This window comes from Tachysurus fulvidraco, chromosome 5, assembly GCF_022655615.1.
Source record: "Tachysurus fulvidraco isolate hzauxx_2018 chromosome 5, HZAU_PFXX_2.0, whole genome shotgun sequence".
NCBI classification, from domain to species: domain Eukaryota; kingdom Metazoa; phylum Chordata; class Actinopteri; order Siluriformes; family Bagridae; genus Tachysurus; species Tachysurus fulvidraco.
Genome location: NC_062522.1, coordinates 19,376,214 through 19,520,392, shown reverse-complemented (window position 1 = coordinate 19,520,392; position 144,179 = coordinate 19,376,214). Strand labels below are relative to the sequence as shown.

The following is a 144,179-nucleotide window of genomic DNA, read 5'->3' as shown; positions in this document are numbered from 1 at the left end:
ATAGCATCAGTGATTATCGTCATTACTGTCCACCTTGTTTTATTACCTGAGTTAAGTCACCTGTCTCTGCCTGCTCTTATACTGATGCTCAAATAGATGCTGATTGTAAATAAGTAAATTCTGCAAAATTTCTCATTGTGTGAGTTGATTCCATATTTTTAAAACTATTAATAATGTATGTGTGTGCATTCTCTCCTCTGATAGTGATGATACACGTGTGTCATTGACATTTTCACATCTGAATCTGAAACTGAACTGATTACACACATCTGTATAACTATGCCAAATACCAATCACCTTTGGAGAGCAAATGGAATTGGGACAATGTGCGGAAATCACACTTGTGATGTTTTGGCCATCTTTAGTCAGACCTTGCTAGCCATGCTTGCTAAACTGTTTTTGCAAACTATGATATATATTGCATGAATGTTTCATAAAGCCATTTTAGTGAACAATTCAGTATAGAGTCAGTGAATGTTCTAAATTCACTCAAGCTCCCCAAATGATGATATACCATAACTTATCACATTAGTGATTTATTTTTATAACACCCTTTATCTCTTTTCAGATCTTTTATTTCAGGGACTCTCTTTTCTCCATCATAATTTGCATTCTCTCTCTCTCTCTCTCTCTCTCTCTCTCTCTCTCTCTCTCTCTCTCTCTCTCTCTCTCTCTCTCTCTCTCTCCCCCCCCTCCCTCTCTTAATCCCCCAAATTTTGTCAGGTTTTATTCATTTTAAAATGTGCCTGTGAGTCATAATAGTATGTTACAATCCTCTGCACATGTGCATGCAGATCCAGACCCACGCAGCTCATCTTCCTGTCACTAGCAGGGCATGAAGCGTGCACAGGTAAATATTAAGATTCAGAAGTCGCATGATTGGCTGACAGCAGCCCTCTTCAGATACGGGTCACATCCTGTGGATGGCTGGCTTCGTGCTGTTCTGCAGAGGACATGCCAGGGTGACCTCAGAGCTGCTATGTCATATTTGACTTATGACCTCTGTCAGTTTAGGTAGACAGAAGTTAAGGGGCAAAGTGAAGATAAATCAAGAGGAATGAAGTGCAAGAAGTAAACAACTTAAATCCACCACTATTATTATTATTATTATTATTATTATTATTATTATTATTATTATTATTATTATTATTATAAGAATACTAATACTAATAATAATTATTCTTATTCTTATTATAATTATAATTATAAGAATCAGTAGTAGTAGTATTTCAGAAAGTGCACAAATATATCTATATTTCTATTTTTCTACTTTTCTATACTCACCAGCCACCTTAAGAGGAGCATGCTTCTAATACTGGGTATTAATTGCCTTTGCTCTCAAAACTGCCTCCACTGATAACGATCCTTTGAGGTTTTAAGGGTTCATGTTGAATCACTGTCCTGCTGAAATCACCTCTCTTCCATGCCAAACACATCATAAAAGGGATGGCCGATGAAGAGAACTGAGCTTTGAGGCGTTTGTGATGCTTTGTGACACAGTACATTAGCTTGCTGCCATGATAACCATAATAGTATGGCTGCCATGATAGACATTGTAAGACATGTAAATTGGGGATGCACATGATCAGCAATAATACTCCATCCATCCATCCATCCATCCATCCATGCATCCATGCACACATTCTGGATGCACAAGGCAGAGTAAACCCTGGACAAGATGCCAGTCTATCACACATAACCATTCAAACCCCTGAGGCACAGAAGGAACATGCAGACTCCACACATACGACTAAGCCAGGAATCAAACCAGTTTACCAGGAAGAGCTAACCACCAAATATGCAATATGTGTGAAAGGAAAACATTACATTAGCTCTACCAGTCTGCACTGTCATCACAAGGCAGGTTGGGTCTATGGAATCATGCTATTGGTGCCAAATTCAGACCCTATTATCTGCAAGTTTGTTTCAGCAAATGAGATTTATCTTACATCAACATTGATGGCATTTAGCTGATGCACTAATCCAGAGCAATTGAAGGTTAATGGTGTTGCTCGAGGGTCAAACAGTCCTGGGTTTTGAACTAGATGGCATTTTTCCAAACTTCATCTGTGTGTTTTGGTGAGTCTGTGCCAACTGTAGCCTCAGATTCCAATTCTTTGGTGAGAGGAGCCTCAAGCTTTAATGCGTTGTGTGTTTTGAGATGTAGAATGAGTGTGATTATTAATGTATCCTGCCTGTGAGCTTGAGCTGGTCTTCTCCTCTAATCTCTCTCATCAACATGGTTGAGCTCACTCAACTATGCCACTGCCACTCACTTGATGTTTGTTTTTTTCACACCAGACTTAGAAAACTAACTGTTCTGCATGAAAAGCTCAGTTTCGGAAATACACAAACCAGCCCCTCTGACATCAACGACCATGCCACAGACCGTCAGTGAGAGAATTTATTTCTCATTCTGATGTTTGATTTGAACATTAACTGAGACTTTCCCGTTTCTGCATGATTTTGTACATTGTGCTGCTCCGATGATTGGATGATTTGGATAATTGATATAATTGTTTGTGGTTGGTTTGTTCAGTTATTCTTCTATTTGATTATCTATTTTTTCCCTTGTTCATGCATTCATATTTGTATTCATTCTTTAACACTAGATGATGCTGTTGTCTCTTGTTCTCCATTGTGCTCCACTGTCCATTCACCCAACCAGATCCCTCTATCTCCTGTACAGAAAACTCTCTCTCTCTCTCTCTCTCTCTCTCTCTCTCTCTCTCTCTCTCTCTCTCTCTCTGTCTCTCTCTGTCTCTCTCTGTCTCTCTCTGTCTCTCTCTCTGTCTCTCTCTCTCTGTCTCTCTCTCTCTCTCTCTCTCTCTCTCTCTCTCTCTCTCTCTCTCTCTCTCTCTCTCTCTCTCTCTCTCTCCCTCTTTCTCATTTTTGTTTGTACTCTAGCTATGACATCTTTCACCGTCCTTCTTTCATTTCCAGAACAAATCTATAACCTGTTTGTTCAGCTCTTGTGAAACGTATCTCCTACAGGCTTCAGGTGAACAGAGCAAACACACAACTCTCGCTCCTTCGGCCTGACTTCAGTCGTGTACTTCTAAGCCTTAACCACAGACCTGAACAGAGAGAGGCATCTAAATGCAGACATTTAAGCTGTTAAAGCTGCAGAGCTAACTAAATACAAAGGCAAAGTTAGTTTGCAAAAATGAAGCAAGACTATGTGGCTGTTATTAATTGCTTGCCTGCCTGATTTCTCAAGACTGACTTGTGAGCTTGGGAAACTTGTGTGATCTCTTTTTTTGTGTAGGCAAAAAAATCTTGCAGTTTATTGTTTATACACAAAGGAGAATGCATATCACGCTCTGATTCACCATGGACTGAGATAATTACAATGAGCAGATGAGGTGCCTAAAAGGATGTTCAATAATTAGCAGGCAAGTATGTTTAAAAAAATAAAAATAAATAGATAAATAAATAAATAAAGGCAAAGAATATAATTGGAAACAGTTTAATAAATCACACAGTGGACAGAGGTATTTTGCTCTGCAAAGCTGAGACATTCCAATCTGGCTGATCAAATTAGCTTTCCTTGAAATTACACATACAGTGTGATGCTGGGAAGATGTAAATGTTATCTGGCAGTACAGAGGTGATGCTTACACTTTCTTTTTCCAATAGATATCTCCTTAATGTTTGGAACTGTCTCTGATTGGGAAACCCAGAGCAACAAGAAGGATTTTAGTTTGTTTTTTTTTGTTTACTTGAGTACTTCAGCTCAGATTTATTGCTGTGCCATGAGCTGTCTATCCTAAATGATGGATAATCCTAAACGAATGAATAAATTAGCTTTCTATATTTAATGTTTTCCCCTCTCAAAGCCGTGTTTATATAGTATCTATTTCTGGTGAGACATGCTCCTGTGTTGGGTCGCCTCGGCATGAAAACTTAGGTGCCTAATGCTTAATGCGTTTTTATACTCAAACATATGATTGCATTCAAAAGCCTGTCCATCCACTGGTGCTTCAAATCATATTACGGTCCAAACAAAATCCATCCATCTACGCTTTGAGACACTTTTAGGCTTTGAAAAATGCTACAAATGTGTTTAGAAACTAGGCTAATAGAATAAAAGTATTTCTCACGGCAAGGTACGAGATCGAGCTGATATTGATTTTAGCACATTGTTTCAGAGCCTCTTGTTCGCTCCATTAATGTTTCTCTTCTCCAGTCCGTCAAAGCCACCAAACTACATTATGGCATTAGAGAACAGAATCGGTTATTTTTACATGTCTTTTTTCCCCCTTCTGTTGAAGCTGTTGCATTATCTTTATGCAAGTGAATCTCTCTCTCTCTCTCTCTCTCTCTCTCTCTCTCTCTCTCTCTCTCTCTCTCTCTCTCTCTCTCTCTCTCTCTCTCTCTCTCTCTCTCTCTCTCTCTCTCTCTCTCTCTCACTCTCTCTCTCATATGCTCTTTCTTTTCTGTAGCTGTTTTGCCAAACCCTGTAATGGTTGAATCTATGAGGCATAATATTAAATCTCTGACACGGCTCTTTGGGAAATTATTGAAGGAAAAAAAAAAAGTTCTTATTCTGTCTCATTTTTCACTGTGGCTGAATTCAATTATCTAATATGATTTGTATGCTTTATTAATTTTCATTATTCATATATTCCGAGTGGCTTTGCAAATGCAGGCACGTTAACAATAGCTCCGAGTGATTGTAGAGGGAAATGGGAGTGACACTGACTTTCGTTAGATGACCAGAGAGATGTGTGGATGTTCTGCCGCTTGTGAGGTGAGTCACCTGGAGTGAAACACCACCGGAAATTCAGTGGCGCTCTGACAATCTGCTCCAGTCAAGACTCCGAGATATGGAAGATTCAATTCTCACCCTGACTCACACTCTACAGTCTGTCGCTCAGTCTCTCTCTCTTTTTTTCCCTCCCCATCTATCTGTCTGTCTTTCTGTATCTTTTTCGGTCTCTGTCTCTCACACAGACACACATGCTCTCACTAATGAGTCTCAATAATAACATCAGTATGATCAAGAGAGACAGAGGAAGTGTTAGGGTGAAGACAGTAGTTGCTACACACACCACACTGAAGAGGCCTGTAGGGACAAAGGCCTGGAGAGAAGGCTGTAGGGTTAGGAGCAATTAAGAGCACTGGAGTCACACACGTTCACCATTGGAGACGCGTCCACACACACACACACACACACACCTGCCCACAATGTGGCTTTGTGCCCCTGAGGAGTGCCGGTAAGAGTTTGTGTGACAGTGTGAGCGATTGTCATCATTAGCATTATTTATTCGCTAAGCACAGGCTCACTGCAGGGCCAAGACTAATAGAATTCAGGAATTACAATGAGAGAGTGTGAGTGTGTGTGTGTGTGAGTGTGTGTGTGTGCGTGTGTGTGCGAGAGTGTGTGTGTGCGTGTGAGAGAGAGAGAATTTGTAAATGTGCATGCATGTATGCCTTTTCCCGCCTGCTACACAACCCTGTCAGGAAAGCCATGGTAAAAATATATTCTCAAATTTTAGTGTTTCTGTGAGATGCCATATTTTCAGTTATATTTTGCCAGATTCCTATTTTCTTTTCTTCTTGGCTATGTTATGGTTATGTAGAATACTCATCCCAAGAAACAGCGAGTTAAAGATTAGTTAGTGAGGTGTACTGTATGAGAAGTTTGCACTCCAACAAAAAAGTGAAAAATATCTTTAATATAGTTGAATTGATCTATTATTTAATATGTTAAGATTACATAGGATTAAAAAATATAAGATTATGAAACATATTTTATCCTAGATTTATTTATTTATTTACAGATTTTTAAATCATTATTTATCATTATAAATTTTATCATTTATCATTTTTTATATTTTGTTGCCAGATAATTTTACAGAAATAAATATAATTTTTAGAAATAAATGCTGTAAATGCGAAAATTACCAGCAGGCAGGACTATTTAAGTAAAAAAAAAAAAAACAAAAAAAAACAAAACACCTAGATCAAGGTTCGGCTAATATACATCTAAAATCTTCCTTTAAATCTTCTGCAGTAACTGATATTTTAAGGTCAGCGTCACACTGAAGCCTAGGAATACTGGGTACAAGGCAGGAATACACCCTGGATGGTACACCAGTCAGTCATTGTTCCTAATGTTTCCTTGTATTTTTTTTCTAAACAAACCTATATCTATTGAGCAGACCCCTGTGCCATTGGAGCAGAAACACCCCATGACTACAGCTGCTCTGGAGTTCATGTTTCACACCCAAGGTAACTCCAGGGAGCCTTGAGCTGTTAGGAGGCACATGTGTCATCGGTGGGTCTAAAATGAACAGACATTATAATATATATTATAATATATGTATATAAAAAATTTTAAAGAGTGGAACTCCTATATAAGTATTATTAAATTCATGGGTAACGCTCTACAATAATTCTACATGAATAATCATGCACAGAATTAATACTTATTAAATTATGAGCTAATGATGACTTAAGTCATGTACTAATCATGAACTAATGAAGAGCTAAACTAAGACTTAGTTTAACTAAGGCTTAACTAAGACCCTTATAAATTCATGAAGAACAAACAGTGTGGGTAGGTTTAGTATATTAGTTTAGTTTATTTTTATTAATACATTAATCTATTAATGTAGTGGCTCAAATGATTACGACTCTGGGTTGTTGATTGGAGGGTCAGGGTTTAAGCCCCAGCACAGCTAACTGCCACTGTTGGCCCTTAAACAACGCCCTTATTCATCTCTACTTCAGGGCTGCTGTATCATGGCTGACACTGTGCTCTGATCCCAACTTCTATTAAAAAAATAAATAAATAAAAATGCTGGGATATGTGAAGAATTCACTGTGCTGTAAAGTTTATGTGACATAAAGGCTAAAAATTCTGAATTGAATGTACATGATTTCAAATTGTTCGTATAATTTGCCATATGCAGCTGCGTACACGAACATCATTGGATGATGCTGGATTACCTTTATGATATACATGAGCTATTTGTCTCAAAATCGAACTGTAGTAGTAATCAGAGCTCTGTAATGGCTCGGGCTCAGGACACTTCTCGATTAAAGTGAAATTAATACAGCAACATTTAATTCATTTACCAGATTCTATTATGAATTAATGATATATTATCTTTTAAATCCAGCATTCTATAAAATTCTTTTCTAGAAAGGCTCTATATTAGTTCATGGTTAGAACATGTTTTAACTCATCATTGGTTCATATTTGTTCATATTTATTGTGGCTTATTCTGTTGACTGTTGTGTTGGACCCTTGTGCTGTTTGGGAATTGATCTGTGATCATTTGTAGCTAAGGATTTCAGAGTCAGTGCATAAGTGAGCGAGCCATGAGATGACACACACACACACACACACACACACACACACACACACACACACACACACACACACACACACACACACACACACACACACACACACACACACACACACACACACACACACACACACACACACACACACACACACACACACACACACACACACACACACACACACACAGCTTGTATCTTGAGTGTAAGTTAATTTGAGATTATGTGGTTGTAGAGAATGTCAAAATATAACAAAGTAAATAAAAAAATTCTGTTCATTTTTGCGCTGTTATCATTCATTCACCTACACGGTGCTGTATTTAAATACAAACTGAATTAGGTGAATAAATCTTCTCCAGTTTTTGTCAGGTAACGTGAGGAATTACACTTTAGGGTATGCGGTAGTCGATACTGTGGGTTGAGTGTGAAGTAAAGAGTACACAGTGATCAGCGGTGTTGAAATATTACATGCTTAAACATTCACTAGCTCCCAGTACGATGGGTGACAAAAGCAGCGATGACGTTACATATTTACATTTAGAACACTAGCTTCTCAAACGTTGTGTTTAGTACACTTCAAATTCAAGTGCTTGATGCTGGCATGCTTCATCATTACTAGCATGAGTTTAAAATACTACATGGTGGAGAACTCTAGATGAGAGCTGAAGTGCTCTGTGGTTAGTACACTAGATACTAAAGTGCTTTATAGGCAGTAGACTAGATGCTGAAGTGCTCTGTAGTTAGAGCATAAGTCATGACTCCAGAGAGGCCTCAGGGGCCAAACTCTAGCTGAGAGACTCGATCTTTTCCTACACTTAATCGATATTGTGGCCTCGATAGGAGAGAGTGGAGAGGTTGAGATTGTGGGATGAAGGATGAGAGTGGGGTTACATTTAGTCACACAGGACTCTTGCATATCATAGCTGACTTGGGTTTTTCAGAAGACAGCAGAAAAGAGAGAGAGATAATGAGGCTCAGAAGGAAGAAAAGTCTGAGGAGAGCTGCTGCGCTAGACCACAGGAGAGAAACGAGAGGAGAAAAGAAGCCTCTCTCTGACCAGGTCAGCACCCACCAAACACAACTCAGCTTTTTCCGTTTCTGTTTTGTTTTTCTTGCTGTTATCTCTTGATTTTTGTCTATATAGTGCTCTGTAGTACTGTGGTCTGTGTGTCATTATTTATGGCTTAATCGCTGATTTGGACTTTGATATTTAAAACTGAATAAAACAAGCAGCAAGCTTTCTTAAAAAAAATCTGAACACATGATCTGTTCAGTCTGAGTAATGTGTTTATTTTCAGTTACACAGTTACAGTAAATGTTTTATCCTGGTCAGGGTCACGGTGGTTTAAATGATTTGAATCATTTGTTTAGAACCAAATAAGTGTGACAGTAGGTGTGAAAATACTGCAGACAGGTGTGTGTGTGTGTGTGTGTGTGTGTGTGTGTGTGTGTGTGTGTGTGTGTGTGTGTGTGTGTGTGTGTGTAAAAAAGAAAAAGAAAAAGTGTGCACCAGTAGAAAAGAGACAATTTGGCCACCTTTAAGTCAAGCTATAGACTTTTCATTGCTGAGGCTTCACATTCTCCCTGCCTTTAAACTAAAACACAGTGTGTACTTTCTTCTAATGAAATCCCAGCCTCGAAGAGCTCAACTAGTTCAGCCCTCCTTCTTTATCAACCAGATGGTTTCTGACACAATTCAAAAATACTCACTTCACATTTCTCCTTCCATCCCTACTGTTAGCTCTGTTCTCTTCTTCTAGCACTAAAATTGTGTGATCTGTATTTTGCTTATCATAACAACAAGGCAATGTTATGGTGTACTGTATGTGTGTGCATGTTTCTCTCCTCTCCTCTCCTCTCCTCTCCTCTCCTCTCCTCTCCTCTCCTCTCCTCTCCTCTCCTCTCCTCTCCTGTCTCTATGGCATCACATCACACAAGCCTTTCCTCTCTGTGCCGTCAGAGCGTGTGTGTGAGTGATGGTGGAGCGCTGATGGTGAGTGTGAGCGTTGACGGATGCCTATGACAGGCAGATGGTTTTGGTTGTTGTGTCTTTAATCACTGCGACTAGGCTGGGTGTGGAGGCAGGGGTTTGTCTCGTCATGGAAACACAAACAGGAGACAAATTTATCCTCGACTCCTTCTCACTCATTTCTTCTGTCTCTTGTGCCATTTTTATATTTTTCATTCCTTCCCCCTCCTCGTACGTGAGCGAGAGCTAGAGAGAGCAAATGATACAGGGCAAAATGATGTTTTTAGAGAAAGGAGAGGGAGAGAACAAGAGAGAGGATGATAGGTCTTGTAAAATGAGAGAGGGGGTGGAAGTGAAAGATGGTCGTTGAGACTGGTGTTTTTTCAATATGTGATTTGAAGGGTGATTTGGCATGAAGATTTCTGGTGGTTACTCACTGTACGTTATGCCCACCGACACTTTTTTGGTGTCCGTTACTCTTTCTGTTTCTGTCTAGCTGGACATCTGATCTCTCTGTGCTGCGTGGCATGGAAGCAAACCTATAACCAGGGCTCGGCAAAATAGATCGAAATATGGTAAATCTTGATACATAAAAAAAATAATCTGTGAATGTTAATTGAACTAAATAAATAACTACACAATTAAATATATATACATATAACATAAGCATAAGCTCAGCTGTGTGACATCAGCTGATAAATGTAAGTAGTAACACTAGATATCCTTTACAAATGTCACGTATAAAGTGGATTAAATAATGAAGGCTTAATATATCATGCTGTATATTTAGTTTCTATACTTTTCCAGGTGCACACATGTTAACCTGCTGTATCATTTCTCTTATGTCTTTAACACATGTTTGAGCTGCTTGCAAACAGCGTAATGAGTAATATAAGATGCAGGGCACAGATGTATTGTCTTCTCTGTTCTGATTGGTCAAAAAAAAAATTCTAGGTTCATTTTCTAACAGCATGGCAACGTGACAGTAATCCTTTCTGCAAGGCTTAAACAAATACACATGTAGTAATGTTTTAACATTTCTATAGTAGCAGGGATTCACAGGGTCAGGATTTCACATAAATCTGTTTTAAAAACATGTGTGTTTGTTTCTTCAGGAGGGATTCACTTGTTAAAGGTAAGAGAGTTTCACTATGGGTGAATATTCATTTGTAGAGATTTCCGGTTTCTCAGTAACAACTTTATTTTAAAGGCGGATAACATTCGCATCGTGAAGAAACCACTCTTTATAGCTGAGTTAATGTTAATCATAACACAATCTAACTTATTCTGGTTCATTCCCAAATATTAAATGTAACTATAAATAGATAAAAAAAAAAATCCATGACGCACCTTTCTTTAATATATACAAATGTAATTAATAGTAATTTCTGATGACATGATGAATCCTATAAGAGGAATAAAACACCTCAGTCGTGTTGTTAATGGAACATAATAAATGAATAAAGGTGGTAAGAATAACTGCATGACATTGGGATACCTTACACGTTACACATTATACAGTAACACATTACTACTGCATGAGTTCCTCCATGACGTGAAAACAAACATGATCATAAACATTGCAAACACAGGGTTAGATTTTTGTAGTGCTTCAGACAAATTTTAACCATTCAGTATTTACAGGGACACGTTTATTTGATCAAGTTTATTGCCATGTGCATTATATAAAGCATCTGTATGCCTATGTCTTTTCTTTCTCAATGTTTTACTGAGATTAAGAAATGTATGTCTGAAAATGATTGTAGTCTGAAATTGTCCGTAGTGTGTGATTGCGTGAGTGAGTGTGTGTGTGTGTGCCCTGCGATGGGTTGGCACTCCGTCCAGGGTGTATCCTGCCTTAATGCCCGATGACGCCTGAGATAGGCACAGGCTCCCCGTGACCCGAGAAGTTCGGATAAGCGGTAAAAAATGAATGAATGAATGAATGAACAGTGACAAGACTGAAATGATGCTTATTGGTTCACCTCATCAGTTGCGTAAAGCAGAGTCCATAACCTTAAGTGTGGATGGATCTGCTTTACAATTCCTAACTAAACTAAAAAAAAATTGGGGGTGATATTTCACGCCAATTTAACATTTGACAATCATGTTCGTAACACTGTCAAAGCATCGTTTTTTCATCTCAGAAACATCGGCAAATTACGTCCCATGTTGACTTACTCTGTGACTGAAAAGTTAATCAACACTTTTGTCTTTTTGTGTCTTGATTACTGTAATGCTTTTCTACCCTAAGTAAATTACAGTTGGTACAAAATTAAGCTGCTACAATTCTGACTAGGACCAGTGCAAGGGAGCACATTACACCTATCCTGGAAAAATTGCACTGTCTTCCTGTTAGTTTTCGTATTGATTTTAAAATTCTCATCCTCACTTCTAAGGCCTTGAATAATTTGGCCCCTCATTATTTGTGTGAGCTGTTAACCCCCTACATACCTACACGTGCTCTATGCTCTTCTGAAGCTGGTCTTCTGACTGTACAAACATGGTAACATGTTTTAAATAAGTTAACTAAATTCCCTGCCCTCAGAGATAAGGAATGCAGAATCCCTGGGTGTTTTTAAATCCCTCCTTAAAACGTACTTTTTTAGAGTATGTCAAGCACTTTGAGAAGCTAGTTTTAAAGGTGCTATACAAAATAAAGTTTATTATTATTATTATTATTATTATTATTATTATATACATGAAGTTCATGTGCTCGATTAGAGTAATAAATAAAATAAAAGAATAATTACCCATAATAAAAAATAAAGTGTCACAGTAGGTGATATTGCACATACAATATAATAAATAACAAATCAGCATTGTGTGTGTGTGTGTGTGTGTGTGTGTGTGTGTGTGTGTGTGTGTGTGTGTGTGTGTGTGTGTGTGTGTGTGTGTGTGTGTGTGTGTGTGTGTGTGTGTGTCACATCAGAACTCTTTTTTTCTCATGACATATTTACAGCATCTCTGATGAACAGAAATACTAGAAATGTCATTTGAAACACACACACACACACACACACACACACACACACACACACACACACACACACACACACACACACACACACACACACACACACACACACACACCATTCTCTCAAACAGGCTTGTGAAGATCATAATATTTAAACACCCCCTGCCTGGCTTTCCCCTCTCTCTCTCGCTCTCTGACACACACACACACACACACACACACACACACACACACACACACACACACACACACACACACACACACACACACACACACACACACACACACCTTATCTTTCTCTTGTTCCTTATAAACAGCCCCCACCCCACCCCTCTCTCATTGTCATCGTTATTATTTTTTCTACTGTGGAAGTTTTAATCTCACCTCAAGGTTATTCTATCAAGGTGAAACTGGCTTTAGATGAATTAAGTATCAATTAAAGGATTAATTGTTTTTACAGTGTGGTCATCCCTGAGGATAAAGGTGTGAGTGAGCAGGGGACAGCACTGTCAGACTCGCTTTACCGTGTTACTCTGTCCACACAGACACAAACACTCAGACGCTACTTCAAACGTGAGGTGAGGAGATTTAGCAGATGAGGGTGGATCAAATGAAACGGAGACGTTGAAAGCTGTACAGAGAGTGAAACGCTATAAAGTGAGGAGGAGAGATGAAACGTGCTATAGAGAGATAAAGGGAGAGGGAGAGAGGGTGTTGATGAAATGGTGATTGCTTCTTGTCTTTAATGGTTGGCCTGGAGGTTTCCTGCACGATGGAGCTCATTCATTCTCTCTCTCTCTCTCTCTCTCTCTCTCTCGCGCTCTCTCTCTCGCTCTCTCTCTCTCTCTCTCTCTCTCTCTCTCACACACACACACACACACACACACACACACACACACACACACACACACACTCAGGTGTTGTCAGACAAATTATAAACTGTTTCCTAAATAAATAAACCTGCTCATTCTTTTCATCTTTTAAACCATTTGCTACCACTTCGGTCTATCGAGGCATTCCTTTCTGTTTTCTTTTCTTTCACGTTTTTTGTTAGTTGTTTAAACTGCTAATGTTTGCAGGAAAGAAACCCTGACATCAACATTTATAGGTAAGACTACTTAGCATATTGTGCTTGGGAGAAAAAAAAAACTTTTGTTTATTTGCAAAATTTTGCCTTAAGACAAAAAAAAACAACATTCTTCTTTCTTTTTTCTTTCTTTTTTTTAAAAAAAAAAACTTTCTAAAAAGGAAAATAGAAGAATAATAAGATTTTATGACTCATAATGTTTCACCTGTATCATTGTCGACATGCTGTGAGTGTGAAAATAATTATGTGGGATTGTTGCCTTTTTATATTATTTATTTTTTTGGTCTGTTGGTTAATGTTTAACAATTTTCTCACATTGCATAATCATAGAAAAATATTCTGACTTCATCACAATATCACAATAATCATCACAATATCAGTGATGTTGCCTTTAACCCGGAAATTGTGCTAATTATGCAAATATTATTCTGAATTCAGGATTCAGTAACACAATACCTGTAACAGGTCACATGCTATACATCATATTCTATTGCATTTTCTTATTTCCTTTAATCTCTATTCATTTTAATAACTATTATTTCTTTATTAATATACACAGTCATTTTACTGCAAGTTGTATTTACTATATAATTAACTGTGTGTGTGCGTGTGCGCGTGTGCGTGTGAGAGAAATATAAATATTGCATTTTGTTTTTTTCTTGTGTAATATTCCTAAAACCTAGAGAAATACAATAACGTTGAATAAAGAAAGCATTCAATAAAGAATACACAATAAGAGTTTGTAATGTTGTAATGTTACTTTCATGTATTCTTTAAGCCCATAGAAGGAATGTGCTCAGTAGACGTGTACGAGTCTTATCTCTACTGGATTTAATTTCTTTGGTGTTATCAGTATCAGCTCATATACATGGAGCAACATCAAAGCCATTAGAGACTCGGGGTGTTGCTTTCGAAAATTGTCAAACCCTTTTTCTGATATTCTAATGTGTGTTTAGATCGATTTTCTTTTGCGATGATCCCAGAGGTGAGCGAGGTGGCTGTTGTAGGGTTGCATCACATTGTCTGGACTTGTAAGGAGGCAGATGCTTAGAGGTAGGGTGCAAGTGCAGGGCAGTTATTTCAAAAAGTCAAAATAAATAATAAAACATTAAATAGTTAATAATAAATAGTAATAGTTAAGTAGTTAATAAAAACGGTAAAACAAACAAACAAATAAATAAAGTGAAGGTAGACGAATAATCCAAAAAAAGCTAGGCAAAGATCAGGATCAAGCAGGCAGATCAAGTAGATTCACATGGCTATGGTCAGAGTCAAGAAAATACAAAGTCCAAAAAAACCAGACCATCAGAACAATGTGGCAAACACACAGGACCTGAGAATACACTACTGAACAGTGAACTGCAACAAAGGTGCATACGGTATAAAGCGTTCTAACCAAACATACATAATTAACACAGCCGAACATCATCAGGCTGCTGGATGATGACCCGGAGAGTGGGAGTGCAGGTGCATGCTGGGAGTTGGAGTCTGTTCTCGTGTAATCTGCGGTGAATCTAAGTTCATGATGTTATGCCATGTGACAGTTCTACTCTGTGCTTCTCTATCTCTTTGTACTGAAATGATTATTTAATAAAAAAAAAAGACTTGTTCACAAAAATAACTATAGAAATAAAGTAAATTTGATTGACTGGAGCAGCATGAGTGTTCATGCTATGTGCTTCGCTGTTTTCTTTTTTTCCCTTCTTCTTTGGTTTCTGTTTCTGGATCTAGTGTTGGGATGGTACATGGGGAATGTGCTTCTATAGACAGAAAGCATGTGCAGCTTCTATAACATTTAACACTAATCTATTTTAATTAATGCTAGTAGTAGTGTTGCTGTAATGAGTTTTAGGTGGACATGTTGCTCTCTGGCTCTTTTGCTAATTGCTATCAGGACTGAAGTGGCTGGCTGTGTGGCCTGACTGTGAGCTTCCTCTATACATTTAATTATTCCTCTCTTTTTATCCTTTTTAAGTAAGGCAGCAAGGCTAATTGGCTTTTTTTTTAGTCATTCTTGCTCTGATTGCTCCTAAAGTTAGTTGAGCATTGATCTGTATCCATCTGCTAGGCAGTTTTTTTGTGTGTGTATACCTATTGATCTCTTTATACATCTGATGATTTGGTTTATTTGTCTGTTGTAGTTCTTGATGTCCTTTTGCTCTTGTGACCTCATTTGACTCTCTTTCTCTTTATTTCTTCTGTTTCCTCTTTTCCTCCTTTGTCGTTTTGCATGAAGTTGTTTTCCTCTCCGCTCAGCAGATGGCTTGGACACACACTGTTGCTTTAGTCTGAGGCAGTGGTGTGGCATGAGAGTGGTGTGCTTCTGTGTGTTGCTGTGCATGTTTGATTTTCCAGCCCAGCTCAGGTTTGATCACTCGATCTTTCCTCCTATTCTCCTACAAAATAACCCTCTTTCATCCTTGTTCTTTGCTTCATTGATGCCACTGATGTCTATAACACTTTTCTAACGTATTGATTACCGCCTCAGTTGGAATTATGGAGCTGATCGTCTGTTATCAAGCTCACACCGAACGTTGAGGTTCAGCCAGAAAGAGGCACATTAGCACAATTGCCAGTCTATTTGAAATGGACGTCAATAAGTAAGCACTTTTCCTGAATATGGGGGGAAATAAAGTGCGTTTTGGGAACACTTGACTGTTATCGCGCTTGTCTAGCAGCCATTGTGAGTCTTAGATTAAAGTAAAGGTTTAGTTTTTCAGGAATAACTGTGCATAATACATTTCATTAAAGGATGTGAAAGAAACACACACATAAGCTCTGGAAAACACACACACAAACACACACACACACAAACACTCACACACACACACACACAACATCGACATTCCTGTTGACTTCATAATGACATGATTATTTAAAAAGCGCACATGTGTAATGAAAGTAGACGGCATTAAAATACACAAATATTGTAATTCTGGGTCCTGCATCCATGTTGCACTGTCTTATTCGCACTCTGTCTCTTATTGACAGACAGGATGTCTCTGGAGTCTTGGAAGTCGCAAACAAGCAGAAAGAACAAACAAGAAAAAAATTACAGTACGTTCAGTAAAGTGTTCCTGGAAAGACTCCAGTCACCAGAGGTGGGTTAAGAAGCTAAAAACATCACTGTCACAGGAAAAAAACCCACTTGAGGAAGAATAAGGAAGTATTTAGGGAAGGAGGCTATTCAAATAACACATTATTCATTACACAGAATATTAGTTGCTTTAAAGAACACACATAGATTCTTTAGAAGATTAGATTTAACAAATATCAATTCATTAAAACTCACGTGTTAACATTTTAAAACCTACAGACTGTCATGGAGGTCGTTTACTCATCGTTTCTAGCTTGTTGGCAGTTAGCATTTCTACATAAAGAAATGTTTTCTATAGCTGCACTCAAAAATTTGCATACCATGAGAGAATTTTCAAGATGTGTATCATTTTTTTTTAAAGAAATCACGAGTGAGAAGGCAAAACAAATAGATTTTATTTCATATAGGACTCAAGTTAAATGTAAGGCATAACAGAATGGCACAATCATCAAACAAAACCTAACAAAAAAAAAAAAAAGGAAATAATCCCTGGTCAAAACTTTGCATACCTTTAGTTCTTATATCTAATATCGTGTATTGCCCCTTAGCATTAATGATTGCATTGTGCATGAGCTCCACAATTCTCTCAGGTGGTATAGATGCACATTCTTCTTGGCAAAATGCCTCCAGTTTCTGTAAATTTTTGTTTGTCTTGCACAAACTACATGTTTAAGATTTCCCCAAAGTGACTCAATGATATTGAGGTCAGGAGACTGTGATGGTCACTCCAGAACCTTCACCTTTTTCTGCTGTAGCCGCTGGAGGGTCAACCTTGCCTTGTGCTTTGGATCATTGTCATGTTGGAACATCTAAGAGCTTCCCATGTGCAGCTTTCATGTTGAATAATGCATAATGTCTGTCAGAATTTTCTGATAACATGCTGCATTCATCTTGCCAATTTTTACTAACTTCCCTGTGCCACTGGAGCTCAGACAGCCCCAAAACAAAACAAAAAGAGATCCACCACCATGCTTTACAGTGGGGATGGTGTACTTTTTACCGTAGGTCTTGTTGACTCCTCTCCAAACATAGTGTTTATTGTTTGTGGGTATAAAGTTTGGTCTCATCACTCCAAATGACTCTGCTCCAGAAGCTATGAGTCTAGGTGTACGTGCAGCTCCATGTAATCTGTATAAACGGAGGTTGTAATCGAGAAAGTACATAACTTTGTTTTATGATTAACACAGAAAAAAAGTTAGCCTTAGCATGTACAGTAGCTACCTACTGTCATGTGTGCTGATAATGTATCATATCGCGGTAAAGTAAAAGTGTATTAAACATTAGTATACATAAGGTACATGATCAAATGCGCTAACAGTAGCCCTGCCCACAGCTCCTGACACAAGCGGTTCTTAAGTCTAGACCAGCAACGTTTTGGTGCTACTTAAGAACCACTTTTCCTGGTTCAGAGCCGGTGCTTTGACTGTCGAAACAGAAAGAACTGGTTCTAAATTTGGTTCTGGCTCCGAACCAGCACTCAAACTGCATAGGTGCATAGGTGCTCAATGGCGTACTGAAGGTGGGCCTTTTTGTGGCATGAGCACAGTAACGGCTTTCTCCTGGCAACTCGATCATGCAGGCCATTTGTGTTCAAGTACAGTACCTCCTTATTGTGCTCCTTGAAACAACAACACTTTTTTTCCAGAGCAGCCTGTATTTCTCTTGAAGTTATTTGTGGGATTTTCTTTGTGTCCCGAACAATTTTTCTGGCATTAGTTGGTGAAATCTTTCTTGGTGTACCCGAACATAGCTTAGTATTAACAGAATTTCTTATTTTCCACCTTTCCACTCTTATCTTATCCTTTTTCTGCTTCATAAAGTTTATCTACCTTATTACGCAGGTCCATTGGCAGTTCTTTTGTCTTCCCCATGGAGCAGTATCCAGGAAGTCAGTGCATCACCTCATGAGCTGAGAAACTCACCGACTATTTACACACAAACACTAATTACAATTACAATGAGTCACAGGTGTAGAAACATATCTTTAATAGCCACTTAAACCTCTGTGTGTCAGCCTGTGTGTTTATAATGTGGCCAAATGTTCAAGGATATGTAAACCTTTGATCAGGGTTGTTTAGATGATTTCAGTTATCATTAGGTTTTAAAAAGGAGTCAAACAGCTATGTGATAATTGATGACATCACGTGACCACTATCCTTAAATAAGAAACAATTCTTTTGCATTATCAAAGCAAAATTTTCCAAATAAATGGCAATGTTTAACAATTTCTTTCAGGGTATACAAACTTTTGAGCACAACTGTAAGTGACTCAAGAGAAAAGACTTATTATTATTCATTCTATCAGCAGATCACAGGCTCATATCCTGACCATCCAGGATGAAGTCTTCTGTGGCCGGGAGCCAAAGGAGCAAAATTGTCCGTGTACACAGGGTAGGAGAGATGGTGGAGGAGGACAGATAGCTCCAAGATTTCCTCACAGCTGGCTTCACAAATCTCTGAGGAAGCCTTCACCCTGCCAAGATGCAATATATTCTAGAGGAATTTGTTGTATGCTGTTGTATTCTGATTCATGCACAGAGGCTGGGAATTGCCAGATGATCAAAATAATAATTTCTTCTTCTCAGTTTTCTTTTTCTTCTTCTTCTTTTTGTTTGTTATATACGTATAGGCCGTCATCATGAGTACCTGATAAGAAATAGAGAACCAAATAAACTGAAGAACTCAATTGAAACAAAATAAGTAGAATATTCCATACTTTTTAAAAAGGGATGCAGTTTTTCTTTATTTATCCCAAACATACTGGTCACTTTAGTGCTGGAATCTATGCCTCTGTGTAGAATCTCTAAATGGGACTCAAGTCCACTGCAGGGCAACATGCTCACACACTCATACACACACAGGAGCAATTCACCCTGAACCTACTAGGATGCTTTAAGGCAGTTAACTAGAATACCAAAATAAAACACACACACACACACACACACACACACACACACACACACACACACACACACACACACACACACACACACACACACACACACACACACACACACACACACACACACACAAAAACAAGCCTGAGCTCAGGATCACACTTCTAGGCCACTGTGCTATGTTTGTGTCATTTTTATCATTAATTTATTTTAGTATCAACCATTAAAACTGTCCTTAGGAGTGCACCTTAATCTATTTACTGAAAATACTCCGGGAATCCGAAGTTCAAAGTTAATCTTTTATTCACAATCATTCATTCCTTCCAGACATCACGGTCATGACTTACGGTGCGCCTTAGCAAAGCCAGATTGAATGAGGCCTGACCAATCAAACCCATATCAGTTCTGAAATGATGTATTCATTTGCCATTGGGACAAGTTCTCCACTCAATCAGAAGTGCAGCCATAATCTAATGGAGACAGCTGTCATAGATAACACACGCTTACCGTGCATGGCGTGTGCAGCATGACAGCCTGCTATAGAGATATATGAAGATGTATCTGCTGAAGCGTAATGAGTAAGTGTCTTACATCTCTGCGTCCGGGGAGAGGGGGGTGGGGTGTTGCTGTTGGCAGAGTGGGAATAAAACAGTGGCTGTCTTTCTTTTTGCGGGGGGTCAGGGGAAAAATAAATTACGGAAGAGAAAAATGAATTAGGGATGACGGCACGTTGTCTTTGAAAAATTGGACTGTCAGGGTGAGCAGTCGCAAGAGTCTGATAATGGAAGAGGATGAACTTCTCTCTTTGCTTTGATTCTGAAGTGTGTGTGTGTGTGTGTGTGTGTGTGTGTGTGTGTGTGTGTGTGTGTGTGTGTGTGTGTGTGCGCGCGTGTGTGCGCGTATGCGTGTGCATGTGCCTGTGTGTGTGTGTGTGTGTGTGTGTGTGTGTGTGTGTGTGTGTGTGTGTGTGTGTGTGTGTGTTTTTGTGTGTAAGCGTGAAAGACCAAGACAGGGAGAAGATTGTGTGCTGCATATTACTGCATTATTAAAAGCACAAGAAGGGAGATCATTTAAATCCACTTATTTTTGTCCATAGTGTTCTCACTACAGGCAAAACTGAAAATATTATCAACTCAACAGCTCATCTACAGTTGCATGCTATAGCTGAGTAAGATATGACTGTAGGGCTCAGTCCTCTAGGACCTCTAGTGTGTTAAAGATCCGTGTGTGTGTAAAAGAAGAGAGAGAGCAGTGAGGTCTAGTGCCGCCACTTAAGTTCTGCCACTCTGACAGCCAAAGCAGAGAGCTGACATCTGGAATATAAAACACTTACCAACTGCGCACACACCAACCATTTTGTTTCTTTCTCTTTCACTTGAATGCACAAACACACACACATACTTAAGAGTCAGATAGAAACCATACAAACACACACACACACACACACACAATCTCACTTCTTCTCTTTCTCACCTGAGTAAACACACACGTGCCATACTGTCACTCCACTCACTAGCTGGACCCATCTCTGCAGGCTGTAATCAGGATATAGAGATGCATCAGACATCACATCTCTCTCTCTCTCTCTCTCTCTCTCTCTCTCTCTCTCTCTCTCTCTCTCTCTCTCTCTCACTCTCTCTCTCTCTCTCTCTCTCTCTCTCACTCTCTCACTCTCTCACTCTCTCTCTCTCTCTCTCTCTCTCTCTCTCTCTCTCCCTCTCCCTCTCCCTCCTTTTTCATTCTTCTCTCGTTTATTGCTTCAGACATGGTGCCCCTTTCCCGGGTGGCCACTGTCTGTGCACTGTTACCTGCCTTCGCAAATAAACAAACACACACACACACACACACACACACACACACACACACACACACACACACACACACACACACAAACACAGGGTCACCTTTTCTCCTCCGTCTGTGCAGATTACACCACTGCTTACTAGTGCAGTTGTGTCTTTTTATTTATAAACACAGTGCCACTCATTTTCTGCACTTTTCTGGTTTGTGTGATGATCTTAGGATCGAGTAACAAATAAGTCAATATCCAGTTACTTATACTGCTGCTAATATACATAAGGTAATTATGTGTACATGCACAGAAAGCTTGTAAATGTGTGTTTAAATGTGCGTGATTCGACACAAACAGGAGAAACAAGGTGTAAAATCAAACCTAAGTCACAGCCAGGGACTACAGTAATCTTTTGTTTCTCATACTTCTCTCACCCACCTCTCTCATTTATCACTTGTAATTGATAAATCAGTTAATATCATTCATTAAAATTTTCTAGATTTATGCTATCAAGCTCTTTATTATAGTATATTTTTCTTGCACAAAGTATATCTTTAAAAAATTGTAAAATATAATCTATATTGTATGGGATGGAGACCTAGATAATATATGTAAAGACTTTTCTCTCTATATTTTTTATATATCTGTAGCGCTTTGACAAACCCAATAATTTGAACCCGGACAGCCATATTTTTGAACAGCACCACTACAGAAGCTCTATAGCATTAATAAGCTGTCACTTGACATCTTCAGGGTTGTGATGTTAAAGAAAACAAATCAATACCTTCTGACTTGTTAGTTTTGAGAGTTTAGCAGCACTTTCGCATAATTTACAGTGTAAACAGTAAACAATAAACAAATGTTAGCATTCGTCTACGACCATTGATTCCCGTTTTAAAGCCTGTTTTAACAGAAGTCAATCTGATGAGTACACATGCGATTAATTGATAAAATGTCACTGGCAGGAGCATCCTCATGTTCTCCTTTATTTGGCTGGATATTGAGGATGTGCAGAAGCAAAAGCATGTGTACATTAATGACCACACAGTATTGGGCTTGTGTACACAAAGCATTTTAGCACACATGAGTTCACACCAATGCAGCTTCAGTGTTTGTGCTCTTAGAGATTTCCTATGGCCACTGTGTGTGTGTGTGTGTGTGTGTGTGTGTGTGTGTGTGTGTGTGTGTGTGTGTGTGTGTGTGTGTGTGTTCGATGTGGAATTCTCCATATTCAATCTTCAACATTCTATAACCATAGACGCTCCCTTGGTGCTGGTATTGCAGAGGAAGCAGTGCATTCATCCTGAAAGAGATAATATCCTCTAGCATTTTCATGTGTCATATCCTGGCCTACATCTTCACTTAATGAAATGCCCTCTTGTCCCTTGATCCACACACTCATTCTGTCTCCCTTACACACGCAGAGCATCCACTCTGCCCTATTGGAGCCATTGTGCTGCTGCCATAATGAATTGTATACTTTCTTCCTAATTGCTTTAGCCAGTGGCTTATTGAAGTGTTCCTTCATAAGTCAGTGGGGTGAGAAGTAAAGAAAGTGCTGAACCTGCTCGGTTTGAGAGGTTTTCTGACTGCTTGTCTTGCCTGGTTAACATTAGTGTCTCAGTGTAGTGTAGACTAAATACAGACCTGTCAGGAACCTTCTATTACAGTATCATGATTATATACAGTATATATATACTGTATGCCTGTGCTTCAAGAGGGATGCTATCTATAAGGCAGCATTGCAGTATAACAATCAATACAAGATTAATTCCTTCCTTCCTTCCTTCCTTCCTTCCTTCCTTCCTTCATTCATTCATTTGTTCATTTGTTCTTTCATTCATTCCATTAATTCCATGTTCATTCAGCCATCAGTTTTAATTCTTTATATGACTGATGCTACTGTCAACTTCACAGACATCTTCAAACACTTTAAAAGTGGATTCCAGTATTCCAAAAAAGTCCTAAGGGTTTAAATGAAATGAAGAGAATTGAATAACCAACAGAAATAGAATAAGAACAATGTGAGTCTGACTCTCAGTATGCTTGACTGTGTTATGGAGCAACATCTACATGTTATTGTGACTTACTTCCATGCTATTACTTACAACAGGTTACATAAGCCTTAACTGTCAGTCAGGTGTCAAGCAGCTGGCACAGCCGTTTTGAAACAAAAGCGTGTGTGTTTGTATGATATAAAGTGAGTTCTCCTACAGCACTTAAGCTCCCTCTCAAACTCCAGGATCCAGCAGGAACCATCAGCTAGTATAAAATGTCTCGTTTAACAGGTGCTGTGTTGCTGTCTAATGGGTACAGTTGAAGGTTTCACACTTTTAGTCATTTGCCCAAAACAATCTCCTCTAGATTTGAAAAGGAATTGTTGTAGTACAGAAATGAAGGGAGACAGAACAAAGCCAGAGACACAGATCCTTTACTGCAGAGAGTCTGAGGTGCTATTTCTTATAAGCAATGGCCACAAGTTGTGTGTCCAAAACTCTATTTCACTTGGACATAAATATATAAAGTAAATTCAACCATTCTATGTGATAGGAACATGCAGGCAATTAATAATATTACACTTTACTTCAATTCTGGAATGAGGCATAAAGACATACTATAGTCACTGGTGTAGCAACATGGACAGCAACAGATTTTTTTTACTCCTTCTTACCAATCAATGAACTGGCATGCATGTATCGAGTATGATGTTCACACAACGTATTATGTTACACAATGTCTTCTTTCATCCTCTTGTTTTCAGTCATCTATGCTTTTCTCTATCTGCTGTGCTGTAGGAGAGGTATAGGAGTAATGAAAGTACAAGGAACGTGATAACAGAAAAGAAGAGAGAGAATGTGTGTGTGTGAGAGAGAGAGAGAGAGAGAGAGAGAGAGAGAGAGAGAGGAGAGAGAGAGAGAGAATGAGAGAGAAAGAGAGAGAGAGAGAGAGAGCGATAGCGAGCTATAATGAGAGAGAAATGAATCTAAAGAGCGAGAGATAGATCTCTAGAGAGAGCTCCCTCTACCTTCCCTCTCTCCTCTCTCTCTCGCTACTCTCTCTCTTCGCTACCTCTCTCTCTCTCTCTCTGCGCCCTCTTTCTTTTTCTTTTTCCTTGGCCCCCTCCCTCTCATACATCCCCTTCCCTATCCCCTTTTGTTGAGCGTTTTTGTCTGTTGTGTGTTAGTTAATGAGGCGAGTGCGTGAGCTCTTACTCATCCTGCCAACACTGGCCGATATCTCTTTGATTACTATAATGAAATGGTCAGAGGATTATTAACCAAACACATAACACACACACACACACACACACACACACACACACACACACACACACACACACAGGGAAACACACTGTCTCTCACACACAAAAAGAAACAGAGGGATTGCAGCCTCAGGTTGTCACTGAGCCATTTAACCCATTTGTCTGCTATTTGTTGAGAGAGAGAGAGAGAGAGAGAGAGAGAGAGAGAGAGAGAGAGAGAGAGAGAGGGAGAGAGAAAGAGAGAGAGAGAGAGAGAGAAAGATATCTCAATGCTAAAACGCAGTCTAGCCACACTGACCTGCCACAAAGTGTGTGCCCTCGAGCCACCGTGGTGTATGACTTTCATTAAAGTCAGATAGAAAGAGAGACAAAGAAAGGGATGGAACAAAATAAGACCAAGGGAAAGCTATCTTTACTGACAGACCAATAGGTCAATTGAAAAAGCATGGTATTCTTTCAAATGGTGTTCTAACGTAGATTCCAGTAGAAAACAATGTATTGGAGAAAACCTATTTCAGTCTCAGCATAATGAATCATGTTCATTTGCAAATACAAATGTGCTATCATGCAGTTTCAGCTTGACTGGAGCAACCAGACACAAGCACTATACAGTCAACATGTCTGCTTGATGTTGTATTCAGATCTTTAACATGGACACTTTCATCCTCTCTCTGTCACAAACCATTAAATCTCACATTATTATTTTTGATTTGAGTGGCTCACACTTGGAAGCAGGTGGAATTTTTTAGCTTGCTATGTAAACAAGTGATAAGCAAAAAAGAAAAAGAGAAAAAAGAAAGAAAAAAGTGAAAGAACCAGAAAAGTTTTTTTTTTTTTTTTTACACCTTATAAGTGGATCTTATTAACAGCACAATACTGTCGTGTGGGCATTCTGGCCTGATGCAGGTATTTTTTCACCAAATTATCTCCGATAATGAGCAGTCTGTGTAATTAAACCTTTGATTAGGAGTCTTTCTTAAGCACCTTATAGGAAATGAACTACAATCCATTCTCAGTGGCAGCTTGTAAGGTAGAGATACGCTGTGGTTCGACTGCTCTAGCCTCTCCTTTTAATGTTCAAGGGACCTGATTCGATTTTCTAGGGACATGGATATCATGGTTATAGAGTACACACTAAAACATGATAAGAGGAATTTATAGAAGTCTACTACAAAGGTCTCCTCTGCTACAGTTTGATGATTTAAGATCACAGTAAGTGGGATTTTTTTTTTCCTTTTACCTTTTCTCAAGCATAGAGAAATTTTGTACAAAAAATTTTGTACATATGTGAAATAAAAATTTTTAAATGACATTATGCATTTTTGATAATAGTGTAAACACCATGCAGTGTTAAAATAATAAAGACTTACATGTGTCTAGATTTAGATTCAGCATAATAATCCCTAACAAAGATAACTATCCCTAATCCCTAACCCGAGATAACTGACAAAGCTAAATAAGAATTGTGAACAAAGTAATAAACCTTGTAAAATTAATATCCAGTTGACCACATTTAGAAATTGAGAATTTTAATATTTCAATGTGGAATTCTTATACATATACTGTACAATTAATAGAATGTGCTAATTACATATTATGTGTTATTTGGTATTATATATATGTGTTATTTGGTATTATATATTGAGTGTGTGTATACATATATATATATATACACACTCAACTACTTGTTAAGATCTATATCATTTTAGAATGTTTATTTAAGGGTTTAAACAAATTGTTATGTGTTCGGGAATCGGGAAGGTAGGATGCAAACAGAGTATAAAACAGAGCATAAAAGAGAGATTTTTTAACAGGCTTTTTAAAATCACTGACCAAAGGAACAGAGCGTATACCTCACAACAAGAAACTGAAGATGAGTTGCTTATAAAGTTTAGAAACCAAACATAATTAATTTAAAGACAGGGAAGTGCTGGTGGTTGCTGGATGTTCATGGCGACCATGTTTGTTGTTCACTTAAGTGATTAATTCTAAGGTCTATAAATAACATGGTCATAAATGCTGTTGATTTTGAACTTTCCTCTTCTGAACATCAGAGGTACCCAATGATCCCTCTAATGCTAGGGTGATGAGAAACTTTATGACAGGGCAGAATTTTATTAAGACAAACAAGGAAGGTTGAGCAAGAATGTGGACTCATTTGGAACCGACACTAATCCACTATGAAGCCAGAGCAAAGCTGAGACAGATGTGCTTTGCAAAAGGAATCTTGGACAATGGCACAGCTGGGGGTGAGAGCCACAGGTCACAATGTTCATGACTGTTCTCCAGGTGTACATCTTTGTTCTGTGCGCCAAACCGGAAGCCATAAATATTACGTGGTATGGCGTACAAAAGGGCACTCGTACAGTAGGTGGGCACAAGGAGGGGAGCATCAATTCCCCCATGGGGGTTCACAGGAATAGAACATGCTTGCACTTAATTAAACAACAACAATATGTGTGCTCAACTGTACCTTATGGAGCATAAACACTTGAATAGCTGATGGATACAGAGCCTTCGGGGAAAAGGATATAATTTCGAAAAAAAAATAGCTGTAAATGCTACAGTTGGTATGTAACATGTAGTGACACAAAACAGCAGCAGAGTAAAAAATCATTCTCACACTACTAATGCTGTTTTACTAATTACTTTTTTTTTTTTTTCAAATGTATATGTGGCAAAATTATTGGCACCCCAAGAAATATTTAAAATAAATAAAAATTGTCATTCTTGCAAAATCAAGATTTTTTCAATCAAGGCTTGTTTGCTAGAAACTTTAACTTTGTCTTGTTTGACCGCAGTAAAAAAATATGAGATTGGACACACAAAAATTCCTGTGTTATCCTTTATTAAAAGAAAGGAATAATAACAAAATATCACACATTTTGGGAAGAGTGTCAGTGAAATATGGTGTTGGATCATTGTTGCTATGATGCTGTTTTGTGGATGATGGAACAATGACTCTTCTGAAGGCTGATGATGTTATGTTATGCACCAGACATCTATCTAAAGCTCCAGATTTGAACCTGAAAATCTAAAAATGAAAGTCAAAGGTTTAAAGCAGCTTATGTTTATGTGCATAAAAGAAAAAACGAATAGATCAGAAGCACTGAGGTTCAATTCTCAGCACTCTCAAGCTGCCAACATTGGACCCTTGAGCAAGGATCTTAATCCTCTCTGCTCCAGGGACACTATATCATGACTGACCCTGTGCTCTATCCCCAACTATCTAGCAAGCTGAGATATGTGGAAAAATAAAAAAAAATGTTTGTGCTGTAATGTATATGTAACAAATAAAAAGGCTTCTTCTTCCAAATATTAAAATTGTGGGTGCTGGTAAATTTGTCACCAGTATTTTGTTATCAGGATAAAAATGGCACTACTTAAAAAAAATCTTTGGAAAATACCTCTATGCTTGACATTAAAATATCCCTTTTATTATTGATTTTAGCTTGTTTTGATGAAGGGTGCTAATAATTTTGGATTGGAATGCATGGCACATTTATGTTCGTTTATCTTCTCTCTCCTACTCTAATGGCTTTTGCGTTAAAGACTCGTCTCTATACGAAGAACTAAAGTTCTTAGTTCATTTTTACACTCACTCAAACAGACATGATAGCAGGAGGCATCAGAAAAAAATGTCAGCAATTACACCACATCGACCAGCTTAATTCATCCCTGCGTCAATTTCAGAGACATTTTGTGAAGCTTTACCATTCCGTGAACTCATCTACTTGGTGTGTTTCTGAGAAAATCAATCGGAAGAATTATCGTACAATCTGGATGTGGTGTAAATTGTAATCTTTGTACACTGATGGTTGTGTTTTGTAGACTAGTCAGAGTTGTGCTCATTTTTAATAGATTTGTAATGTGTGTCACAAGTGTCCACCAGGGGTGTTGCCACTCTTATGGATTCACATCAGATATTTATTTATTGCAGTATTGCATTAATTGAGGAATTTCAGGTTTAAAAACTAGACACTTATTACAAAGATTAAGGGTAAAGTAAGGAACAGAGTTAGTGTTCACACATTTGCTTATGTGTTATTTGTAGAAAACCAAACAACTAACAACAGTTTGCTTTCAGAACGTTTCTGAATTTTGTATTTAATTAAAAAAAAATCATTCAGTGTGTATTATTAGGGTTCTGATGGCAACACTGGCTATACCTCAAAACACAGTGTCATGTTAATGCACCTGCTCAAATACATGACAATTTATTGTCATAAACAGGATGTATTTATAACTTATAATAATAATAATAATAATAATAATAATAATAATAATAATAATAATAATAAGAAGAAGAAGAAGAAGAAGAAGAAGAAGAAGAAGAAGAGGTGAGACTTTCTGTAAGGAAGGAAGGACTTTCAGCTGTCAGCACTCATGATCACAGGAACAAGACTTTTGTAAGTAAACTATGAGGTTGTTTAATTTCCTATAAAAGCACACCCTGTAGTGTTTTGTCTTTTATTTGCAGTCTGCTCATAATTGGGTTAGCTCATAATTGTATAATTGTATAGCACAATACACGTGTCACTAGTGGTCAGTGGTGGCTAACTGATTGAGATGCTGTGTTCTTAGTCAGAGGATCGGGGTTCAAGGCCCAGCAAGACTGCCAAGCTGCCACTGTTAGGCTCTTGATCAAGGCCCGCAATCCTGCCTGCTCCAGGGGTGCTGTATTATAGCTGATCCTTCACTCTGACAACATCCTCCAAAGTTCGGATATGCAAAGAAAGAATTTCACTGTGCTGTAATGTATATTTGACAAAATAAAAGCTTCTATTCTATTAAACACATTCTTCATCTGCATATTGACAAAATATACTAAAATGTCATAAAAGTGGTGAGACTCTTGTTTCTTCTTTTTTTTGATATATAACAACCCTTTATTCAACCCTTACTTCTGGCCTATTACTTTATTATTAAAAATAAAAAAAAATCTTTTAAACTTGAACTTGAATGTGATGCATGCCGATTTATAATAAAGTGTGCATGTTTTTTCTTTTTTTTATATTTAATATAAAAAATTTTAAAATATTTAATATTTAAAATATTTGCCCAAATTGTGTCTAAAACTCAAATCAGTTACTCACTATAAATTACTGTTCATTGGACTGTTGTGTAAAAGCAATATTTCAGTTCAATTTGCAATGTCAGAATATCTCAGTCACATTCAGTGTAATATTCTGGGTAAATCATACAATAATACACAGAGAAACTACACACTTGGATAGGAGGTGCACATGGTTCGTTCCATTACATAAGCAGTGTGTGTGTGGGGGGGGGGGGGGGGTTTGCATGTTCTCCCCGTGCCTCAGGGGTTTCCTCCGGGTACTCCGGTTTCCTCCCCCGGTCCAAAGACATGCATGGTAGGTTAATTGGCATCTCTGGAAAATTGTCCATAGTGTGTGATTGCGTGAGTGAATGGGAGTGTGTATGTGCCCTGCGATGGGTTGGCCTGCCTGCGATGACGCCTGAGATAGGCACAGGCTCCTTGTGACCCGAGGTAGTTCGGATAAAGCGGTAGAAAATGAGTGAGTGAGAGTGAGTGAGAGAATCTTAGTTGCTGCTTTTATATCAGAACATCAAGGCTAAATGTCAATTAAGCTCTTTGGATTACATCTTTACTTTACCAGATGACAGTAATGAGAGTGTGGGGGAGATAAGTTGCCTGAAAGGGAGGCTCCTCTGCTGATACTTACTGTAAGCAGATCACATCAAAAAAATCTAGTGAAACTGAAAGGTCAGAATTGTTATTTTTGCCTACTTAAAAAGGTTTCAGGTAAAGCTTAAAAGAACATGAGGCAAAGTACAGATTATATATCATGTCATATTTTTGTGTATTTGGGGGATTTTGTATAGTGTTTGAAGAGTTTGAATCCGTATCCGTGATGAAGTTAATGTATAAAAGGAGCTGTAATTCCTCACATGGGCCTGTACATCAAAATAGGTTCATGTCATGATATCGTTTAGAAAATATTACCATTATTAAAAACATTGTCATACATATTACAATGCATTATTACATATAGCAGTAACATTTGTTTTTTCAACTGAAGTTCATGTTCCAAAGAAGATTTTTGCATTTCATTGGCTCAGTACATGTACCTTGCACAATGACAATAAAGTTGAATCTAATCTAATGTAATCTAATTTTATAAACCGACTGTGTTGTTGTTGTTGTTGTTGTTGTTGTTGTTTTTCATCTGTTCCCTCTTTGTGGTCATTATCAAAACCTCGAATTCTCACATTTTGTTTTATTTTTCAAGATTTACGCTTCCTGACACAACCCTCCCATTTTATAAGGGCTTGGAACTATAACCCTACTTTGTATTTATTTAAAAAAAGGAAGAACATAAATGACTAACATTCGAATACTTACATAACTTGACACTAGAATTGAAGCCTTTATTTTTGTCACATATACATTACAGCACAGTGAATTTTTTTCTGAGTGAAGGGTCAGCTATAATACAGCACCCCTGGAGCAGAGAGTATTAAGAACCTTGATCAAGGGCCCAACAGTGGCAGCCTGGCAGTGTTGGGGCTTGAACCCCAATCCTCTAATCAACAACCTATAGCCTCAAGCCACCTATGAGCTAACAGTATAATAATATTCAACAGACTACAAATAAAAGACAAAACACTACAGGGTGTGCTATTATAGGAAATTCAACAAACTCATTATAAGTTATTAAAGAACAAAATTACTGTATATAATTTACTTACACACGTCTAGTTCCTGTGATCAGAAAGTCTCACCTCTATTCTTCTTCTTCTTCTTCTTCTTCTTCTTCTTCTTCTTCTTCTTCTTCTTCTTCTTCTTATTATTATTATTATTATTATTATTATTATTATTATTATTATTATCAGTTAAAAAACATTTATGATGATTGAGTTGTAGTCGGTGTTACCGTCAGAGCTCTGCTGTTCTAGCAAATGAATCCAGACATTCTGACCAATAACATTTGAGAATTCAACAGCGCAGTAGTATAAATGAATTTAAAAGACATTACATTTCTGAAGATTTATAGCATGTTACTGTACTGTATATCCGTTTGCTGAATTCACTAGGTATACCTCACAAGATAGATGTATTTTTTTGCCAGTCGTAGCAGATTAATTCATGTTCCTGGCTGTAAATAGTACAACATAGTTTAGATTAGTGTCTGATCTCATTTCATGTTGTTGGCAAAAAATGAAAAATAAATATAAATCTGATGGAACTAGTAATATTTAAAACAAATCTATTTTTAACTGTGGTGTACATAGAGGTATATAAGCTGCATATAAGATGAGTGTTTTCTGAAAGACGGATCATTTTAACTTTAAGTTCCTGAGATGTACATGGCCTCTAAATGGTCTAATTCATTATTTATTCCTGGCTCTAGCTCTGGGCTGCTAACCAGTTTAGAAACTGTCTCCAAACTAGATCCAAGAGAGTGTGTGCCATGCCAAGCCCTCAGGACATTCCCAGTGCTGGATCAGTTCTATCTGGGATCAGGTGCATGCTGTGAATGAGACTGAATGAATGATCAATGAGTGAATCACACTGCCAAGCCTGTACCTGATGCAGCCTTTTAAAGTCAGATCTGGTAAACAGCTGGAGTTGTGCTTGTATGTTTCTATGTATGCTTTTGGTGATGATAATGACCACGCTTCACACAACTCTACTGTTTTCACATCCGAAAGATATTTAAAAAGTAGTTTTTTGACTGGATTGTAGATAACTAGGTAAGGAAATCACTATGCATTTCTGAGATGATGATGACTGAGTTTTCATGCCCCAGCACCACACAGTTGCCACTGCTGGGCTCTTCAGCAAGACCCTTAAGTTTCTCTGCTCCAGGGGAGCTGTATCATGGCTGACCCTGAACTCTGACTTCACCCAATTTCCTAACAAGCTGGGATATGCAAGATGAATTACTATATATTTGACAAACATAAGGGACTGGACTTACATTAGCCCTGAACACCATAAAGATTTCAGAACAAACAAACAAACAGACATTTCCACTAGATTGCAGAAGACTAACAGGAGGCAGAGCAGCTACAACCCATGGGCTGATGAGAAAATTCAAATTATCAAGTGTGAAACATTGCTGTGGGCTAAAAGTACCTATTCACTCCCCCACCACACGGCAATATATACACAATATATCTAATTTCTTTTCATATTAGGTTAGTTTCCATTCATTTCTCTCTTTCTTTTCTGTCTGTACTTGATGAAGGTCCCGAAATGTGCTTCCTCTGATCATTTGCTAAGTTAAACTGCTTGCACACGTTAAATTTGTCTAAATGGTCCAATTTATCCTGATTAGTGTGACAGATTGCAGTGCTGTTCAAATGACTCTTAAATGCAAACCATGATAGATGCAAGTTTAAGAAGACTGGCTAATGCAGATTTTAAATTCACTAGCATAAATGCATTTATATTTATTCATTTGGCAGCAGCAGAGCTGAACGTTCAAGGGTTTGAGGATCTGTTTGGCAATCCTTGAATTTTAAATCATATCCTTTCAATCACATGAACAAGGCTCGACAGGCTCATGAGTCACATGCTACCCTAGTTCATTAAGTTATCAAATTTAACAGATAATTGGGAAATCATCATGAATAATTGTGTCTTCCTTCCACATATTTTCTCTGTGTATCTGTTTTACTCTTTCATAATCAAAACATGCAACTGTGATTTTTTTTTTATGTGCCGATACATCACTTCTGTGTGTTAGATTCAAAATATATTGCTGGATGTTTTTTTCTGGGGTAAAAAATTGTGCCAGGTAGGTTGTAACCTTTATAAAAAAATAAATTGCTGTACTTTTGTCAGGGATTAAAATAATCTTTTTCTAATATAATGGTTACTATGGTTCTGCCTTCCATGTTGAAAATCTTAAATCTATGCATTCTGTGTATGTGTAGCCTCACTGTTCACTAACGGTTAGCATTGAGTTTGTGTATGCTACTGTTGTTTTTCATAAAGGTGTGAAAATCTAACACCTGTCATAATTATACAGAATCTGGCTTTACAGGTGTCTTGGACTGTTAAGAATAGCAAAAGTTGCCAGCACTGAGATTGCTAAGACACACCCACTAATTTCCGACAATATGGCTAAACTTACACTTCATAAAATAAGCAAGAGTGTGCACGATGTGATGATGTGGGAAGAATGAAGCCTGTAATTTATTGTTGGATAATTAAGTTCATGCTGCTACTTCCTTTTAACTGCTAACTACATCATTCATTGGGTGACTGGGTTAAGTGTACCATCCAGTGTATGTTGCATGTCTAGCATGCTAACATGTAATATTTCAATGCTTTTCACAAGGATTCTATCAGAAAATTATGACATTACATTATTGCACCAGCATTACTGCACTCAACTTACTGTTTACGTCAAAACAAAGATGCCAAAGCCCTGCTCCTTTATGCTCCCAGTGTAACCCCTGAACCCTTGTTTTCAGCAGCCATCAAAGTGAAAGTTGACAGTTTGTAAAATACACTACAGCCTCACAGAATGTACTGTATATAATCTGATGTATATTTTGACTTAATTATAACCACACAGCTGTATACTGCTAATAAAATTAATACATTTCCAAAAAAGAGGCAAAGTGTACAAGGGGGTTTGTTGAGTGAATAATGTGTGTATACTGTATAAAAAAATACATATGACATTTCCAAATGCAAACACTAAAACATTAATTAAAAAAGTGCTCTTTTTCAGTTGCCAGCTTTTTTTTGGGCTAGTTTAATGTATTTTTGTGTGTTTTTTGAGATAGAAGTTTGGCTGAAACTTGTCAACTCGAGTTAAATGACCTCGAGCACAGTTGAGGAAAGGTGTGTCCAAAACTTCTCAAAATGTGCTATATAGACTATATAACGTAGGATGGCTCAATAGCAGCCTACAGCTTAAACCAGGTGTGATAGCCTGATATCTTAATTTAGTTTGAAATTATGTTCTTATTAATGTCATTCAGCTTTACCGATATCTTAGTCTACTAGTAGAAAGCACACTGACTTGAAGTACTACTTCTGTAGTAATTCTTCTCTTGAGGAAAAGGAAAGAAATTTACTCAACTTGTTGTCTTTCAGCTGCTCCCTCCTTGGGATCACCGCAGTGGATCATCCCATCCACATATTTGATTTGGCACAGTGACCCCTGCTAGGAAATCAAACCCTTGCCAAAGCAGCGAGGGAAATTGCTTTTCAATTAACTTTTTTTGTACATACAATTGATGCAACTGAACTGAAAATATCTCAAGAATGCATTTTTGAACTACTGAAGTGAGCTATGTTGAAGTGAAGCCTCGATTATGAACAGTATGTATAGAAAGATAACATTAGCTGGATAGTTAACAATCAAATGCATGTTTTGGTTTCAGTAGCTTGTTAGGTTTTCTAGCTTACATATGATAATTCGTACATGTTTCTATCTGCATAGTCCAATAGATTGTAGCAGCACTTAGACCTACAGTATTTAACACAACAGGCAATCACTACTGAACAATGAAGAGGCATCTGAAGTACAGTATCTCACAGAAGTGAGTACACCCCTGACATTGTTGAAAATATTTTATTATATCTTTTCATGTGACAACACTGCAGAAATGACACTTTGCTACAATATAAAGTAGTGAGTAGCTGCACAAGTGCCAAAGCTACCAGTACCTGGCTTAAGGACCATGGGATCCCTGTTCTTAAGTGGCCAGAAACTCCCCTGACCTTAATCCCATAGAAAATCTAGCTTCAGTATGACACAATACATGTTGGCATTCATGGGTCCCTCAATAACCTGTAGCTCCCTAGTGCCGGCAACACTCATGCAGCCCCAGGCATGACACTCCCACCACCATGTTTGACTGTAGGCAAGACACACTTGTCTTTGTTCTCTTCACCTGGTTGCCGCCACACACACTTGACACCATCTGAACAAAAAGTTTATCTTGGTCTTATTAGACCACAGGACAAGGATCCAGTAATCCATGTCCCTAGTCTGCTTGTCTTTAGCAAACTGTTTGCAGGCTCCCGATTCACACCTGAGACCTTGTAACACTAACGAGTCACATGACACCGGGGAGAGAAAATGGCTAATTGGGTCAAATTTGGACATTTTTACTTAAGGGTGTACTCACTTTTATGGCCAGAGGCTTAGACATTAATGGCTGTGTGTTGAGTTATTTTTAGGGGACAGTAAATTTACACTGTTATACAAACTGTACACTCACTACTTTATATTATAGCAAAGTGTCATTTCTTCAGTGTTGTCACATGAAAAGATATAATAAAATATTTACAAAAATGTCAGGGATGTACTCACTTCTCTGAGATACTGTAACACCAAGAGTGTAAAACACCAACAGCTCTGGCTAGCAAGTCTAGAGCACAGCTTATCTGTGCATGTCTCCTCAGCAGGGCAAAATATTAATATCGTCATGGATTTTGGATCACATAATTCATAGAACCTTATTATGCTGTTTCCTCTGACACATTTAAAAATAAAGATACCTGATATATTAGACCAGAAATGCTAATCTCTTTTTACTGTCTCAGACATTGCTGCTCATGACTAAGTATGACTAAGACTTTTGGCAGAAAACAATTTTATGTTGATCAGAAATTTATTTATTTAAAATTTACAGTAATTTGCACATACTGTATTTTAATTAGCTTGCTGTCTTCCTGTGTTAACCGTATTATACCTATTATTATTTTTTTCCAGAACTATGAGCAAAAATACAGAAAATATTTGAGTATTTTATTTAAAAATAAACAAAAGTGAAAGTACTATAATTCAATTATACCTTTGAGAACCATGGACTCAACTACTGTAAAGAGAGTAGATGTAGTTTGCTACTTTCCCCCCTGCTGTTCACATAACCAGAGAAAATCATTTTGCAGCAAAGCCTCAATGCCTGGACAGGAGGTTTGATTAGAATACAGACGTTGGCATCTTAACATATACCTCTCACTTAATAGATATTCTGTCTCAATTAAGCCCGGGTATAGATGCAGTACAGCATGGCGTATCCAAGAGGAGTTCATCAATCTTAGCAACCGCCATCCAATGAAACAGAGTGAGGCAAATTTTTGCATTTAATTAATGCAGCAGTTCTGTTACTGCTGCTCAGCATCTTTCTATTGCCAGTATGGAGAACTAATATTCATCTGTGCTGTACAACCGCAGAACAAGGAGGAGAGATTAAGTGAAGAGCAGAGGGATGAGAACAGCAGGGATCTGCAAACTTTGTGATGAATGTTTAAGTTTGGCATCTATGATGGATGAGGACCGAATGGTGTTTGTCACAGTCGCAACACTCTTTCTGGGCCTCCTATCCATTCTACATTGCTAACACAGCACACTTAGACTAGTGTGTTTAACCATTCTGTGCCATTAAAGCTGCTGTTTTCTCCCATTTGCAGTTGAGTAATGTGTAAAAGTGATACTAATGTTAATCACTTTTAATTTTAGTCAGCTAGACAATAAGTAACGAGCATTGCAGGTGCATAAGGACTAAAAGAAATTAACATCAGGGCACAGTACATTTTCGATTCAATTAAATCTTATTTGTATTGTGCTTTTAACAATGGACATTGTCTCAAAGCAGTTTTATAGAAATAAATATATTCAGGATAAAAATGAATTTAAGGATATTATACTGGTGCTGGTCATATAATTAGAATATCATCAAAAAGTTGATTTATTTCACTAATTCCATTCAAAAAGTGAAACTTGAATATTATATTCATTCACTACACACAGAATGATATATTTCAAATGTTTATTTCTTTTCATTTTGATGATTATATGTTAGAACTGAAAAGTATGAACATGAAAAGTATGAGCATGTACAGTACAGCTCTCAATACTTAGTTTGGGCTCCTTTTGCCTGAATTTCTGCAGCAATGCGGCGTGGCATGGAGTCGATCAGTCTGTGGCACTGCTCAGGTGCTATGAGAGCCCAGGTTGCTCTGATAGTGGCCTTCAGCTCTTCTGCATTGTTGGGTCTGGCATATCGCATTCTAAATTAAGATTTATCTCTACTGAAATACAAGTTGGCAAGAAAAACTCCCTGAGACGATGTGAGGAAGAACGGGTCCAGACTTAAAAAGGAACCTCATCCTCATCTTGGTGTGAGTATAGGTATTTCCTTTCTATAACTGTGTGCAATTGCTTAACTAGAAAATTTATTCTAGTTATAACATGAAGTCAATCTTGTTGATGTTATCACCTGATGGAAACTTAAGTGGAAAACTGATTATTTCCAAACCATCTCCAAGGTTTCTATATGTACAAAGGTAATCACATTGCTAATATCACAGTACTTTGTGAGGATCCCAAGGCACCTAAAGATGTACCAGCACCAGTTGTATTCTGTTTCATGAAGATGGACATTCGGACATTCAAAGAGAAGTTTTTAACTACGTGTGGTCTGTAAGGACAACAACCTCCTAATCAATACACAATTGTCAGAGAGTATATGACTATAGAATGGACATTATGCATAATAACAGTCAATAAAAGTAATAACCTTTCCTTAAAAGAAAATTACAAAAACATTAAACATTAAACAAAACAAAATGTTTAATTAAACAAAATAAATCAATTACCTCACCTGATATACAGTAAGTGTAGATAATATGTTTAAGATCAGTGACCTCTAAGCACTACCTTTACCAGCAACATTCAGCAAAACAGAGACAAATAGACAATTAGATTTGATTTCCAACTTTGACTGATATCAGATCTTTTTTCAGCATAATACTGGTGAGAACAGCAACAGTATAACAACGTCCGGTTAAATACAGTTCCAACTAGGGCAGTTCTCGGTACTAATCAGTTCTCAGTTCCAGAGGTAAGTATTTACTGTTTTTCACTAAGTTGTAGAACAGTTGAAAGCTCAAAGTGCTTTTAACTTTGAGTGAGCAATAAACAAACACAAGGTACTCGCTTGAATTGAATTTCCTCTTCTTTCCTTCTAGAATTCGACTGGGTTGACTCGCAATCAATCTTAACTAAACTGAAAAACCTGACCTGTTAAAACAGCCAGAAATGCATGACAGCATTTAGTAAACAGTCATATGTCACATGTTACCACAATCCAGTAGATAACAAATAGAAGCATATCTATGTTCAACAATAAAGTACTGTTTACATACATTCACTTTTCTGGCATATCATATCAACAAATCTTACTAACATATACTTTTAGTAAGTATTATTTTACAGTTTATTAAGTACATAGAAGATAATTGTTCCTGCATTAACAATATTGCATTTTACTTTTGTAAACACGTGCGTTACAGCTACCCGTGTGTGAGCTAGACCTCTGTATGCTAAAACATTTGTAAAACCAAAAAAATATAATAAATATCTTGCTTTTACAACTGATGTCGTTTCATCATTTAAACATTAATATTTACAGTAAATTAACTCAACAGGTCCAAATGGTTTGATTCAGCAACTCAACGGAATAATTCACCCATCAAATACTTTTGAAACAAAATACAGTAAGAGCAGAATCCACTCAATCTCTTCTTGTTATGTTTAACTTGAAGTATATTTAAGATTATTTTTCACTTTTTTTTTACTCAATTACATCCACTACTAAAGTTTAGTTTTCCTCCAGTCTTCTCTCCTCTCTGCTATTGAGCAATATGACCCCAACAGCCCGTGAAGCAGGTAGGTGGAACCTAATACCCACGTTCTGATTAGTGAGAGCAACCGCTCATCGTTTTTATAAGATACAAATTTTAAACAGTTTATGAACCTCACTAATTAACAGTTTTAACTTATTTACATTATAATTTAAACTCCAAAGCATTTATATAAATATATGCATTGTTACATTTCTGCATGTATAACCCTTACATAAAGGTTACATAAAGTTGCTTTCTGACAATGTCCGTTGTAAAAATTGCTATACAAATAAAATTGAATTGAATAGAATGGAATTTTACTGAAAGGATTTCACAAAAATTGGGAAATAAAGGACCAGTTAGCCTGGAGAAACCATCGCATTTTGTATTTTTTGTTAGCATATGCTCCTAACTAACATTAATTCAATGTATAATTACAGAGAGACCAAAATTCCTTCAATTTCATGTTTATTAATGCAAATTACTGAATGTCTCATGAGCCATCTGGTATGAAATATAATTATTAGTTATGGGTAGGGTTAAGGGCAGGGTTAGGAGCCATATTATTTTCTTATGACTTCATAAAACCCAGTGAAATTGCTCTCTTTTCATTAGTATTCCTTCTCTGAGTTTCAGAACAGGTTTATTCCTTTTGTTTGAGTTCCTGTGGTTCAACTTTATCTCCCATGTACATCATATTAACTACTGTCATATATCATATATATTCCCATCTACTATAGAGTGAAGAGAAAACATTTCCATTCTGAGAAGATCATTCATTCATTTTAAGACAAAAGTATGACCGAGTAATAGTGAGCAGCTTGTTAAAAAATGAGAAAGGAAAAGAGAGAGAGAGAGAGAGAGAGAGAGAGAGAGAGAGAGAGAGGCTGAGAGGAGTTAAAAGAAGCAAATGGAGAGCAGAAATGTAAAAGTACATTTATACTATGTCTATGAGTGGAGTGTAAAAAAAAAATGTGTGAGGATTAGAAATAAGGAGAAAAGGGTGACAGAAGGAGAGGAAAATGAGAGAGAGAGAGGTGTTAACCTTGAGAGAGCTCATCCATTATAGTGAGGTTGCTACTCTTTCTGTCACACTGTCAGAGATACGCCACCTCTACAGCACAGAAAAGGTCACCTACAACTCTGCTCAACTCCAGACAGCCACCACACACAGGCTGTGCAGGAACATCAGATATAATTACTCATTCACGTTACACAGACGCTACACAGGCAGGCCTCTTGCACAGACCAGAAACACACATGTGCTGTGAGCTCTTTGGTGAAGCTGAAAATGATTTGAAGGTTAGGAGTGAAATATGTAATGATGTGCTTTTCTTTTATTTCTGTGCTGTTTTTTTTTTCTTTTTTTTTTCTTGTAGAAACCTGCATCCAAAAGTGGTTTGTTAAATGTGCAACAATTTTCCAAAGAGAATGAAGGTTTAATCTGCATGGTCAGCCAGTGACCCACGGGATTGCTGTGGATGGAGCCGCCGGAGACTGTCATGACTTCTTTGAACCATCGATTCATCAGTCAGCTGTATGCTCTGGTCTTTATTATTAATCATTTAAAAACTTCGGCAGGAAGGAATTAGTGTTGGGTCTGTGGTGAACTCAGAAATTGTGCTGACCTGTTAGTTCCTCAGGAGCTCTTGGTTGCTTAATTCCACTCAACTACAATCTGTAGAAAGGACATTAATTACATTTATATTATTTACTGTCCAGTGTCACCCATATGAGGATGAGGTCTGGTTCCCCTTAAGGTTTCTTCCTCATATCATCATTTTTTTTTTTTTTTGCCACTATTGCCTCTGGCTTGTTCATTAGAGATAAATGTTAGAGATAAATAGTAAATTAATTTTAAACTATAAACTTATTTTTGTTTCTGTTTCTGTACTTCTGTAAAGCTGCATTGAGACCATGTGTAAAAATTGTTAAAAGCACTATACAAAAAAAATGTCATTGAAAAATTTAATTAAAAAAATCTGATTCTCCTGCTCGCTTTATTTTTGTTTGAAGAACTCCTCTTCTCTCTCTCTCTCTCTCTCTCTCTCTCTCTCTCTCTCTCTCTCTCTCTCTCTCTCTCTCTCTCTCTCTCTCTCTCTCTCTCTCTCTCTCTCACACTCTCAAATAAAATGCAGTAAGAAATGCTTTTTTCTTGGTAATTTTCTTTTTAAAAGTTTATAATGCCATGAAGTTACAGCAAGATCCTGGGAGGATTGCCAGCAAATGACCGGAGCACATCTGACCTCCCCCTAAGCCGAGTGACGCTGCTGGCCTTTTCTGTAGCTCTGAGGATGAGCTACAGCCTCCCTAGGACTCGCAAATCCTCTGCTGTCATCCTGAACCCTTTGACTCACATACATCTCGTTATATTGCAAGTATTATTTGATGCTACAAATGAGTGTTACTCCCACTAGGATGTAACTGCCCTTTTATTGACTTAGTCTGATCTAAAGCCTGCAGCTTCAAACTACGTTCTCGCTTTTACCATTCGAAGAGATCGTTTGAAGACTGTTTTCACAATGAAGTTCTTAAGCTTTTTCTTGTCTGATCTTTCCTCGACAGAAGGTTATGGTTCGTGTGTTTATATTTTTAATCCCTACCTTTATCTCAAAGGTAGTTAGTTTAAAGGTTATTAATTATACTAGGTGTTTACACCATCCACACGTTAGACTGTAAAGTACAGACATTAAACATTTTCTAAAGACCTGCTTCATGATAATAGAAATAAAGGAGTTAATAGACACCACATGTATTGTGGTGTCTATATGTTTACAATAAGATTGATAATGCTATGAGGATCAGTCAAATATACAATGTAAATATAATAAAAACTCTCAGAATTTGAGCTTGGATGCGAGGCGATGAATTCCACAAAGTGATTACATCTGATTTCCCCAGATGCATAAAAGCAATTGATCCATGGAATTATTCAATCTTTGCTAATGTTATATCTGAGCCAATTCTCTCTTGCTTGCTTCGTTTTTTTTGCACCTTTGAGAGAACACTCAAGCGCTTGTTTTCTTTCTGTTATTTTTGTTATAACACACACAAAAATACACACCACACACACACACACACACACACACACACACACACACACACACACACACACACACACACACACACACACACACACACACACACACACAGTGATATAACTGGGGTTTAATAAAAGAACACACAAACACACATATGCTCTGTGACAGTGGCCCTAATGAAGTACTTCTGTTCTTCACACCCTCCCACTCACCAAGTGTACCACTGTGTGTCCTTTCATTAAACCCCTGTTATCTGTCTGATTATCTACTGCAAGTGGCTTACTGTTGTTTTTTTTTAACTTCAACATCATTATTAGTTCCTTTACCATGTGTCAGATGACATTTCTACTATTTTGTGTATAACCACACTTTTAATACATACACACACTTTGCTGTCACACTGTGTTCTTTACCCCTAGCTGAGCTTGATGACTAGGAACATCACCTGAACTCCGTACCTCATGCTTTAACTCACTTACCAACAAATCTCCTCTTTTCTTTTGTAGCTGGAGGAATGGAAACTGGCCCACGAAGCCACATTATAGACCTCATCCCACTCTTGTCCCTCCCTCTGTTATTCTCTCTCTCATTAGTCCTTCATTCTGTTTGTGGAGGAACAGGTGGCTGAAAGGCTGAGAGACGGCACCTCAGAGGCAACGAGATGGCAAAAGCTCGTCTACAGCCGGCTCCAACATACGCACACTTATGCCTGATTCTTAGCCTGACACTTTGAGACCATAGAGGAGGTGATTCTACACTCTAGGTGCTATGGTTTGTTTTTCTGCAGGTCTAGTTTTTGAAGGTGAGGAGAGTTTGTTCCAATTTTTGTCAATGTCAGTGTTTTTAATAAAATAAACAAACAAACAAACATACAAACAAACAAATAAATAAATTCATTCATTCATTTTCTACCGCTTATCCGAACTACCTCGGGTCATGGGGAGCCTATGCCTATCTCAGGCGTCATAGGGCATCAAGGCAGGATACACCATGGATGGAGTGCCAACTCATCGAATACATAAATAGATAGATAGATAGATAGATAGATAGATAGATAGATAGATAGATAGATAGATAGATAGATAGATAGATAGATAGATAGATAGATAGATAGATAGATAAATAAATAAATAAATAAATAAATTACAAAAGAGACAGTAGTCCTTTGGTGGAGTCCAGTTAATGACAAAATACAATCCAAAACCAACTCAAATAAAAAAATGAACAATAAATACTAAATTACTGTATTGTCATAAAAAGAAAGAATTTCAATAAACATGGAAGGACTTTAATTCCTGTATTGAGAGACAAATGGATTTCAGTGAAGTACAGCGCTAAGTAGTGTTTGTGTGTTTTACTCTGCTGCACATCCACTGTAGCGTGTTTTGTTTGGTTCTTTATTCCCAGTCCAACTACATCATGTACAGTAAGTTTCCTCTTCCCATGTAACAGTCATAGAAATAAATACCAGGCTTCATTACTACTGTCATCTATTCTAATTATTATTAGCATAGAAATGTATTCTCATAGCAAGAGTTGTATAATCACAGTCAGAAGTGATTGTGAAGCTGAAATGAAATTATTCTTCAGGTTAATGTCCATGCCATGACTATTTTCACTTCAAAAAGGCATACTGAAAAATTCTAAATATTAGGAATTTACTAGGAATGATTAGGAATTACTTATTGATTTATTTTTTCTTGACCTTTCCTGAGAACCTAGAGGTGTCCATTAGGATCCCACAGACAACAGCTATAACAATAACCTCAAAAACACAAGTTCCCACTTTTAAAAGAAAAATATTAACTGGTTTTATTCATGTCTTCATTTGGTTTATACTGTAAATAAATGGAAATTTTGGAGCAGTAAACAGATACAGATAGTTATAGCACTTTTGATAGTGTTACATGCTTATAAAGTATGAGAAAACCATACAAAAGTTGAAGTAAAGTTCAACCAAAGCAAAAGTGTAACTTTTTTGCGCATGATTAGAAAATTGTATTAAGATAGTTTAAGATAAATAGGTGATTAGGAATCTTTTGGAATTAAATATTGCCTAAAACCTCTGAGCCATAAACACAACTAGATTCTGTCTCTTTACAAGTGTGAGCAATGCAGCCATTTTCAGAAACTAGAGCTATAATTGGAATGGAGCTCAGTGGATTTAGGTCCAGTGACTGATTTAGGTTCTCAGGAATGTTTCTCTTTTTGGACCTAAACAAACAAACAAACAAACAAACAAACAAACAAACAAACAAACAAACAAACAAATTAACTATCTATCTATCTATCTATCTATCTATCTATCTATCTATCTATCTATCTATCTATCTATCTATCTATCTATCTATCTATCTATCTATCTATCGAGATTTCAGACAGACAGTCAGAAGAACATTTTGGACCTAAACAAAGAGATAGATAGATAGATAGATAGATAGATAGATAGATAGATAGATAGATAGATAGATAGATAGATAGATAGATAGATAGATAGATAGATAGATATCACTGCCTTTCATTTATGTGTCCTACTACAGTTGGAAGTTACGTACACCACGATTTATGACGTTTGATTGGATCTGAGGTTGTGATGTTTTTGTTCACTTCAGAATTCATCCCGTGTCTGTCATCTGAGTCACATTTTTAAAAAAAAGTGTGTTATGTGAGAAAAGTGAGACAGTTCCACTGGCAGTCACACATGTCCATGCATGCTTCTTCCACCCTGTTCTTATTCTGGTCTTGGTTATTTTATTGTTCTTTCATTCGTCCATAAACCTGTGACAGACTCTGCAGGCTTTTTCCTTTTTTTTTTTTGAAACTGTGACTTGTCCATTCTATACTTGTGATTGTGTGGTGCTTTGCATTGTAATACTGACTAGTCTTCTACCATCAATGTCTACATTTAAAATACCATTCTTTACTAGATACTTTTTGGTATATGATAAAAATGGACTCTTTATAATTTCTTTGTGTTAATTAAAATGTATGTGTCAGATGTGGACATGTATATAATGAATAGCAGGTTAATTCTGTAAATGATGTACAATCGATAGTCTGGTTGATGACTAATCAGGAAGTTTCATTATCCATCTCACAGCACTTGTGACTATGTACTTTCATTAGCAACACAAAGACCAGAGCATGTAGCAACAGCCAAATCTGTGTGATTATAAATAAGCATTTGTTTGTTTCTTGTTGGCTGTTTTGCACAGATCTCCACTTCTTTCTAAAGGATTCTAGACAATTAGTGTCCAGAGAGAGAACAGTTCAAATATCCAACCAGCAATTAAAGGAGAGACAGCAGAAAAGGAGTGTGTGTTTTTTTAATTGGGTTGGCATGTCACTGCATCTCTCTCCGTCTGTCTCTCTAACACACACACACACACACACACACACACACACACACACACACACACACACACACACACACACACACACACACACACACACACACAAACACACACACACACACTTCCACACTCCAGTGCTCAGTTAGTCTCGGCCAATCAGTGGCCCAATGTAGTGTCTCGATGACTGGCTCGCCCTCTTGTGTGTGTGTGTGTGATTAATCAGGAGTCATCTTCCAATTAGTGCTCCAGTAATTAGGACTGACAAACACAAGGTGATGACAGCACTGCTATAATACAGGGTTCTTCAAAATGTGCCAGAGAAAAAAATGATGGATGGAGTGAGGGTTATGATTAGAATGAGGAAAAGTGCAGTAAGAATATATGTGTATGTATGTATGTGTGTGTTTGTGTTTAGCTGTCAGTGTCGTTATACAGGTTTGTGTAAAAGAGAGTAATCCTGTAGGGATTGTGACAGTTTAAAGACCAAAAGTACCAGGTCACACCATCGAGCCACCCTTTCTGTATTAGTCTTGTACTCTGTCCACTAAGTTAAGAAAACACACACACACACACACACACACACACACACACACACACACACACACACACACACACACACACACACACACACACACACACACACTGTCTCTCTCTCTCTCTCTCTCTCTCTCTCTCTCTCTCTCTCTCTCTCTCTCTCTCTCTCTCTTTCTCTTCCTCCTTCCTACATTGCTCTCCTTGCTCCCTGAATCTTGGTTAGATCTTAGATGATAACTGGTGCTTCTCACAATTCTATTCTCAGTCTCCGAGCCTCTCTCTTACACTCTCTCTTTGTGTGTGTGTCTGTGTGTGTCTGTGTGTGTGTGTGTGTGTTGTCTCAGGCAGCCCTGCTCAGTGACTCGAGGAGAGTGTCATTTCTCAGGTTGTTCCCGGCGGCTTGGCGTTGGGCTGTGGAGAGCAGAATGGAATGTTTGAAACAGACTGTTCAATTAGGCGCGTGCTGCTGTGAAATTGCCTCCAAACGATAAGCCTTTATTATTTCTGCTGCCATGCCCAGAGCTGTGCATCACACCCACACGCACACACTCCTTCTCTCTCTTCATACTTGGGTTCTCTCTGTGAAAAAAATGCCATCACCAGGTTTAGAACTTCAAATCTGTGTTCATGACTCACCTCGCTTTATGACTGATTTCCTGAACATCCGCATTACATATATATACATACACACATATATATACATATGTACACACATATATATATATATATATACATTAACATCTTTCCTGTGTCCAAATAATACCAAATATTCTATTCATCTGTGTGACTTCCCTCCTTCTGTGTGCTGTAAGTGCCATTATAGATGGACAGCGTGGGAGTCATTTGCTTCTGCCACGTATCGTTTGCTAGAGGTTAAAGAAAAGAACTAATTCAGAGCAAAAGAAAAAAGAGAGTGACAATGAGAGAAAGAAAGAAGTGAGATAGGCTACACATGTGTAATTATCTACAGTCTATGCGTAGCTCAGACAATGGAGAGGAACACTGCAATTAGTCAAGAAATGGTGCTCAGCTAAAAAGGGTGTGGGGGAGTCACTCTCTCTCTCTCTCTCTCTCTCTCTCTCTCTCTCTCTCTCTCTCTCTCTCTCTCTCTCTCTCTCTCTCTCTCTCGCTTTCCCTCACTGTCTCTGTTTGAATCGGGTGCCTCCCACTCGAGTGAAGAGGGCAGAGGGAGATGGTGGGTAAGCCTTCTGACACTCACACTCTTACAATGTTCCGTGGTTTTCTTTTGGAAATCACATACTTTCGTACTTCTCTGCTTCTACTACAAATTGAGTATTGTCAGTGGAGACTGAACAATTTCCCTTTGTAAGATTTTAAATTGAATTATATTCAATTACAAACTCTAATTACATACTTAATTACCCAAATCCCAAACCAGCATCACCTAAATGTTATCACATTATGAGCAAACACACTCACTGAACCTGAGCTTAATTTATTAAAAAAAAAAAGGCATAGTATTGAAATATAAAAGTGTATTAAATAGCTGGGGAACAGCGTGTAACTATGTTGGCACTGGGATTGTATTTAAGCTGATTCTGACTGACCATTTGTTAACCTGGCAGCCGTCCACTCTGCTATTTAGGGCTTTCTTTCTTTTTTCTCCTCTTCAATTTTAATCATTATGATAGGAAAAAGAGAAGCAGGTGTGCATGTCTGTGTGTGTGTATGTGTGTGTGTGTGTGTGTGTGTGTGTGTGTGTGTGTGTGTGTGTGTGTGTGTGTGTGTGTGTGTGTGTGTGTGTGTGTGTGTGTGTGTGTGTGTGTGTGTGAATTTCATTTATATGTGTAACATGTGTATAAAGGGGATGGTGGTGCTTTAGGGCATTTTGCATCTACTGTATGGTGTGTGGTGTGTGTGTGGTGTGTGTGTGTTTGCAATCCCGATCTTGCTTATATCAGCACAGATTGCCCTTTGCTTCACTTCTGCAGTAGCATCATCTGACAATGAAAAATTTCTTTCCTTAAGGCCCAAGCTGAGACACTGAAAACGTGTGTGTGTGTGTGTGTGTGTGTGTGTGTGTGTGTGTGTGAGAGAGAGAGAGAGAGAGAGAGAGAGAGAGAGAGAGAGAGAGAGAGAGAGAGAGAGAGAGAGAGAGAGAGAGAGAGAGAGAGAGAATTAAAACACAATTAATATCCGGAACATTATCTGAATATCGTTATTGATACTGCAATTTTATCAGGATGCACACATTCATGCTTCACTTGCTCCTCACACAGGATGCATAAGATGTGATGTTTAGCAAAAGAATCAATAGTTAGATAAACACATTAGTTTAGATTACAAAAGGAACTAATCTACTACTGCCTGAATGACTGAGAGAGAGACAGACAGACAAACAGAAAGGAGGGGATGGGGTAAAGAATAGTGATTGATGAATGTGGATTGAAATTCTTGGCTCCTTGCTGTCCTTTTTAGCTGCTTGTACCTTCTTCTAGTTCCTCATTGCTTCCCTTTCCTGTTTCCTGCTGATGTAGCTGAAATTGTATGTGTGTGTGCGTGTGTACTGTATGTGTGTGTGTGTGTGTGTGTGTGTGTGTGTGTGTGTGTGTGTGTGTGTGTGTGTGTGTGTGTGTGTGTGTGTGTGTGTGTGGCTAGCATTCAATATTCTGATTTAATCTCCTCTTTGAGAGGACCTGTGCTGGTTAAAATCAATCAAAAGGAATCTGAGTTTTATTCTTCTACAGATTTAATTACCTTTACACTCATGACTATAAACATATTTTATATCACTAAGATTTTACGGTGCACAGGTCAAATAATCGTATACATTATAATAATGATTGTGTAATCATTTACTGTATTATGTTAATAATAGACATGCTTTTATATATAATCTATAAAAAAAGATGATCCTTGTCTAGTTTTTATGCAAATGTCTTCAATACTCTACCTCTGATTCTTGGTTGGTTTGGACTTCAGTATCATACTGGTGAGACACCACTCGTTCTGCTCATAATGCATTTTGCAAAGCATTTTCTTCTGTTTTTCTTGGTAAATTGTGAGCCCACTATATGCTTTGTGAGCTGCTTTTAAAGTACCTTGTTCTTTTATACATGCGCATTTCAGCAACGGTGAGGCAATCAGTCATGTAGGGTTCAGAAGACGCCACCTCCTTATTGAAAGTAAGAGGCAACTCCTTGTGTGCTGAGAAGGTGCTTTGGCACAAAATCTTTTTTTCTGTTGTATGTTTCATCACAGTTAAGGGGCACACGTCTTTGCTTTAGGGCCTGGAAATGATGCCTGCAGAGTTAAACAAAGCATTACAGAAAGCAAAAGGAGGAAAAATATGATGTAGTATATGATTGACTGAGTGAATTCTCCTGCCTTCAGATACAGTCGTTGGCAACATAGCAGTCGTGACCAACACTTACTGAATAAGAATATTACCATGTAAACCATTTATTAGAGGGGAGGAGAGAATTAAAATAGAAGAGAAGAGAAGAGAATTAAAAAAGAAGGGAATTAAAAAAGAAAGAGAAGAGACGAAAATTAACAAAAAAGACAAAGAGAAAATTTAAATGTAAATAAAATCAAAAATAGAAAAGACAAAGAGAAGAGAAGAGAAGAGAAGAGAAGAGAAGAGAAGTGTTCCAGACTAAGATTTTTGTACAGATGAACATTTTTAGATCTGTGTGATGAGCTGTTGTGGTATTAATGTGTGTATAAAATAAATGTACAGTGCTTATAATTAAAGTCATGAATAAAGCATAGTGTGTGTAAAGTTTGTGCAATATGCTATAAAGTTGTGTGTGCAACATCAGTAGGCATGTCCATCGTCCTCAACAACCACATAGATTCCTATCCTCCTTGTTTACTCAGTGTGGAACCAGACACAGTGGATAATAATGACTTCCTATACATTTCTTTGTTGCAGTGAAGCTGCTGTAGTCTTCTGGAGATACATGTCTAGTCATCATGCCACCGCTACTTTCTTTAGCCTTCAGATTCACATGAATTAAAAATGTTGGCAAATTTCTATGTAATAGTTAAAAAAAGTCTGTACAGCATGTGCATGGCTATTGTAATGAGTCTGTCTGTGTTTTGCTTTGATTCTGTCTGCTGTCATTCCCTGTTGTTAATTGTTGGCCCCGCCCACTTATTTGTTACCATGGACATTAATTGCACTCAATCTCTTCCCCAGGTGTTTTGTCTTAGTCTTTGATTGTCTCCGCCTTGTGATTGGTTCTTGTTCACTATATCTACTCTGTTTGTTCTCGTTGTTGGTGTAGTATGTTGTCTGGTTATGTCCCTGTTCCCTGTTCCCTGTTCCCTGTTCCCTGTTCCCTGTTCCCTGTTCCCTGTTCCCTGTTCCCTGTTCCGCTCAGTGTTCTGCTCTGTTTTGCCTGCTTATCTGTTGCTTGTTTCTTGGTTTTGTCATTAAATCTCAGACTGCATTTGGCTCCTCATTCGCCTCTTTGCCTCACCATGTCTAATCGTGACAGCTATATTGAACTGTATATCAATCATCACGGGAATAGAAATTCCCCTGTCCTCCTCCTGTTGGCCAAATAAGGCCAGTGAAAAATCACTGTGATTTGCTTGAAGCTGCAATAATAACGTATCTTGTCAAAAGGTGCATTATACAGTATTATATTGTACAGTATGTGTCCAGCTGAGTGTGAATGAACTGCAACCATGAAGGGATAAACTTGGTCATCAAAGATCAGGGACTATCCTTGTTTCACATCTCCAACACTGTCACAGGCTAGTGCACGTTTTACACTAAACAGCATGGCTCTGTTGCTTGCTTCCCATTGTGGTCCAGGGAAACATCCGATTCCTCCGTACCAGTGACATTTTTTCTACTTATCAGTCATGCTGATGCTGCTCTGCCACTGGAGGTGTTTTCTTATTCTTCATGGACAAATATACTATAGCTGTCGCTCACCGATTTCCAGAGTGTTCTCTCTCTCTCTCTCTCTCTCTCTCTCTCTCTCTCTCTCTCTCTTTCTTTCTTTCTTTTATTATTCCACAAGTACTTTTTGTGAAAGAAAAACATTCCATGTTTTTTTCACTAGCAAAGGTGAACTAATAGGTTATTATACTGTAAAGATAGCTCAAGAATAAATATTTATTTACTGGAGTTTTTTAGTTTATTTTACTGTATGATTATAGTTTCGTTTCGTCTTAATACAGAAGAAAATACCTTGGAATTAAAACTAATATATTTGGCAATTTAGATTTCCAAATAATTAATTATTTCACTGGTTAAAGGTGCATGTTTTTACTATAACAAATAATGTAGACATTTGACGCACATGATGATGCATAATTCAAAGCTGAATCCTTTGTTATTATGTTCAACCTTTCCTGTCAAAGATTTTATAGACCTGCTGCGAAAAAAAAAAAAATCTAGGAGCTTTTTTCCATCAGGATTAAGTTGGAAATTGAATTGGTTTCCATGGACAGATAATGCAATAGTTAATATTAGATACTGTTTACTGGCCAAGGACAGACTGACCAACAGTGCTTATAAACTACTTAGTCTGATTCACTAACAAAGAATAGCCTGAGGGTCAAAAATATGTTTCCACAATCATTCTGTTCCTGGGCATTTTGATTAAAAAAAAACAAACAAACATTTTTTCAAATATTTAATGATGTATTACACAAATATGTAATAAACTTTATTGTAAATGAGTAAATATACATCTATATGATTCTACAGATGGCTGAAGTCGACATCAACGGTCGAGGAGTAAATCATATCAGTGTCCCTGTATAGGAAAAAATATTAAGATTGTATACAAAATGGTTGAATGATTCCTTTTCAAACAATAATTCCATTTTGCCTAGTTACTGTAAAATTGGGATTTTTAACATTTGTGTGTATATGTCTGAGAGTGTAAAAACATCTTTTTAAATGCATGAAGGAGGGTTTGTGAAGGCTCTTGCATGCGTTCCTTAGTGGGACAGTCGGACTGGAAAATGAACTGGAGTCATTTTTTTGGAGGGAGGGAGGTAGCACTCGCTCAACAGAGAGTGAATTTCACTCACTGAAGTGGAACGGCTCGGACAGAGGAGTGTGTTTTGTCACTCAAGACGCGCCTGCAGGGCTGAAATGAGGGAATCTGTGTTTTGTTTCATGTGAATGCTTCAATAATACACAGCAAAATGCAATACTGGACATCCATTTTGAAACCACACACCAGCATCTAAGCAGGGTTTTGCTGGAGGTTTTGTTCCTCACAATATTAGGTGTGTAGAAATACGTTGCCTGTTGTCTATTGTAGCAGCACAAGGATATAAATTAATAATGCAGAGACTGTGTGTGTGTGTGTGTGTGTGTGTGTGTGTGTGTGTGTGTGTGTGTGTGTGTGTGTGTGTGTGTGTGTGTGTGTGTGTGTGTGTGTACATTTTTGGAAAGGAGCTGGGGTCTACACTCATGTGGACAGATATGGTCAGATCTGAGCGTTGTGTTGCTTGCTCCTCACAAGTCCACTAGTCTTTCATTATTTGAATTTCTCGTTCTTACTCTTAAAAATCATGAAATGCCATCCCTTTCTCTGTCCCTCTTTTTATTTCTTGCTTCCTTCCTCTCTGTATTCATTCCATCCATCTCTTTTTACATCTGACACTTTATTTCTTTCTTCTTATTTCTGCCAGGACTGAAGACTCCTCTCTAACCCTCTGCTTTCTACAAAAAACAACAACAACAACAACAACAACAACAAAAAACATCATTAATCTCGCAAGGATATAGAGCATGTATTCAGAAGTAAAGGTGTTCCATGCATAAAATATGCTGGGCTTCTGTCTCACTGACTGACACATTGTAGAGAATCACTGGAGATGCATGGAAGCAGAGCATACAGCTGTGCCATAGCATAACATTCCATGTACATAATACACTGTATATATTTCTGCATGTCATAGATGCACTGTAAATCTATATGCACACTCACTCATCAAAATCTACCTTAGCTATATGCTTCTCAGTTGACAGAGACTAGAATGAGGCAGGAACAATATGTGCAAATTGCACCGGTGTCTTTACTTGCATACGCATTGCTCTTTCTGGTGATAACTGCAGGTTGAGCCCTCAGCTGATTCTCCAATCACATTCAAATAATGATCAAATATTGTGCCCAAATAAGGAATGAATCAGCCAAATGTCCCATCTTCTGTTCCTGCTCAGCCACTGAGACCTACATAACTGCAGGCAACAGGCAAATTGATATTACATGTCTGTTTTTCAAAGTGTACCCTGCGGAGCCAAGCCAATACAAATGAAAATACAAATAGAGTGTGCGTGCGTGTGTGTGTGTGTGTGTGTGTGTGTGTGTGTGTGTGTGTGTGTGTGTGTGTGTGTGTGTGTGTGTGTGTGTGTGTGAGAGAGAGAGAGAGAGAGAGAGAGAGAGAGAGAAAGAGAGAGAGGGGGCAAAATATATCAAGTAAACCGAGGCACATGATTTTCTTATGGATTTTGAGAAAGATTCATGCAACAAAGCTGCCATATGTCTACAAGCCATTTGAAGTCCAAAAGACTAATGCAGCCCTTTGTATTTATAAAAAGTTCCTGAGCAGAGTAGAAGAGTTCAAACACCTTACAAAAACCTGACAAACACCTGACAAACACTTAAACATGCGAGTAGCAATGTGTTGACTCTTGTATCCATCAGGGATACATTTTAAATGTGTTTAAAGAGGTCAAATATTTCACACTGTCTGTAGTTTCCTTTGTTATTAATCATACTTTTTGTGAGATAGATGCTATCTAGGAGGCACAGCTGAATCTCATAGTGAAGTTCTCTCCAACACAATGGAGAAACGGAGCAATTAGTGCTACCTATACTGAATACATTGATGTACCTCAATTAACCTCCTAGACCCTGTATTAACTTCCAAAATCATGGCTACCATTGTGATATATATTGTAATATTTAAAATGCAACCACATATTGTACACTTACTGTATATAGCACTTCATTCATACAGGCTAGCAGCTTTGGGTAATGTTCACGTGAGCAATTAGAATGGGGTGATTTTGACCGTGATATGGTTGTTGGAGCCAAACAGGCTGGTTTGAATATTTCTATCACTGCTGATCTCCTGAGATATTCATGCACAGCAGTTCTACAGTTTACTCAGAATGATGCAATGAAGAAAAATCATTGAGTGAAAATTTCATGTTGATAAGAGAGGTCAACAGAGAATGGTCAGACTGGTTCAAGCCAATATAAAAGGTTACAGAAACTTGGATAAGCCCTCTGTACAATTGTGGTGCAGAAAAATCTCATAATGCATAGCATGGCAAACATCACATACCATATCAGGTTCCACTTCTGTCAGCCTTTCATACTGATCTGAGCCTAGCATAGGCACAGACTCACACAATCTAAGCAGTTAAAGATTAGGAAAAATACCATGAGGTCGTTTCCCAGTTTTCAACAGTCCGGTCGGTGCCCATTGTAGCATCACATACATTTCATGGATGGATTGAAGTGGAACCCGTTGTAGTCTTCTTCTATTGTACCTCATCCACCTCAAGGTTTAATGTTTAGTGCTCGACTGGAGATGAGTGATTATTTGAGTTACTATATACTTCCTGACAGCTCAAAATACTCTGGCCATTTATGCTATAAACTGTAGATCACTAGTTTATGAAATACCCAAACCAGCTCACCTGTACTAACAACCACGCAACAGTTAAAGCCACTGAGATCTCATTTTTCTCAGGTATGGGGTAACTTACATAAATGTGCAGGTGTACAGGTCTTCATAATAATATGGACATGCATACATACTTACAGATGTGTATACATATCTTTTCTATTTGCATAATCTCCAGTTTATCTTTAGTCTTGAAAACATTCTATATTATTATATATGAAAGATGCCCAGTTCATAGAAAACTTATTTTATCTAAAAAATTCTTAAATAAAGAAAGACTTAGTTTGCATCTAGACATTAAGCACAAGCTCTGAATAAGAAACAATAGAAATATTACACTCCATTTTTTCAGGTTCTGCATGATATTAAAATGAAAATCACTTAATATTTAATACATGTTTATTCATCTACGGTTTGTGATTCTCTCATGCATTAATGATGGTTTATGGGTAAATGTGGTTTCTCAAAATAAAAAAAAAAGTGCAAGAAAAAGAGTAATATATGTTAATGAATATTGTTCAAATATGTCATTGTTTTAATTGCACTGTATGTACTTGACTAATAGCTCTCTTGATGTCTAAAAATGCTTGATTTTCCTGCAGCTTTTAAAATTTTTTTGCGTTTTTTTTGCAGGAAAATTGGTAAGACTGCAAGCACGTGATTGTTCTTTTAAGCTACTACAAGAGAGCACACAAATATAATAATCTTCTATGACAGCTGAACTCACATTTGAGGCGATGGCTGAATGCATGTTTTTTGATATCACCTGAAGCAAATCTATGAAAAATTGGTGGCAATTTTGAAAGATTGCAATCTCCTCTGAATATCATGTGGTTTGCTTGATTTTATGTACATTTCTGCATTTTCTGAAATCATGGAAAGACTAAATAATTGTCCAAGCATATATTTAAATGTCAGTCAATTAACTTGACACAACATGAGAAGGTTCTCATGAAAAACAGAAGAGTTTAAGTAACCTCACAGTTTCTGGCTAAGCACCAAGCCTGAAGATCACATTGTGAATATTTGCCAGTGTCCAAAGTTTACATGCATCATAATATCCTATTCTGAGCTTTATACTTTTGTACCAGTGGGAACATTTCTCTCTCTTGTGTGGCATGCCATGCAGTTTACCATGTTCAGAATAGACAGAAAGAATCAAGATGAAATTCTCATCTAAATCCATACAACTGTGGCACGTCATCTCATAAAATGTAAGCTGAAGGGTGGAGCAGATGTTTGAAATAAAATGGTTCCTAACAAGCTCCCTAGCTGTTTGAATTCTGAAGCAGTCACACCACTGTGGTGCTCATTAAATTGCTTACGATTGTGTTTGCTCTCCTTTTCACGAAACCTTACTACCTGTCCATCACAAACACAAATTATATTCTAAGTTGTGTACTTCTCCTTTACAACCTCATGACCTAAACGCAATACCGCTACCATGTACAGACATATCTTTTTTATCGGCCTCAATTTGTGTCTGCTGATCTGTTTAACCTATCAAGCATTTCAAAACATTTAAATGATCTAATTTTCCTACATGAATGCAACATAACAGATATGGGAAGTGTTCTATTTTAAAGAAATATCAAATATTGTATTTAAATATCTAATAGAATTAGATACCCTTGTTAAAATTGATGTTTTTTTGTGATGTAAACAACGAAACTAGGCAAAACATATCCAATTCCCCTCCATTATTTTTTGTGAAATATCAACCAACAAAATTCAAGTGAAAACTTTTCAGGAAGTAGAAGGAAAAAACTTACAATAACTATCAGTTGTCTCTGTAGGACTTACTTGACACCTTGGTTTCTTCAGGCTGCTGAAGCCTTGGAACGCTTACAAAGTATGTACAAGATCTTATTGTTCAAAAGTACTGATCAGGAGAGGGGTCCAGAATAATTTCCAGAACACTATTTATCCACAAGTTTAGAAAATTAGAGCACCAATAGGACTTTACCTAGAACAGGACGTCCGTCTAAAATTGACCAATGAAAAAAAAGGCTGCCAAGAGACCTGCTGCTACATTTAAAGTAGCTATAGGAATATCTGGCAAGTGCTGGTCAGTCACTGCATCTGATAATAATATTTTACTTCCATTCAAAGATCTCCATACCCTCAGTGAAGCACGGTGGTGTCAGCATCACACAAATAAGCTACTTCTCTTCAGGTGGATTTGAGGGTCTTGAGAAGAAAGAGAGAGAGTCGTGATAGCTACAATTACTGTATGAATCTATTCTAGCACAAAAAGATTTTGATCGGATCTGGTCTCTAATTGGACCATTGCAAAAACACTGATCTTCTTAGAAATCAATTTCTTTGATTTGTGCTTTGGATTGTTGTCATGCTAGAAGGTGCTTTTTTTTTTTTTTAAATCAAAAACCCTTTGAATAAGTTGAGAAGTGCTGTGCACAGGAGATCCTCACATAATTTCATAGATTACAAGCAAAATTGACTCTTACCAAAAACACACCATGATATATCACAAGCAACATGTGTAAGTAAATAAGTCATTTATTAAATATCAAAATTGTGCACCAGGATGTAAACAAGCAGCACCATATCTATCTACATAAAAAACTACTCTATGTCAATATAATATGAAAATTATGAAGTGTTTATGTGGACAGCTGTTATTGATTCAATAAACTAATCCAAATGTAGGCACATATTACATTGAAAGACTTACGAGGGAAACGGCTCTTGGCCATCATTTTGTTGACATCTAATACCTGGTTGAACAGATGGATGTTGACCAACACATAGCAGGTAATGGATATTAAACAATACAAAAGTAAAACCAAAGTCTTAATATAATGCTAAATATGCTTTAATCCTTGTTACCAGTGTACTAGTGTTTTATTCTATTGGTGGAATGGAAATCATCTCATCAGAAATTTTAAATCAGTATAAACAAAAGAAATATTTTATGCAAGTCTGTTTATAAGTCAGGCCACTGTTGGCTTTCAGTGTTAGATGTTTTTACCTCTGTTATGAACAAGCACAAGCAAGAGAGTAGAGTCTGATATCACTATTTATTTTGAAGCTATGAACATTTGTGTAATTTTATTTTTTATTATTTTGCAATATTTTTATGAATATATTTCCCCAAGTAAGCTAGGTAAAAAAATATATATATTACAAATATATATATATATATATATATATATATATATATATATATATATATATATATATATATATATATATATATATATATATTCTGAAAAATATGAGCTTTACATATTTCGTAACTTTAATATGAGCTTTTAAGCAACACTGTGGAATTTAATAGGACACAGAAATTCAATATAATACCTGCACCCAAAAACAACACTGAAACTGTGAGAAAACAAATTTCTCAAAAAAAAGGAAATTTCTGGCTTCAAACTCTATTGAAAAGGGGAGTCTTCAGTACACAACCCTGAGAATTTAAAGGGAATTGAAAAGTTTGATATGGCGTCTTTAGTGTATGCTTAAAATGTGTATACACCTCACAATACATTACAGGAACAGGCTCAGTTCAGGTATTCTCTCCATCAAATCTTATATGCACTGTTGCCGCATATTTTTAAAACAAAACAATAATTTTATATATTAATTTGTGATCATTTTATATATTAATTTGTGATCATTTTATATATTAATTTGTGATAATTTTCATAAAAATGCAATTAAAGGAGTTGACTGTACAGTATTTGCCTATATATGAAATATTTCATACAGGGTTGTGGAACATCATTTCTTACTGCTGGTTCTATTATCACAGCTTTATTACCTCTCTGGTATTAATAACAATTTATTAAATACTTAAAATTAACTAATAATTCTTTCCTTTTTGTAGACATACAGCATGGCCCTGATGGAATTAAGGCTAAAATTTACAGTGCTAATTTCTAAATGTGACATATGCTGAGGGAGAAGTATTTAAATCCTCAGTGTGTAAGAGCTGAACCAGCAGCACAGGCTAAAGTTTAAGTGGTTGCAGTTTTGCGTTCCTCTCTCTCTGGTCATTCTGAGAAAAGCCACGGCATATGCATCACATAACCCTTGTGTTGTTTCTCTGTTTCAATTTTTTATTTATTTGTGCATATCTGTTACTAGACTTCTAACATTTTAACATTAGGCTCCTTATTATTTTAGGTGTCATTCTAAAATGTCTGCTTAATTTGTCTTTTTCACATCACTCAAAATTGCAAGTTCCTTAGTGGATACGAAGACTCTAGCATCTGATATAAGATTGTATTTTAACAGGCTCTTGCTTGTCTTTGATAAGGACTCCTAGTAGCTGTGCAATAGGCAAGAATGACATTTTCATTTATTACCAATTTAGATTTCATTTGAAATTCAGAGTCGGTGAAGGCTCTCTAGTGGACTTCAAAAAGTGCCGCCTGGACTCAATATTAAATAAAATGAAGAAACTGCGTGACTCAGTTCCTTGTGTGGGTGACCAAGACGAGATGTGCAGAGAAGAAATAGACAGGACAGTAACTCACTTAAACCCTCAGGCTGAAGGTGTTGAGAAGTTCTTCCTTTAGTGTCTTTGATCACTTCTATCTTCCTGGCAGACATTTCCTAAAAACTCTTATTTCATCCACCCCTGAGTTCACTCTGGTCTTCACATCATCCTCTCCATATTTCTCCACATTCCCTTCCTCATCAACAACTTCTTGTTGTAATTAGCAACTCTTGCAACAGTGGCTCACTTTCACATTTCAATTGCTTTTGCCAGCTGATGTCTAAGGCCCTAATTGGGGTGTGAAAAGGTTGGGAAAATATGCTCTGTGGATTCGGATGCAGCTATTTTGGGACAGCAATATTGCCTGTATCACAGCATTAACTGTGGAGCATTTATGGTGTATATTTATGCAAATCTAGAAAAATTTAGAGCTCCAAAGCTGTTTATTAGCTAAACTGTGCAGAGAAAACTTTCAAAAGTGCATATGTGTGTGAAAGTAGTTACAGAGTGGCATGAGTAAAATGTTAATATATTTTAGAAGAAGAATGTTGAGTTTCCAAATACAGGCATAAGGATTGTCTGCTTTTTAGGGACAGGTGGCTAATTGGCCATTAGAATGAATCTTTTTAGCCCACTTGGCACTGAACTGAATGAGTGATGAATGGCCAACATGATCTCTCATATTACTCCTGTACATAAGGACCCAATTTCCTTATAAATTTTGACTGAAACCTGGTGACTGGATCGCCTTTGTGTCCCTGTAATGAGCAGTAGGGTAGTGGAGCTCCATGGGGTGTATCTCATTAATCATGAGAGTGTGAGAACTGTCGCTTCAACCCACATTGTTAAAGAAAAAAATCCACCCTGGACGACTTGCACAAATTCATAATGAATATGTGATATTCAATGGCTTCCAGCATTTCTGAGTTGACTTTTGCTTAAAGCTTACCTACATTACCCACAATGATGTTCGACAAACTACTGCTAGTGGCACCGGTGGGAATTAAGTGCGCTTTCCTGACTTTCTGAGCAGGAAAACTGACCAAGTTCCCAAGTACAACATCAGAATTTCATCTCTATTTGTACAGCACCTGTTTAATCATTTAGTTCATGTATCTCCCATAGCTCTGCTCAAACAGTTTGGGTTCCAAATCTTTGATAATACAGTAGTTCTCATATTGTCGTACTGTATATCACTAATTGCCAGCGCTTGTTGCTGAACATGCTCAAAACAGTTTGAACTCTTCCATATTCACAAACAACCAGTAGATTCTCACTACAACAATGAACATACACCACCATCTAACAAATCAGCACCAGAATCACTAAGAAATATTTAGATTAAGATGTTACTCATTCAAGTATGAATGTTACGTTCTTATAATACGTTCACCAATATAGCATCTCTCAGTGACAGAGCCACTCATATACAAAGGGAACTGGTGACTTTTAATGACAGGAGCAGACTGTCCGGCGCTTGGACTTTCGACAAGAGCTCACACACTGTTTCTGCCTTTATCTCGTATGATGTGCTGCATATATATTCTGGTGAATTATGCATACAATGTCTCTCCTTCACCAATGTTTTACTTTAGTGGCATGGAAACTGATTTGTTGTAAAATTTGGAATGTTTGTTGCAGCACCCATATTACTATGGGAACGAGTATTGTACACAGACGTACACACAGACACATACAAAAATGCTACTCCTGCAGCTTGAGTTAAACTAATTGAGTTAAATTTATAGTGTCCCCCTTTTTCCATTTTAAAATATAGTTTCTGGATCTTTATTTATTTGTTTGTTTGTTTGTTTGTTGTTTGTTTGTTTGTTTATTTATTTATTTATTCTTCTTTTTTTTAAATTTGAGAGCAACTACATACATCAAAACATTTCTGCAGAACATTTGTGTGCCTCAAATGTTACGATTACCCCTGTTTTGTGAGCATTATGTCTTATATATCAACACATACAGTATATCAAAGTTCCTAATTAATTAATTACTAATTTCAACCCACTTTGTTGAAACAGCATTCAATTAATTAATTACATACAAGCTAAGCAAATAAGACGAGAGCGAGAGAGAGAGAGAGAGAGAGAGAGAGAGAGAGAGAGAGAGAGAGAGAGAGAGAGAGAGAGAGAGAGAGAGAGAGAGAGAGAGAGAGTGAGAGAGAGAAGAGAGAGAGAGAGAGAGAGATAGAGAGAGAGAGAGAGAGAGAGAGAGAGAGAGAGAGAGAGAGAGAGAGAGAGAGAGAGAGAGAGAGAGAGAGAGATTCCTCTGAGTCATGCCTTGCCTCGGTGCTGCTGCTGTAGATTTTAAATGTGTGATTGTAAAGCAGAGTGTATGGTCATGCTCTCTGCCTCTGTTTAAAGCCCAGGGGATGAGTCAAGACTGAGGTCCAACTTTACTTAATCACATGGTCTAAGCAAGATTTGGAAAGGTTCCAGATGATTCTAGGGTGTTGTGCACATGCCTCAAGGGAAAAGCATAGAAAAATGTAGGAGGGTGGGGTGCGGGATCTCACACTTGGTAATCTCAGCCATACTCCTGAGGGAGCTGGTATCTTCAGGGGGCATCTTTTACTTGATGATCCCACTCATCACCTACCTCCACACTCTCTCTCTTTCTGTACCTCTTTCTCCCACCAAACCTCTTGGGATCTCGTTCCTACCTGTCAGTGTTTCTGCCTGTGGGCGGCTGTAACGGGGAAGGGAAGGGGTGCCAGGCTGTCACCGTGCCCGCTGGAGGAGTCACCTTTCTGGGATCTGAATCCTAATGAGGTAGAGAACAAGGGGGGGGGGGGAGACAGATGGGGATGAGTGCAGGTCTGACAGGCCAGCATGCAGCTCTGCTGCAAGATTATTTTTGGTCATTTATTACTATGGACGCTTTAAGAGGTTGTGCCTAACTGTTTGCTTAGAAAAAAAAAAAGAACAGAAGTGGTCTGCACACAGTCATAGCATGAACACAAATGATACAAGCACTTAAGCCTGAATAAACAATGGACTGAAAGAAAAGGAGAGTGAGGAGGGAGTGTTAGTATGAGTGGACCCTATAATAATAGGAATATATGTCAATTTTGTTCTCTGGGGACATTAGGGGGCTTTGAATTTTACCTTCTCTGGCTAAAATGGCTAGCTTAGGTACAGAATAATTTACCTACAAACAACAAGAACATTCAATAATTATTTCAGTGTTCTTATATTCTTATGCCACACACTACTGGTAGTAGTATTTATGTAAACACTCATTTATCATTGATCATAACATCACACTTTCAGAACAGTGCAGAAAAGTTACTTTAGCAACTTTACCTCTTAACCTCGTTAACCGATCCATGCTGCATTGCTCCCTACACTCTAAAAAACGATTCGTTGGCTGAACAACCATTACTTATAAAAATAAATAAACTAAACACAAAAAACAAAGTAATTTTAACTTTTCAACCTCTACTTAGCATATATAGTGTCTGTAACATAAATATATAAGTTACAAGGTGAACCTAAGTGTATGCCTAAATATACTGAAAAGAAATGTCACATCAACTAGTATTAAAAATGCATCAAAACTAAGTAATTATAACATAATATTTTAAGTTTTAAGCTTAAATTTTAAGTTAACTTAACTTGCAATTACTTAGTAGATTCTATCATGTTACATATATTTTTAAATAAGCAATGTTGTGTGTACCCAAAAATTTAAGTACATATAACAACGGTTTTCTTGTTAATTTTAAGTAATTTTTTTCCAAGATGGGTTTACTTAAAAAGTGTGATGCAAAAATGGTGCATACATATTTTAAGTATATCCAACACATCATTTTTACCAGTGTATAATTACTGTTTTGAATTAGAAAAACATAACTAGGTGACACCTTGTCCAAGAATTTTCAGTTTTACTTTCAGTTTCACTTGCTTTGGCACTAATAAAAAGTGACAACAAATGTAAATGCAAGACAAACCACAAAAAGGGAATCTTTCGCATGTGGGGGCCAAGGACAAATGTTCTTTCCTCATCCTTCCTGACTGATTTGGGTTTAGTTTGTGTTTTGTTAGGATCCTTGTCACTACATGTAGCAATCAGTGAGGCTACACAAGTAATCCAAATCCACAAGGATGGCACATCCATGCATGCTGTCACAAGGAGGTCTGGTGTGTCTCTGAGCATGGAGGAGATACCAGGAGTGAGACCGGTATGTGAGGTGCCCTGCCAGAAATCTTTAAAATGACCTCCGGCAGGTCATTGGTAGACATGTTTCTAACCAAACTGTCCATGTGTGTGGCAAAAGACAATGACATCTTCTAGTAAGACCACTAGTGTGCTCACAGTGGAGTCTCATGCAGCTCGAATTGGCATTTGCCAGAGAACACCAGAATTGGCATGTCCACCATTGGTGCACTGTTCTCTTCACAAATGAGAGCATGTTTACACTGAACACATGCAACCTTGTGCTGGGGCAGTTGGCCCTGGGTTCTTCATAGTACAAGACAATGCCTGGCCTCTTGTGGCCAGAGTGTATAGGCAGTTTCTGGATGATAAAGGTATTGATTCTAATTGAGAACCTCAGACCTGAATCCATTTGAGAACCTCTGGGACATTATGAAGCTGCCAAGTAACACCACTGACTGACTGTCCAGGAGCTCACATATCCACCATATCTTCAGGAGCATGCCCAGATGTTGGGAGCAGTGCATACAGTACATGTATGTGGGTGGCCATGCACACTATTAAGCTTTATAATTTGCTGTTAATTTGCTGTTCTTGCTGTTTCTAAAACTTTAAACAAATAAAAAGGATTTAAAAATTTGACTCTTTATTCACAGTGGAATTTTGCTGCTTGATAAATGCTGGAAGTCTTGGTCTTTATTATCATAAACATGAGGTCAGCAAAATGGTAATGCATATTTCCTGATTAGACTTTTTTTCAAGTATCAAAAACTAAGGCACCCTTTTTTCTTTTTGTTTTAAGCAGTCATTATTCAACCATACAATATAGAACAGCATTGATTGTTGCAAATATGTTCAAAGGTGTGTAAAAAAAAGTCAGCCAGTTCAAGATTCGCTTTTGTTGTAAACATGTGACCGGTGTTGACTAAAGCAGGTCAGACGGCACTCATCTTGTGTCATATAGTGCTGTAAGCCGTATCACTGACACCAAGATAGCTCGAGGACAGCTCACCGGAGACCCAGGCCTTCTGTTTGGACTGAAAGAACGGATTTCCACTAGATACAGCCAGATAGAGTCAGTGTTAATATTTGATGTGTCCCCTGGTTTTTGCAGGACACTCTTTGGTCTGCTTGGTGTATGCTGTACTCTTGCACTGTCCTCACATTATGTTGATGCAACTGTGGATTTAATCCTGAAATTGTACACTATTGCAATTGTACACTTATATGCAAAAACAGGATTTATGGCAATTAAAATTTTGCAATAATTCAGGGCATTGCCGAGCAATCATTCGTCATGTAGTTTATCCTAATCATGACTATAGGATACAGAGCATGGGATATATGTTCACAAATGTACAAATCGTGGCATGCCAGTCAATTTCAGGTACACACACACACACACACACACACACATAATTCAGTCTTCCCAAAACACCTTTCATGCTCAGGATCAAACCAGAGACCCTGGAGCTGTGAGGTAGCAACACTATATATATAAAACACTAAAAGACCCAGCACTGTTGTAATATAGGAAAATACCATTTTATTTAGCATTACAGCAGTGTTAAAATGATTGCTTTCAGTTTTTTTTTCAATTGTGAATTTGAACCTCAACAGTCCACCACCACCATCCACAACATGTTTCTTTACTTATTGTGTATGAACGAGTGCCTACTGAGTCAGAAAAGGAGATGGGAGGAGAGCAGGGTTCCATCATGCGTAGGTATATGTGAGAAAATTGTGCTCATTTGTTCCAGTGTTGCTTCATTTGTGTGAATGTTCCTAAGAGAGGGAGAGTGTGAGAGAGAAGCCAGCTCTGTCCATTATGGAGACATAAGTGCATACATATAGTATTATATCTAATGAGCAAATATTTATGGATGTCTGAATATCAGCAAATAATTATCCTAAACATGTTCCAGCACGACAGTATTCCTGTGTACAAAGTGAGCACCATAAAGACATGGTTTGTGAAGGATGAGGTGGAAGAACTCAAGTGGTCTTAACAGAGCCCTGACCTCAACCACCTGGCTTCCTCAATAGCCAGGTGGTTATTTTTATAAGAAAGCCTGAACTTTCTTATGATATTGTGGCTGAATGAACACAAATTCCCAAGACCGTGCTGAAAATCAAGTGATATGCCTTCACAGAAAATTTCAGGTTATTATAATAGTATAACAGAGGAATAAATCTGTATCAGGATGTTCAACAAGCACATATAGGTGTTCTGATTAAGTGTCCACAAACACATACACTTTTGGCCATGTTGTGTACAGTATAATGCAATATAATTTAGCATCAATTGCCAGTGTATGTAATGTATAAAGCCTGTATTTATCATAACTGCATATATAGTTGTCTCTTGAGTATCTTTGATTTTTCTCTTTTGTTAAAATATAGCACTTACTGTATAGTTATAACACTTGTGTTGTAAAGGACAAAAGCATTAACATTGACGTTGTTTTGCCAGTTCCTGAGGTCTCCTGTTTTTGCATAAAAAATGCCCTGTCATTCGCAAGGGGGCGATGAAGAGCTGTTGTATGTGCGCCCTGTGGCAATGGAAACGCAGAAAGTTTGTGTGTTTTAAGCAGAAAGAACCTGGGTCTTCTACTGATTAGAGCAAACTGCTCCCAGTCCATCTGTGCTAATAACAACCTGGGGTGGCCACCGGGGTAAATGTCCCTGCCTCGGGTAGCTCTCGTTAGCGTCTATTTAGTGTAGAAATCCCCCCTCCCCCTCCTCCCCCCCTCCCATGAACTTTGGTTGTATATAGTTATAAACTGTGCATGTTTTTATATCTTGGTATAAAACAAATGTCCCCACAAGGATAGCAATACCGAACGGACTTGACATTTGTCTAATTCTAACAAGGAAAACAGATTATAACAGCATAACTGCATTAAATCAAAAATAAAATAAAACTGTCAAAGATGCAAAAGTTTGAGGGTTAATGTTACGCGTAGGTTTAGGTATTAATAATTATTTTTGCGAATTAATAACTATGTTTTATATATAAGTTGTAATAATTATTGCGATAATGATTATAACAATATAAGGATAGTAAGACAAAGGTGTGTGCGTGCGTGTGTGTGTGTGTGTGTGTGTGTGTGTGTGTGTGTGTGTGTGTGTGTGTGTGTGTGTGTGTGTGTGTGTGTGCGAGTGAGTGAGTGTGTGTGTGTGTGAGAGAGTGTGTGTTTGTGAGGTTTCCTACTTTCACATGTGCATGTGTGATGGTGTCTTCGCATGGGATTCGCTATCACTATCACACCGGAAATGTGTGAAATTGCTCATGGTGGGGGAAGAAAAGAACATTTGTAATAATAATAATAATAATAATAATAATAATAATAATAATAATAATAATAATAATAAAAGTGCGCAGTTGTTGATCCATTCTTTTTCCTAAAAATGGGGGGAATTCCGTTTGGTCAGTAGGACTGTGCTGTATGCAGAGCATTTCTGTACAAAAATCACATTGCGTTTAAGATGCATATTAACAGGAGAGGCGAATGGCACGCGCGCGTTCGGGATTCACGCTCACGCGCAGGGAAGAGAAAACCAACCATTCGACCTGTTGGTATTCACGTCCATATCAGACTGAGAGAGCGCGGTAGAGTGGAGAAGGACAGGCAGGAGTAGTTACAGAGAGAGAGAGAGAGAGAGAGAGAGAGAGAGAGAGAGAGAGAGAGAGAGAGAGAGAGAGACAGACAGACAGACACACAGAGAGTGAGAGAGAGAGAGAGAGAGAGAGACACACACACACAGAGAGAGAGAGAGAGAGAGAGAGACAGACAGACAGACAGACAGACACACAGAGAGTGAGAGAGAGAGAAAGAGAGAGACACACACACACACACAGAGAGAGAGAGAGAGAGAGAGAGAGAGAGAGAGAGACACACACACACACACACACACACACACACACACAGAGAGAGAGAGAGAGAGAGAGAGAGAGAGAGAGAGAGACAGACACACAGAGAGTGAGAGAGAGAGAGAAAGAGAGAGAGACACACACACACAGAGAGAGAGAGAGAGAGAGAGAGAGAGAGAGAGAGAGAGAGAGAGAGAGAGAGAGAGAGAGAGAGAGAGAGAGAGAGAGAGAGTATCTTTTTAAACACCACTCAGTAAGAGGTGGTCATTGGTGTTTCATGGAGCACTGATCACCTCACACTGTTTCTCCTCTGTACCAGAAGTTGCCGCCGCTTTACGCGCAAACTTTTCCCCTTGTCACCACAAGTATGGATGTGTTTTATCCATGTTTTCAGGACTTCAGACGCTGAACCGCACTGGTTCATTCAGTACTCGTCCCGTATTCTGGCTCCCAGTTTCCCCGGGAAAGCTGTTTGTCTTTCCTATATAGCCTGCGTGCGTGTAGCGTATTGTTTTGGTTTGCGTGCGCTGAGTGTGTGCGCTGTATGTTCACTCCACGGGACTAAGCGCTGTCGGAAGGTGCGATGAAGCTGCTCGCCTGGAGTTTGCTAATCCTGAACCAGTGGATTCTGCAGAAGGTAATAGTGAAATCTCTCGCTTTAGACATCATACTGAAACACGAGTAACGCATATTTGTATGCCACCTGCACAGGGTTGTGCTCAGAATGTCGGGGTTGGATTTGTAAGCTTACATTTGTGAAGAAAGCTCAGTGTTGACAAATCAACTTTTCACCCTCGTGGCCATCGGGCACTCAGGACTTTTGTTCTTTCTTTTCGGGTTCATATACATTAGTGTTAATAACCAAATCCTGTCTCTATGGGGCGAGTCTTGAGGCAGCACTTTAACTAGGACTGTTATAGTGACAGCTGAGACAATTCCACCGGGATAAGAGCTGAATCCTGTCTTTTTTCCTCCATACGAACTAACTTTTTTTTTATTTTCTTTCTAATTCGAGCGCACGTGACGCCTTCGTTCCCTTTTTCGCTTTCATCTCATCAGTCATACCATCAGCAACTCTTTCATTTCCTCTGAAGTTGAGCGTGTACTTGCCCCGAGCTTGATTTATCTCCATTATCGTCGTTTACACAGAAGAGAGTTCGCTCACTGAAGTGTGTGTGTGTGTGTGTGTGTGTGTGTGTGTGTGTGTGTGTGTGTGTGTGTGTGTGTGTGTGTGTGTGTGCGCGCGCGCGCGCGCGCCTGGCTGTCTGCCTGTACATATTCTGCTCTTTAACTTTTACGCATGCTGTGCACAGTGTGCGATATTTAATTCTCTAAAGCTTATTGCTGTATACTGACGTTAATAAGTGTGTAATAAGTGTGTAATAACGGGTTTATTTGAGTGTCATATATCATCCATACACAACCCCTCATACTTTCACCCCCAAGCAGGTGTGTGACCAGTAATCTCATTTCCTCCCATTTCTATCTTCAGTAAGTTGATTAGAAGCTTACTACATAATTAGTTTGTTTATTTCTATCATTCATGTTTTATGAAACCTAAAAGCATTTCTCTTAGTTGCATATGATGTTTTAAAAATGTGAATTTTAAACTTCATGCTGATTTGTTGCTTTCAGGTGCTAAAAGTGCATTTTATCTTCCAAATTCTGTCTTTTCCCATGTGTAATGTGGTGTAAAATCATGTTGCATTAAAACACTCACTCTTGTCTATATAGCGATCCGATGCTTCTTTTGCAAAAGCAAATAAATAAATAAATAAATAAATAAATAAATAAATACTCATGTACACTGGCCTTCTGCCTTCAGCGTAAAAGCACTACTGATTTTTACAGGAAATGTTTGCAAAGATGTTTTTAATATTAGACTGACCCTGTTTTATAGCTGCTATTTTTACACTTCATACAGCATCATATTGATGATCCTATTACCTTCCAGTGTGAGTGTGATCATTTCATCATGACCTGCCTGTAAATCTGCAGCCTTGTGTCGCAACCTTGTCCTGCCATCCAGACGGCATGCAGAAATATGAGCCAGCGCATCATGCCTCAACATATTAGTGCCCTTATTCTGTCTTCATCAAACATGCAATTGTTGTGCGGACCAAGAAACTCACTCCTTACATAATAATTTTCCAAGGTTCAGTAGCTTAATAATCTGAAATATGTGCTCATTAAATTTCCTATTACTGCACTTAAGAACATGAAAAGTAGAAGGGAGGGAATGAGACAGAAGAGAGAAATCTATGCGCCGTCACCTGCTGTGCGGTCTGTATTTCCATGTTTGATTTTATTCTCCAAGCTGAATAATTTAAACACACTGTTAAGAGCATTTTGGAGAAAAACGTTATTTGTATCCGATGCTAATATGCGATTCCAATCCAAAGTACTCAGAATGTACTCAGCAGGAGTTATGCCTCCACCTCCTCAACGGAATACAGCACATCTGATCACATTGACCTTTGAGATTTCTAATCAAAGCTGGATGTGATTATAACAGAAACACTTAAAAATGCTAAAATAAATAAATAAATCATCTGGCAGTGTATTCTATTAATATTAATTCATGTATCTTTTGTATAATAATGAGTCAAATTCATTTTAAGGTTTTAGAAATGTTTCTTACGTCTCTGTTGAACATCCACCAATCATGACATTCTGTTGTCTTATTCTGACATCATTCTTCGAGTGCAGTATACATACTAACGGCATCTGATGAATCAATAACTAAATCTATCGTGGTTCTAAGAGTCTACTGCTATAATTACAGCACAAATGACAAGTAAAAAATTTCAGATCATATTACATTTTTTTTAATCGTGTGTTGTGCTGTACCTATATCGTTGAGTGACATTTAAACAGAAAAGGAAATTCGACTGCATCCTGAGGAGTAAGTTCTTGGATTGCCTTTACTTAGACACATGCTTGTAATTCTGCCTTCAGGTTTGGAATAGATGACAGATTACTGTCCTATGTTGCCTCCAGAAAGGAACACTTTTTTTCCCACCCAATGTGGTGCCTGCTAAAAGCTGAAGAGTGTAATAATATTTTAAAGTGACCAGTACACACACACACACACACACACACACACACACACACACACACACACACACACACACACACACACACACACACACACACTTGTGGAGTGATCCCAGTATGCGGTGTTTAGTGCCTACTCATATATAGATGTAATTAACACCTTTTAGCCAAGTGTTCAATTTATTTACAAAACATCGACATGATTGCCATTTGTTTGGCTCCCAATTTGGCAACATTGTAGTGTAGTGTGATGAGTTAGCCATGTATCCTTTTAAAGTCCATCGTACGCTTGCGACAGCTTCATGCTCCAGCCATGAGAATCCTTTCGGTATGTAATATTCTTTTCTTCTTTCATCAAAGTCATTCGTAAAGGCTATCTGAAAAAAAAAGTGTAGTTGCAGTAATAATTAGTGTTTGTTAGTGTATCCCCTTTCATTTAAGTCGTTTGTATGACATCACATTTTTGATTTAGGAATTGCCAGCTTATGGACATCAAACATTTATTTAGATTTATTTCAGCTTCTTAGTTTATTCAGGACTCCAATCATCTGTATTTGAAGATCAGTGCTGCTGAGTGTGTGAGAACATGTCACTGAATGTCAGTCAGTTTGCTTTCAGCCAGAAGAGATTTCCACTTTCTATGCCAGTGAGGTGCTGGTTATACAGCTGTGCACAGAACAAAGAATGTTTTATTTTTTTGTAACTGTATCTTGCAGGAGACTATATCGACCGGTGCAAGCAGGCGATTGTAAAATGGTTGTCAATAAGTTGTCAATTAAATCCTGTTAAGTAATGACCCAAGCACTAATTAAACATAAATTAAACATTGTGGGTTTTATATTTGTTGTTAATAATACTAACTAATTTTACAAACAAAAAGGTGCTCTTGATATGCGATTACTGGTTTATTTATAACATAAATTACAAATGAACTGTGGGGCAGATTTAAACAGTTTTACAGATTAAAAAAAAAAACAAAAAAAAAACGATCGAATAACAAAAAGACAAATCGGTGTAGTTCTCAGTCTAGTAAAGGTGGTCCAAGGTTTCTGCCTTGAGCATGTGTATTTATTATACTTACTGTTACTATGACTGATGCTGCCTGTAGATATAATTGTGATGGGATCCAAAAAAGCACAGAGTCAAATGCAGTAGCATTCCAGCTCCAGCTGATCTCTCTGTGAACACATGTGCTTCTGCACTCAAACGCAAAACACACCAATCAGGTGTTTTGATCTGCACTAACCCATCCAATCAGGTAGTAACAATTATACGCAGGCCTCCTACCTGCTTGCGGGGTAAACAGATGTGTCTAATCTTTCAGTCGAAGTAGACCAGATCTCCCCAGGCAGCCAGAGAGAGAGAGAGAGAGAGAGAGAGAGAGAGAGAGAGAGAGAGAGAGAGAGAGAGAGAGAGAGAGAGAGAGAGAGAGAGAGAGAGAGAGAGAGAGAGAGAGAGACTACCAGGTTTGTACCAGGAATGCCCATGGCCTGATGCTGTTTAGTTTAGGGAGTGTGAGTCCCGAGGCTGGGAGTTGTGCCAAGGTTGGAGCATTTAAAACACTAAGGCAAAATCTAATCACTGATACGGTTCTACAATAACTCTTCTCGACATAAAGCATCATTGAAATTTTATCATTTATTTGAGTGTCTGTTTAAAGCCTTTTTTTTTCTAAATCATCTTTGTTGCAATTTTTGGAGACCAAAAGGTGTAAAAACTGCCACATAACTACACATACTATTAGAGGTTTTTTTTTTTTTACACCTTTCCTATTGGCCAAATCTTTTGTATGCATGCTCATGTGCATATGTGTTTGCTTTCCACTCACCAGCTATAGCACACGTCACACGTCATAATGGATGATGTGGGTCTCCCGGCTATCACTCAGCCCCCTGTTTATCTCATCTTGCAAGAATTACAACTCATGCACAGCGAGAGGGAACCCTTACAGCTTAGAATGTATAAAAAGGAATCCAAAATGATTCTCCTCCATACACTCTTCTCCTGAAATGCACTCAGAGTCTGCTACACCTGTACGTATATCACCCTGAAAGGACAGGAGGTGGGAAAAGGATTACCTTGTCTCTGAACGAGAGAATGAGCGAATGAAAGAGTGAAGGACTGCTCCATAAGGAGGCTGCTAGGCTGATGACGAGGGGGGGAAGAAGGGGACAAACGGCCTTATTTATCGCCAAGCAATTACCAGTGAGGTATTTCTGCTGTAATGGCAGGAGGAAAATGAAACACTTCACCAGGGAACTGATAAAGGGACCTTATGATAAAGGGATATTGTGCTTGGGTTCATCAAACTGCCCTCTATTCCTTTTTCTTTCCTGCTCTCGCCATCTCTCTCTGTCCGTTTTTTTCTCTGCCATGTTACCAGTGTGAGACATTGCGAGACAGTGAAATATGGAGCTAAAAAGGTCTCAGAAGGCCACCTCCTGCTAAGATGTGTATCTTCGCTATGTGCTGTTTTGCATGTGATAATAAAGCCACAGGGAGAGAGGGCAAAAGTAGGGACAAAGACAAAGATGGATTGATGGCCATAGAGAAGAGTAGGCAGAAGAAGAGAGATGGCGAGGAAGGAGCAGGTAATGGATGGATAGGACAGAGACCTTAACAAAAGCAGAGAGATAGCATGAAGCATGATAGCATTTTGTCCTGCACTGTCTTTTGTCCTGCACTGTCTTGCTTGTCTTGTCCTGCACTGTTTGCACCAGGTTGCACAGTTGCACTTTATGTGGCTAAGACTACTTACATGTCCTTAGCCCTGTCTTTGTTTTATGTAGCACCTTGATCCTGGAGAAACGTTGTCTCATTTCACTGTGTACTGCAACAGCTATATATGGTTGAAATGACAATAAAAAGCTTCTTGACTTGACTTGACTTGAAGTCCAATGAGTCGAAAGAGATTTAAGCACCTCCCTAAACCCTAAATCTTTATTGTCTTGTATTCAAGGAAATTAAATACAATTTTGAATTGTCATGTAACTTAGCCGCATGTCACGTCACATTTTTTTGTGACGTGAGTGAGTTTGTGAGTTTGTTCGAATCTGTGTTCTGGAGAAGCATGTTTTTGCTTGGATTTGTGAATGTAAAACATTTAGAGAGCTGCAAACTGCCAGTTAGCTTACTTTAGATTATTATTACCATATTACTTATTTCATGCATCACATAAATATAATGTCGGAAAATAATGGAAGTGAGCAACAAATACAACAATGCATTATGGGCATTTGGTGCCCTCTAGGGCAGAGATTCTCACTGTGGGGACTGTGGATACCTAGAACTCTGTAAGGCACAGCCAAAGGGTGCAAGGTTTTTTTATGCTGTATAACTAGGTAAGTAAATAAATAAATAATTGCTCTATGCATTTAACTAATGTACATGAACTTATGTAATGAAATATATTTTACAGGTAAATAAGGTCCCATGCTGAATAAAGTTTAAGAAGTTTGAGTTTGACAGTTTTCTAAGCCTTCAGACACAAAATTGTTTGCAAAATGGCAAAACTTCCTAAGTAGTTCACTATGTAGGATATTGTGTGCAATTTCGTACACAGACCGATACAGAACCTTCCTGCTTTTAGTTTCCCCAGGTCTGCTCTGACCATGCCCCTTGATATTGTATAACACCTGACCTGATAATCATGATTAGTTTTATTGGGCTTTGTAATCTATTGGATATAAAGCCCTGGTCTTTGTTTGGAAGTCTTGCAGATAAAATGCTTTTCTAAAATGTGAATTTTTCCTGTTCCTTTTCAGTCCTAGATTCCTTTTTTGTAGCCACCTAAGTGGTGTTTGAACTTGTTATTTACAGATTACAAACATGGATTTGACACTATTGATCCCAACTATCTTTTGTGAAAAAGCCAGTAAAGACACTTGGCTTTTACATCCAGCTGTTTTTGGCTCCCTGCTGTTCCCATGTTATGTCATTAAGTGAATGATCACACATGAACAGTTGGAATTTATTTGAGACCCATTTCTCTCTTTACAAACAGCAAGTCAGAATCTGATCCAAACAAATTGGACAATTATTTGATTGGACACTGCTGATTTACCCAACTGACTATGAGAGAATGGTATAGTGTAACGTGAGGAAAAAGTGTGAAAGAAGAAAATAGTGGGCTGGTTTAAAATGTTGCATTTAAATGAAAACAGACAGGTGGAAGTGGCAGTGATTAGTCCTAGTTAAGATCACATCTGTGTCCTAGTTAATGTGTCTCCACTTATTGGTGGTATACGAGAAATGTGTGTCCAAATGTGTGTCACTTCCAAACACACAAGCTGAGAAATAGATCATATCAGCAGGGACTTCACTTTCTATGTTTATTAGTGTGTTTAATCATATATGTGCATAGTCCACAAATCCTACAGTGGCTGGACAGCCTCTCACGCAGTTTAGATTAGTGGATCTGAGACTGGTGGAGCTGAGAATGGTGGAGCTGATATACTGTATATATATATTATATATATACTGTTATTATATTATGGATATTATTGTCCCTTCTTTTATATAAATTGCTTTAATTGTTTCTAATTTGCATCAGGTTCAAGGTTTTTTGCTTCTCTTTCTCTCTCTCTCTCTGTGTGTGTGTGTGTGTGTGTGTGTGTGTGTGTGTGTGTGTGTGTGTGTGTGTGTGTGTGTGTGTGTGTGTGTGTGTGTGTGTGTGTGTTGTAGTCTGGTCTGGCCTTAGTTTTCTTCCAATTACTAGTGGCAAACCTGAAGTAGATATACAACTGTAGATTTTCATACAATAAAATATTAAGGAGTAATCCGAGAGATGCCGAATGCCATAACTCAGAAAAGCCCAGGTTTCGATGATCTGCACAAACTCACACACATATGAGTGGTACACACTCATGGATTAGTTGGGTTTTTTTTGTCAGTTTTTTAATATCTTCTCCCATGGCTTGAAAAGCATTCATTTGGACATGCATTTAATTTATTGAAAACAACATGAGAGGGGGGAGGCAGTGTTTTATGACCAGATGTAAACCACAGAGTATTAAGTACATTAAACCGAATAGCAGTAATAACAAATAAAGGATAGAAAATCATCCTAGTAGAAATTTTATGACATATATAGACTTGTTATTTGATTTTATAGACTGATATACAGTGTATATATATACATATACATATATATATCAGAGAGAGAGAGAGAGAGAGAGAGAGAGAGAGAGAGAGAGCAACAGAATAGAACATGAGAAAAGCTTCATTTCAGTTATTATTAAAGGATTTATCGACTAGAAGGAAAAAAACATTAGTTCCATGCAACACTTGTACATCTTGAACATTCAAACTTTGTGTTCTCTCTCAGTTTCCCAACATATTTTATATAAGAATGTATAAACAAACAACATTTAGAACCTTATTTTATAAAATTAGAACTTTATTATGCATCTTATTTATAGATGCCTTTCAAGACACCCATATCATTTGTGATTTTACAATGTAAAAAGCATGCTTGGACATCAGTTTGTGGTTATGAGTGTGTGCGTATGTGTGTGAGATCACAATTAGATACTTATTACCTCTAGTTGGATAGGGGATGGTAGCTTTCAGTGTTGAATAATATACACTCTCAGCTTGGTTTATTCTTAATTAGCTTGCTCGGAGGAGGGCAAGTGGGGGAGCACTCCAAGACCTTCAACTGGATCCAAGTCTATCCAGAGGAGTCTCTCTTTGCATAGATCAGGGGGAGAGAGAGAGAGAGAGAGAGAGAGAGAGAGAGAGAGAGAGAGAGAGAGAGAGAGAGAGAGAGAGTAGGCGTGTCTATTTCTTATCATATGATAAGTTCAAATGTTTCAGTTCACATACTGCAAAGTATTTGAATCTATTTGCTTTTAAATCTTACCTTGTTTTCTAGGCATGTACAGTGTATTTAGTAGATCCATTTTTATTTAAGGAATTTACCCTTAAAATAAAGTATGCCAGCTACCTATGCCAATATCTGTATCTGTATATATTTAGTGCACGAAATATCTGGAATTAGATTCAAGACATTTCAAAGTTTTGTTGAAACATTTTTAATCTAATTAAACAGACAATAAGTACTACAACATCACTGTGCTAAAATATCATAGTGAAAAATAAGAGAAAAATATTAGACGTACAAATGCAAGAGAAATATCACACTTATGTCTGAATATCGCATATATTGAGGGATATTGCACAGACCTTACTTTGGTGGCTGTGAATGGCTCTGTAAAGTTTGCTGTATGATAGAAGCAATGGTTTGGGTCCTTGATAATCCTGGATACTCTTTTTAGGAAGCATTTTCCAAAAACTGAAAACTACTTACTTAGATTTCTTAATGTGTTATGTTGAATTAAGATGGAATGAAACCTGAAGTGGGTGTGGCCTAAACTGGAAATGTATTTTTTTATTTTATTAAATATTTTATTCTTGAAAACAGTGGAAAACTGCACGGTCGTTGAATCCCTGTACTATATCATTCAATTTAGGTTTCAACTAAAAATATGTGTGTGACTGTTTTTTAAATCTGGCTCAAGCAGTTATTAATTTAAACCACTGCGATCCTGACTAGCCCATTTCTAAGGTTGCTGTAGATCCAGTGCACAGTTCTGCACATTAATGTTAATACATTACATTTTGGTTTTGTTTGTCCTGCCAGCTTCATATGTGCCGGTCGGTCAAAACCATATGAAAGTACACCTCCGATACATATCTGTGTGTCAGTTTAGAACACATTATCTGATCAACCTGAATAATGTATTTATATTTGGTTTCAGCTCTACTTTATCTCTATCATATGAAGATTACAATCCTACACATACAGCTCTACACTATGCAGTGGCTATTCATTTCACAGAGAATTCCTCAATGTTGGATTGAGATTTTTTTTTCCATCCCTGCCATCTTGACAACCTGAAAGTCGATCATGCTTCAATAACCACTGACTGGAGTGCAGTCGTTCAAGCATGTCAACCCACTCCCACACACAAGCTCAGCTGGATTGTCTTTGCCAATCCAGCTCTCCATATGTTGTCTCCAGCTCCAGCTACGTTTGTATTAGGCGTCCCTAAGGATATGTGTGTGTATGTGCACGTGTTCTCATACAGGTATTGGTATTGTATATGATAAAACCGACATTGTAGCAGCAGGGGTTTCCCATTATAAACTGACACGATGGGACTTCCACATGAGCAAGTCAGCCCATGATAGAGCATAAATGATGCCAAGCTCCAGTGCATCCACCCCATATCCTGACTTCTACACGACACACACTTTCCAATGACATAAAGTAATGTATCCTGATGAGAACAGTGTTATCTCTCAGCCTATTTTTTCTGTTGGGCAGTGTAACCTCCCAGGTGTTCTTTAGCAGCTTTTAAATTAATGCACATTATTAACATTTTTTGAAAGGTCAAACGTTTTTTTGGCTGTAGAATTGTTCTGCTAAAACTTAAAAAACACTGCTACCATGCAATGCATGATAAAAAGAAGCCACATTCTACCTGCCTTGATGCCACTTCCCATTGGACTGCATGGAAAATGTACTGGCAGTTTTGCTAGTGTGAAAGCAGTCTAATGCACCAATTCCATATATCCTGGATGTTAACCTAAACTGGCAATAAGCAGTATAAAGTAGATCTTGTACATCCATATACCACAAGATTTACAAATCAAAGATTACATGTCAACACATTAAGCTTGTGAAATACACAACAATAATTACTTCCAGGCAAATATTTGCATGTCCTTAATTTCATTATAAAGGTTTAATCTTTCAGCCAAGCAAATTATGGACTCGAGATTATATTTTGTGTAATAATTCCATAGCAACAGTACTCACCAAAACAATGTAGATTATACAAAAAAGAACCCACAATGTTCTACAGAGACAGTACATTTCCTGCCCGATGTGATATTTTCAGCAGATAACTCTCACGTCTCATTTGCGTCTGAGAGTGGTATTGACGACGAGCCAAGGAGGCCATTCATTCCTCTTGGGATTATTCCAACAGTACAACTTCAGCTTGTAGATTGGATTTACCTCCTTGCCATTTTCTTCTTGGCTGCAGCATTCTTGAATATTCTTCTCTCCAACAACTCCAAAATGAGTCAGCAAGACTCGTTTGCATTGTCTGTTACACATAGACTTGAAGGCAAAAATTTCCAAAGGAAATTTGCAGCATTTGTCTTTGGATTTTATATCATAGCTACTGAGATTACAGCTATCATGTCCGGATCAGCGGACAGAAAGGCAAGAAGACTGGCATTTATATCTGTTACATAAGCCATTAAAGTTCCCAAAATTTCATGTTCATGTTGTGAGCGTTCCACTTTGCACAACATGATGTACACAATACAAAATGGATATCTTATCATTTTCTCCCAGACTCTACCCATCACCTGTGAGGTGAGCTAGCAAGGCAGAAAATCAGGGTCCATCACTGATCTGGTAGGTAAGTTTCTATTTCTGTATTTTCTGTGTATAATTTGTTAGCAGGCACCAATGAAATGTGTCCCTCGGTCTGAATAAAACTGCTTTACAGGCCCTCTGATAGCAGTAAACCGTCTAAAGCATTTTAATAGAGGTGAATATTGACAGAGATTCAATTACCACAGTATGCGCTGTTTATAGACTCCAAAAGTGAACATGATGGCCCAGCTTTTACTTTCCACACAGCCTTCCCTGGTCTCGTGATATTCACCGCCCACTGTCTGAAGACTCCAAGGCCAGCATGTGTAAATAGTTGAGCTATGGTAAGTCTTGGCTTTCAATCAAATGATTGAATCCAAGCTAGACAGTTGTTCAAAAATATGCCAGTTACTGCATAACTTTAATTCATTTGGACAGAAAATGCTGTTACCTGTTGTCTAATTTCTGCACTGTCCTTTTTTGCTTAAGATTTACATCTCTGATGAAGATGAACTTTTCTCCTTGTGTCAAAAAGCAATTTGTAGCTGAAACATGTCCAGTTCCACAAACAGCTTACATTACACTTACATTTGCATTTCTGGCATTTTTTCAGTCTGCCTTATCCAGCGTTAAATAAAGAAGTGCCTAAAAGTCTAAATATAAATAAATAAATAAATAAATACTCATACTGGATCACTTGCACAACACAATTGCACTGTGCCTACAAAATAACACTGTTATCCACAAATACATGAACTCTCCTATGTGTATTGTACTGTATGTAAAACTGGTACTACTGTTTCTATAAAACCTCACCTTATCTCTGTGTCTAATTAATCTATTGTAATGTCTTCCAACTAATCTGCTCACATCATTAAGCTCTAAAACAGCCAATAATGTGAGCAGGAGATAGATTAGGCCATTGTTTAGGCCATTGGTACTCTCAGGGTTCCACAAACCTTCACCAACTGGCCCATGATAAATGTCTTTGACTAAAACTTTGCTTTGTATAGTGATGGGTGCTGTAAACCATACTGGCTTGTACACACATATATGTTACACAGACCATGGCAAAAGCTGATACTTTTGTAAATCCTTTTGGAAGAAATCATTTTTCCTACTGACTGTTTACTTCGTCTGGTGAATGTTTTTTTTTTTTTTCTTTTCACAAGAAACACAAAATAGCTGATTAAAGATTCCAGCTGAGGTCCAAGCTGTGCTGAAGGCAGATGATCTAATCCTTAAGATCTTTGACTTGACCTTCTGGCAGTGACCCATCCACGACTGTTTTGTTGGAAGCTGGCTTGTGAAGATGTTTGTCTCAACTAAAATCTCTTTTGTTCTTGTAATGGTGTTGATAGCTTTTGCGACATTATCTTGTAAAATGCATTTCATCTGCATTGCCTTGCTTTTTTTTTCTTCTTATACTGCAGATCTTGATTATCTTAGAGATGGCATCTTGGTGTTTTTTTTATCAGCTGGGTTATTTAATACTTCTCACTTTATCATATGCAGGCCTCATCAACCAGGTCATCACATTTCCAAGTGTATGTTTCTAGAGTAATAAGAGATGCTCGTTACTGAATTGGTTTGTTGCCGTCTTTAGTGAGATGATCTTTTGAAGAACAGCACCTATAGGAGATATCTCTCCTCTTCTCAGAGTATGAGGTTTGTTGCATGAAAGACTGAATTGTTTGTGTGACTCTTTATTCTCGATTGATAGAGACTCATGACAGACTCTGATGAGACTTCTTTCCTTCTTACAGAAACTGATTTTCTGATATAATGCTTTATAAGTATTTCTGTTTTAATATTATTTAGGCTGCTGATAGTCAGTCCAGTAAAGCTTGGTTCCCTGTACATTTTGACTTGTTACAACAAACAAATATGAAGAATTGTGGGCATGGTATTGCATTCTCAATTTAGAACTCTGTGTTCTTCCTTGTAGCATCAACAGAACTCAACAGAAATCCACAATAGATTACACTCCACTTGAAGTTTTCAGATATCTTAAGTCAGTGCTAGTAAAATATCTCCCAGCTCTTTTATGTTATTGATATCTTTTCTGGTCATCTTAGGAAAATATTGTACTCTATTACTGTAGAGCATCTTCTATGCCTTCAGGCAAGCCAAAGCCTCATTCTCTCTTATACAGTACCATTTTGAACAAATTTAGAAGCACAAACCTATTTATTGCACTATTTTTTGTTTTGCTTGTGAGGTAGATTTTGGTCTAAGCCATTTGTACACAAAAAAATTTCTCTTGGTGAGAAGTTTAGTGTTTCTGGAAGAGTGAAACAAGAGGTTTTCCAAGCCCAGTCGTTCTCTGGTTCACCATCAAACGTAAGTAAACCTGTGTGTACCATGTCATGCTGAATTTGTTCAGTAAGTGTAAAGCTGCTAATGTGCTGGATTCAGACCGTTATTGGCACTAGATAAGTTGGAGATAGATGAATTTCACAGCTGAATTCTTTTCACGTTAGTTGGAGGTGTGGAATCACCTCTCATGGATTGCAATAGGAGTGGAATGTGGAGTGCTCATGGTCATTAATTTCTCCTTAGTGCATATGTCTTTCATATGTAGCTCATAGCTTTTGAAGGTTCAAGTGGTTTGTAGCCTTGGCTTCCACTTGTTCTTTTTCTAAACATGCTTGTGTTTTAGTGATCTATGGCTGTAGTAGCACTGACTGGGGAGAGCTGACTGGAACAAGCAATTTACATTTCATTTTCTGGCATTTGGCAGATGGCCTTATCCAGATCTTAATTCATACAACTGAGCAGTTGAGGGTTACGGGCCTTGTTCATGTGCCCAGCAATGGCTGCTTGGTAGTCCAATATTTGAACCACTGAGCTGCCACTTCTCCAGAGCCAGGACACTCTGAGGGCTCACATTGCATATTGCATAATACAATGGTGGAGTATGTGTACATGAAGTGATCTTGGTCTGAGTAAGATCCACTCTTTGGGTGTTCTATATGGCTATATTTACTTCTAAATTTTTTGGCCTGTCGGAAACTTTGCTATTCTGCGATTCTGAATGAAATGTTTACATGCACCATAAACCGAAGACCGAACCGAAAAGCATTCTGCATTCCTCTCCACATTACAGTAATCTGATCCAAAGCTTTGTGCAGCATGTTGAGTTAGATTTAGTGCCAGCATAATGCCAACATAACATCACCAATGGAACATGTGAATCCAGTCAGCGTTTTTTTAATAATCACACTACTTGTGTGGCTAACAAGTTTTAAAATATCTCCTGCCTCATCAAAATGTCACCCAAGTGTGAGCTTTAAACAGATAGCAAAATGAAGAATTGGTGACCTCAAATAAATTGCTCAGCATTTCATATTTGCCTGACATTCAATGCAGATTCCATCTATAGATAAAACATATATAATGCCTTTACTCATCATGATGTTACCCACCCTTATTAAAGGCCATTGTTTTGAATTATGTTGCATAGATTTTAACAGTTTGTTCTCTTTTCATTTTACCATGTGAATGTGTTGTGTGGTGGAGCTCTGAACCTTACTTAGGTCCTTGCAGCATATGCTATATCTACTTCAAAATGTTAATGGCCATCACACTACTACTCCCATAAGCAGAGCACACACACACACACACACACACACACACACACACACACACACACACACACACACACACACACACACACACACACACACACACACACTTTCTGATAGAGACAGACACAAGACCCAATAGTGAAGATGGCTTTTATTGTTATATTGTTCTATTATTAAAAGGATCATCCAAACCCATTCAGTGAAATCAAATTTTCATTTGGCCTGGCCTCAATTTACAGCTGTATTCTATTTCAAATGAGATAATTACACAAACTTTTTTATTCCTATTGCATTATGAGACACATTATAATGAGGGAGTCATGCTAAACCTCAGTGTTCACTGTTCTGCCATCACTGGGTGAGATCACTGTAAAAATGTAACCATACAAAGATCATACTTCAAACTTACTGTACATACCATACAGTCTGTATATCAGTACTCAGAGAATCAGCATTTGTTTTATTTAATGCTCCAAGTGAACATGGATACAAGTTATTGGAATTCAGGAATGTCACCAAAACAGGGATCACATTATAGCATGTTGAGGTTGAGGGGAAACTCAATAGTTGGAACTTGGTCTAACATCTAGCCCAGACTCCAGACCAGCAAAGGGAAAACACTGAAATCCTTCTTCTGGTGTTTGCATGGCCTCATCTTGACTCATTTGCCTTTGCCTAGCCCTGTGGTTTTAATCAGATTTTTCATTGTAATAACCAGGACTTTTCTGTCTTTGAGTTTTTCAATGAATAAACCTTGTGCATATACATTCATATTTTAATACACTTCAAAACAGAACAACAAATTAACCTACAGAGTGAAGATGTCTAGCAAAAATAAGGATTGCTGGAAAGTTGTCATCGATATAGCTAATGGGTTTTATCTGCTTTTTACCTGCTTGTCAGATTGTTAAGTTTAGCTTTATAAGTATATAAATTAGGCCATAGTTGCTGAGCTAACTATTATAGTCTAAGCAGGAATTTTAGTAATATTGTCTTTTTATATATATATATTCTACTTTAGATGTTGTATCCCCTATGTCTTGTCAGTATTTCAAAACCGTACTTTTAGTGGCCTTAGTCTGTTTTTACAATCATGTCATTTAAAAGGTCGCATAGTGTTGATTCAAACACAATGTTATATCAATTAGTTTTGCAAACTGTATTTGTATTTATGAAATTCCTTTATTTGAGGCAGTAGCTCTTTATGCAAGTCAGGTGAGATTTTCTGCAAACAGTTTTTGAACAAAGCTGATTGAGCCTTGAGTTTTTCTAAATCCTTTTTTAATAGAAGATAATGAAATGAACACACATACAGTATGGAGAGACATGACTGCTTATGTACATAACTTGGAAGACCGATCCACGATGAGCCAATTTGGCCAAATAGCAATATTTTTACAGCATTGACTAAATGCCAACATCTAAAAATCGAAAACAAGACACAAGGGACATTTTAAGGACGTTTGTTTTTAATGGCCTTACCTCCAAGATTCTTTAGTAAATCCTTTAGTAAAACCATATAATCACACCCCTGGTTATTAAAATGTTTATTATGTTTTGACTCCAGTGTGATACCATATAGGTTTCTTATGCACAGCTCTCTTGAATGTCATTTGCACAGATGCTACTGATCTCTAAAACTAAAGAGCTGAAGACATCTTAATGTGCTCACTGCTGATAGATCAGGAAGAGACAGTTCTGTAGTAGAACAAAACATGTAATAGCAGACATGCTGGCTAAGCCATGAGATGAATACAAGACTTTACAGATATCTGAATGGAGGTTATGGATAAAACACAAAATGGATATGGTGCTGTTGAAATATATAGCACTACAGTATAGGCTTGGTTCTAAGCACTATGGTTCTATTTCTCTTAGTCTTCTTCAATTCATAATACAGTTAATTACCTTTAAAAACAGCAATATATTATATAGAAATCTTAAAGAGAAAGAAAAAACGCACTACAAGTTGAAATGTACATATAATTAGTTTGTGAATGTTTGTGTGCTAGATATATGAAAATGTGTGTCAGAAGTTACTAAGACACAAGGAAGTGACAATAAATACAATAAATACTAAGAAACAAAGAGCGTGGCAATAACACAGGTTTTCCTAGTGATCTGGCAAGGAAGCCAGATCACTAGGAAAACCTGTGTTATTGCCACGCTCTTTGTTAATGTGTTTTCTCACTTTCTCACCTGTCCCCTGTTTTCCCTTGATGTGCTGCTCTACAGTATATATGCCTGTCTTGATGTCTTGGCCATTGTTAATCATTATATATTTATATATGTTGACACTGTGAACATAACGTTTGTGAGCCTTAAGGCTGGACACCGTGTTATCCAGGTTTTTATGGTATAGTCATGTTTTGTTTAGGTTATCTAAGTTTTCATGTCATAGTTATGATTTGTTTTTTGACACGTTTAATGTCAGTTGTGCTAGTTCTTGTTTTGTTAAATAAAAGCAGAGCACATACTGAATCCCTGTGTTTGGGTCTGATCTGCAACAAATCCTGAACCAAAAAAGTGGGATAAAAAATTATCTCCAGAACAGAAACCATGTTTTTTTGAAACATTCAAAAGTAGTGGATTATATACACTGTATGTCCAAAAGGATACGAACACCTGACGATCATACCTGTATAAGTTTATCAGAAATCCCTTTCAAGAAGCATGGGCATTAATATGGAGAATGTGGCTATAACAGTCTCCACTCTCCCGGGAAGGATTTCTACAAGATTTTAGGTTGAGATTGTGAGTCAGTGAGATACCTCCACAACAAACCCTTCAAATTTGCCTTTAAGGATCTTTTTTTTGTGAAGATTAGCACAGTCATACTGGCGTATTTCCTAAGCAGCTGCAACAAAATTGGAAGGATACAATTTAGTAAAATTCTTTTTATGCTGGAGCATTAATATAGGAACTCTGGGGCCAAGCCTAAACCCTGAAAAACAGCCTCAGACCATTATCACATCTTCACCAAACATGCATTCCAGTAGGTAGCATTCTACTACTTTTGGACTGCCAGCTTGTGAATCATAATTAATCACTCCAGAGAACACATTTCCAATGCTTTAGAGTCCACTGGTGTTGTGATGTTTGGCCTTGTGTGTAGTGATCTTAGGCTTGTGTGCAGCTGCTTGTGTCATTTTCTGAAGCTCCTGATGCACAGTTCCTGTGCTGATGTTTCTTCCAGATCCAGTTTGGAACTCTGTAGTGAGTGATGCAACAGAGAATATGTGATTCTTAAGCACTATGTGCGCTCAGCAGTCCTGTTCTATGAGTTTTTTCAATGACTATTGCTTCATGGCTGAGTTGTTGTTGCTCCTAGATGCTTCCATTTTACAATAACAGCACTTACCATTGACCGGGGCAGATCTAGCAGGGCGGAAATTTCCAATGTTGTGCTAAAGGGGAATTCCTAGGACAGTGTCAAATTTAAAGTCACTAAGCTCTTCAGTACAAGCGGTTCTACTAACAGTTTGTTTCTATGGAGATCGCATGGCTGTGAGCTAGATTTTATGCACCTGTTAGCAAGGAGTATGGCTGAAACGCTGAACTGAATCATTAGAGAAAATATCCACATACTTTTGGTTACTTAGTGAGATTTGGGCTGGATTGGGAATAATTCTGTTTACCATTTGGTTGCTTTAATCACACAGACCTGGCAACACTGTGCACTGGAACAGCCAACCTTGTGTGTTATTGCAAAAAGAAATCAGAAGTTCTTAGCAATCTATATAATGCAGCAAATCCCATTTCACACCCCTCCATTAGCATGGTTTCAGTCCATAACAGGCCACCATGCACACACATATTCGTGCACTCAATCAAACCTGAGAGCAATTTAGCACAGACACTTCACCTAATAGAAGAATTGAAAGCAAGGTGGGAGGAAACACACAGAAAACCCACACAAGCATTGGGAGGACCTACTGGGGGATTTAGGCTAATTACTGGAATTTCCCTGCCAATCCAGGAGAACAGTCAACCCTAATCTTCCTGTTCTGATAATGAATAGTCTTTTCTACTGAGTGTGTGTGTGTGTGTGTGTGTGTGTGTGTGTGTGTGTGTGTGTGTGTGTGTGTGTGTGTGTGTGTGTGTGTGTGTGTGTGTGTGTGTGGGATAGCAGGGTAGGAGACTGTAATCACACTGACACACACACAGTAAGCCTACCCTGTATTGCCATTACAAATATAAATCATAGAGTGAGATTAAAATCAGGGCTCAGTGAGATTAACTGTCTTGTTGTGTTGCAACCAGAATTGGAAAAATTGGTTCTTATCCTCAGAACCATTGTAATGTGTGAGAGTTGAACACGTAACACAGGACAGAAGAATACTCGTGTATTTTTAAAAGTGGTGTTCCAGTTATTGGAGTTATTAGAGGTGTGGCTCTAAGCATAAAATTCCAAACAGACAACAACTGTTGTGAAAGAGGTAAAAGCGACACGGAGTTACAAACAAGACAAGATCAATAGGGATTGAGAACTGTAAGAGCACATGAAACCGAGAGGGTATAAACAGACCATCAAATGAAGAGTAACAAGGGGTAATGGAACACTATTAAGGAAATCATTTTATAACAAGACTTGGGTTAAGACAAAACCTTAAACAAACCCTGAAATGTGTCTTATACCTAATATCCTATACTGTAAGTGTATTATGGATATTTTTTAAACTAGCATGGTGTGGTTGGCATTTGAACCTCAGCTCAAACATTGAAAGAAATTCTGACAATTAAAAGTGCAATACAAGCATAACAAAACTAATTTTCTTTCCCTTAACTTTCTCAGAAAGAGGCCAAACTTACAAATGCAATGAGTATAAACTGAGAACCGATGAAGACAATGTACAAGGACAGGAGGAGATGGAGTCCAAACCAATGTAGAGCACTGGAATATGGTGGCAGTGCAACTACTATAATGCATCTAAACAGAGCATTGAGCTTTCATTCTGTCAACCATACAAATAAATTTCACAGAGATTAAGACACAGGGGCCACCTGAGTGTCCTCGAAGCCAGGTGCCTTATTCTGTTCAGCCTGCATGAACTTGCAAAGGGAAATACAGTAATCAGCATGCATTACACTACTATGGAGCATTCTCAGTACTTACATCTTGCAGACACCCTTTTCCAGTGTGACTAACATTTTATTTCAATTTATACACTGAGCAATTGAAGGTTAATGGCCTTGCTCAGGGGCCCAGCAGTGACGGCTTGTTGGACCTTGTATTTGAACTCATGACATTCCAGTCAGTAATCCAATGCCATGCTACCACATCCCACAACCCCAGTATTGTTCTACTAATCTACCAATCGTCAGCAATGCCACAGACAATACTACATAATTATTGAAAACAAATGACTATTGCACAAAAGTCAATTTTCTGTGACACTGCGGAATGAAGTTTTTTTGACTTTGGGCCAAGTATATTTGTAATAATTCACTTCAAGTGAGACCCCACCCTGTGAGGGCTGTATTTTCATTATTTTCATTGATAATGGTTTTCTATCACTCTGCAGCTTTCGTGTTTAATTGTAGTGAGACAATCTCAGTCTTAACAAACTTAAATATACATAAGCAATAAAAAAGAAAAGAAAAAGTGCCCCCCTCCCAAAAAAAAAAAAAAAAAAAGAATTCCAGTCAGATTTCAGAAGTAGAAATATCAAAAGTAGAAGTAGCAGTGACAGAAAATTTTTTAGCTATACAAGTCTGTACGACTATTAAGAGTCATGGCATTTCACCTTGACAAATCAGGGACCAGTGGGAATATGTTGAGGAAAATACTCATGACTTTAATGTTCACATTTCTCTCTCTCTCTTTTTTTTTAATGTTAACAATACTGACAACCCTGTTTCATATGATAAACAAGAGACCTGCCATTTTATAAGCACTTTTGATCTGATAATTATGTTTAACTACAGTTTTAATTGTACTAACCCTCAAAAAGTTTGAATTTTCTGTCAAAGTCAGCAGCATCTCACCAGCAATGTAAACAATCAGAAAGCTCTTAGACATCATAGAGATTTAGATCATTTTCCAACATTGTGCTTGTAAACTTAGGAAATATAAGGTAAGGTTGCAGGTTGTGTACAAGCGACTGCTATTCTTTCACTAGACAAAAGTCACTCAGATCAGCAAAACATCGTGCCAGAACTAAGAAGCAGCTTGTGAATTATGTGTGCTCTAAAATGAGGATTAATATCCCCTTATTTAACCTTCTCCCACACAGTGGCAAATGACATATTGACCATTTTTGCTTGCCATTTTTGCCACTGCATGATCAGAATAACTAAGATATTAATATACTAACTATATTGAAGTTTATAACATGAAAAGGCTTGTCAAAATTAGCAATGTATATTCTCTATATAAGATGTGGATAAATGGGTTTATAAAAAACACAGCTTATCAATCTTTTAAAGTACTGTGTGTAACGCATACACTCTGCTAATGATCAGAATAATTTGAACTACACTTAAATTGTATATGTAAAATGCTAAAATTGCTACCAGATAAAGTTTTGCTCATGGTCTAATTCTGGTGTTTTGGTGTTTTATGATGTTTGGAGAAATATAGTTTTTCAAACTCAAAAAACATTCTGCCATTTTTTGTTTTTTACTGATAAACGACTGGAATTTTTTTTAAGGGTTTTAAGAGCTAAATACAAACATTAACATTTACATTAACATGTACATTAACATTTACAATGTTAGCATGCCACAGGCACTAGCTGAATAAATTGTGTAAACACAATTTACATTAACAAGAACATCAAACTGTTTAAACAAAGTCTAACAGCTGGAGACATAACATGTTTTGCATTCTGTTTTAAGCTAATCTGTATAAAAAAAAATCGATTTTCAAGGCTTCTTAGTGCACTTACTGAATTTTACTATGCTTGTTAGGAATATTTTGTGGAAGTGAGTAGTTTCAACCTTGATGCTTTCTACATGCTAGCCCTTAAAATGGTTACCTGAGCATTGCTGGATAAAACCCAGAGGATGTGTTGGGGGGGTAGAGATGAGGGGAAGGGGTTAGTGTGGTGGATGGTGAAGGGGAAGGGTGCATTTATTTATATCTTGGTACAGACCATGAGGGGCAGAAATATCTGACAGTATTGACCTTGTGGGGACATATGGGTAATCTCCATGAGGAAAACAAGCAGTGGCAAAAGTTTTCCTTTTGGTTACTGAGGTTAATGTTTAGGTGTCTGTAAACTCATGTATGTGGAAGAGGGCAGATTGTGCTTTTGGGAGGTGTCCAAATTGGAAAGAAAATAAACGGAATGTAAATGGATGTGCTCACAAGGATAGTATGACAAATGTGTGTGTGTGTGTGTGTGTGTGTGTGTGTGTGTGTGTGTGTGTGTGTGTGTGTGTGTGTGTGTGTGTGTGTGTGTGTGTGTGTGTGTGTGTGTGTATGTGTGTGTGTTTATGTTCATGACAGTAATTCCTCTATAATCCAGGATTACAATGTATTCCTGCAACAGCGTGGATCAGACAGCAGAACACATCACCAACCTGACATTTACAGAGGATAAGCCATGCAACCAATAACTGAACTAAAATGCAAGCCTTGTACGTAGGAGGGGATTGAGGGAGCGGGGCCACAACACCAGAACACACTTTTCAGCACTCTTCTTCTTGGCTGATTTTGTTGGAAGAGATTGATCCTAGTAAATTAGCAATTTTTGTTGTTGTTGTTTTTTTTTCTCCAGCATCTTTTCTCAAGTATTGTCTTGACATTTCTTGAAAATGTCTTTTTTCTTCCCTCTTTATGCCTCACGCTTAGGCATCTATAGACGCCTTCTCCTCTGAGAGGCTCTGACAGCTGTATTGGTCTCAGCATGATGTGATACCAGTCAGCCAGTCAACAGCAAATTGCATATTCCTACTCTCACTTCACAACTTTTCACAATGCAGGACTTGCCTTGATTTTCTACAGAGTGATACTGATGTGATACTGAGAATTTAAATTAGCACAACATCTGCACTAGGACATCACCAGAGTCCAAAGGTAGCCTTGAATATCCTTTAATGCTCTTATGGCTCAATTATAACATTCTTAAGTTATTGTTGTTCGTTGATATATTTTTAATGTTATTTTTTTTTAGATACACTTAATCTTAGATGGTTATATAGTCAGATGCAGAATTAAAGGCACCCTTGGTAAAAATGGTAAATATGGATTTTGGCCTATTCTGACCTATTAATACTGTATTACTCATACACTGACAAAGTGACAAAAAGCAATTTAATCATTTAATCAATTACATTTCATTTAAGTACATTTTTTCTAAGAAATTAGAAAAACCTTTATCAAAAAGTATGTTTTAACCAGGGGGGGCACGGTGGCTTAGTGGGTAGCACGTTCGCCTCACACCGCCAGGGTCGAGGTTCGATTCCCGCCTCCGCCTTGTGTGTGCGGAGTTTGCATGTTCTCCCCGTGCCTCGGGGGTTTCCTGCGGGTACTCCGGTTTCCTCCCCCGGTCCAAAGACATGCATGGTAGGTTGATTGGCATCTCTGGAAAAATTGTCCGTAGTGTGTGATTGCGTGAGTGAATGAGAGTGTGTGTGTGCCCTGCGATGGGTTGGCACTCCGTCCAGGGTGTATCCTGCCTTGATGCCCGATGACGCCTGAGATAGGCACAGGCTCCCCGTGACCCGAGGTAGTTCGGATAAAGCGGTAGAAAATGAATGAATGAATGAATGTTTTAACCAAACCTCACATCAACATTTGATCAGCAGCTCTGCATTTTACATAACAGCGTTCTCCTTCTTCTCCTGTAATTCTTGATCAGAGAATACAGAGGAAGGAATCTGAGACCTTGTTTACTACAGAATCTCTCCAGGCTTATGTCAGATTTTTGGGGTGGCTGAGGCATCAATTGGATTCTGTGGTCACTGTATCGTTTTGTGTAGATTTGGATGTATGATTTGGATCATTGTCTTGCTGAAGGATCGAATCCTAATCCTAGCTTCTTGGCAGAGACAAGCAGACTTTTATTCTGAATCTGTAAGTACGTAATGGATACTAGGACATCATGCTTTGTTGTTTAGGATCTGTTCATGATCACAAGGTGGTCATATGGTCAGGCCATTGAAGAAAAATCAGCTCTACAACGTTGCAGAGCGTCCATCATTATTATCAGTAAAGATTCAGGTGTTTTCTGCATAACTAGCCTTATTTTTATACCAAACCCATTTTGAATGTTCATAAAGGTATTTTTTATGGCATCTGACTACTGAACCTGGTGTTTAGTAGCATGCAGAGAACTTCAGGTTCCTACGTTTGTGGTTAATGTAATAAAAGACCTTGAGCACATCGTCAAATTCGAGGTGGTGAACAGAGAAATTTCAACCTCTCTCAATCTCTCAAACATCTTCCTGACTGTAAATGGTGTTAAATACATTTCCTGGTAGATTCTTGCCTTGAAAGTATAAATAATTTCAATTTTAATAAGAATATTCAAAAAGAGTATCTCATGTATGTTGCTATTTCGGCTTCATGTTTCTATATTCTTAAGATTAGGTTGACACACTAATCTTTCCCAAGTTGATGGATGACTAAGTGAATTTGTCATCTGAGTCACCTCATGTTTATACCTCAGTGAAACTTGAAGTCATGGATTAACAACATATGCGTTCCTAAACACTTAGGTGAACTTAAAAATATGCAGAAATTGATGGTGACATGCTTCAATTATAATTAGTTCTAAACTACAAATAACCAGTGGGTGCCAATACTTGTTACACAGCTTCTAGATTCAACCTTTTTTCCCTTATATTGTTAGCATAAACAATGAGTATTATAATAAATGTATTTCAGTAAGTAGACTTAAATAGGAGGTAGGTTGGCAGGTGGTATGTGTCTTGTGCTTAGAGACTGTCTAATCTCAACAAGAGCTTTACTCAGCAGTCTCATTTCTAGAGGGGTGATAAAATTAGCGTGATTAGAGATGGTTCAGAAGGTCTGGGAGCGTGGCAGAAGGACATCAAACAAAGAGCTGGTGGGGTGTAATGGATGGAGGCTGAAAGTGTTCAGATCATTCTGGATTACAGATCAGATTTGTATCTATATGAAGTGACTCAAGGAAGCGAAACACACACACACACACACACACACACACACACACACACACACACACACACACACACACACACAGAGACACACACACACACACACACACACACACACACACACACACACACACACACACACACACACACACACACACACACACACACACACACACACACACACACACACACACACACACACACACACACACACACACACACACACGCTTTCATTCCTAAACTTTCCACCCACAGATTAAGTAGTCTAACATTTCAAATCAAATCAAGTTATTAACGGTGTAATATAGGGGTTACCAGACCTGTTCTAGCATGACACTACCCCTGTGCACAAAGCCAGCTTCATGAAGACATGGTTCTCTAAGGATGGAGTAGAAGAACTCAAGTGACCTTCACAGAGCCCTGACCTCAACCCCACTGTACACCTTTGACATGAACTAAAACACTGACATCAGAGCCTGACCTCACTGATGCTGTTGTGGCTGAATTAACACAAATCTCCACACCCATGATCTAAAATCTAGTGAAATATCTTCCCTGAAGGGTCGAAGTTATTATAAAAGCAATAGGGGACTAAAACCGGTATGGGATGTTTAACAAGCGAATGGGTGAGATGGAAAAATATACACACTTTGTCCACTTAGAGCAATATTTACAATGAAATTTATAAAAAATAAACAATGGCTTATTGTGATTGTTTATATTGTCTGTTTATGAACATTTGTCCCTGTAAATGTGGGACCCTGTGGTCTAATAACTCAATCATAATCATAATAACTCCATAATTTAAGTCAATCATAATAATTATCAAAACCGTGGGTTGTGACAAGCCAAATAAAGAAAATGAGAAGAAAATATCCTGCAGGGTACTTTTGTACAAATTCATAAATCATAACTGCATTCTACTCTCTCTATATTGTAGCTTTGTGACTACTGACACATGTAACACTTGAAACACACAAAATAATCAGAACAATTCAAATATTAAGACACGCGGATTTGCTGCTATGCTGTCAAATACGCTCCACTCATTTTCTTTACAAACTATGTTTGCAGTGACTGTTCATAATGATTCTAACTTCTTATTAAATATCTATCAGGCTGAACATTGTGCATCAAGCACATGTTCTGTTGTTGTGTGTTCTTTGACAGGGAATAGGACATAGCCTCTAAGTCGGTTAATTCCTTGTGTGTTTGAGTTTGATTTACATTTAAGTTTATCCGTTGTTCTTACTTTCTAAAGTATGATGTTCTTAAGCTGTTTAGTTAAGGGTTGATAATTTCCTATAAGGAATCTTCTCAGATTGGGAAACACAGACGCTTGAATGGTATCTAAATTTGATATTTTTTTTTTCCACTGAAACTATAGATGAAATAATTCAGTCAGCTGAGTTTACCTAGTATTTGTGTGTTTGTGTTGAACTAGAGTGGGATAGAAAACTACTAATGCAGGCGGATTTTAAATGTCTCATGCCAGGTTGCACAGCTCCATCCGTCAGTGCAGATGTATTTGTTTCTTACCACGAAAAAATAGAAAGTAAGAGGATTTACTTATGAAATTTCAAATTAGAAAAACACCAGCACTCCTGTCACAGGACAGATATAAAAGACAGTTTATTATTTATTAAAGAGAGTTTATTCTTGGGCACAGATTCCTAATTATGATCTCCACAACATTCAAAGGTTTGACATGGTGTAATGTGTGATATTACCTGTGACTGCAATTTTACCAATTCATGTAGTTTTCTAAAGAAAAAACACAACAAACTCTGCAAGACGCATTGAAATGCAATTAAAAAAAAAACAAAGGTGCAACAAAATCAGGTCACAACAGCTACAAAAAACTCCACAAACCTTTTGAGAAACTGTGTGTATCATAATTAACAAATAAGTACAGTTGATTTTCAAGAATCCTTAGAAATATACAGTTGGTTTATATGAAGTCAGATTTACACTCTGACACACACATCTAATACTGTAGCTTACTGTGATTGTCCTTAGATAATTTCTTCCTGCTCATTTAATAATAATCAAATTAGAAAAATGATCATAGAGTTTTAGCACATTAGCGGTTTATAAGCCAGCAAAATAGGATATAAGCAGATTACAAGAAAGGAGAGCGATAGAATAATAATGTTAGTCAAAATTAAAAACGTCTGGAAATGAAATAAAGATGAGCACTATGTTGAGGCCAGGCTGGTGGAATATAAAAGACAGAGTATTAAATATATATATAGTGCAAGAGACAAACTGAATGCTAAGCCAGGTCTACCTGCTCTGAGGCCTCTACAGTCACTTCATTACTGGAGGAGATAGCATAGGATCAAGCCCTGTTCTTTTCTCTTCGTCTCCATGCTGATACTTTCTCATTCGCTTCTTCTCTTTCTCCATGTCTCTCTCTCTCTCTCTCTCTCTCTCTCTCTCTCTCTCTCTCTCCCTCTCCCTCTCCCTCTCCCTCTCTCTTCCTCCTAGGCAACACCAGTGAGTGACGGAGTGAAACTGACACCCATTTTTAATAAGATTCGGTGTTATTTCCCCCACTCCTGTAATGCCTTTATTATTGCAGATTCAGTCACAGGTGAACTGTATTGATCACAAGGCTGAGAAAAAGAAGAGAAAACTATAAAGGAAAAAGTCTCACACACTCCCAAATAATTCTCTTAAAAAGCTTCCTGCAGTCTTTTAAATGTTTTTAACCTCCAGCCAAAATCCAGCGAATAAAATCAGCAAGGTGCTTAATGGTGATTTTTTGTTATTGGATCGTCAGTTAAACATCTGGAATAAAAATAATAAAAATAATCACTATCAAAGTTACTTTGATATGACTTCTTGTTTTTTTTTTTTTTTGTTTAAGTTTTGATGAAAGCCCTTTTGACAGCTTCATTTGGTCCACTGTAGGATTGACTTTAATAGTCTAACACAATTGGTAGCAAGTTTCAGTTTGTAAAGTGCATTAGCATTTATGTCATACATGAACTTTTCAAAGGCTACAATCCCAAATTTCCTACGGGACATGATTTATGGATCACGTATCACTCGTGTTCAATTCGATCACAACGAGACGAGCGGAGCCTGAAACTCCGGGCCTGGAGAGGATCTTTACTGCAAAGCAGCCATTTGTAGAGTAAGAGCTATATTATTGGATGTTGAAAGGAAGAGGAACGGGAGAGAGAGTAAGTAATGATGTTACCACTTCCCTAGTCCTGAAGGTCAGCAGTCTGCAGCAGTGCATTGTGGGAGAGTTGCCCCAGTCAGAATGGATGTCTTGTTTGTCTTTGACTTTGGCCCAGAATTTATTGCCTTCCTCCCTTGGCTGAGGAACAGCAGGCCTTGGGAACAAACACCCTGGGCTCATCTCTCTCTCTCTCTCTCTCTCTCTCTCTCTCTCTCTCTCTCTCTCTCTCTCTCTCTCTCTCTCTCTTTCTCTCTCTCTCTTTCTTCTCTTCCTCATCATAAACCTGAGTCTGACCTTATTCTGTCATCTTGTCCGTCATATAATTCACAAGAATTCTATATTTATATATTTTGAAGTTCAATATTGACTTGAGCAAGAGAACATTTCTGGCGGAAATGAACAGAGATTTTTTTTATTTAGAGACAGACTGTGACAGTATCTGGTGGCTTTTTTGCATCATTAGACCTGTGATCTAATTAACTCTGTGTGTGTGTGTGTGTGTGTGTGTGTGTGTGTGTGTGTGTGTGTGTGTGTGTGTGTGTGTGTGTGTGTGTGTGTGTGTGTGTGTGTGTGTCAGAATGAAGAGTGAGTGCTGGGTCTTGTGTCCTGTGATGCTGACCTGTCTGCCTCAATGCCTCACAGCTTGTTAGCAATGACAGATCCACTTAATTTTCTAAGACACACACACACATACACACACACAATGACACCCAAATTAATTTATGCTCACAGCCAGTTGAACACAAGGAATTTATGATAACATAGACTTTGAATGGTACTCAACAGGTTTTGAAGCCAGTGTCCACCACATTTCCATGATATGGCAATAATCATTTTTCTGAAAATCATATCCCACACTTTACCATTTAACACAGAAGGCAGAATTCACCAAATTCAAATGTATCATGAACTGTTTGTCACAAATGAATCTGTACAGTCAAGTCAGCGCTCTCTTGACTCACATTAATCAAAATGTGATTTTTAAGAAGCTCTTCTGAGAGCATGGATTACTTTGCATTGCAAAACGTGTGTGCTAAAAAAAAAAGTGTCTAATTCCATATTTGTGGAGATGAGAAGATATACCTGGTGCTCATACTACATCTCAAGTCAGTCTCTAGTCAATACACCACTTAGATCTCATTCTTAACCATGTCATATGTGTTAGCCTGGTTAATGCAACACACAGCAAAAGACCTCATTTTATCTCCTTCACTACACCTTTTCTTTTCACGTGCTTCAACAGTCAGACAGTTGCTCAGCTTCATATTGGACAGAACTCGCAGACTCATAGTGCCCCAATCTTGGCCTCCTTACAGCAGCTACCTGTGCTCTTTACAATCGATTTCAGAAACCTTTTAATAACGCCCAGTGTTACATGCTCTCAGTCTGGAAAACATTAGTGAACTTCTGTGAACATCTACTACACCTATCAGGTTAACTCACTTAGTGCTTCTGGCTGGCTTCTATGCCTTTTGTATCTTCTGTTTACTTCATTCACTTCATTCACTTACTTACTAACGTAAGACCTACCAGTTCTGTCATTTACATACATTTCTGTGATATACAGTATAAACACAGGTACTTGCACATACATCCACATGCCAGTTGCAGTTTATTTAAATAGTGATTTCTCCAAAATTGTTTTTCTTTAGCCATAGTGTAGTTTGATACATAGTGTAAAAGAATTTCTGGTCATCCATATCTAATATTTAGATATTCATTCTTGAAAATAGCTGAGAACCTAATATACGGTACTGTTTTCTTAATATCTGAAATGTTGGTTCAGTGCATTTATGATCCTGAATTAGTACTACAGTTTTATGGAGCTTTGTGAACATTTAATGCCACTTTTTATTATTATATACATATTATACCATGTTTTCATGTATGTATGGAGTAAATGAACCAAATTGTGGGATTACTTTTTCTCTTGTGGGCGCGGTTTTGTTATTTTCTTCTCCAGCTGTTGGCACAGATGTTGTCAGTAGTGGTTTTAGGAATCAGTGTCCTCTCATGTGCCGCTTGGATTGAACCAGTAAAGTGATTTCATAAATACTCGACTCTGTTAGGATTTTGGGGGATTTCTGTGGATCCATAAATAGTATATTTGTATTTAACAGTCATTACAATGAATCAGAAAGCAACACATTTATTTTGTAAGTAGCTGATTAAGAGGTCAGGGGGGCACGGTGGCTTAGTGGGTAGCACGTTCGCCTCACACCTCCAGGGCCGGGGTTCGATTCCCTCCTCCGCCTTGTGTGTGTGGAGTTTGCATGTTCTCCCTGTGCCTCGGGGGTTTTCTCCGGGTATTCCGGTTTCCTCCGCGGTCCAAAGACATGCATGGTAGGTTGATTGGCATCTCTGGAAAATTTTCCGTAGTGTGTAATTGCGTGAGTGAATGAGACTGTGTGTGCCCTGTGATGGTTTGGCACTCCGTCCAGGGTGTATCCTGCCTTGATGCCCGATGACGCCTGAGATAGGCACAGGCTCCCCGTGACCCGAGAAGTTCGGATAAGCGGTAGAAAATGAGTGAGAGTGAGTGAGTGATTAAGAGGTCCAGTCCCACTGTACCATTCTGCAGTCACTTACATCCAAATCCACCAGAGTATTTAAGGGGTTGTTTTTACTTGCTGGCGGTGTCCAGTCTTATCCAAAAAGCCTTGGTGTGGGGGTAGGTTTCATTCCAACTAAGAAGAAGCCACACCCGGGTTTACAGTACACAATATTTCCAAAGCACATGAGCACCAAACTTCTTGAAACTTTTCAAATTCAAATTCAAATTTATGTGTATAGCGTTTTAACAATGGAAAATGTCTCAAAGCAGCTTTACAGAACATGAACATAAAACAAAAAGTTAATATAAAGATCAATATAATACAAAAATACAAGATTAATATTAGATACAGTACAGACCAAACGTTTGGACACACCTTCTCATTCAAAGAGTTTTCTTTATTTTCATGACTATGAAAATTGTAGATTCACACTGAAGGCATCAAAACTATGAATGAACACATGTGGAATTATATACGTACATAACAAAAAAGTGTGAAACAACTGAAAATATGTCATATTCTAGGTTCTTCAAAGTAGCCACCTTTTGCTTTGATTACTGCTTTGCACACTCTTGGCATTCTCTTGATGAGCTTCAAGATGTAGTCACCTGAAATGGTCTTCCAACAGTCTTGAAGGAGTTCCCAGAGATGCTTAGCACTTGTTGGCCCTTTTGCCATCACTCTGCGGTCCAGCTCACCCCAAACCATCTCAATTGGGTTCAGGTCCGGTGACTGTGGAGGCCAGGTCATCTGGCGCAGCACCCCATCACTCTCCTTCATGGACAAATAGCCCTTACACAGCCTGGAGGTGTGTTTGGGGTCATTGTCCTGTTGAAAAGGTGGTGTGTCCAAACTTTTGGAAGGTGTGTCCAAACTTTTGGTCTGTACTGTATATTTAAATGTGTTTGTATTTATGCCCAATGAGCAAGTCTGAGGTGACTCAGGTGACTGGGAAAGTAAAAACTCTCTTGGATGGTAAAGTAAGAAACCTTGAGAGGAGCCAGACTCTCAGGGGAACCCATCCTCATTTGGGTGACACTGGAGGGTGTGATTATAATTATACACTCCGACAAATGTTGTGTTGATGAGGAGGTTGTTGTCCTCAAAGACCATCTTTGAATATTTCATGAAGAGATTTTGCGTCATACTTAAAAATCTAGGACAGACAATAGTATTCTGTATCATTAAGATTTTATTTACCAAGTGAGGTACATGAATAAATGTAGAAATCCTTACAATGAAGATTAAAGTCTTAAGTCTTAGTGAAAAGCCGTCCCAGAAGAGTGCAGGTTTACTGACTAAAATCTGGAATAGGGTGTTCGACAAGCACATATAGGTTGTGATGATGGTCAGGTGTCCACAAACTTTGGAGCATATAGCTTATCTGCATATTTCTATGCAAACATGAATTATTATTAATCACATGCTTTGTGTGTTCATTCTCCTCAACTCTGAAAAATATTATATTTTGAGAGAGAGAGAGAGAGAGAGAGAGAGAGAGAGAGAGAGAGAGAGAGAGAGAGAGAGAGAGAGAGAGAGATGACAAGAGTGTCTGTTTGTGGGGGAATGTGGGTATGTATTTGTATCTCGGCGGGTGTCCCAGGGCCAGTAAACATTCATTTACGAAGATGCCAGCTTCATATCTCTCAGCTTATTTCTCAGAGCCACTTTGTTTTGATATGAAATTGAAATGTAGCTACATGTGTGTCTTTTTGACTTGTAATCACTGCATCTTGCTCTACTGCAGGACCTAATATATTATAAAGATATTCGATGGACCTCGGTTAGACCCCAGGGTTTGGAATGACTATTTACTCAGTAAGTGAGCCCTGCGTTCTCCTGCAAACACGTGACTATAAAATCACAAATGTCTGAACATTTAACAAACAATTTTGCTTTCATAGAAAGAGGCCAATATGCCTGCAATTTATACAATATACTGAATGTATACAGATGTGTGTGTGTGTGTGTGTGTGTGTGTGTGTGTGTGTGTGTGTGTGTGTGTGTGTGTGTGTGTGTGTGTGTGTGTGTGTGTGTGTGTGTGTGTGTTTACTGAGCTGCCAGCTGTCATAGCCCCTAGGCAGCTTCCTGCAGGTAGGATGACCTGAGTGGAGCCAGAGCAACTGCTCCATCTGGCACACACACACACACACACACACACACACACACACACACACACACACACACACACACACACACACACACACACACACACACACACACACACACACAGAATTACGAACACATTTGGGCATGTGTCTGAGACTTCTCACAGTCGATAGGCCTTAGGCAGATTAGTTTTTGTTAGAATCCCTCACACAAAATGTAGACAGACTCTGAAGTACATAAGAACTTTATCCTGATTAGGGCCGTAATTCAAATCTAGAGTCAGACCTGAAAACCGTGTGGGGACATACCCTGGATAGCATGTTAGTCCATCACAGAGCACCCTACTGTACACACACACGCACACACACACACATACACACACACACACACACACACACACACACACACACACACACACACACACACACACACACACACACACACACACACTCACACACACACACACATACACACACAAAATAAAATAAAAAATTTTGCTATGGTTTTGGGAAATGGGAGGAAACTGGAGTCTTCATGTCACAGACTGTTATCTGAGCTCAATCTTATAAACTAACAATGTCTACCCCTACCAAACACACCATGTATAATTGACAGCATTAGTGTGTGTGTGTGTGTGTGTGTGTGTGTGTGTGTGTGTGTGTGTGTGTGTGTGTGTGTGTGTGTGTGTGTGTGTGTGTGTGTGTGTGTGTGTGAAATAGGTGAGGTGTGCATGAACAGTCGGTGACAGTATTCCGTTCCACATATGTGCATGTGGGTTGCAGATTTCACTCTTTGTGTGTGCATGTGTATGATGTTTTGTATCCATCACATCTCCCCTACCAGACTAAAATGAAGTGGTGGTCAGCATTATGGTTGGTGTTAGCAGATGGTGTGTATGTGTGTGCGTTCAGCGCTCAGTGAGGGGTCCGCAAGCTTCGTCCTTGAACGTGGTTCGCACCTACTATTCAGCAACCTGACTTTCTGTTGGAAGCAATGTACGGGCAAAGCTGTAGAAAAGAACTTCGACACAAAGTCCGCTGTAAGTTTTGGAAAAAGCGAGTGGAAAGGCGTGGATTTGATTTATGGGTTTTAAATGTGTATTGATTTTCTTTTTTTTTTTTTTTTGGCAGAACTTCCTGCTTTTTTCTTCTTGTGTTTTTTTTTTTTGCCAGAGCATCTTGTGGGTGGAGTTTTGGTTTTGTTTGCAGCTGCAAAATCTTGGCATCTGTGTTTTACATTTATTGCATTCAAACCACACACACACACACACACACACACACACACACACACACACACACACACACACACACACACACACACACACACACACACACACACACACACACACACACACACACTATGGAGAATTACCATCTCTCATTGCATTTAGTTACGTGAGTCAGCATTTTTTTTGTTCATAGATTAGGACCTAAAAATGGCCGCAAATTCATTTCCACTCTGCATGTCTCCAACTGCATGCACACACAAGGAGACATTTCTCTCTAATCAGCTAGTTTTAGCTTCTTTGTCTAATGTAAACTTACTTAAACACAGCAAAAGTAAGATCTTGTAACACAACACAGTACAGAGTAACAACAAGAATATATATATATATATATATATATATATATATATATATATATATATATATATATATATATATATATATATAGAGAGAGAGAGAGAGAGAGAGAGAGAGAGAGATTGGCATTGGGGGGAGGGAGAGGAGGAGAGTGCTGTGTGGCCAGCTATTGAAGCATGGTGCTCTGTGCCAGTCCATCAGTCATAGCGCCCTCCTGTAGATAAACGCCAGCGAGCGGCCTTTATTTGACCACCTGACTGAGTCAGCCCACGCTGTCACTGGCAGCATACACACAGACACACAAATACACACACCACACACATGCCACATGCCCTGCCATTCGTCCTACCCTTACGCCTTTACTTTGGTTGTCGTTCTGTCATCCCTGTAACTCCCCCGTCTCCTTGTTTTTGACATCCCTATAGCCATATATTCATCTTTTCATCTTTACTTCTCACTGAAAAACCTCCTTCTCTCTCTCTCTCTCTCTCTCTCTCTCTCTCTCTTTATCTCTCTCTCTCTTTATCTCTCTTACTCTATCCTCCCCCCCTTCTGTATCTTGCTTTCTGGTGATTTTTATTGTTCCCTTGGGAAGGTTTTCTCCCCTCCCTCACTCCCTAAGTCTTTGCATTATGTAGATCTCTCTCTCTCTCTCTCTCTCTCTCTCTCTCTCTCTCTCTCTCTCTCTCTCTCTCTCTCTCTCTCTCTCTCTCTTTATATATCTCTCTCTTTTTCCTGCTTCTCTACCTCCCATCTTTGTTTACTTTTTCTTTTTTTTATTGCTGATATTTTTCTGTTGATTTTTTTCTCGCCGAGGTAGTGGATAGGACATCAATCACTGTCACTTAGTGTCACTCATCTTAAAGTGGGGTGCCAACCCATCCACCCCCCCATCCCCGCTCTCTCATCTCTCAGCCCCATATTTTACGTCTTCAGTTTATGTTAAACTCCCTCAATACATTAATCTGTGAAGAGATCTGCAGTCATGCATCTCCAATCTGACTCAAATATATGTTTACAAGTTTCCAAATGAGAGTAGCACAGGAATGCCGTCAGTTCTTATTCCCTGCTGCTTGTAGGCATGCAAGGCTCGGAGCAGCCCAGTTGGACGAGTGCAGCTCTTATTTAGACGAATGATTAAAGTTAAGGCCCAACCATGAGTCTCAGCCCAGCACTCTTGTTTAAAGAAGAATGGGGGAGCTGTCATCTTTTGATGCATTGCCTGCCATCCCGCATGCAAAGACGATAGCTTGACACACTCACACTCACACACAGACACACACACATAAGCATACCTTGCCACCCAGCCAGCTGCTACAAACAACCTCTTTTCTCTCCCCTTATTTCCTCTCCCTTCTCTCTTTCTCTCTCTCTCCTCTAAATGATGGATCTGTACTTGTTGTATTAGGCTGGATGACTTGCCCCCCCCCCCCCCCCCTCATCGTAAGCCCTCCTGAGGAATGGGAGTGTGAGCAGGTGATCTATGAGCATCAGAGTTCAGTAGTAGTCCTGGCGGTCGAGTGCATCCTCTGGAGGCTGCGGGTGTGTGGGCGAGAACGTGTGTCTACTGCTCAATGTTCCAACAAGGCTGGAATCTTCTTGCCTCTTATTACTAAAACAGTCTGCTGTATCCCATTGGTCAGAATTCACCAAAATACTGATTCCTTATTCTTATGATCAATTCTATTTGAATAGCCAAAATCCCCAAGTAATTATGGTGATTATAATGGTGGTTGTGGCAGTGATGATGATGATAATGATTACAATGGTGATGATGATAGTGGTGCTGGTGATGATGATTATGAGGATGATGAAGATGATAGTGGTGATGATGATTATGATTATTGCGGTGGTGATGATAGTGGTGCTGGGGATGACGATGATGGTGACGATGATGATGATGATGACTACAATGGTGATGATAGTGGTGCTGGGGATGATGATGATGATGATGATGATGATGATGATTATGATGACAATGGTGATGATAATGGTGCTGGGGATGATGTTGATGATGATGATGATGATGATGATGGGATGGGGATGACGATGATGGTGACGATGATGATGATGATGATGATGATGATGATGATGATGATGATGATGATGATGACTACAATGGTGATGATAGTGGTGCTGGGGATGGGGATGATGATGATGATGATGATGATGATGATGATGATGATGATGATGATGATGATTACAATGGTGGTGATAATGGTGCTGGGGATGATGATGATGATGATGATTACAATGGTGATGATAATGGTGCTGGGGATGATGATGATGATGATGATGATGTTGACAATGATTATAATGGTGCTGGTGACAACACTTTGCATTAGCATTCTCTGGTTGCTAACTAGTGCCACATAGCTAATGTTAGCAGTCAGCATTATTATAGGAGCTGAAAAATGTATTGCTTTCCTAAGCCAAGAAATGAGGAGGCAATGACCTACTTTTATCTGAAATATATCTGGAAGAATACCGATGATGGCAATCTGTCTTGTTGTCTTAAAGATTTACTCAAACAAGTAAAATGTATTTAATTTAAAACTGTATTTACAAGCACAACAGATTAAAAAAGTCATGAAAGTGTTCAATTGATATTTTATATTCAGCTTGTGTATGGCTGTGAAAGTGTGTGCAGACAGCTATACTGTAGCTGAGGATTTCTGTACTGTAGCAGCTGGATTACACAAACTTATCTATATACACTCTCTATATACACTCACTATGCTGTAATTGCTTTTCTATACACTTGATACTGCATTTCCAGTCAAATGTATTGCCTTATTGTGACAGTATATACACACTAAATACACAGAAACAACCCCCTTATTAAGATGAACCTTTATATAGAAGATATGTTGTAAATAAGAAGTTTATTTAGCATTCTATGTGCCTGCCTGTTTCTGGAAACTTACACATCAGAATTCACTGCAATATAATAGTATCTCTAGTGAAATTATTTTACATTACTGATTCTGTTCCTAGCCTCACTGCTTAATTCATCCATCAAAACATCCATCGACCCATCCAATACAGTGACTCATCGATCCATCATTCATCTATCCCATCCATCCATCCATCCATCCATCCAAACATCCAACTATCCATCAATCCAACTATCCATCCATCCAAACATCCATCCATCCAGACATCCATCCATCCAAACATCCATCCATCCACCCATCCATCCAAACATCCATCCACCCATCCATCTATCCATCCAGACCAGGTTTTCTTTTGAAATAACAATAAAAAGCTCCTTAACTCTTGAGTTTATGGGAGGTGGGCTGTAATCACATAACCATGCAGAAACCCACACTGACATGGAGAGAGCATGTGAAGCTCAGCACAAAACAGTAGCTGGAGTTCAAGAATATAAACTCCAAAGTTTGACCAAAATTCTTTCTGTATTATACTCTGACACCCCAACTTTAAGAAAACATAAACATTTCTCCCCAAAATAATGTAGAAAAGTTATTTTTTTAATTCATTTTCTAAAGTTAGAAAATGCCAGATCAGCATTTTTCCTCAAATGCCTCTTAGGTAGATAAGGATCCAGCTTAAAAACATAGCAGCAGAAATTGCTGTGGGCTATGAGTAAATAGCCATAGCTTCAGATTTCAATGCCATATATCTTATTTCTGTGTGATGTTATCTCATAAGAAAATGAAATCAATATAAAGCACTTGCTTTAAGACATTCAGTGTGTTAGAGTTATCAGTGGAGTCTGAGTGAGAGTTTAAATGTCTGAAATGTCTGAATGTGTGCAATAAGAAAAACAAATATTTTATTAAATAAAAGCCTATAGTTTTCGGAGTTTTATAAAGAAATTCCTGTGCAAAATCATTATAGAGACCATTACACGTCTCTACTTTGTTACAACACACCACATACAGTACATGTACACAACTTGAAAAAAAATCAAAATTTATGCATATATTCTGCAATACACACACTGATTTGCCGGAAAGTTTTGGATAAATGCCTGATTTTGCCATGTATGAAACCATGAACCAGTCACATGGCGAAAGTTAGCTAGCTGCTAAACCATAGAGTAAGCATAATTTTTAGACAAGCAGATTTTTACATTAAATTAAAGTGGCAAGGACAAATTTCTTCAGAAGACATGAGCAAAAAAACAGACTCTAATGCAAAACTCAAACCAGATGTAAATCATTACTCTTCCACAACTCTGTGCTATAATGTCAAACAGCACTTAGTGTGTTTATCAGCATCTAGAGATTTTTTAAGGATAGTTTTAAATTTAAGAAACAAATGAGTGGGACTTGGATATTTAAAGATTTGTTGAGTCCTGTCAGGAGCGGGTGTCTCCGTGGAAACAAAATCCAGACCCAAATGTAGGGACATAAGACAGACAGGGGTTTTATGAATAATATCACAAAACCAGGAAATGGAGTCAGGAAAACATTAGAATAAAAACTGAACATATAAAATACAAAACAAGATAAAAACAAAACCAAAAACATAAAACAGAGAACAGCAGGAATAAATCGGGAGGGTAATTAGTAAGACATGAGGAACATAAGGTGTGCAGATGCAGGAATAGGATAAGGATCACGCGTGTAACACGTGTTAGCACACAAAAACAAATGCACGTATCTAACGCACATGGTCTAATGTTTCCAAAACAGACAGCGTTGTCATCTTTCACAACTATTTTTTAACCTTTAGTTGACCAGGTATTTATTGATATTTAACTTTTAAACTGACAATTCTTTCAACCAGTTCCTTAAATACTTGGTTATTTCTAATAGTCCAGACTCTTTTGACCATAACTATAAAAATTATCTCTTAATCACACCAATTGAGGTATTTTTTCACCATTAGGCATTATTTTTAAATTTTACCCTCAATTTTTCCCTCAAAAACTACTGTTTACACAGCAAGCAGAGTCTCTGTGACTGTACAAAGCATGTGAAATGAGTTAACTATTCATCATGTAATGAATTGTCTGTTGCTAAACATCTTGCCCCCTTCTACTAAGTGTAAACCATTCATCTACCTGGGCTTAAAAGCAGGATTTAAAATGAAGTAAAGCACAGTGTCCAAAGCCCTAAAGTTAACATCCATGAGCTTGTACTGTTATGATTGTGTTTGTAAAGTTTTATCATGGTTTAACATGACGTATATTACAGCCCCTAAACTCCATCTTCAGAAGCAGGTCTGTTATCTCATGTTTTGTCCTAAATCTTAAAAACAGTTTAATCCTAAAACAGTTTGATCTCGTTAAGTCAAGCCTTGCTGATCTCCTCGTCTGCATCTTAAAAGGCGGCTCATAACGTTCTCCTAATGGTTTCGGATCAGTCAGCTGACACTTCTCCTGCTTTACAGACATTCCTGTTGCTTACTGATGGAAATGATGAAATTATATTGCAATAGATCTCTTTATGGACTCTCTGGGCACTACAGAGGAAATGAAGATGATCCTGGATTACATTAATCCAGACGCAAGTATCTTATTCCACCACTTTACTGATTAGATTTAAGCACCTGTTCAATGACCTGATCACAGTTTAGCTGGGAAATCTGACTGCAAAGCTACTTATAGTGGAGCTACACTCTACGATTAATTCGTTGGCGTAAATGGTATGATCATACTGGCTTTGTAAGCAATGATATATAGTATAGTTGGTGCTAAAAAAAAAGGGCTACCATACAATACAGATTGCAAGATTGCTCTGTTTAGAAAATGGCTTTTTCTAATTTATGTATCACTGAAAAGTGCATTGCGTATTAAGAGACGTACAAATTGTACGAAGTGCATTGTTAGATGCTGAAGCTCCACAGGACACTAACTAACACCGCTGGAGCTAAAGAAAAGATCAGTTCATAAAAGAACCTTGTGGCTTGTTATGGCAAAAACACTGAATCTGAAAACTGAACTCTCTATTAGCAGTTCTTATTCTTTATTTGGAGATATTATAATACCATTAAATAGAAATGTTCTTTTGAGAATACAGAATGCTTCACACTTCTGTCTAAAGCATCAAAACCTTTTCCTAAATAAATGGTTACATTTATACAGCAAGGGTTAAGTGGTTGGAGAGAATTTTTTTTTAAAAAAAAAACCTTTTGTATTAAATCGGTTCTTCAGTTCAAACAATGTGTAAGGTGAAATCAGTGCCATTACTTTTTGAAATGTTATCTATATGTTATATAGATATATGATATATGTCTATATGTTAAGATATTTTGTAATGACATATTGATGAATGATATATTTTAGGAAAGATCAAATATTTTATTCAGTTTGTGAAATAATGAAACGTGATAGAAACACTTATAGAAGTGGGGTTATTGAGCTTTCAATCTTTGAGTTATTAATAAAATAAAATTTGAAAAGTTATCTAAACATATTTGTTAAAATATATTTATACTGATTTTTCAATTAATTTTTTTTTTGTTTTTTGTTTTTTTGTCATAAAATCACCTAAATTATCCTAAAAAAGAAGCATCTAACCTGAATTCAGAGAACCCTATTGGGTCCTTTTCAATGGACCCTTCAATTGGTTTTACTTAAAGAACAAATTTGGAATTCCATCTGAAACAAGTGATAGAAATACTTTAGTTTCTATATAGAACCATTTCTGTTAAGAGTGCAGCTACCTTATTCAATACATTTCAATTCATTATTTTGTATTGTATAGGACTTTTAACCATGGACAGCAGCTTATCAAAAATCTATACATTCAGGATGTAGTTATACATTTAAAATGTATTCCTAATGACGGTGCCAGGGAAAAAAAACCTCCCTGAGATGATTTAAGGAGGAAACCTTGAGAGGAACTAGACTCCAAAAAAAAAACCCATCCTCATGGTGACCCCCGATGGTGCGAGTATAAATCTTCTGTAACTGTGTACGTTGCCTTATCAGACAACCTACAGTAACATTCAAAGTCTTAGAGATAGTCAAATATTATACAAAGTAAAGTACATAGTGTACATACTATAAGGTAACAGCTTGTACACAAGATTAGCTATATATTTGTGTTCTGACTGCTCTATGACTGTTGCATTAGAGCTGGATCACAAGGCTGAAAATGGAACAATATTGGCTCTGCTGGGAATTAAATGATTTTTATCAGATATTAGCAGATATTAACAGTACAGCAGAATAATGAGAATAATGGTACCATAACCTATGAATTCTCCAACAGCTCTGTGTATTGTATTACCTATACCAGTCCAGCACTTGTTCATATGAACATCCTGGAAATAATTGAGTTCTTCTTCACAGTATATCATGATTTCTCTTCTCCCAGTGACCTTTCAGTGATGTGGGTCATGTTTCATTGTTTAGCATTTTAACAAGCTCTCATGATTGCTCTGGATGTTGAGTTGATCTTGGCTCTTTCAAAAAACCTTTATATTTATTGTCTGCCAGGAGAAAAGCTTAAACCTCTCTGATATTGCTTTTTTACACCACAGTGCAGTGTCTTAACGAGAAGCTATTGGATTTTCACCATGTACTCTCGCCTAAGAATCATTACCATTCAGAATGCCGATAGTTTGCAACACGCCATAAGACGATGAGGAGAAACGTGACTTTTGACAAATCAGCACATAATGTTGTTTACAGCAAAAGAGCTGCTCTAAAGAAGCAATTTGACATTTTTAAAGAGCAATTCAATTCATCAGAAATTATAGATGATGGTTTGGAAGGTGATAAATAATATTTAAGGATTGTTCCGCAGTTATCTTTTTAGATTTTTACGAATAAGCATTTTTGCTCGTCTAAACTCCGGTCCAGGTTTCACTTCATTGACACACGCAGCAGTGAGTCGCGGTGCGAGCGAGCATCACACTGTGATGCCCAATGCCATGTTAGGAAAATGCTGAAGTGTGGCAGTATTTTGAAAAGTCAAAGCACCTGACACAAGCTGTTTTCAGGTGACACTAATTGTGAGGTCATATAAGAAGTCGTTACTGTTTAACTCTCTCTGTTTAACACTTATCAAGGAATCAGTTAAGAAAATGTTGCAACCAAAAATTAAGGGGAATTAAAGATTAATTAATTTAGACTTGGTACTTGATAATGAGTCATTCACTTTGAGTGAAAAGGTCCAGATACATGGCTAATCGTTTACTTTTGAATATATTTCTATTTCAACTAGAAATTGCTCCTGGAAGTTACTATAATGATAGCCAAGATAAAAAAAAACAGCATGAGAAATTTGCGGTTCCAAAAATCTCATGTTGCCTGTACTTTCCGTTTGAGTTCATTTAATGATGTCCATGCATATACTTATCTTTTAGCCTTATATGTAGCCAAATTATTTATCTTCAACTCTAAACTAATTTGTTTAACCTGGAATGAACCCAACATTTAAAAAAACATACTGACATACAGTACTGGCCATGCATGCAAGGTCATTCACAAGTACATCCAGTTGGAAAAAGTACTTTATTAGCTGGATGTAATAAATATATACTGTAGATGGATGCAGAAGGATATAGTCAGTAACTAAAATATATATTTGATTCCATGTGGATTTGGTATTTTTGGTAATTATCTGCTTTATTGATCTTAGACAGGTTGTACCTCTCAGCTAACTCCAAAAAAAATTGTATATTTGTGTCTGTTTATTGCTCCAAATATCTGGTTGTGTATTTAAATCGAAACCCAAAGTGAGCGTGGCCTAGAACATCAACAATACCTAATAAATAATGATATATGATTAACATGTATAATTTATAAAATTTAAATATCAGATTCTTCATTATCTAAGATCTGTATCTGTAAATCTAAAGAATTAATTTTGTATAAAAGCAACTTTTAAGTTTATACATACAAAGAATAAGAATAAAATAAGAATAAAAAATAAAGTAAACAAAAAAATAGAAGAAAAAATATAGAAAATACACTGAATGTTTTTGTTGAATATTATCACCTAGATACTAAGTTGTTGTACTATAAGCCAGAACGTTGTGGGTTTGAATCCCAGGTCCACCAAACTGCCACTGCTGGGCCCTGAGCAAAGCCCTTAACCCTCAAATGTATAAAATGTAAGTTGCCTTGGATAAGGGTGTCTGCACAATGCTATAAATGTAAACATTTGAAATAATTCAAACAATGAAAGTAAATGTTCAATATATTATTCTGTATCTGTTTAGAAGACACTGCTGAATTTAATATAAAACGGATCATAAGGTTTTACACAAGTTTAAAGAATCCATGCCAGTTCGGGTACACACTGTAATCCAGCTTGCTCATTAGGGATAGGGATATTAGGGATATATATAGTATTTAAATATGTGTAACTGAAATACGTGTAATTAACTTTAATATTAAGTAAAGATTACAAGTATTTAAATAGTACCCATGTTTTAAATTTTACTCAAGTTTTTGATAATAATAATAATAATAATAACATCTGTAATGAAAACTGTTGTTACATTTACATTTGGAAAGAAAGCAAGGTGAAATGCTAAAATTATATATTAGATATATAAATATAGCAGCATGCTGGGCAGAAAACGTAACAAATGTATTTTTTTTTTAAAGTCCAATTTTACCAAAATTATTTTTTTGCTCTTTTCTAGTTTGAAGAAGAACTGTAGCAAATTCAAGATATTTTTAACAATATACTAACAAATATGATTTTTTAAAAAAAATCATTAATCAAATAATCATTACAAGGATTTTGCTGGGTTAGGCACAAGACGCCATCCAGAACATCCAGCCAAAGCAATCCTGTAGTCAGAATTGTGAACTGTAGTGAGAAAGTGAAACACAGATCACAGTGTCTAATAATGGCAGTCAAATATATACAAAGTGTTTTTTAAACCTTTTCATTGTTGTCATTACTGTGTTACATTTCTGTTGTTCATTTAATTGTTTGTTTACTTGCACATTTAATTGTTTTTATGTTGTCACTATTTGACTTTCACACCAACTTTGACACCACATTTCGTATAACTAAGGTGAGAATTGTTTTTTAAAAATAGCATTTAGCTTATGATAAACTGACAGGAATGACTAACATTCTGTAAGCGTATAAGCTTATATATGTTTATAATACAATTTTTATGTTAGAATGTTAAGCTGTCAAAATGTTTGCTAAGTAAATGAATTTACACGCCAGCAGCAGATTTTACTCATATTTGAAGCACTGGGCAGCAGCCTCTGAGCTCAGTGTGCAGCAATCCTAACATGTTTTGCTCAATAATTCTGTAATTAGACTTTTCCGTACTAACAGCATGCTAGCTGCCCACAGTCTTCTCTGCGCTGTGCCTTGTCTGCAAATCGTGGACCTTGTCCAGAAGGGTGAAAGCCACCGCATGTTGAGACACCAGACTTGCCCCGGCTGCCTGCAATGCCCTTAGTCACTCACACACACACAAGTTGTCTGACACACAGTGTGTCGTGATGGAGTGAATGTGAACGGTGTTGTCTCTGGACTGCTGGGACAGGTGTAGGTCAGACAAAGCAGTGGGGTGAAGAAGCAAAGACTGGTGGTCTTTCTGAAAAGACTCCTTCCCATGTAGCTGCTGACACTGTGCCAAAACACACAGACACATCGACACACACAATCGTGTCACGTGTCTACATGTTTGGGTGTGTGGTGTCGGGTTGTCACTTTTGACTTCAGTACCAATAACAGATGTAGTGTCACGATTGTCAACGACACCGATATGTCGTCATGAATAATTAAACAAGTAGAACTCAACACCGGCACTGTCAGCAGGGACGCCTAATCCGCCAACACGTCTAGTCTATCTTGCTACAAACGTTTATGCCTGAAATATCTTTAAAACTTTTTTTTCAACAGAAAGGAAGCAGTTTAAGAAAAACAATTTCAGAGATTTGACTTTGCTACGACCTTGACGTTGTTTAGCTGCTGATTACAATGATCTTTTCTAATAAATCTTACAAGCATTTATTCTCTGATATTCAGTGAACACGCAAAATTGGGATTGTTAGAACACATTTTACATTTCCTCATTTTTTTCTCTCTTTTTATACAAAACTTTTTTTATATAGTGAATACTAAAAAAAAGTAACTAAAACATTCAAACATGGTTTCATGTAATTTGTACCATGTTTCTGGCAGTATGAAGGCAAGTAAAGGTTTCATACTTTGCATACCTAGTGTGTTGAATAAATTGATAATTTTTTCAGTTTTCTCTGGTCATTTTTGTGAATTGCTGCCTAATGGCCTTCTGTGAGATTCTCCAAGATATGAAATTGCTTCTCATGCTGTGAATACACTCAGGAAAAGCCATCGTCCACATACAGTACAGACAAACACAGTAACCTTGTAACAGTCTGATTGACAAAAAAGAGAGAGAAATTCCATGACTTTCACCCAAAATGCAGGACCAATTTTACGATCAATAGCTGTGATGTTGTCGGTATTCGCTAACAGTATTCCAACTCTAGACGGAGGACATTTCTGTTAGTTGTTTCAGTAGCCCCGGATTTTATCTATTAAAGCTGCAGTAAGTGATTTTATTAACTTGTGCCAAATGTCAACCTCTGAAACAATCCCCCCCTTTTAGTCGCACACCATTAATCCAAGCCTTTCTTAACAGCTCCGCCCTGCAGAGACACAGAGCAGTGGATTCATGATGTAGCATCATGGGCCACAAAGTGTTTGGGATAATAATTTATTTATTTTTTTTTCCTGAAAGATTAATCCAACAACATAGCAAGTCAAATTATCTGTCAAGCAACAAAGCAAGCTCTGCATCAATTCTGAGCCCTTCAAATCTCTCAGGTCTCTCCTCTCTCCAGTAATGAAAAGCCACATCGATGTTCACGTTTGTCTTCTTTTCTTTTTATTCCTTTTCCCTTCGGCAGGTCTTTTTGCTGACTGTTTTCTCAGTTTTTACTTGAATTGGAAATATGGTCAACATTGGCCTTCTTTGCCATTGCTTCCATAAGATATCTCTTCTGTGATGGGCCTTTTTCACACTTCTGCTACTACAACAACAATGCAGTAAAAGAAAGCTAAATGCATTTAAAGACCATTTAGGAGAAATGTTATTGAAACAGCTTGAAGTATCAGTGCAAGTAGAGTTCTGGGGGCAAATAATCTGCAGCTAAAGAGAGAAGAATTTGGTCACTATCCCACTATCTTGAATTTATCCTACTAGGTTTGACCTTAGGTTTGTGGCTTTGTGTTCCACATGAAGATGTAGCATTTAGATCAGAATATCACCTCCTCATACTGAATTAAATGAAACACTCATCATTCTCATTAAAAGCATTAACTCAGCTCTAAATTCTGTTTGATTGCAAATACTCCCTGAGTCGATATAAGGAAGAAACCTTGAGACGAACCAGACTCAAAAGGGAACTCGTGTTTATCCATGTGATACCGGATCATGCGATTACAAATCATTTCCTTTCTAAAACTATGTCAAAAAAGGGCAATTTTGTAAGCTGGAAATGAATTCTAGTTTTAACGTTCTGCCGATTGCTAGGAATGTAAATGTAACATGAAGTCTGTTTGGTTGAAGTTATTATTTTTCACTTGAGTGCAAATTTATGCGTGCCAATTGCAGTCCTAAAGCTATACAGTAGATAGCACTTGTATTCCGAAGCCAGTTAGCAAATGATAGAACAATTGACACAATTTTAAACAGCTACATAGCTAGCTGCTCATTATCAGTGCTAACATCACTTAATGTTAGCTTACCCCGACTAAACAATCTTTAATTCATGGTTGAGTTCTTCTGTGCTGAAGTTCTCCAACAATATAAATGGCATCTTCCACTTTAGCTTTAGTCTCAGATGCACTAAGAAAGATGAAGTGCATGTAAATGGAAAGTGATATACTGTAACGTATAGTGATTTTGTGATATAATCTGCTGTTAACTGGAAATCATTATGCCTGTGTAACATTGTTTTTCCTGAGCCTATGTACTTGTGAAAAAGATCTGTCCAACACTGGTGTGCTACACCACTGCTTCCTGTTTATTTATAGCTACTCTCAGCCTGGTACTATTTTACACTTTTTTGTGACAAGCTTCAGAATCTCAAATCTTGGCCATCTAGATATAATGTTTGGGAAGTGAACATGTATGTTACACAGTGAGCTTTTTAGAGCAAGTTATAGTAATTGGATGGAAAGAAAATTCGCATACTCACATTATAGAGTTAGAAGATGTTTGTTTGAAGAAAAGCCTGTGGTTGGTCAAAACAGTATTTAATGTAGCACTCTTACACTCTTATTATAGATCTGGGTCACTGTTTTATATGTTCTAAACTATTTCTGTAAACACCCACCACATACCTCTCCAGGAGGAGTGGCAGCTAAATGAATGGATTTACATTTAAACTGTTGATTGTTTTAAATTACTGGACTTCTACTCTAAAACTAAACTCTAATCTATAAACTTGCTTTTTTGTTACATTGATAAATGAACTTGTTGCCGTGACATAATGGTCTCATTGCCATGACGTAATTATCTGGGTGCCATGACATCATGATCTCATTGAAATGATGTAATGATTTCTTTGCCATTACGTAATGATCTGGTTGCCATGACGTGATCTTCTCATTGCAATAATGTTGTGATCTCATTGGCAAGACAGTATGATCCTGTTGCCATTGCATAATAATCTGGTTGCCATGATGTAATTATCTCATTGCCAAGACATTATGATCCTGTTGCAATGGCGTAATAATCTGGTTGCCATGATATAATGATTTCATGCCATGGCGTAATGATCTGGTTGCCATGGCATAATGAATTCATTGCCAAGACATAATGATCTTGTTGCCATGTTGTAATGATCATGTAGCAATGATGTAATAATTGGATGCCCATGCCTTACAAACCCGTGGCCACACATATGATATTGTTAGTAAGTAAGTATAACTATAATAGTATAAAGTATTGGGGCTACACAAACATCAAAGACATGTTATTGAATATAATATTTTATGTTTTATCACAGCAAAATCTCAGAGGTATAAAATGCCATAATTCATTTTAAGTAGATTTTTGGAAACTGTAATGAAAAACTGCTGAGTGGACAACACTATAGTAATTATAGTATGTGATTATGTGATAGTATGATCAGTTTTTTATACGATTTTGAGGCAAATGAACTCATCTGGCATGTAAAAGGCAGCAGCAGTGAAAAAAAAAACAAAAAACAAATGTAGATTTTGTCATAAATCCAGTGAGTCTGCTGCTGCATGACTGGTAGCATCATTAGAGCGTTTGGGGCTGTTTGTCTCTTTAGCCTCATGTTATGACAAGAGCCACAACAACAGGCTCATTTTAATGAGACTCTTTCCTTTCAGAACCAATAACGAGAAATGACAGCACACATTTTTCTCATTCATTGCACCCCCCCTCATTTAACAAATGCCCTTTCCCTCTCAGATTTTATACTAAAAATAAAATAAATAAAAATGAGAAATGCATGACGGCAACAATTAAGGGGCTGCACTTCTTCTGTGGCGGCACTTCAATCAGTCTTTCACTTTGTTGCCTTTCTTTTTCAAAAGTCTTTCTCACCATTCCCCCCTCTGTAGTGTCCTTATCAGTCTCAATTCTATTGCTCTGCTCTCTGATACTCCCTAACTCCATCCGTCACTTCCATTTTTTATGATAATCCATTGACGCCATTGGAGAGTGAAATCATCTCTCTCTCTCTCTCTCTCTCTCTCTCTCTCTCTCTCTCTCTCTCTCTCTCTCTCTCTCTCTCTCTCTCTCCCCTCACTCTCTTCAGTGGTTTATCTCTTTTTCCCTGGGCTGTATTTGCTTCTCATAATTAAATGTCAGTTCCAGACATCCAGTTTCATAGGAAAAGTTTCTTTTCATAATAATAAAAAAAGCAAGAACTCATTCTCAGCCTCGTTTGCAATACAGATGTCATAGAAAGGTTCAAAATGAAACTGACGACTACGTTCAAGAGATATTCTTTTGCTTTTGTTTCTCTTTTCCAGCTCTTGACATAAACCCTTTATGATTCATGTATCCAGAGTCACTCGCTGCATTTTGCTCTCAATCCCAAATTAATAGAATATTTTATTTTTTATTTTAATATTATTTTCTTTATTCATTTCACCACTGAACCCCCACCCACACCCCCACACTAGCTCTTTATTTCTCTTTTCACATTAAACCCCAAAAGCTGCTATTAAGGAGGGCTCTATATAAATAATGCATTCTGCCAAAAAATAATTGTTGGTGCTCTGCCTCTAGGTGTTTTTTCATGTCATCACAGTAAACACATGATATAATTATGTCGCACTAAAAAAAGAGAAACATATTTAATCCGAGAAAACATCTTAGTCATCACTTTCAGTGTCGTACTCGAAATCAACGGCTTATCTAAAATGTTTTGCTTTAAATTTTGGTGGCTGGTGGCGGATGATGTTTGTTTGGACTTTTCGACATTTATTATATTGCAATCATCCTTTTGCTGTGTTATTTTCCGACCGCAGCTATAACCTTACAACATATTTCACTTGCAATATCTGTTTAATTCAATTCAATCATTTTTGTGTAACGTTTTTAACAATGGACATTGTCACAAAGCAGCTTTACAGAAATATATTAACTCAGGATACAAATTACCAGCCAGGGACGATAGTGTTGAGGAAAAACTCCCTGAGAAGAAAGAAAATCCATTCTCGTCTGGGATTATAAATCATTTCCTGTCTATAACTGTGTATTCTATAGTCAAGTACAATTGTGTAACCTGGCACATAATTTCTGAATTCATCTTAGTCTCAACATGAACTCTTTCTGTTGGAGTTATCTAATGTTCAATGATGGAGACTTCCTTCCTAGTACTATCTACTTCCTCCCTTTTAATATCCACACTTCGAAATAAAATGAGAGCTTATCAAATAGAGAGATATCTGATATTTCTTACCGTGAGATCATTATATAGTAAATAGAAATTCAGCATGTTGCAGAAAATATTTACTCTCAAGCTTATTTTATTTGCAGCTAATTGTGCTTTGTGCATCAAATAATCACCTGAAATATGCAAAATGATCTGCAAGGAGAATAAAAGCAGTTGAAGCTTGAAATGAGTAAAAGAAATCTATAAAAAAATATGCTTAATAATATTATATATTTACTGAAGAGAAAGATTAGTTAAATATACATTTAAGATAAAATTTATTGCAGTGCATGTGTGTGTTTGACTAAATTATTCTGCACACTGAAAACAATTTGACCTGCTGGCTCTAGATTAAATGGACACACAATAAATCAAATTATTATTGTATACTATATTATTTTTGTTCTGATTACCTACAGCATAAAAATAGCAGCTCAGAACAACTTGGGATGTGGTTTTGATTTGATCGCTGCAGGTCTATGACTAAATCGGATTCGTTCAGAATTCATTTGTTCCCAATCATAGGATTAATTTAAGGTTAATATAAATATCAGGTTAACCCTAATTAACTGACAAAATGCAGCTTCCCTGTAGGTATCATTATTCACTTTTCCTTACATGTTTTATTGTCTGGTGGAAGGTTGTGCACACATAAATAATGGAAACTGAATTGCAATTATCCATTTTAGGAACTTTAGCAGTGACATTTAAATTGAATTAGAATATTTTTTACTTTTTTACTTTTTATTTATGTTTATTTGTTTGTTTGTTTGTTTATGCATTTATTTGTTTGTTTGTTTGTTTGTTTGTTTGTTTATTTGGGGGGTCACTTACACTGCTGTCATTCATATATATATATATATACAACCCACTCGCTCACCAGTCTTGCTGTGAGTATTGGTGCATTATCATACTGATACACAAAGTGTGTTTCATTGATGTTTTCAATCTTTTGTAAACATGTCATCTTTATTTGTAAACTTGTCAAAGAAAGGATTACTTTTAGCTCATTTAAACATATGCAGTCTTAGAAACAAGATTCATGAAATCGCAAGAATCTGTTCAACAGAAAATATTCATGTTTTAGCTTTATCTGAAACACATCTAGACAACAGTGTTGAGAACTCACAGCTTACTGTTGATAAGTACAAATTATATAGAAGAGATAGAAATCAAAATGGTGGGGGAGTTGCTTTTTATATAAAGGAGAATATTGTTGCCATAATTAAATCAGATTTAATGTGCAAAGATATTGAAATAATATGGTTACAGATTAATCTTCCATTCAATAAGCCATTTTTGGTTGGTTGCTGTTATAGACCTCCAAACTCAAATGTAGAGTATGTACAAAAAATATATGAAAATATGGACATGGTTTCAGATCAAAATAAGGATATCTTTCTGCTTGGGGATTTTAATATTGATTGGTTTTCAAAAAAAGTGCTCATTGCACAAAAAGTTTACAATGTTTACAATGGCTACTGTATGTAATCTCAAACAAGTGGTGACACAACCCACAAAGATTGCTATGGATAATACATCTAAATCAACATGCATAGATCATATTTTTACTAATGTTCCTGATTTATGTTCACAAGCTGTTTCTGTGGGGGTAGGATGCAGTGATCATAACTTGATAGCAATTTCAATAATGATGAAAATTCCTAAATCTGGTGGAAGGATCATGTATCGTAGATCATATAAAAACTTTAATCCTAGATTGTTTGTTGATGAGGTCAATAACTCAAATTGGTCTGCAGTTCTTCAGGAGGGGGATGTAAATGCTTCTCTTAACATTTTTATTGACACTTTTAGAAAAATAGTTGATAAATATGCACCTCTCCGGAAAAGATCTATAAAAATCAACAGTGCTCCATGGTTAGATGAAGAGCTAATGTCCCTTATGAAACAAAGGGACAATGCCAAAGATATGGCCTTCAAATCAAAATGTGATGTAGACAGAGTACATTATTGCAAGTTGAGAAACAAAGCTACAAAATTAAATAACATAAAAAAGAAAGCATATTATGGACAAAAAAATCTCCAATTCTAGGAATGATAGCAAACAATTGTGGAAAGTATTAAAGGAATTGATGTGTAAAAAGTCAAATAATTTGAATATGTACATGGAGACCAACGATGGTGACATTATTGGTAAACCTTGTGATATTGCCAATCATTTGAATGATTTTTTTATATGCAAAGTAGAACAATTAAGATCATGTATGACAATGCAAGATATTGAATCTCCTTGTGACAATGTTAGATTTATTATGAGAGGGAAAACTTGCTCCCTGTCATTTAATACTTGTAGTGAGGACAACGTTAAGAAGTTGCTTCTCTCCTTATCTGATGAGAAAACACCTGGTAATGATCATCTTGATGGCAAAATTTTTAAAATTGTTGCAAAAATTTTGTGCAAACGAATATGTCACATTTTTAATAATTCAGTTCTCAGCGGAGTGTTTCCTAAGCTATGGAAACAGTCTAAAATTGTGCCTTTACTTAAAGATGAAAGGGCAGGGTTTACTCCTTCTAATTGTAGACCAATTCATATTCTTCCTATATTAAGCAAAATATTTGAAAGGTTACTTTTTAATCAAATGCTAGAGTACTTTACATTAAATGAATTACTAACGAGTTCACAGCATGCCTATAGACCAGGCCATTCAACTAACACTGCATTAGTGCATATGGTTGATCAGTGGCTTACATATACTGTATGCAGGATAAAAAAACTTGTTGGTGCAGTACTTTTAGATTTTACAGCTGCATTTGATGTACTTGACCATGATATTCTCACAACTGTTATTGTCAAAGCTCAAGTATTATGGATTCTCACAATTGTCTGCTTCACTGATAAGGAGTTATCTCTATGGCAGAACTCAGCAAGTATTTTTTAATGGTAGTTTTTCTGATAGTAAATGTATATCATGCGATATTCCACAGGGCAGCGTCTGGGTCCACTCTTACTTTCAATTTTTGTGAATGATTTGCCCCATGTTGTTAGAAATGCAGAAGTTGTACTGTATGCAGATGATGCAAGTTTATTTTGTGCATCTCCTTCAATAACCGATCTAAGTATGAACCTTCAAAACCAATTAAATGTGATTATCAAATGGGTTAATTTGAACAAATTAGTACTAAATATTTCCAAAACCAAATGTATTGTTTTTGGTACTAAACATTTGTTAAATAAACCTTGTAACCTAAATTTGACTATTGATACAACTTTGGTTGAGCAGGTTACTACAACTAAACTATTGGGTGTCGAGCTGGTTAATCAGCTCTCATGGACTGATCAGATAAATCATATTGTGTCTAGGATGGGCAGAGGCATTGCTTTAGCTAGGAAGTGTGTGCCGTTTTGTCCACACTCAGTCATGAGAACAGTAGTCCAGTCTTTGGTCTTGTCACACCTGGAGTACTGCTCAGTTATTTGGTCCAGTGCTACACAGGAGCACTTAAAAAAACTTCAACTTGCTCAGAATAGAGCTGCCAGAGTTGCTCTTGGCTGTTTGTACAGGACCGGTGTGAATGAGATGCAAACTATATTAGTATGGTTGAAGGTACAGGATAAATTAAAGATAAGTCTTCTATGCTACATGCATAATGCCATCTATAAAAACAACCCCAGATTTTTTGTGGATAAATTGGTTTACAGTGGGTATTGCCACCTACATATTACTCAGCAGGTCAGCTCTGGTGATCTAGTTGTTCCTTTTGCACAGTCAAATTGTATGAGGAAAACTGTACTATTTAGGTCCTCAGTAGCTTGGAATCAACTGTCAATGTGTATAAGACAAATAAGCAATATATCTTATTTTAAAAAGATGGTAAAAAATGTATGATCTGTAATGAAAACTGTGTAATGACTCAAATTGAAGTGTATTTATTCTTTTGATAACATATGTAAAATGGACCCCGGGAAGATTAGCGACCACTCGTGGAAGCTAATGGGGTTCCAAATAAATAAATAAATAAATAAATACACAGCACCGACTTTATTCAGCGTACATAATGTTTGAACCATTGCATGCATGTGGTCCATGGCCTGAATTCTTTAGTGGTTAGTGATGCACCCATCTAGCACAAGAAGTGGGCCAGGAGAATCCCTTGATGTTGAAGCCCAATCTGTCACACCCATGCTTCACTCTGGACATGCTACAGTTTGGGTGGTCAGCTTGGAGCATCTCCACACTCTAAACTCTAATCTAGTGAAGGTGGACTCATGAAGAAATGGGGATAACAAAACATGCTTGACATTGTCCACAGCCTAAGATGTTTGCTGCTCTCACCATTGGAACTGACATTTGTCATTGACATGAGTGACCAAAGGTTCGGCTTTAGCAGCCCAACTATGAAAATTGACCCTGTGGATATTGTGACAAATAGTTTTGATGGGAACCGGAGGGACCTAGGTGTTTCTGGATGTTTTTTTGGATGCAGTCTGGGTTCGTACCTGGACATCCCTTGCATCAACAGTTACCCCTGTAGGATGTGGTGTGTCCTTTATGGTGGTATGCAGACATTAACCTGTATACTGTGGCTCTCAAACCCTAGCACTGTCCTGGTCCCAGATGCACCAACAATTTGTCCTATTTTGAATGCCTATTATTATCAAGTGACTGTAGTAGTGAGATTCTGTCTCAGTTCCCAAAGATAACCAGAATGCTGATGTTCTGCTTGAACACATATTTAGCTGCACACTTTTCATTCATATGGAAAATTTGAAGCTCTGTCCATTAGGAACAAGCCTGATTCAACTCATCCATATGTCTTCTTTGACCACTTCCTTCTGCAGTATAAACAGTGTAGTTGGCAGTGTTGAGGAAGCTATGATAATATTTATCATGAGAAAATGTTGAAAACTGTGGCAGCACTGCCAATGTAGATGGAATATCAGGCCATTAAATCTCTCCTTACCACAATGGAGAGTATATTTCTCTCATCCTGCTGTACAGATTTGAAAAATTGATATCTGGATGCTCCATTATGTTGCTTCAACACTCATTTATAATGAGACTGTAGCATTCACATGTGTTGTAGAACTGTCATACCTAATGAACTCACAACTCTCAGCTATGTGAAGTAAAAACACAAAGCAGAACCAATCCTCCCCAAAAAATTTGGAATAAAGAGTATGACTCCATTTCAGGTAAAAAAAAAAAGTTGTTTGGTTCTGAATGTAATCAATGGCAAATGTATTTTGTGAAGTGGTGAGATACAAGGAAAAAAAGATTCACTATGACATTTATTGTGTTTTCAAAATTGTGTACTCTGTGTTGTGTACTCAAGTATTTGTCCCAGTTTTAGTCATATGTTTAATAGCATAGCATATTTTGGCTCTAGGAATAGAGACATCAGGAAAATCGAACAGTTGTATCGTGGAAGATAACATTATTTTTTTTTTTACATTTGCAGTTCTGTAGATGTTCATGTGTTAAGATAGCAAAATGCTTTTCTCTTTTCTATTTTACCGTACAACTGTATACATATTATGTTGTCCAGTCCTACAAGTGGGCGGTGTGTGTGTGTCTGTGTGTGTTTGTGTATCGGCCCTATGTGTCCTGTAAGTGACGGAGGATCAATGTGTTCGAGGCTGAGCCAAAATGAATTGATTGTGGGAAATAAAACTCCAATTATTAGAGGAAGGAACAGGCGGTCAGTGAGCTAGAGAGGGAGGGAGAACGAGGCACTCATACTCCCATCATTCCTCTGGGAGAAGCAACTTGTCCGCGTAGGCACAACACTGGGCACTCACAAATGGAATGAGAGAGAGAAATGAGACGGTGTGTGTAGGTGAGAAATGGCAGTGCACATTTTTCTTATTCAGTGCACCCATTCATTCTCCAAATGCCCTTTTTAATGTTCCCTTTTTATACTGGAAAAGATTAAGACGGCAAAACAGCACAAATTAAGCAGCTGCCATCTTTTTCTTCTATTTCAGTCTGTGTTTCTTGTTTTTGCATTTTTTTATTAATATTAAATGTAAGCACTGTCTTCTTAGATCAACCTAACATGGTAGCCATCGATCTAAGGCTTTCTACTGATACAAAGCTGTTGTACTACAATCAAAGCCATGGATCCTGCATGTACTTTAGTGAGTTATGTCTCTGTTCTGCAGAACGAACGACCTCCTCCAGTGACTTTATTCTCCAACATTCACTTCCACTGAGTACTGTCTTAAGATCCTCAGATGAAGTTAGCGATTATTAATGGCCCTCATACTCAGAAGCAGGAATGCTCTCTCTTCCCACTTCTCCACTCTCGTGCTCAATAATGGCATTTTCCTCCTATGAACCTTTTCAGACGTAGTGTAATCAAATTGTCTTTATATTAAATTCTTCAAGACCTACATATGTATACATAGCTCAGTGTTGAAGATCGTTCCATCTTGTGCATGGATCAGTAGGCCATTATTTCCTTGTAGAGTGTAGAGAGGTAGGGGTGTATTGGAAGCAGAGTCTATTGTAAATCAGAGTACTTTTTTATATTGCTGTTATAAAAGACAGAAGGTTTGAGCTTTAATATTGCTTCCTTCCCGAGTTGTAGATGCATGTTGTTGAAAAGCGGCTAACAACAAATCTGGGCTTGGTTCAGCCAAGTTCGAGGATTTATTGCTGCAATTTCCTTTCTATGTAGACAATACTGAGCTGAACAATTTGGCAATTTTGCACTCTTAGAACATAAAACAATCAACGACCAAAAACCAAAACTTTATTGCTTACTTTTGGAATGACGGTACACTTTGTTTGACCTCTGTACATTTGTCTGTGTTTATTGTTATGGTTCATGATGACTTGCTTGAGGTCATTGCTGAGGTCATTCCTCGGAAAAATCCATATTTGCAAAAACCTACGAGTCATTTTTTTAGCAGCGCTTTTACTTTCTGCTGTAGCACTGAGTCATCATTGCAAAGTGGAGTGTAAATGCTTTGTTAGCATGTGGCCTGATATCCTGCAACACTGCTGATTAACTATAGAAGACAATAATTGTTCCCTTATACCTGCACTACACAAAAGAAGGACCAGAGCAATTTTGAAACTGATTGTAGAAAGGTGGTGTGACTTTGGGCTGGTCTCGAACAATTTTCTTTGTTCGATTATACCGTGGCATGTGATGCGTCTCATCAAATCTTGGTCCAGTCCAGTCACCTCCTGGATTTTTATACCATAAATAATTTCAATTCTATTCAGTTTCATTAAAGCACTTTTAACAGTGATCATTGGCTCAAAGAAGCTTTACAGTAATATAAAAATTCAGAATAAACATTTTGTTTAAAATGTACATTTAAAATTAAATTTTTTATTTTGCTTTCATTTTAATACATTTTATTTTTTATTTTATTTAGAAATTGTAACTTAGAGGCAACAATGGCAAAGAAAAAATAATGTGGAAGAAACCTTCAGAGAAACCAGACTCAAAAAACCCATCCTCATCTAAACAGAAGCTTTTGAACAACTTATAAGTATGAGCATAGAATAATTTCCAAATCTGTTAGAGATTTAACATGAATTCCTTCCTGCCAATGTCAGCAAACGTTCAGTGATGGAGACCTGAGTGCATAACCGGCCGAGGCAAGACTTTTCAGCATGGAGGAAGCTGACACTCTAACGTTACCTCCAACTTTCTGACTAACAACCCAGACCGTTAACTATTTGAGCCACTGTTCTAAAACCTGTGTGTATGTACAGTAGTGGTAGGTGTGGTCTTAACCATCAGCCAGAATTGTGAAAATGTTACAGTGTTGCCCAGGGACTAGTGAAAAAATTTAATTTTGCACAGAGGATGCTTTAATCTGGGTTGGCAGAAGTGACCTCTAGTAGTTTATTATGATATGACAGCATCTGGGTTGGTCAGGAGCAAAAGCAGATGTGCTGTTGCGTGTGCATTCCAGGGAGGCTAAACCATGCTGAGTAGGCATGATATGAAGGACTGGAGCATTGTTATCCTCATTATTGCTAGGTCTGTTCTCCTATAGAGAGAGAGAGAGAGAGAGAGAGAGAGAGAGAGAGAGAGAGAGAGAGAGAGAGAGAGAGACAGAGAGGAACAATTATCTTCTGATTTATTGTTATCAAACTGTATTTATGAAGGTAGGCCGACCTTCCCGCATGTCCTTAATACCTATAAGGCCACATGTACTGCTGGGTAAAAAGTGAAAAAGGGCTACTTCTAAAGTACAAGTTCTGTTAAAATGCAAGACCTTTTAGAAAACCTCTGGTGAGAATTTGTCATCAGACACTACAGCATAGTCCGTACTGAAAATTAAAATGATCTGATTTTTATTCAAGTGCGAGCTGCAGTCTGCCACCTCTTTCTCTGCACTGATAAATGTCCAGCAGAAAGAGGCTGTCTAAAACCCATATTTAATCTTGTACATCGAGTCTTGCTTTTTTTTGGGTGACAGCAGTCAAATCAATGTGCGGTGCCCGCAATCATAATTGATCCGTTGCGATTAAAATGTTAGATGTTATTCAGACACTGATGTTCATACACTGATGGATGAGTTACTGGAGGGCAGTAACTTGACTTTCTGTAACTCGTCATCTTGTCAGTATGGGGTCAAGGGTTAGGGGTCAGAGTACGTGGAAGAAGCTTGTTGTCATGGTAATAAGGAGCCAAGCTGGGCAGGGGTTGGCATAACAGATGGCATGTCAGAAGATGTGTATGTTCTACGGTGCTGACTTGGCAGCACATGAGGGCAAGACAAGGCCAAGGTGCTTGTTCATTTCACATGACACACTGGATTTTACAGTACAGTACCAATTGGTAATAGTGTGTAAATAACCTGGTTCCGTGGAATGCTTTCCTACCTTTATACTCAGTAATAGCTATGCTTTTATTTTGATAGCAGTAGCATGGTTAATTCTTATCTTAGGTTACCACATGAGTTTCTTCCATTTCCTACAGTTTTCTCCTACCTCCCAAATCCATGTCCACCAGTAGGGGAACTGAGCAGTTTACTTGTCTTTAATTGTTCCTGTGTGTGTGTGTGTGTGTGTGTGTGTGTGTGTGTGTGTGTGTGTGTGTGTGTGTGTGTGTGTGTGTGTGTGTGTGTGTGTTTCCACTTATCACCCAGTGCTCCTGGGATAGGCTCATAAGCAGGATAAACTGCTTATTGAAGACTAATGAATAAATAATATATCTTTTTCATATTTATATGATTACAGGATTATGATCATTTGTCTAACAGGTGAGCACCGTGGTTGAAGTATCAAGTTCTCACCGTGCGAGTGGTTTGAAGTATCAAGTTCTCTTCCATCAGTGTCCAGTGGCAACTGGCCACTAGAAGTCATTATCCAGTCAATAGTCATTCATCACCATCTCTTTTTTTAATCTGTGGGCCGAGTGATCAATAAAACTCCACTCTCATCAATTCCCCCGATGTGGGCAGTGTGAAAGACAAGTAGGGGAAGGGTGGCATGAGTTCAATTAATTGAATGGCAGCAGGCATTAGCAACAGCATTGACAAATGTTGCAACAAATGGCGACATGAATTCGGTGTCAGCTTTGTTGACTGATGAGAGCGTGCATGGACGCGTCTGCCTCAAAGTGGCCGAGTCGAATCGGAATAAGTCTAGGTCGATCTCCTGTCAAAGCATCCTTAAATAAAGGTTTTTCCTTTGAACTGCCACTATTCATTGACAGGACACTGAGTATAATCTGGAGAAGAGGCAAGTCTGAAGTGTCAATGATGCGACTGTAAACAGACTGAATGTGAGCCCTTTAGGATTTTGATGGTCTTCCAGGAGGAGAACTTTTTTTGTAATAAACTTTTTTAGTGCACATTTAATATACATGTGTGAGTGTGTGAGTGAATGAGAGAGTGTGTGTACCCTGCGATGGGTTGGCACTCCGTCCAGGGTGTATCCTGCCTTGATGCCCGATGACGCCTGAGTCAGGCACAGGCTCCCCGTGACCCGAGAATTTTGGATAGGTGGTAGAAAATGAATGAATTTAATATAATTGAGTTAATGCCAGAGAAATTAAGATAGTTAAGATTAGGATAAAGAAGTACAGTATCATTATGCATTTTTACTAGTGAATCACAGGAAAATACTGAATATTAAATAAAGATGTAAATGAATTCTGTATTATTCTATATTGAGGGTTGAAAAAAGGATAAGGAATTTCAGAAATGTGTCAGTAACACTGGTATGAGAAACAGCTTTGGGTGACACAGTAGAGGGTAAAGAATATACAGGACACAAAAATGAGGAAGAAATTGTCCTGTTATATGACAATGACCTAGATCCTTGAGAAAAGAAATAGTCAACTGTAAATTGCAACTGTTCACAGGGCCAGTGTAAGGGCACTACAGGTATGTCTTTTTTTATTCCCAAAATAGCTGATTTAAAGCAGGACTTATTACTTCTTTAATAGTACAGATTACTTCTTTTATGTAGTAAATCAGTGAATCAGAAGTATTTAGAAATACAATGTGATGAAATTGTTTAAGCCTTTTACTTGGAAGTAGGTGGTAGATTTTGGGGTATGTACGCCTGACATTATTATAAATAATGCTTCCAGCACTACTGCATGGCAATCCAAATTCAGAAGACATTGTACCTGATCAAAAGTTACTAAATGATATATTGATAAATGAAATATTGATGAAACATTACAGAGGACCAAAAACGTTTGTCTTTTCAGGAATTGTGAAAAATTGGACCAAACCAAATGTTTGGGTTGGAATCATATTGCTGTTAATCATAAAAGAATAATTTCTACACCAAGTTCCAGATCAGAAAAAAAACAGTATTTAACTGTAATATTTATTTGTCATTTTATAATATTTTGTTTTTGGAAATCACTCACCAAGAGCTTAACACGATCGGTTCTGTTTGCATCTTGAATAATCTGTAGTTTTCAATATTAAATTCTGTACTTTTTCTCAGAAATATAAATCATTTTAAATCAATAAATTGAATACAGGGGAATCAATCAGTCTGTGATTTCTACATATACTACATTTGCATATAAACTGTTTTACATGTATGCTCATATATGCTCCTGTTTTAGTAAATAAAATTGCAGTACTAAGTGCACGTTTGACCGTTTTGTTTTCCCTGTGTCTACTCTTAGGTTCATGGCTTGGAAAAACAGGTTGGGAAATCTTTGGATTACCTGGAGATAGGCCCAGCAGGGTCTGTCCTGAAACCTATTCCTTATGGTGGAGCTGGAGGAGGGGGCATAGGGGCAGGTGGAGGAGTTAAACCCCCATTCCAGACCTCCAGGATATTCTCCTCTATGGACCACACACCTATGAAAACCAAGCCTCCCACATTTGGTTTACCGAACCCATATGATTGGGCAAGGAACCAGTCCCAGTTCCTGGACCAGACAGGCTACCACTCCAAGCGCAAACCTAATCATAAAACTGCCATGAAGACCAAGAAGATCTTCGGCTGGGGCGACTTCTACTTCAGCGTCAAGACCCTAAAATTCAACCTGCTAGTGACAGGCAAGATTGTGGACCACGTCAACGGTACGTTCACAGTTTACTTCCGCCACAACTCGTCCAGCCTCGGCAATGTGTCTGTCAGCATCGTCCCGCCATCTAAAGTAGTGGAGTTCGAGGTGGTCCAGCAGCAGCAAAGTACCCTCCATCAGCCTGAGATCCAGTTTCACCAGCCTCATCAGTCAACCATCGATCCCAAAGACATCAAGACCTTCAACTGTCGTGTAGAGTACGAGAAGACCAACCGCTCTAAGAAGCCCAAACCTTGTCTGTACGACCCATCTCAAACCTGCTTCACCGAACACACCCAATCCAACGCCGCTTGGCTTTGTGCCAAGCCCTTCAAAGTCATCTGCATCTTTATCTCCTTTTTCAGCATCGACTACAAGCTTGTGCAGAAGGTCTGTCCAGACTACAATTTTCAGAGCGAACAACCTTACTTTGGATGAAGAGTACCAAAGTGAATGAAATGAAGTAGAGGATGACCAACATATGGGATGTTGTTATGTGTCGTGTGTCTCTTCTACTTTCTTAAGGTTATACGGCTCCCATAATGGTCAATATGGTGGACAGTGAAGTTTTTACCAGGGTGCTGACAAGAGGTTTTTGTTTCAGGTTTTCTTTGTATATATTGTGAACAAACCCAACTCAGTTAAGCTCAATTAAATGAATATCTGTTTATTGTTTAGGGTTTTCTGTTGAATTTTGTCTGTTTGACTGTTAGAAATTTGGAACAAACAAAGTGAATTTTGTATTGTTCCTTTATATGACCCTGAGCTCTCAGAATTGTCATGAGGATGATATTAAATGTAATGTAAGGAACATAGCACTGATTGTAACAGATTACTGTAGTAACTGGAACGGAACCCAGTGATATTATATTGTGCACCTACAATTAAAGCAGCTCATCATCAAACCAGGGTGTATTTTACTCTGGCAAATGTAAAGTGTAAAGCAAGACATGAAGTGGACATAGATACTCTATATTAGGAAGGTATTTTGCTGTCATTGGGACATCTGGCACACATTCAACACAGCATATGCACCCAGAAATTACCTATATGCATATATGCCCAAAATATCATTTGACGTTAGATTCTAGTCTATTAATAAAAGCCGGGGGCATTTGTTCTTCCCAATACTGAAGTAATTATAATACTGCATAATATTAATCTTGTTTTTGATTCTCCTGTTATCTAAATAGTAGAACTTGGATTCCAGCCAGTTGTTTAAATGAATTGTGCATTATGAGAAGATATGGGTGATTAAAGCTGCTATTCTAAATCTTTAAAAATGTATATGCATTAGTTCAGACTCTGTGCCCTTATCCACCCTATAGATAACCAGTGGATGAGTGAAAAGTAACATATGTAATGAAAGAGTTCACCTTTAACATGTGTCTAGTGAAAGAAACAATTACATATTATTTTTCTATACCTGGCTTAATTTTGACCAGATGCAAAATACATGGGTGTTACTGAGTTGCTGACACATAAAAAATGATATATTCCCATCTCATCTTACTCCTTTTATTTCATTCCTTTTTATTTGCACAGTAAAGCACCAAAATATATTCTCTTAATTTCTGGACAACCGATTAGTCTGTGAAACAAGGAGGCTAAAGAAGAAGTGAAATCGCAGGTCTGTGAATAAAGTATTGCTTGATGATGTGTATATTTGAAATTGGAAAAAAAAATTGTGTGTAAATAATCTATCACAAAATAAATAATTAGATCTGGTCTGTTTGTCTGTATTTATTTTTTTCTTTAAATTTAAATTATTTATATAACATGAATTATAAATTGAGGCTAATAAACTCTCTATATTGTTTTTATTATTATTATTATTTTTAATACACCGAGTCAGATATCACTAATTGAGGTCAAATGCTAACAGTGCTAAAGATAGCACTTTCCATCATACCAGTTTCTTTATGAGTAACATAACCAGAGCCATTAAACCTGCTGTCATTTTTCTTACCCTTCAGATCTAGTACTACAAGAAATTCAGCAAACCCTTCTTTTAATATTAAAATGACGAATTTAGATGTTAGGTAACAAAATCACTATCCGTTTCATTTCCTGAGGTTTATTCCATTAAAGCAGTAATTTCTAGTCAACATTCATTTTACATGGATACATTTAAAAGATCTTTTCTTATGGTTTTATAATACATTAAAATTTAGCAGCCTATAAAATCCTCTGCTTGTCCTCTTTCCCCTTCTCAACTTGTTGAGGAGTTGAGGAAATTGATTTAGGACACAGAGTAAAGTGCTCTAATCCTTTTTCATTTTAGTTCATTTTAAATGTTAAAATCTGCAAGATCACAGTGTGTGCACTGGGTTACAGACTAGTTGATAGTTTTCTAATATTTATCATAGATTCCACCAACGACTGTGTTGCTGGACAAGACACACATTATTTATGGTGCCACACAGCGGAATGCGATCTTATTTTAAAACCAATGAAGTTTTAGCTTGTGTAAACTGTCACCGTTTGTAAACTTTTATGTATTTTAGGGCAAGGTGTCAAGCTTTTTTTTCTGCCGAGTCCAGATGGAGTTTATGACACCACGAATGACAGCATATCAACATCCCTGAAATGAAAGCTCTGTGGCAAGTACTACAGCTTTTTCGGTAACCCTTAAAAGAATCTCTTGTAGTAGACAGCCCCTTGGTGGTATTTATATCAACCACTAGGGGGGAATAAAATCACAGGTGAAATTGAGGTGAGCGATGAAGCTCTAGAAGTAAGTGGATGCACACCTGTCTCTAAGAGTGATGTACATGCATGGCCGATACAATTAGATGAAGGATGCAGTGTCTTGCAGCAAGACTATACCCAAACATTGGCAAATAAACAAGAATGCAGTTTGGTAAATTGGTAACACCAGTGTTGATCTGTTTGAGAGCAAACAACTCATTGGCCAATGTATTTAAGACACAGTTACTTTGGAGCAGTGTAGACTGGTACATATTTGACCAAACTGACACGTGTATGCCTTCCAACAGCTGTCACTGTTAGAGATGACAATACAGTGCAATGGCCCAGTTCAAGCTAAACAGACCACAGCTGTTTATAGGCCCTCTGAGACGCTACCTATCAGAATAGACCTACTGTCTCAGATATACGGGTCATGGTGGTACAACAAACCACACATGTGCACCTGGGAGTAACCCAGTATAAGAAGATAATCACGAGGTATCAGGTTTTTCACAATTGTTTAAACTATAGGTCCTTTATTTTACAATATAAACAATGTTTAACAATTCTGCAGAGTCAGAATCTTTTTCTGGGTCTTGCCTAAAAGTGTAAGTGGCAGCATTGTCTGCACACAGGGGACTGATTGACTCTTTTTGCTTGCCATGCATAAACTAATCATAACTTTTCTTAATGTGGATTTCCTTAGACCATCCCATATACTAGTAATCTTGCAATGGGATTTGGACTTGGTGCCATGCAGTTTGTGCAACTTGCCAAATATTAACGGAAGAAACGGACATAAAGTGGATTTCTCTTAAGACAGCATTTTAACAGCCGTCACTACGGACAGGCAAGTTAGCAAATTGCACGCATGAGGTTGGAGCACAGTCTCTGCACTGGGGACTCGACTTCAAATATGTGACACTTTGGCCAAACTCAGCAATCCTACCAAAGTTGCTGATGTTGTAATATATCAATAAACCTATCAACCAATCTGTAGCTGGAGATGAGAAGGTGTTTGCAGTGCTTGCAGGTAAGAATGTGGTTCTGCATGATGTAACCTTCACTGCCAATTGGTGACCAAATGTTTGTCTGCTTTGGAAAGCACATTAAAATGCCTCTTATAGACAGGTTGGGTAAAGGAATTGATTGCATGGGCCAAAGGTGAGGTCTTCCATTGAATGCTACAGTATTCAGCCACTCTGACACCCTGGGTGTAGATAAGAAGAAGTTCACTTGACATTTCTGAAAGAACAACACTGTCTGTGGTGAGTCTGGGTAACTCCCACTCTCAATAGAGAGCTGTATCAGAGTCATTTTCATCTTCAATAGCACAATATAAACAAGCTGTTTTCTATTACTAAGCTGATTCTCATTCTTAATAAAATATTTTATTGTCAGAAGAATCTGGAGTGTTACACTTTAATGACATTATCCCTTATTAAGTCTGATACCCTACCTCCACTAACTCAAAAACCTCCACCCTTGAGGACAACAAATTGGTTGCAGAACCATGGCTACTCAGATAAATATTAGTTTCAGGCAGATTAAATACACAATGATTTTGCATTGTGGTGTAGATCAGGCAAAACTAAAAAATTTAAAACATGCTGATGTACATAGGATTAAAGAGAACCACTTTTCTGTATTAGGCATTCTAACCCTCTGGAGTCTGATTTGCCGCCGGCGCCCAAACATGCTTTTTTTTTCAGATGCCAGCAAAAAGAGCTTAAACTGCTCTGTCATATATGATCAAACATGTCAAAGTAATACATCATTTAAATCTGTAAAGGGTCTACTTTCATTTGTGCATACTCACTATATAAACAAAACGTTGTATTTTTTTTAAATGAATAAAATATTCAGGGTGTGCCGTCTGTCGCCTTTTTTTTTTTTTTTAATTATTATTATTATTATTATTATTATTATTATTATTATTATTATTATTATTATTGAATACAAAAGTATATAAACAACAAAGGCAAATATACATTTACATTGTAGATAAATGTTACAGGCTCAACACAATATAACTAATAAGTTGTTTAGAAAAAATAAAGAAATCTGAAATTATATATATTTACATGAACTTAAATAGTGAGTGAAAGAGAAAAAAAATTCAATAAAGGTAAATATTAGAGGCAGTATCACAATAAATTGAATGATGTCAATAAGTAAAGCAGCTTCATAGCACTCTGACCTTTCATCTTACTGAGGGCTTTGGAAAAACTTTGTCATTTTTGAATATAATAGGTGTCTGTCGCCTTTATCTGCGTGATCTTCGTTTAGAAACACGTCATTAAAAAGCACTGAAACTCGGCCAATATCTGACACACGGAAATAAAAAAAAAATTTTTAGACAGCTTAAAGTATGTAGTTTTAAATATAAAACATATGTTTCCAATGAATATAAATCATGTGAAACCAAGTAGAGGCACAGAATTTCCCCCGCTCATTGTGCGACCCATTGTCTACAAAGCTGTCAGTCACATCATGTCAACGCCTCTTCGCATATGGCCTTTCAAAGTACAAAGTGTCTTTTAAATTTTAAACCAATGTATTGTATGTGAATGAGTAGGCAGGATGATTTTTCACATGATTCCAAAAAAAAACAACAAAACCTACATTAGAAGATCTGTTCTCAAAAAGTCTTGTGAAAACATGTTTACTATATATATTTTGTGGCCTTATTTAAGTGAGGTTTTTTGTTTGTTTGTTTGTTTGTTTGTTTGTTTGTTTGTTTGTTTTTTGCATTTTCAAAAACCAGGCATAAACCTTATTTTGTCAAAAATACAAACACACATATATAAGTTGTTTACATATTATGGTAGCCCAGTTTGTGCTGAATACATTGTATTAAGTCTTTTGTCAATAATATATTTGAAAGCAACTAAAAAGAACCAAATGTAAGTGCATGTCAAAATCTCTCAAGGGGCCCAAAACACCCTCAGACTTTTAATCTCATGTTTGAATGCGAATCTATCCAGGATAAAACAGTTATGGCTAGTTGACAAATGACCAAGAAAGAGTACCTTTTTTGGAAAGCATAACTTTTTAGGAAAAAATACATATATTTGTGGAGTATGAAAACTGCAGTTTCAGAAAATAGTACTGGTCACTCATTTTGTCAATGACTTCACATATTTTTTTCACTTTTTCACTCAACAATACTGTAAATGTGTGACATTTAAAAAGTACTAAGAAATTATATTCATTCATTCATTCATTCATTCATTCATTCATTCATTCATTTTCTACCGCTTTATCCGAACTTCTCGGGTCACGGGGAGCCTGTGCCTGTGCCTATCTCAGGCGTCATCGGGCATCAAGGCAGGATAGACCCTGGACGGAGTGCCAACCCATCGCAGGGCACACACACACTCTCATTCACTCGCGCATTCACACACTACGGACAATTTTCCAGAGATGCCAATTAACCTACCATGCATGTCTTTGGACTGGGGGAGGAAACCGGAGTACCCGGAGGAAACCCCCGAGGCACGGGGAGAACATGCAAACTCCGCACACACAAGGCGGAGGCGGGAATCGAACCCCGACCCTGGAGGTGTGAGGCGAACGTGCTACCCACTAAGCCACCGTGCCCCCCAGAAATTATATTAAATAACATAAAATAAATACTTGAGACAGAATTGTTCACGTTATTAAAACATTTTCTTAAAGTGATATTTATTTTACATGAAAGTACTAATTAGAATCATTTTCACCATGAATCGATGAAGTTGACAAACTTTTCCCTACGAATGTCAATAAAACTTTTTTAAAAAATTTTGGTGTCACACCAAAGGACAAAAAACTTAACTTCAGTGGTCTTAAAACATATTTAAATATTTAAACAATTCTGAGAGAAATACTTACCATGTGCACTTCTCATGGCTTTCATAGGGGTCTTCAGTCACATGACCTTGAGTGGGGTCTTTCAATTAAATGTAGTTGTCCATGATATTGCCCAAATTAAAATTAGGTTTTTGCATAACACCAAAGGACATTTTTTTCTGTGACAAACTTTATGAAATTCCTACACTTTTAGAAATGTATGTATATGAAAAGTGATGGCCACTTAGTGAAATAGACACTTGCACAATTATGCCAGGAGCGTTCATTAAGATTTTTAAACATTATTTTCTTTATTTATAAAATGTAATATTTATGAAATAATGTTGTCTACCGTCACACCATAGGACAATTTTGAAATTTGGCTCATGTTCTAAAAAAAACTAACAATAACTTGGGTATTAAAACAACAAGTTCATATAAAACAAGAAAATGTTTAACCATTTACAGTATTCTAAATTATGAAAATGTGAAATAAATTATGTTTTATCTTCTGTGACAGTGAAAAAGCCATGTCACGTCAACTACCCTTATGAAGAATGAATGAATATATTTAATTTCATTTGACTGCTTTTGGTATAGTCTACAATTGATGCTGGATACAGAAATGCTCAACACAAATGAAAATAGCCAAAATAATGAAGGTAATAAATAAAATAAAAAGGTTATGGAGTGTACATGCCCAGTTTTTCACATAAATTAGCTGAAAATATTAGTGTGACCAAAACACAAAAATAGCATATGCAAGCTAACCCATGGTAATGTGGACTAGGTCAGATTCTCCATTCTTTCACCTTCAGTAATCACTTAGGGTCATATTACAGTATATGCAGAACTTGTCAGAACCAGGTAATTCACATATTCACACTCTCATTCATGCCTAGAAGCAATTTAAAGTAGTCAAACCACTTTTCAGCATATTCTTGGGCACTGAATGGAAACTGAAATACACCAAGGAAACCAATGTGGACAAAAGAAGCGTATAGAAGGTCACTAGAGCTCAGGATCAAACCTCAGACCCTGGAGCTGAGAGGCTAATTTCTGTATCACTGTGCTGCCAATAACGCCTTAATACTGCTTCATATACATTCTGTTTCTGTTTCATCTTTACATATATCTAGTTATCTCATTAGTTATCTAATCTATGTAGATTTCAGTTGAGGAATTTTACAAGTATTGGGTTGATCAAATCCTAGTTAATAAGCATCTTCCCTCCAGCTTATGTGAATTTAAATGGTATATTTCATTTACCGAATTTTGCAGACACCCTCATCCAGGGCAACTTACATTTTTTCACATTTTTATACAACTGAACAATTGAAGGCTACCACAGTTACATTAGTATGCCACTGTAGATTAGGTCCTATGATTTGTGTACTCTCTGTAATTTATACAACTAAATGCAGCATAATAGATTATGCATCAGGTTTAATCAGTTTGAATAATTTATCAAGTCTTCCTATACTGGATTAGAATGTGTCATTGTGTGACCTAAAGGAACTGAAATTTAATTGTAATCACTAATTATTTTTGAAAATAAATAGTTTATTTTGCCTTTTCTGTTAGTTTCCCAGGCTTTCCTTTAAACCATTACTCATTTTCCTTTTATTTTAATTATAAGGAAAAGCTAAGGATTTATGTCTGCTTATTATGAAACATACCATAATACTACCTACCCTTAGCCAGAAAAAAGTTTCTTAATATTAATATCACATATTAATAGCACATTAGTTAATATGAACAAACGATGGACTGTATAATTATAATTAACACCTGATTTAATAAAATGACGAAAATGAGTCACGTTAAGCCATCAGTGCCCAGTAAGAACAAACACCCTAACATATTTGTGTACAGTAAGTTCCAATAGTTACACATGGAGACCGGTACATTCATTCATTCATTCATTCATTCATTCATTCATTCATTCGTTCATTTTCTACCGCTTATCCAAACTACCTCGGATCACGGGGAGCCTGTGCCTATCTCAGGCGTCTTTAGGCATCAAGGCAGGATATACCCTGGACGGAGTGCCAAACCATCACAGGGCACACACAGTCTCATTCACTCACGCAATTACACACTACGGACAATTTTCCAGAGATGCCAATCAACCTACCATGCATGTCTTTGGACCGCGGAGGAAACCGGAGTACCCGGAGGAAACCCCCGAGGCACAGGGAGAACATGCAAACTCCACACACACAAGGCAGAGGCGGGAATCGAACCCCCAACCCTGGAGGTGTGAGGCAAACGTGCTAACCACTAAGTCACCGTGCCCCCCGAAACCGGTACAGTAAGTATTTAATTAAAAATTAATTTAAAAAAATAATTATATGGAGATATGTTGCCATGCATTTGAGCTGCTGAATTAAAAGTTACATCAGTATATTGTATTTGTATAAAGAAACATAAATTATGAGATGAATACAAGGAATTTCACCTGTAGTTCATGCCTCATGGTTGCCTTTAAACACAAGCATTTCCAATTAAGCATGAAAAATGAGACACGGGAAATAAGGATAATGCCATCGGAATAAGAATATGAATAAGTATATATATGTATATGCATATATATATATAAGTATATATATATATGTATAAGTATATATATATGTTTAATTTAAATTAACAACATGTATTCCACTCTTATTATTAATTTATAAGGTAACTAAAACACTTTTGTAAAGAAAACATGCTGACATTTTGAAGGATAAGCTGACAGCAGCATCATCTAGTCCGTCTTTATGTGTTCCTGTAGCTTTAAGATTTCCCTCCACTAAAACTAAGAGCCTACAGTTAGGGTTAGCCCAAAATTGCTATAGTATAATAATACTAATGTAGCTGAAGAATGTAGCTGAAGAATTCAAGTGGCCTACACAGAGCTACCAAACCCTATTGAACACTTCTGGGATAAAAGAGAAATGCCAGCTGCACTCCACTCTTTCTACATGACCTTATTAATGCTCTTGTAGCCAAATAAGCAGGAATCCATATTCCAACATGTAATTTTATATCTTTATGAAAGAATGGAGATTTTGGGCAAGAAAGAAATGAGAAATTGTGTTCATATTTCTCAAAAAGCACATATTATGGTTATTTGTAGATGTCCCTAAACTTTTGGCTATCCATGCACACTTTGGAAGAACAAGTTATCAGGCAATAAAGAAGCCTCGTAACTACCAAAGAGCAAAAGATACCATTATGCATAGCTTCAGTATAAGCATCAGTGATTTCAGTTCAGTTCCATCTGACACCATGATCTGACAAACCTAGAAAGAGTCTACAATAGCTTTATCGGGTTCTTCCTCTTCTTATCTGTTCAGGAATGAACCAAAGAAGGAAAAGTTTTCAGCTGACAGATAGAGTGGTTAGTGAAGAAAACGTGTTTCTGACCATAATTTGTATCTAGCGATTAAGCTGATGTTGTATACCAACTATGAGCATCTGAACATTAGTACTTAGCCCCAGGCTTGCTGTTCAGCTAGATGGCAACAAGTAGGAAGATCAGCATAAACATCAAGAGTGTAGTGGTCCAGTATAATGTGCACCATTGGCAATGTACTGAGGGACAACACATGATTGATTTAGGCATGTTTGGCCACTGACCGATTTGTCAGAAGACTGAGGGCTGTAGGAATGAGTTAAAGATCTAGGCAGGTCATGTGAGCTGGAGATATAATAGAATAAAGGAAAACCCAATTTCTGCCCCAATATGCAACTGAGGCCAGCTAACTAAGATATGTTGAGAGAACCAGTGTGCAATGTGAGAATACTGCATCTAAATTTTGGATAAAAAATCGAACATTATAGATTCATAAACTATAAATTCAAATCTTATTTCTAAATTCAAATAGAATAGTAGGCTATAGATGAATAGGAAGCAACAAGAATAACACAAATCACTGGAAGCAGTAATAGGTCTGAGGTTTGACCAAAAGTAAAAAGTCTGAGTGAGCAATAATATGGCTTTACATTGATATAGAGACACGAATGGCTTAATTGGGGTCAGAGAACCAATATGTAAAAAAGGTTTTTAATCTAACCTTAAGGATTGCATCCTTAACTTGGATTTCAGAAGGTTAAGACATTTTTTTTTATTTATATTGTATTAATTACAGCATAATTTTGAAGGTGTTTGAGAAAATATTGGAGTTCAAAACAGAGATCAAAGACAGACTTATAAATTGATGCTGTCTAACATGCACAGTTTATACACACATATGCATGAGGTGTGAATATATCTCTCTGCACCTGTGCCATTACTTGCTGCTTGCAAAAACTACTTTTAAATAAATGTGTGTTTTTGGATCATCTGATATTCAAGCTCTTACAACCAAAACTTGCCACATGGATCATGGGCCACATTGAATGTAGGTGCTCATTGTTTTAAGTGTGTGTGTTTTATTTATTGGTGTTGAAAATTGCTTTCATAAACCAAACTTGGTACTGTTACAACACTATACCAGTGTTTCTCAGACAGTGATGGTCATTTCCTTGTAAATAAATATCCTATTTGGTTTATACAGTGATGTATATACCTGTCTAAAACAGTGCCTTAGGAATTACTTTTTGGGGAAAACAATGTAGAAGTGAACAACTCTATCCAATGCTGGAGTTGGATTAGCTATGCTGCATCGTTTTTGGTGTGTGTGAGTATGGTGTGGACGTGCGTCTATGCCTGGAGTTTTGAGATAGACTGGCTTCTGTTCCCATTCCCACTACACTCCGAGTTTTCCTGGTATAAGCTCTGGATCCAGCGTAAGTTTGACCAGGATAAAGCTGTTATAATGAATATGAATGAATATTATTTATGTTATATAAAGACATTTAGTCAGATGCTCTGTACATCTGTACATTGTGCTGTGTGACGTTTATAAAAAAATAAAAAAAAACTCCTGTCCTGGAGCAGAACTGCACAAAACATTGTTAAATATTTTAAATATTCTTATCATTCTCTCTGTTGAATCTAAACTTTGGGTGTTACATTTTAAGGAAAATAAAACAAAACACCAACACTGTTCTGGCTAAGAGCTGGGATCCCATTCAGGGTGGATCCCATTCAGGGTGGATCCCATTCAGGGTGGATCCCATTCAGGGTGGATCCCATTCAGGGTGGATCCCATTCAGGGTGGATCCCATTCAGGGTGGATCCCATTCAGGGTGGATGGAATAAAAACCTGCACCATACCAACCCTTTCTATATAAAACTGAAACCCCAGCTGTAATCCTTTCTCATGCCCTGTACCCAGGCTAGACATTTTATCATTTGTAAGCGTATCTGTTAGTTCACACAAGGAACGAAACACGGATTGGCACGTGGAGGCTGTGCAATGACAGAAACTACATTTCCCATCAAGCTCCTGTGTATCGCGAACGCCACGAGCGCAGGCGTTAGGGTCTTGTGTGTGAGAGTGTGTTTGGGTGTGTGTGTGTGTGTGAGTGTGCAGAGAGCCTGGGTGCTTCGAGCTTTTCCACCACGTTATCATCATGCTGACACTGAGACATTTAGTCAGGGTGAGTATTAAAGCATGTTAGTGTTTTTTATTAGACACTGTTAATATAATGTGTTGCTGCTTATGTATTACAGCATGTTTGTTATTCCACTGTGGTAGCTTTAATGTCTGTGTGTTAGCCAGTTGGCCTAACGGTAAGATTTTATCACCAACGTGGTGGAGTTTTATTCTCAAAATGAAAAATCACTTACACAGGAGCTAAAACTATTCCATGGCTGCTTCAGGTTTAGCCTGCTAGCTGTAGGCTAACTGGGTTGCATATAATTATAATGTCACATGTTTATAAACCAACCCCATTAAACATTTAGCTTGGATTTTCTTATTGTTTGCTTGTGAAAACATTTTCTTTTCGTGTTGCGTTTATTATTCAGTTGTTAGCCGAGTAAGCTAACGATAAGTAAGCTAAGCTAACTAAGTTTCTAAACCTAGCCTTATCTCAGCCTGACAGACGGGTAACGTTAAACTGTGGCTTTTGGGTGTAGCTTAAAAAAAATGCAAAGCAGTGTTTTAATGCTGCAGGAAAACTTCCAGTGGAGCGACGCGATGATGCAACACTTTCATCAGAAGCTGAACCATAAAGTAACGTGACAGCAGAGCAGCTAGTTCTGTTAAGGGGAAAGTAGCTGATGATCGAACAGGAGCTGATTCGCCACGTGACGTCATGAAAAAAAATATTTTTTTAAACCATTTTTAATTTTTTTTTTATTGCATAACAATAACAAGAGGATCACAGTGTGTTCAGCTATTATATATTACATTCATAATAGCATCAAATAAAACCACAGAAAACAAACAAACAAACAAAAAAAAAACACTATACAGAAAAAAGAAAAAGAATTAAAAAAAATCCTATACATCCGTTTTGCTTTTTAATTTCTTGCATCTTTTAGGGCCTCAATATAATGCTTAAGTTCAATTTTAAATAATATAATGTTAGGTTTATTATTATTCCACTTCTGTTTGTGCACGTGGTATTTTCCATACATAATTATTTAGTTAATCACCAAATATTGCTCCAAAATCTTATTTTTATATAACAAAAATATATCTTTACAGGATAGTCGAACATTTAATTTTGTGAATTTGAATATTAGATATTCAATATCAATCCAAAACGATAAGTGTTTTATGGATTCTTCTTCTTCTGAATGACAAAAGATGCATGTAGTCTCCATGTCTCTGAAAAATCTTGAGACTACTTGTCTCGCTGGATAAATCAAACGAATAACCTTGTATGTAATTTCTTTAACTTCTACATAATTTTTTATAAATATAAAAGTTATTACATTTTTTATCTATAATTTTCAAACCATTAATACTGAAGTGATCTGTATATAAGGGAATAGGCTCAGAAGATATATTGCCTGATAAAATAAGACCACTAGGAATGGCATCAAATACTACTGCAAACTCCTTAACAGTTACAGGGATCTTATAATGATGCAGGAATTCACAGTAATAATCACAGATTATTCATAGAACCACTAGAAGAGGTTTGTGACATCATCTACTTCCATATTTTTGATTGGCTAACGAAGGGCTCTCGGTTGATCCAGTGGACCAATGGAGAGTTTTATCCTTAATCTGCAAAATCTCATTTATTTATTTATTTACTTATTTATTTATTTAAATCATTTGTAAAAGAGAGCAAAGGAAACTAAAGTGTGAATGAAAAGAGAATGAAAATATGACCAGATATCAGAGAGCACGATTTTATTTTTATTTCCTATTCCTCTATTTGTTTCCTATTTCCTTTGATTTCCTTTGATTTTATTTAATTTTTTTTAAATTTTTGAAATTGTTCAATTCTGATTCGTGTACATTCTTATAATTTTTTTTAAAGACCACAATATTTATGGTGTAAAATTAACCCCATACCCGACCCCATAACTGACTGCCCGTAGTAAGTCTAATATCTCAAGCAGTGTCCCTAAAAGACATACTATACACTACGTACTCTAGTGTGTGAATTTAGAAGTGTAGTACTGGCTCAAATGAAACACTATGTTTTGTTTTTTTTCTACCAAACTGTAAGAATAAGCCATTTTGTACATTTTTTTTCTCATCTAGCACCAGCACCTGGTAACTCCACCCGTTTTTTGCTAAGTAAGCCAAGCTGAGGGTGTTGAGTGCATGAAGTGTCCGACATTCCACACTTCATTATTATAGTTAGTATCCGCATACTTCTCAACGCAATCATACTACTCACATTATTTATACTACAGAATGGTTTAGGGCTTAAGTATGCTATGCATAAGTATTCAGGATACAGCTGCAATTTCAGTTTAAAGAACTGTTGCTAGAAACAGGTGCGATGTTGACGAACTCGGGCGACTAGAGCGATACAAAACCGTATCAATGTTTACTTCTATTAAATACCAGCACTGGTTGAACTCCAGATCAGATTGGAGGACAGGACCTAACTGTAGTGTAATAATAAATGCGGAGTACTAGTGGAGCTAACACAGAGCTGTGTCGAGCTGAAGCGATGTAGCTGTACACGTGGAAGCAAAACCTGCTGCTCGCACAACCTGTCAGTCACAATTGTCTCATTAACAGTGTTTACATACAACAATTGAATGAATTAATGTTTGATTCCCAGTTAGCTGTTTATAAGCGTCCTGAAACGGTCAGTTTTCATTATCTGAAAATGTTGTATTTAATTTGAATCAAAGTTCTCCTCATACTGTGGCAACATTACCGTACTAAGGAGCGTGTGTGCGTCCGACTCGGCGCGTTCAGATTTTTAATGGTGCTGTTTGTAGTGTTAACGAGTTTTAAATTATTTCCTTCTCAGCATTCAAAACCATGGATGCTCTATTTGCCAGAAAAGAACCTACACACATTATCCATCTGCAATATGCCTTTATGCTTCAGCTAACATTATTAACTGCATCAGAAGTAAAAAAAAAAAAGCTTTATTCATGCTATCTCCCCTTATTTGTACAGTGGGGATGTGTGTTTATAGAGGTTAATTCTCATCTGTCAGCTGCATTAAAATGTTCACTTGATACCAATCAAACCTCAGTCATTTTAGTAGTTTCAAATCTTTAACAGAAGCCGTGTATTCCCGTCAGTCTGGGATTTTGCGATTTTTAAAGAAAAAATTAAATTA

General features: G+C 37.4%; 3 protein-coding genes across 4 annotated transcripts in view; all 3 read left to right on the top strand.

Annotated features, from left to right (window-relative positions):
* LOC113643184 (SH3 and cysteine-rich domain-containing protein 3) overlaps positions 1-135 on the top strand; it is a 7,683-nt gene extending 7,548 nt beyond the window's left edge. For both annotated transcript variants that reach the window (XM_047813873.1, XM_047813872.1), the window contains one exon: positions 1-135. This exon is cut by the window's left edge and continues 958 nt beyond it. The gene's annotated coding sequence lies outside the window, so the exon portion shown is untranslated.
* A 67,188-nt stretch (positions 136-67,323) lies between these two features.
* Positions 67,324-130,727, top strand: LOC113642730 (neurexophilin-2). Its single transcript, XM_027146344.2, has 2 exons — positions 67,324-67,750; positions 128,619-130,727. Exons 1-2 carry the CDS (start codon positions 67,697-67,699, stop codon positions 129,441-129,443), a joined length of 879 nt encoding a protein of 292 aa, XP_027002145.2. The 5' UTR covers positions 67,324-67,696; the 3' UTR covers positions 129,444-130,727.
* Positions 130,728-140,764: 10,037 nt separating this feature from the next.
* shmt2 (serine hydroxymethyltransferase 2 (mitochondrial)) overlaps positions 140,765-144,179 on the top strand; it is a 30,488-nt gene continuing 27,073 nt past the window's right edge. Inside the window, exon 1 of the mRNA XM_027146960.2 lies at positions 140,765-141,065. Within this exon, the coding sequence (XP_027002761.1) occupies positions 141,039-141,065 (27 nt within the window). The 5' untranslated portion in view covers positions 140,765-141,038. The remainder of the gene's footprint in view (positions 141,066-144,179) is intronic.

Bases quoted from the DNA above. Each gene is read 5' to 3' on its own strand.
- LOC113642730 (XM_027146344.2), top strand. From the start codon at position 67,697: ATGAAGCTGCTCGCCTGGAGTTTGCTAATCCTGAACCAGTGGATTCTG. The intron at 67,751-128,618 runs GTAATAGTGAAA...GTCTACTCTTAG, and splicing joins ACCAGTGGATTCTGCAGAAG to GTTCATGGCTTGGAAAAACA.